Source organism: Cimex lectularius, unplaced genomic scaffold, assembly GCF_000648675.2.
Source record: "Cimex lectularius strain Harlan isolate CLEC.00 unplaced genomic scaffold, Clec_2.1 scaffold315, whole genome shotgun sequence".
NCBI classification, from domain to species: Eukaryota; Metazoa; Arthropoda; class Insecta; order Hemiptera; family Cimicidae; genus Cimex; species Cimex lectularius.
This window is the reverse complement of record NW_019392916.1, coordinates 201,732-345,910: the sequence shown is the minus strand read 5'-3', so window position 1 is coordinate 345,910 and position 144,179 is coordinate 201,732. Positions and strand designations below refer to the sequence as shown.

At 33.7% G+C, this 144,179-nt stretch overlaps 2 protein-coding genes, 1 long non-coding RNA gene and 2 other non-coding genes across 8 annotated transcripts; 1 reads left to right on the top strand and 4 right to left on the bottom strand.

Annotated features, from left to right (window-relative positions):
- Positions 1-17,036: 17,036 nt before the first annotated feature.
- LOC112127839 (cGMP-dependent protein kinase, isozyme 2 forms cD4/T1/T3A/T3B-like) lies at positions 17,037-58,589 on the bottom strand. Its single transcript, XM_024229296.1, has 2 exons — positions 58,478-58,589; positions 17,037-17,454 (listed from the first exon to the last, which is right to left on the bottom strand). The coding sequence occupies exons 1-2, from the start codon at positions 58,587-58,589 to the stop codon at positions 17,138-17,140; spliced, it is 429 nt and encodes a 142-aa protein (XP_024085064.1). The 3' UTR covers positions 17,037-17,137.
- A 6,273-nt stretch (positions 58,590-64,862) lies between these two features.
- LOC106662136 (solute carrier family 35 member G1) lies at positions 64,863-74,211 on the top strand. 2 transcript variants are annotated; one of them, XM_014385959.2, is made up of 2 exons: positions 64,863-65,765; positions 73,831-74,211. In XM_014385959.2, the coding sequence occupies exon 1, from the start codon at positions 64,881-64,883 to the stop codon at positions 65,748-65,750; it is 870 nt and encodes a 289-aa protein (XP_014241445.1). In that variant the 5' UTR covers positions 64,863-64,880; the 3' UTR covers positions 65,751-65,765; positions 73,831-74,211. The 2 variants fall into 2 exon arrangements, with proteins under 2 accessions (XP_014241445.1, XP_014241444.1); XM_014385958.2 differs by having other exon boundaries at positions 73,825-74,211.
- Positions 65,772-143,753, bottom strand: LOC112127840. 3 transcript variants are annotated; one of them, XR_002910746.1, is made up of 3 exons: positions 143,598-143,753; positions 142,915-143,033; positions 65,772-67,120 (listed from the first exon to the last, which is right to left on the bottom strand). It is a non-coding gene; the product is annotated as an uncharacterized LOC112127840 (long non-coding RNA). The 3 variants fall into 3 exon arrangements; XR_002910745.1 differs by lacking the exon at positions 65,772-67,120 and adding an exon at positions 104,394-104,660; XR_002910747.1 differs by lacking the exon at positions 65,772-67,120 and adding an exon at positions 142,677-142,739.
- Trnac-gca lies at positions 82,108-82,179 on the bottom strand. The gene has a single exon. It is a non-coding gene; the product is annotated as a tRNA-Cys (tRNA).
- Positions 92,101-92,255, bottom strand: LOC112127841. The gene has a single exon (XR_002910748.1). It is a non-coding gene; the product is annotated as a U12 minor spliceosomal RNA (small nuclear RNA).
- Positions 143,754-144,179: the final 426 nt, after the last annotated feature.

The window sequence follows — 144,179 nt, the reverse complement described above, 5'->3', positions numbered from 1 at the left end:
ATTCACGTTACAAAATACATTTGAAGAAAGAAGATAGAAATGAACTTCTGTAGCAATCTACAAGTTACTACCAATACTATAATAATAATAAAAAAGATTTCATAGCAGATTATAACATAAATTATGCTTTCTGAAAAATGATAATGTAACCACATTCACTTTATTTATTTATTTTTTAATTGTGATAAAGTATAAAGAATATTAAATGAAATTATATTCCTATTGTGTTGATCATCATCTTTATCATCATCATGTTAATTATCTGAATCATTTTTTTAATACAAAAGTTATTACAATTCAAGCCGTACAAGTGGATGATAAAACAAACAGGCAATTTATTCTGACATACCGGTGAGTGATGTGATGGTGGAACATGTGTAACCAAGCCGGAAACAGAAGAAAGTTAAAGTATGGGAACGATGGCTGTCTTAGTCATGTTTTTGTCTATTTTTAACATGTCAAAGAACGCAATACTTCCAAGAGATATAACATGATTCGAGATCTCAATATGGCAACCATGCAGCTATGGATTTATTTTTCCCGAGTTGGTTGTTTTCCACAGTAAACATCTTATGTAATTAACTAAATTTAGAGCAGATGTATCTGAAAGCACCAAATGGTGCGCATAGAAATGGACCTTATGGGGTGGTGGAATTTTTACCCATACATATCGAAGAAAGCAAAACTTCCAGAATATTTCGAGATTTCAATATTACCCACACCATACAACCTCGGATTTATTTGTAAATTTATAGATATTGTACTTGAAAGTACCAAATGGACCGGACAATTCGAGGTGGAATTTGCACCCAGATAGGGAGAGGTGCGGCAATACGATTCCACCCCCTTTGATGAGCAAGCGCACCAACCCCCGCGAGCTGGGATTGGCCTACTTAAAGCATGCGGACTATACTTCTAGAAGCTCTCGAATGCTTCTGACCCCCTGTCTCGAATCCACCTGTCGCCCCTCTATATATTCTCACCGATTGTACCTGACCCACGATAAATAAAATAGGCGGGGGCGACACCCCTTTGGGTCCGCCCAGTCGAGTCGACGTGGTCGGTCGCGGCGCGTGGAAAGAACTATTGTTGCTAAAACTATTTCCGACCTTCACCCTTAGTATTATCTTGTGTTTCTTTATTACACGTTTCTTTTTTAAACCTTGACCCGATTTCGTCGGATCGCTCTTTCGTTCCCAGAGCCATAATTTATTTTCGTACATGGCTAAAGGGTGAAAAAGGATATCAATGAGAGCTAGAAAGGGCATGAGTAAAATGGAACAGGTCTAAAGATTCCAGGGCCTTATAACAACAACTACAAAATTATCAAAAACAATGTATTATACATCATTAGAATTAGGCTTACATAATACATACCAGAATGTATTTTTAAAAAAATCATATTTATTTTAATACTTCTATTAGGTGTACTGCTTTTTCCACCTTATAAGGGGATAATTTTTTTATTTTGTCATCAGAATTCGTAGGTAAAAAAAACACTAATTCATAAATTATTTATAAAGTAACCCATATTTTAAAAGATTTCAATGACATAGTAGAAAGGTATTAGCAAACAATCACCTTCGCCGATTCTAGGCTTTTAACACGTTACAATATACTTTAAAAAATTCATTTTTATCTCAGAATCAATATATCCTCTTCGACTTCCTTAGGCTTCAGCGTGCCCGGCTCTAATATTTATTTGCATAGTATATTTTAATGGTTTATATACTAGAAGACATAAAGCATATGCTCTAGGCGGGACAAAATCATATTTACGACCCTACTTACACATCACTTAGGTCGCATCGAAATAAATCCCCGTTCACTGCTAATCTATTCCGCTCCATACGGATTATTAGATCGGAAATAAATGCGCTCAGGATAAAATACAAGTGTAACTTGTGAATGGTAATTATACCGAGGCGTGTGATAAAATTTCAATGACAAGGTGAAGGAAACTGATAAATTAGAACCGTCGTACAATTGCCCCGGCCTTTTCCATAATAGATATAGTAGAATGCAATTTTTTTTCTTTTTTTTAACGAATAATTCCTACATGCGGGAAGCGTAACAGGTGTAACCGATGTAGAGAAAAACATTCAAACACCGACGTACAAAAGAAAATTTTAACTTTGCAAAAAAAACATTTACTTTATCGTGCCAACGTTCCATCTTTGTTGAGATCATCTTCAGTGCTCAAAGTGTTTGTTTTCTGCGTAATTTGTCATTCTTGTGTGTTGTGTTGAGACTCTCAATACGACCGGCAAGAATGGCACAATTACGCAGAAACAAACACTATGAGCCCTGAAGATGATCTCAATAAAGATCGAAACGTTGGCACGATAAAGAAAATGTTTTTCTAACACCTACATTACACCAGACCGCATCTCACGATCTCCGAATAATCGTGACTAGCGGGCACTAAGCACCACATATTTTAGCAAAAAACTTTATAATAAAACAAATATAGAAATACAAGTTAAGACATTCTAAGCAAAAGGTAATACTTTTCTATGCAAATTAGTCAATGTGATTATCATCGTGGATAATCTTTGGTTGATTCTGCTATTTGTGAGTGTAAGGACCATCCTCTCTGGAAGTAGACAGAACGACTGTAAAGTCAAATAAATTAACACTTTTTTGTATAAGTAATGAATGGGAAAACATCTCATAACACGAGATCAACCCAGAATTTCGAAATGTGTACAACGCGGCCGTGAATGTAAAATAGAAGGGTCATTACCGAATTCCAGTTTTCACCCTGACCCCTATCATTCCCCGGGACAGCTCAGCGTTTCTATTTTAAAAGTCAAAACAAACGTTTTGTTTCTTATTATTTTTCTCTAATAAGAGCAAGATTTTTATCTGGATTTGGCAACGGAAATCCCAAACGAAATGTCAGAGCTGAGGTATAATAACTCACGTAACTATAATGCTGTCGAGAGTTCGAAGGTTGGGTTTCTCTACCCTCTCCTACCATGTCATATAATATTTATGGCATTCAGCCATCTTTTTATTATTCATGATTGAGAGAAAATATATCAGAGCCTACACCATTCTTTCATATAATTATTACACTTTCAAGATTGTATTCTTCTTTTTGTATATTTTCTTATTACAAAAATATTAATTTAAATAATTCAAAGAAAGAAAGAGAAAAAGAAAGTGAGCGTGAAAGATAGAAACCGATAAATATGCATAAATTAGTTATATGATATACAGGGTGTCCCAGTTCCTTCTGACGAAACTTAGGGAATCGATTCTACTCTTCGTTTGGAGCAAAAAATGCTCAGGAGAAAATTTTCGGTAAGTTCTTTATTTTGAAGGTATTCGTCAATTTAGGTTTTTTCAACTTTTCACTACCTTACCACATAAAAACGCTTACAACTTCTAAAATGTTGAGACTAGAACAAATTCAATTACACCATTTGAAAGAACGCTACATTTGCTGTAAGATACTTCTTTGCAATAATCTGAATGACATAAAATGTTAGCCAATATCAGTTGGAACTTGTCAAAATTACAAAATTTAAAATTTTGGTCATGATTGCACGTTCTACTGAGGTTACAAACAAATACCTACAACTTGTCAAATTTCACAAAAACTTCTTCATCTAATTTGCTTTACGTTGATTTTTCAACTCTTCTAGAACGTTATTTAAAAACCTGGATATATCAACGTAAAGCATATTAGATGAAGAAATTTTTGTGAAATTTGACAAGTTGTAGTAGATATTTTTTGTAACCTCAGTAGAACGTGCAATCATGACCAAAATTTTAAATTTTGTAATTTTGACATGTCCCAATTGATATTGGCTAACATTTTATGTCATTCAGATTATTGCGAATAGAAGTATCTTACAGCAAATTTAGCGTTCTTTCAAATGGTGTAATTAATTGGATTTATTGTAATCTCAACATTTTGGAAGTTGTAAGCGTTTTTATATGGTAAGGTGGTGAAGGGTTGAAAAAACCTAAATTGACGAATATCTTCAAAATAGAGAACTTTCCGAAAATTTTCTCCTGAGCATTTTTTGCTCCAAACGAAGAGTAGAATCGATTCCCTGAGTTTCGTCCGAAGGAACTGGGACACCCTGCATACAGGTAAGGTATACAATACTGCCACGATGGAATCACTACATAAAACGTAGTTCCGTTCAGCCAAAACGAGGTCTCTGAGATCTTGTCTCTTTCCTGAGATATTTTCATTTTTATGATTTTAATCTAAAATCAGATTTTTTAAACATAAAATCATAATTTCTCAATTTTAGTGTCATTGAAATATAAATCGAACTTTATTTCACAAACATTAAATTTCCCACAAGATAACATTTGCGTTGAAAAATTCGCGCTACCACTGAAGCTGCTCAGGAAATAACCCATATTTTTTTAAAATACACAATTGTGCCTCGTGCAATGACTTTTCCATCAAACTTTTTTAGCATTTCAAAGTTGCCTTATTTTACAAGTATTCCGACGACAAAAGGATGAAATATTCAATTTTAATTAAAACTCTTAACACGACACGCAAGAATGGCACAATTACACAGAAACAAACTCTTTGGGCCCTGAAGATGATCTCAATAAAGATCGAAACGTTGGCACGACGAAGAAAATGTTTTTCTGAAACCTACATCACACCAGACCGCATCTCACGATTTCTGAATAATTTAATTTAAAAAATATAACGTAAATTTATTGTAATTTTTCTTTGAGAGAAGAATATATATAAGTTTTGTTACCAACTAATACATTTTTTTATTACAAACGGGATATGTACGATGCTCTTGGGTTACTGTTCTCCTTGTGTTCGATATCACCTTTTTCCAACTTGCAAAGGAGATTTCATTAACAAAAATTCTAAAAAATGTAAAAATGAGTATGTTGTTAGAATATTTATCAAATAAGGCAACTTTGGTGAAATTCCAAAAAAAAATTTGATGGAAAAACATTGTACCAGCCAAAATTGAGTATTTCCACGCAAAAAAATTGGTTTTGCCATTTGTTATTCTTTGAGCGGTTACGCTGTATTAGGAAGCACCTATTTGTTAACAAAAATGTTATATTACGGGAAATGTAATGAACTTTGTTAAATAAAGGTCTGATGTGAATTTCAATGACGGTAGCGTTGAGAAATTACGATTTTATGTAAAAACATCGATTTTAGACTAAAATCTATCTCAAAAATGTTAATATCGCAGGAATGAGTCAAGATAGAAACCTCGTTCTGGTGGATTGAACTATTTTATTTAGTGAATCCACCGTGGCAGTATTAACCCTGTAACACCTACATGACCTATATGTAGATAAATGTTTAGTTGCATACATAAATAACTTCTGGCCCAGAACTTCTTAGGCCTAAATATTTACAAAAGACACGAAATCGCAAACGAAAACACGATTCTGCTAGTTCCCCTGGCACAGGTTATGAAATATGATATTCAGCCTGAATATATATGCATCACGAAGTTAGATAACTTAAATAACTTATTAATTTCTCTCAAGATATCATAGAGAGGTAAATGAATAAAAGCTCATTGCTGGGAGGTCCCCTGGTATGTACAGTTAATTTGACTAATATGATATATTTGAATACGAGAAAACAATGTAAACAAAAATATTTTTATAGGATATACAAATCTAAATACCACTGAAGAGGACTCATGTCATCACGCCGAAAATGTTCACTTAAAAAAGAAAATTCCATGCTTCAGTAAATTGTTCAACAAACTACAGTACAAAGGATTAACAGATAGACAGAAGATTTGTAGTTAAATAATGAGTGAACCCAGGGCGACCTCACGAAAACCAGACAAAATCTGTTGTCGCCTGACTGGACGCAGATTATGGAACACGATAAACAGCATAGTTTGGTGCGGCTCACGTTTTTGTAACAGTTGTTGTTTCTAAGGTATTGAAAAATCACTACTTGATATGTAAAAACTGTTTTATCTCAACCAATACATTAGGGTAGATTTTTATAGTAACAGATTGTCCATCGCCGCCAAATTAACCGATGCCAAAGTTGAACCGAAAAAACCTCGCTACCGGGCTTCACGTATTGGAGAGTAAGAGCATAAAATATGATCATCCTCGGTATGATTTTTTCGAAGAACAGGCCCACCAGGGATCGTATTGATATAAACCAATTAAAAATAAATCGCGTAATAAACTATTTACGATTTGGCAAGTCAAACTCCGAATTTAGTCGAAGAAGTGGAGTAGGTCATGTGGACACGAGCCAAACAAGGCACTTCCTAGTTTTACCCAAAATGTGTACCTACAATCAATACTTGGAACATTCGGTAATCGTAAATTTCGAAATGCCACCCGGCGTGAAAATTTTGCTTGGACAATCTTTAAGTCACCTCTTATGATTTTTGGAGGAACCAGAGCTATTTTACCGTGCATAGTACTTGATATACATCTGGTTTTTTGTTTCCTGTGTGTGTTTTAGTATTTATTAGAGTGAATGTCTAATGGGAGAAATATCGCGGTGTAGTGTGTACCCTACTGACCGTCGACAATTAGATTAGTCATGCAGTAATTTTAAAGGGAGATGTGAGAATGTCGGGTTCTGACACCACCTTACTTGAGTGAATGGTATGTAAATATGTAGCAAAAAATTTATGAGTAAGAATGTCAGCGTCTCTAGGTTTAAAAACTGCTTTCGATCGTGCCTGAAATAACCTCGTCGATTAAAGGAATCAAATTTGGTTAATAATTGTTAAACTAAAATTTTTGAAAGCATACATTGCATTTATAATCAGAATGTTTTAGGGAAGTTGTGAATGCGTGAGACAATGTATGGTTAGGATGTTTCACACCACTTCTGTTTTGTATTTTAATCCTTTATTTAATATTTATAAATCTTAATTTTCGAATTGTACATCAGTAAGGTTTTTAATCTTCGATAGAACTGGAATCATCATTATTATGTTTAAGTTTTGATTTTGTATCCTTTATGTAATATTTCTACTTCTTGATTTTCTGTAAAATAAGTGGTGTCAAATATCCTAACTACCCCAAATTAAATTATATTGCATTTGTTTTTAGATTTTACAACAAAAAGTACTTTTTTGCAATTCAATGGCGATTCTTTGTAATTGGCTCGTTACAGATTATTTTGGTTTGCCTACTCTCGCTGGTTTGGTCAGTCGCGTTTCGGCATTTCGCCATGTTCTTTGTTGGGAAAAGGTTTTTTCGTAATAAAAAAGAAAACGTTCAGACTAATACTGAAGGTAGTGAAATACTGAAACGCTTCTGATAGACCAAAAATGATCGGTACCGACCAAACTATAGGTTCATCACCTGCAGACCATTTGAAAAAATCATATAATTTGACGACAGGAATATTGAGATCGTTCTGAGTAGTGATGATAGCGAAGAAGTAAGGAGCTATGATTACTGGCCTGAGGACTTTAGTTTGGACGGATTGGATTCAATGGATACTGGATAGCTTGGCGAAACCCCCACACTTGACCATGTCCTGTCCAAATTCGTCCAAGTTTTGTTAGGGTTTTACGGAGAAAACTGATTTCAGTCCGAGAGGGTCTTCGTAATTGTCCAATTGTTAAGTTTTCTCTAATTGTTTTATTTTATTTTCGATTTTTTTGCAGGGGATTTCACTCGGCTGTCTAGATACAGACCTAAGTATCCGGTTTAGTCATTGCCTATTATTTTGGCTGTCTTCGCTATATCAACATTTCACCATCCAGTGCAGGACTTGATAGACATAAACACGGGAATCGACTGACACATGACGCACAAACCCTGAAAAAGGATGGGCAGGCTAAAAAGATCGGTAACCAAATTACATGTTCATCACAACGGAGACTTCATTTCTATGATACAATATTTTTTCCTAATAAAAATATAAATTTATTCAGCCAAGCGATTTTTCTTCACACGAAAGCACTTAAATGGAAATATATTGATTTAAATAGTTACGAGGTTTTCTAAATTTCGACAGACGAGTTTCAGAAATGCACAATATATCTTTAGTTTGGACAATACAAAAAAAATTAGAATACAAGTTATTACACAAGAAAATTATGACATCCTGAAACATTGCAAAACAATTTATTTAATTTGGTACATAGGTACTATATATACTATAATTTGTAATTATTTTAACTTTTTTATACGCTTTATATATATGGTTAGAGGGATCAATGAAATTTTTCTTGGGTTCTGAAATTTTAGCATTTTACTACGTGGTAAAAATCAATCGCCGTAAATTAAATGTAATTCACCCAAAAAAATTGTTTATCTAAAGAGCCTTCAAAATGTAAAATAGCTTCTTTTAATATGGATCTAATAAAACTGTTTGAAATTTTCTTACTAATCAACCAAGGAAAACGAGACTGCTGAAAATTTATAATCCTAGATTATACTCTGTAGATAAAGCAGCCGTTCAAATCTATTATGGATCCGCCGTCACCTAAATAAAAATTAATTTATGACGATTTGTCACAGAAAGTCACCTTTGTTGTGTGGACAGCCGTCGAATAGGTCGAGGCTTTTGAATTGTGTCATCCTAGACCGAAATGTCAAGCCTGGCCTAGCCGAAAGTGAAATAATTCGACGTTTTAAAAGCACTACACCTTGTTTATCGGATAGGATGAAAGCATGGGTCGTAAAATGGATAAAATACAATTTTGAAGATACAACGGTGAAGCTACCGCTTAAGCTCTCCCATGCAACCAGTTCCTGTACCTAAACTTATAAATCAAACTTTTACGCCCATGCTGACATATAGTATAAAAATTTAAGCTATATGTACAATAAGTTCTTCGAAAAGTAAGATAAACTAAAGGTAAGATAAAGATTTTTAGACTAAATGATCTTAGTTGATGACCCTTCTTTTATAGAAAATCATTGAAGTTATCACACAGAAAAAAATTGTAAAAAGTTGAAAAATATAATCCTTAGCGTCGGTTACTTGCTATACTTCTATGAACAATTAACGATTAAAGTCTGATGAAGTTTATTGTATCGTAAATTAAAAATAAATGAATATATAGTGCATATTCCATAGCTACGTTATTTTGTATAAATGTGTGATGTTTAGTGATCGTTACTTAATGATGATTTGGAGATCGTGAGATGCGGTCTGGTATGAAGTAGGTTTTACAAAACCATTCCTTTTATCGTGCGAACGTTTCGATCTTTATCGAGACCATCTTCAGGGCTCAGTGTTTCTTTTCCGTGTAGATGTGTCATTCTTGTCTGTCGTGAGTGCACTCTGAACACAACAGACAAGAATGACACATCTACACGGAAAACAAACACTTTGAGCCTGAAGATGATCTCAATAAGGACCGGAACGTTGGCACGATAAAGAAAAGGTTTGTCTAAAACCTACGTCATACCAGACCGCATCTCACGACCTCCGAATAATCATTTTTTATAAATTTTGAGTAACATTTCTATTTTTCTGGCTTTATAAAATAAATTGTTAACATAAAAACCTTCTCAAGAAACTGCGTTTTTAGAAGAAAAAAAAATAGAGGCAACTTTTAATTATTGACACTCTTTAAATGATAGACCAATTAAACACTGCCAATTTATGTCTGATTATAATCCAGTCCACCATCTAAATTGGTCAGTTCTTTTCTTTCATATGGGACTCGTTTATTTTGACAAAATGTAATAGATTTTGCTATCGTATTTAGGAACAAGTACAATCTCACCAACGCTTAATGAACAGGTAAAACGCGCTTCAAAGTCTGCCTTATTTTTCTAAAGAACCTAAGGTAGAAACTATACCGATTTTAAACTATTATATGTAACAGGTTTTATTCTAAGATTTCAAAATCTTGGACCGGTCCGAAAGCGGGAAAATTTGGATATTTGTTAGTATATGAATAGACTATTCACGGAAATATTTCCTTTATCTGTTCATTCTAGCTAATCAAAAAAATATATAGAGCAAAGTAAAATAATACAAAAAAGCTCACTAAGGCTTATCTTAATCAAAAGTCAATCAATGGAGTCTTTATAATGGAGCTTTTATGAAAAGAGATATTTTATCGTGTGGAGGTCGATTAGTTTATTCCCTTGCCTAGGACTTTTTAATAAAGCAATGGCGAACCTTTAAAAGTTATCTTCATTAAATTTTCTATGTACTCATATTCCAACGGGTAAGTAAACATGTCTAATAAAAGTAGATGTTCATAAAGTCGACACTTTAAGCTTTTAAGAAGCAGGACGACTCGCTACTAAGGAGTGGAAGGATATAAAGTTTTATGGGACAAGAGGACGGTGCAGTTAGACGGCTTTTACATATTTATCGGCCTTCGGAAAGTAATACGGAAAGTCATTAATAAAATTAATTAATTAACCGGCCTGTCAGAAAGGTCGTGAATTAAAGCGGCGTTTTATGAACTGTAGCCGAGACGCTTTTAAAGGTTCATTTATGGAGTCGAACTTGCCATGAGTCAAACGGAAAGCCGCTAATGCAAATAATACAAAAAATAGCCTGCCTTTTGTGAAAATCTAGAGATTAAAATGTAGAAAACGCTTAACATTGCATTATCTGAGGGTTATTACTGAAAAATATGTTTTGTATATTTCAAACAAGGATTGCACTAGGAACCGTTGGACATTCTGTATTCGAGGCTTCGGTATGACGATGATAAGGAAGACACTAAGAAGCGGGATTTTAGTATGACAGGCAAAATCAATGATAGTACGCGGACCAGTACACTCGAAAATTAAGTTACAGATATCATCTAGTGCGTCAATGAGAATAAATTAAGCACCCTGGAAAAACTTTATTGAGTTCCTCATTTGAAATGGCGTGAAGTCGAAACGCGAATGAGATGATGAAAGGATACCAGGAAACGGTGGTTCGGTACCCCCCAAGCACTGGCTTTTTGGCTTATTGAACTTTTCTGAGATCCTTAGTTCAGTTCAACTGGCTCAATCCTTCTTTTAAGAAGTAGTAGAGCATAGTTTCATTATTTTTCCCAGGTCTTCTAGGACATTATGTGTCCATGAGCGGTTGATTAAAGATAATATGGGTGGCAGTGTTTTCCTCCTCATTGCATAACCTACAAATAGGGTTATCATAGAATATATATTGTAGGTGTTTTTGTTTTTTTTCAAAAACCAGTGACCCTATCACTGCCCTGAATTTTACCGTCTAACTGTTACAACTATTAAAGATTCAGGGCCTACAATTAGTCTTGCCGATCCTCTGGCTCTGCAGGACCTTAGAGAAACTCATAACTTAAGAATGGGGATGGCACCTAAATTTACGTTTGGTTAGGTCAGTATCAGGCAGATCACTTTATAGGAACTTTAGAGGGAACAATGGTACTGAGAGGTAACAAAAGGTTTGATCGGTATCGTCGTGGTATGTGATGTGAGAAGTTTATCAGGATTATAGGTCTGTATGGGTCTCTTAATCTCTCATATTCTTTCCCCGATTATGGTTTCGGGCCTGTAGCTGCTCCTGGAGATCTCATCTTGCAAGTCGTTCTGCTTGCTTATTAACTAATCCCAATCAGCCAAGATATTGTCAGGTTGTTATGTTTCCCAGGTTTGCGAAAGTTTTGGATGCGTTCACCAACTATTTTGGGTAAGACCTTTTTACATGTTGGTGTTTTTAGGGCTGCTTGGATTCGTCTGATTTTATGAATTTGTTTTACTGTCAGGCTTCGGTATGGGATCTCAGAAGTATTAATAGAAAAATTACAACTAATTTTTCTAAAAGATTCGACGGATTGGCGAGGAACGCATTCGGACACGCCATCGGACTTCGGCTGGGAGAATAATGTGGGATTTTAGCTATAACTCAGAGGCTGTTGGCACAAGTTCAAAATATGTAAACACGAAGATATCCTAGAGAACCGTTCTCGGTAATGCTTAAAACGGATTATCATGATGCCAAATACAGCTGAGTTTCTCAAGTTCATCAACTTCTAAAAGAAACTGTTAATGACGACCTAAATAATCTGAACAAAGCAACATTACAGAAGAGTAAGCCAACAAGAACATTCCCCGCAAGGGAATATAACTAACTACTAGGGACATCAAGCTTCAAAACCGATTTTTGCCAAAAGTTGTTTTATTGCTTTTAAATCAACTTGAGTGTAAAATCTAAACGTGCCTCTTTTCTTACAATAACACATAATCAATAAATTTTTGCATTGAATCTGCAGATTGGTTGTTTCCGATTGCAAGGAAATCGCTTTCTCGCTGATTTTGTCAAATAAATATTCTACAAAGGGCACGATTGACAAAATAACACACCACTCTTCAGTGCTAAATGCATGTGGCAAATAAAAACCAGGCTGATTGGGCGTCCCGGGATGACAGTGCTACAAGAATACAAAGACGTTCCGAACGATGTTGCCTTGTCGAAGGGGTATACCTATTTAAGCATTATTAAATTTACGTGTACTTTTACTTCAGTGACTGAACCTATCCGAGCTGAGGTCAGGACACGAAGCGTTTGGGGTCTTGCCTTAACTTATGCGACCTCCCCTAATGTAACTTGACCGGGACAACTATGTATGCTAATGATCATGCAGTATTGTAGCAACAAAAATAGATTACTACTTTCAGGCAATTGCTAATACACGTTTATGAAATTATTGACTGGAATAAAAAATGGTGTAAGGAGGTAAAACAAAAAGTAAAATACAAAAACAGAATACTTGAAAAGACACGGGTGGTTACGGATCTAACTAGGATACCGGAAGCCGGCTCTCAAATAATTAGGCACACGTGATAAAAGAATGAGAGAGATCTGATAAAACCACTCTGACGACTGGCCCGTCTTGTGAAGCCCGTTCTCGATAATAGTTGTCGATTTCGCTTTTAAAAAACGGCTACTGTATTTCTCACTTATCGGTCCTATCTGACAGTTCCACCTTTCTGTGAAACTGCAAGCGACACATATTAAAAAGGGTAAAGTCTACCGAAATCAGTGTGCTGAGCTTCATCAACAAAGTGATGAAAGGGATAAAAGAAGCATCCCAATCACATCTTATTTTGACCAGGCGCTGCCGAAGACCCGTGAGCTAAGAAGGATGAAAAGGAGACATGCTGACCTGCGAGAGAATGTTAACCGACAAATGACGTTGCTTTCAACAAGAAGAACGAATTAAATTTTTGTACTTATTATTTTGCATAGGTTTTGATAGGCAAAAACGTACTGTACGTATCAACCTGCACTTGATTATATTGTGATATTTGTTATGTATATCTTAGAAATCTACATATGTATAACATGTAATACATTTTTAATGTAGTTTACAAAAGCCTTTTTCTTTGGTTTTTATCCTGCTTTGTGTGCAGAACTGCTGAATATTTGGGTTTTTGATGACCGAAAACAACCGGGTTCTTACCATACTGCTCCAGAAATTATGGTCATTCGGACAACATTTACCCCAGATATGTTGAAGAAACTCACAAGGCTTCAAAAATCCATTACGTGTGGATCTATATGAGCCTGGTGGTTTTTGATCATCAAAAACGCCAACATTCAACATATTTTAAAAAAAGATCGTTTACGTGTTTTTGACCCTCTTAACAACCTTCTTTAGCATTTGAAAACCCTTTTTCTAACAAATTACGGATAAATCACCCTTAATCAGATAGGTGTTAAGTGAATAGTATGTATATAGATGAATGTTAGAATTCTAGAAATAAAATGAGTCTGTGTCAGGGTAAGGTTGTTACCAAATAAAGGAAAACATAATAAATCATGCATTGTCACGTTTTTAAAAATGGTTTGTCAAAATTTGTACGTCAGAAAAATTATAAAAGGTTACCAACGGATAAAACACACGGTCAAATTCGTAACGTCCTTACTCGAGCTCAAATAGTAGAAATGGATAATAGGGTAAACAATGTGAAATAGTTCAATAAATGATCACTGGCGAAGGAATTCGTACGTTGAAATGATTAATAACGGTTTTTCACGGTAGACTTTAATTGCAAGGAAGTAAGTCCAAGTATCGCCATACACCCCCCGCGAGTAAAATCGTAAATTTATTTATCAGGCCGTAAAAACACTCAATAGTTTATACCGAGCGATCCGGTTCCTTCACGCACAATCAAGGATATTCTCACAGATTTTGACATTTGGCCACCGCCGAAAAAAACAGCCGAACCGAGGTCCATATCTGGATGATATACGGACTTGGATTTTATGTCAGGGTGATAAAAACGTTCATAAATACTTTTTAATGGCGTCAACACGGGCAGGGGAAATATAATGTTAATCGGGTCCCGGTCTCGGGGATTCGCAGTAAATCCCTTTGGAATCATATCGTAAACACCTACCGTTCGACCTCCTCCCGAAACGGCCCGGTTTTAGAAATGTGCTACTGAAATCGCTTGTTATGTAGAGCCATCTTCAAATTAGCAAGGGCCTACTTGAAAATCGTCATTAACTTTTTTATTCGAAAAGGAAGAAATAAATTTAGCAATGTTCTTTACTTAGAATACTGTCAATATTTCTATAATTCCATCCAAACTTGTCTTAATCATCATAAATTTGGTGATGGTATGTAATAAATGAATAGAAGTAAACTCTCTTGTTTTCAGCATTATAAATCAAAACAAAATCCTAACCGTGAATAAAGGGCCAAGTTCCAAACCAGAATTTAGATCGGCGGTTCTGGCGTTCACAATTATATATCAAAAAAATTTCCGAAATTAATTAAAACAATTCAGGGTATAACGAATATCAATTATGTTTCAAGCTAAAAATATGTAAATAAAATATATGTACTTCAAAGCGAGCTGACCGAAGCGTCGATATGGTAGATATTGATATACATAATTAAGACGCAGCGAAGTCCACTGAAAAACCACTGAATATAAATTTTTAGGAAAATGAAAAAAAATTACCTCAGAAATTTCCCCCATTTACCCTCGAAAATCGGAAAAATGGTGGATAAGTATGAAAATCCACTGTATGGGGGGTTTTGAACCTTACAAGTTACACATAATGGCACAAACGTCGACTCAGTAATATCATCACTGATGATTAAATTCAAATAAAACGTTTGAGCTATTATTTTAATTTTCTTCTCATTAAAAAAGACATATATTAGCCAGAAAAAAATGAATCTTCGGCATTCCAACGGCTGTACAAACTTAGATAACATTCAGAGGAATTTTTATCTCAATTTTATTAATTGAAAAGAATTCATTTGGTCAAGCGGACCACGAAACCTAATAAAACGTAATAAACAAAATGAAGTATACTTCTAAATAAATTCTAAAACTAGTGAATTTAATGAGTTAAATGAAGTATATCTTCACTAATGCTCTCCGTGGCCATTTCATTTGTCGCCGAGAATCAAATAGATTAGACCACATATGAAAAATGGCAAAAAGGAGGGAAACTTCAAAAGGTGGGGTACAGATGGGAAGTTATTGTCCTAGTGGATCGAAGTCACGATAGCTCAAGTGGTAGAGCGCAGCGTATTTGGCCGAAGGTGGGTTCGAATCCCCCTTGTGACACTGACTTTTTTAACTCAACCAAAACCTTAATTAATTAAAAAGAATTTATTTGGTCAAGCGGACCACGAAACCTAATAAAAAAATTAAAAAAATTCAGAGGAATTATGACATAATTTTTAAGTGGAACAACTGACATCGGCGAGAAAAATTGCTTTCAAAACCACCCCAAAAATATCTATTTTATTATTGCAATGAAAATTCATAATTAAGGATGTTAATTGGTACGTAAAACAAATGAGAAAAAAAATATCTGGGTGACCGCAACGGTTTAGGCGTTGACACGGCGCCTTATGGTAAAGGCCCAGCGTTCGAATCCAGCGGCATTGCATTCGAACCCTACATACTTGCAAACGGGCAAACCTCTTGTGCTGGGAACCCTCGTAAAAAAGCAATTTAAAAAAAAAAACAACTACATTTTGACCTACGTCTTTTAATTTTTGTAACTTTTTATATTTGCAATCTGATCTAATTCGGTCATGCTTATAATAATAAGCAAGCATAAGCTAAATATATANATATATAAGCGTAAGCTTATAATAATAAGAAAATATTCTTATCCTAGATTAAAAAACAAAAAATCACATATAAAAACCTTGAAATAAATGCCAAACGGGATATAAAACGATATTAACAAATAATTTATTTATATTACTTAAAATACTTTTTTTCTCGGCTTCTAAGGTGCCCATAGGCAAGGAAAGCTCCGACACCTGTCTAATATTTTGCGACCTAGAATCATCACAAAAAGTTTCGTAACCCAAGTCCGTTAAAATATGTGTTATCAACAATTTTATAAATAAATGCATCTAAAATTATTCCAATAGGCCAAGTTAAATAAATGAATTGACGTAAACTAGTGTTTTACGATGAGGCATTCTTCAAATTTGTAATTACTTTTTAAGTAAAAGATATTAAATTTGGGAATAATCCTTTTACACAATATTGTCAATATTTATATTTTAATTTTATAAGGTTTTTATGATTGTTCCTGCTAGCTAATTTTTTTTTTTTTTTTTTTTGTAAATTGTATTTGTAAATTGTAAATATATAAGAAAATTAACCTTGTAGACAGGTTTATGAAGTCCATTCATATTTCAAAATTAAACGCTACGTTGTGCACTCCTACATTTTACAATATATTAGGTATGTAAGTAGAAATATTGTATTCCATTTATACTTTTGCAATAATTACATCTCAGATTGTCTTAAACATCCAAATTTGGTAATGTCAAATTTTTAAAATTAACCGAGCGAACTATTTCCAAAAAACTATTATAGTAATATGAAGGTCTTTTTCAAAGTAAATTAACTTGTCCAACGGCCTATTATAGATAATGAAAACAGCATTTTCTACTACTATTATTTTTTATAGTCATGTTCCATCAGAATGATTAGAATGACTGTTGATATCTGGAGATGTCAGTTCAAGGCGGCTTTAGAATGAAATTGAATGTTGCCCAGTGAAAGCCTAATCGATTATTGTACCTTTGGAGAAAAAAAATTTTTTTTCTATAAATAAAGACGACATGTCGCAAAAATAACCTACGTCGAAATTAACCCACACGTTTGCTTGTCGTCTTAGTATTCATCTGTTAGGGCTTTTCCCATGGTAATAATACTAAATTTTGTTTTGTTAAGCTATCAATTACCTGTCATTTTTGTTGTAGGACGGGAACTTGGTGTTGGCCAACTCCTGGATGGTTGCAAAATCCTGTGGTTCGGCGGAAATACCCTGGGCACGCTGTTTCCTCGGCCGAGACAACTCGCCCTTGGCGTTGTAGTAGGTGTTGTTGTTGTTGTTGGTATTATTTCCGGAAATGTGATAGGGGAACACCGACTGGAATTTGTCCAGTTGGGACCTCAACTCCAGGATTTCGCTCTCTTTCGCTTTTAACTCCTCCTCAAGCTGGAGGATCCGGGCCTCCAGCTCGGCCGGACACCTCGACACCACCCCGCTCATGTCTAAAACAAAAATTATACAGATGAAATTAAGTAATGTACTGAAAGTTGTACTACAACTTAGACCTTATAAGTCGTGTTTTCAAACAAAATAGAAAATTGGCTGAATTTGAAGATATATAAAACACAACAGGGAACGCGCAGGCAGAAAAATTACGATTTAATTTTACTTTGATTAGATAAATTTTAGAATTTAATTAGAAAGTGTTATGATGATTTTCCATAAATTAGACCAAGCTTTACGAATTATTCATACTATTTTCCTTCATTTTGGTAAAAATAGACAGCATTAAAGAATAAAAACTTGTGTACATCTAGGACCGTCAGATCCTCTATTTTATGTCTAGCACTAACCGGTAAAAACAGCCGGAAATATCTCTGATCCACTTAGCCCGTCTCCTGTTATCATTTAAAAACAAATCTTTTTCTTAGAGAGCAAGTTATTTTCGACATAATGTTTTCAAAAACCGAGCTGAAAGATCATTAAAATACATAGAATCATCGGTATTTTGGTAGTTGATTTACAAACGTCTTGAAAGCCATCCAATATTAGAAGGCCAAGAGTAAACAAATGATTCAGTTGGGATTAAATAAAAATAAAAATATAACAGCTTAGATGTTAATAAAAATAAATAGCGGCACAACAAAACCAAAGAGGAACGCAGTTTAGTCAAACTTATATACAAGAAATACACTGATATTGGTAGGTTGTATTGTTTTCTCTATATACCTATTTAAAACATGCTTTGTGTCAAGAAAACAAAAATATAAGCACTCATAAACAGGAATAATATTTTTGGTACAACGATGTGTAAATTACCAGTGTAAACAAAAAACTTTCCTTAATAATCCATTACGAACCGTATACAATATGTCTACTGGTTTTAAATCGTTAAACTGGATTACGTGAATATTTATTCACCTTTATCTCGCCGTTCAAAGAAAAATTCAGTTATGTTATTTACCCGAAGATCATACTTTGACTGGTAGCTAATTCAAAATACAATATTTCCGCTACAAGTCTCACAATTATCTTTATGTGTTGCCAAAAATAAGCGGCTTATTTCCGAAAAGAAGGCCTGACCAAATATTTATCATACAATTTAAATTCTTCGCTTTAATTACTGAGTACGAATATGATCTAATAATCTCGAAAAGCCGTTGTGTGTGTGTGTGTGTGTGTGTTTTAAATTGTTTGCCACTCCCACTCACAAGTAACCATTGCGAGAGGGATATTTCCATCTGCTCCGATTAAGATTACAGGTGTTTAGAGAGTACATCTTACATTCAATTTTTTACAAGTAGGTGTATCAGATTCAAATTACATCTGTATTGGACGTTGTTGATCTTGATTATTTGCTAATATAATTAGATATTTTTTATAATCATTTTTGTTTAATTTTGTTAAATAATACTTTCATATTTAATTATGATATATATATATATATATATATAGAGAGAGAGAGAGAGAGAGAGAGAGATGTTAACAGAAATAGGAACGCAGTTTAGTCAAATTTATATACAAGAAATACATTGATATTGGTAGTATGTATTTTTTTCTCTGTATACCTATTTAAACTTTTTTTTTTTTTTCAAGAAAACAAAAACATAAATGCTCATAAATTAATATTGTTGGTGCAATGTTGTGTAAATTGCCAGTATATATTAAAAATTGTATTAGGTCAAAGTTCATTGAATTAATAAAGATTATCGCTTATTGATGAAATTCTTTTAATATTGCCACTTCCCTCCTCCTAAGACTACCTTTCGTATTAGCTTTGCCCTCATGTGTTCATGTAGTTCGCAGTCATGCACCAGGTGTTCCCAAGGAAAGGCAAAAGTAGGTAGATAGAGAAAGGTAGAAGGATAAAGAAAGATGTACATTAAAAGAAAAAGAGACAATGTATGCAACAAGGTGGGTGTGTGCGCGTGCGTGCGTGCGTGCGTGCGAGAGAGAGAGAGAGAGAGAGAGAGAGATGACGAGGCGGGACAGAGAGAGAGAGATAAAGGGGAAGTAAAAAATTAGACAATGTAGTATAAAAAGAGAAGGGTGTATGTGAGAGATAGAAAGTGGTATAGAAAGGGAGAGAGGGGGAGGGAGAAAGGGAGATGAAGAGAGGGAGAAAGAAGCAAAAACAGACAAAAATGGTTAAAATTACAGGCATCAATATATGGATAGGTAAAGAATGGAAAAAAAAGGAATATAAGGCCTAAGAAGGGAGTGAGTGAGGGTAAGTAAATGAAAAAAAGAGGAAATAAATACAAAAACAAAAAGAGGGCGATAGACAGACAAATATAGAACATAAGAGAAATAAAGAGAGAGAAAGGGAGAGAGAGAATAACAAAAGGAAAAAAGAATTAGAGTACGTGAAAATGTAAGCAAAAAGAAAGAGAAAGAAAAAAACCAAAATGAGGTAAACAGAGAAACATAAAGGATAAAGCTAGAAAGAAAGAACAAAATAAAGAGAGTAAGAGGGGATGAGAGGGCAGAAAGGATGAGAAAGAGAGATAGGGAAAGGAGACAAATTAAATGCTAGTTAGATAGCTTCATACTAGATAAACTGATTGATATACACTAAAACTCAATTATGTAACGTTTTATATAAAAAGGCAAAACATTCTAAGTTAAAATTCCAGCTATATGTGATGTTAATTACATCGTTTTTACACTTAGTGAGCCGTACTGTCGTATTTACAAGGTTTTACTTTCAGCCGGAAATAGTTTCTCTCCTAAGCAATTAATATTCGATTATTAGTTCCCGAACAATATATTACGGAGGAAGAAACCTTGGATCCGGTTTATAAGTCTAAAGTCAGTTCCGCCCGAATCATGTACAACCCTCGATCCCATAGTAATGGGATAGTTCATCGCAAGGTCGCTGGGCATCGTGGACCCATCGTAGTCAACCAAATCTAAACGGGTCAAGGCGACCGTCCGATTTTTTGCCGGAAGATAATAAAAAGGTTTATAACACGGGAAGAACCCCCCCTTCCGCACCAAAAAAGCCCCTGCGTTTTATGCGCTAAGTAATTTATTCGTTTTCGAACCATGCATCCGGAGCCTGACAGAATACATGTCATAAGTGTCAACTTCAGGGACTTCGTCAATTTAGAAAGCTCTTCAAGAACGGATTTAACCTCCTTTTCTAGTAGATTTGTGATACTTTTTAAAGAAAAAATAACCTAAAAGAATTCCTAAATGAGATAATAAAATATATTTCACGGCGTCTCGTTTCTAATGGTATCTATGATGATATTGATATAAATTTATCACAATTTAAAAAACATAATTCTAGAAATAGAAATTGTTTATTAACCAAGAGATAAATAAATAGTTTTTAATCACCCTTAAATAAAGAACATTAAATTAACATCTGATAAAAACTTCTAGTATCCTTAATAGGTTAACATAAAGCATTACGAAATAGATGGTTCCTAATCCATTACATAGCAGTATAGTTTCATGAAAAGTATTAATATAAATTGTAAAAACCAACATAGAGCTATCGACTTATAACAGAAAACATATAGGTTACAACCGCAATAAGCTAGACACATTAAACCTTAAATATTTAAAAGCAAAAATGTATACAATTCTAGAAATGGAAATTATTGATTATTCAGTAGATAAACAAATAGATTTTAATTACCCATAAACCGAGATAAAAAAGTCAGTGTCACGAGCGGGATTCGAACCCACGACCTTCGGCTAAATACGCCACTTGAGCTATCGTGACTTCGACCCACTCGGACACTAACTTCCCATCTCAACCCCTCCTTTTTGAAATTTCCCTCCTTTTAGCCATTTTTGAAATGTTTATCTCAACTGAAAACCTTAATTAATTGAAAGATATTAATTTGTCAAGTGGACTACGAAAACTAGTGAATTTAATGAGTTAAATGAAGTATATCTTCACTAAAGCTCTCCGTGGCCATTTCATTTGTCGCAGAGAATTAAATAGATTACACGACATATGAAAAATGGCAAAAAGGAGGGAAAATTCGAGAGATGAGGTTGAGATGGGAAGTTACTGTTCGAGCGGATCGAAGTCACGATAGCTCTAGTGGTAGAGCAGCGGCGTGTCTCTAGCCGGAGGTCGTGGGTTCGAATCCCGCTCGTTGACTTTTTATCTCAACTAAAAACGTTAATTAATTGAAAGATATTAATTGTTCGAGCGGACCACGAAAAGTAGTGTACTACTTAATACTTTTACCACGAATCATTAAGGTCAAAATCCAGAGTGCTACCAACAATCCAGCGCCCCTGTACATATTGATGTACGTATCACAATAATTATCTTATAACAACAAGAATACGTTATATAAACGCGACCTCTTGATTTATCTTAGGAAAAAATGAGTAATGAGCTGTATTAGCAGCTACGAATGATGAAGGGAAAAAATCAATCATCTTATTGTGAAACGACAACCAGGAGATATTTTGTTTCCATATATTACGCTGAAGCACAAGCTGGTGACAAAGCCGACAATGAAAGAAGTTTACAATATCCCAATGAATATTTACAATTAATGACACCTTCGGGTTTGCCTCCTGCAGACCTACACTAAAAAGCAGGTTGTATAGTTATGCTATCGAGAAATTTATGAGGGGACAGTTTATGTAACGGGACCCGTTTGATAGTAGGAAAAATTGACAATATTAACTGGGAACCAAAAGGGAGATATTGTGCACATCCCTCGAATATATTTAGACACCCGAGAGAGATACCGAAATGCCTTTTGTTTTGAATCGGTTTCAATTCCCAGTCGGCTAGCATTTGCTATGACCATAAATAAGTCACAAGGACAACGTTTTGAAAAAAAAAAAATAGGTTTCATTATTAATTCAAAAAAGACAATATTTACACATGGACAATACGTAACCCTGTCGAGGTGTACGACAAAGATGGGCATTAAAATATAATAAAAATTAAAAGTAAAATGTGTAGGGAGGGTCTTTTGTTCCGATCGCCTAGGCCGATTTCATTCCTGCAGACATTAAAATTTTCAAAAACAAGAAAAACTGATTTTTCCTTATTTTAAACAGCTGTAAACTTATGTAACTTTACGCGTTCAAATTACACTTTTATAATTATGTAATTGACCGTTTTACCATGAGAATTGTATGATTTATGAACGAAATTTACGACGAAAACGAATTAATTTGTTAAATAAAGAAAATTTCTAGGTTGAATAGAAGTAATGTTCCTTCGCCGTAATATTCTTAAAATTCCATAAATTTTCTCTAATCAAACTCTCAAAACGAATATAACAGCAAAGCCTTATTTCATATATGATTTGTTTAATTACATACTGGACAACTTCATTTTAAGGCTGTACATAAGTGGGTTAGCATTAACATTTTTTTTCTCTAATGAAAAATATTTACCAGCCTTGTAAAGAATTACAAATTAAGGTACGACAAAGTGGTCATTAACGAGACACTTTAGTAAGTGTAATGAAGCTGTAACAAGACACCCTTCACTCCGAAGGTGATTAACTGTATAAGTTAACTTCAAGGACTGGATAATAAAGAATTCACAATGAAAACGACACAAACAGGAATTATTCGACTAGGATTTTCTAAAACAGTCATGCACTATTGTGTCTTTTGGTACGGCCTAAACTCCCTGGTGTGGTTTCTGTGGTCGAAATGCCGATGATGATTGAAATGAACAGCTTACACAGCTCTGAAGTAGAAGTATACAATACGGCAGCACACATGTCACAATCTGTAACTAGGACTGAGCCGTTTGTTATCTGCCATGTAAATCTGATTTGCTAGTAGCGAAAGCAAACACGAGATACGCCAGTCAAGGATGTCGACGGAGTACATTTAAGTTGCCCGGTCACGATTCATAACCCGGGAAGAGCGTTTTTTTTCTTTAATGTATTCTCTCACGATTGATTACTTTTTACACAGATCTATGGACAATGATTGGGACGAATTGTTAAGTCTGTAATCAAGGTGCAATGATCTATTAATAAACAATAACCAATGCCTTAAAATTAATATATTTTGAAAACATCAGGTAATTTACTAATTAACATGAAATACATGCATTTTATTTATTATTAATAAATTTACTAATAAAATAAATACATGTATTTACTTAATTTCTCAATGGTTTGCTAATACCAATGTAAACTAAATATTTAATTGCTAGAAATGTGATTTTTCGGTTACAAAGGTTTACAAGCATTATCAACATTAAGATGTTGAAACTTCATTAAAAAATAATGGCTACAAAATAAACAAACAAAAAATTTTAGCATAAAATTGGAAATGAAAAAACCGACAAGCTGCCAAAAATTAAATTATGAAGTACGTGACGTCTGTTCACGTTACACCCCGTATAAAAGCCTTTATGAGAGGATCTTTTGACAAATTTTGTAAACATTTTGTACTATTGAGGCTATAATAAACAAGCGCTTCTATGAAAATAAGAATTTTTTAAATTGTATATTACTTGGTGATTTAAAATCCTGTCTACTGCGACCTGACCTATTGCAGGAACTGTACTTGGAAAGGCATCTGGCTTTAGGAATTTATTCATTTTCTCATATGCAACTTTACTAATTTCTTTGGTTAATGGCCATCTCAGCTTTGCTTATTTTATACATATGATAATAAATCAATGGGCAGTGGAGAGACGACAGCTCCGCATTTCTATTAAAGATGCAATTTCTCCTTGTTTGAAATAGGTTATAAATGTTCACTTAGTTAATTTTTGCTTCAAAGCTGGCATTTTAGCCGGCTATGGCTTTTTATCCACACTTCCAATTAAAGTTTGTGGTGTGCTGTAAAGTGGTTCCGTGGGTTCGAGTGCTTCAGCTTTTTTCAAGTTGGTCAGCGATTACATTTCCATGATTTAATGAAACTGGGCATTACCTTTGCGCTGGTGTATGGACATAATTTTCTTAAGACAATATCTATTGACAAATAATATTCTCTTATTGATTTTTTGAAGCGGTTCGTCAATGGGTGTACTGAACCTGAGAGACAGCCTTGTTCATTTCCTCTATCCCTCAATGCCCAGGATTATTAGGATTACCTTATTGTTTTTGATTTCCAGAAGATCGGATAGGTTCTCTAGATCAGCCCTGGAGTTATATGAAGATCAATTTTCATTATGTCTTTTTTGGGAAATTTACTTTAGTTAGTATTTCAATCCATCCACCTAACCTTGGACAATTGGAGGATATGACAAGTGAGTTGGCTATGGAAGACATGGGTACTTTTATCCCTGTTGCAACTTGTTCATTTTAGTTTAGTTTTTCTTTTTCTCAACTCGGATGCACTTTCAGCATGCCGTGTGGCGGTCTTTCAAATATTTCGATGGGTTTGAATGTTGCACGTCCTTTTGCCTTGCTAATTTTCTTCATTCCCAAATGTCCAAGTCTGCCTAATTGGTTTGGATTTTCCAAATCTTAAACATTTTATTTGCACAGAATTTGAATCCATGCATGCCACGTTTTTTTTTCTTGTGTATACCAGGAACTGGAGGAGTTCCCCCTGAGAATTGCAGCACTATGGATTTTATATTGGATTTTGGGACCTTGCAACACGGGTGTGAATTGAACTCCGGTGTTTTTCCCTCAAAGAAATACATTTTCGAAGGGGGTCGAGACCAAATTCAGGGTCGCCGAGATCCAATCCGGCCCAGACCTTCCATTGATGAGTGCCGCGTCAATTTTCAATATGGCCAATGGTCCCCTTAGGCGCCAGAAAAAAGTCCAGAGGCGACGGTGGGAATCGAACCCACAACCGCGTGATCTATTATGCAAGCTGAGAGTACACGCCTTAACCACTCGGCTACTGCCTGTCACCTTAAATTTACGGATATTGCGTAGGGATGGAGGACATAGGTCTATGTAATCTTGTTCCAACATTGAGGTTTCACCCGTTTTACTTTTCCTCCACCCAAGTTCAGTTCCCTTTCAGCATACTTTGTGATGTGCCTGGAAATTGTTCAAAGGATTTGAATACTCCTTCTGCGAGTTTACCAGCTTGTTTATTTTTGTCATTTCCAAGTGCTGACCCATTACATTTCTTATTTTGTAATTTCTAAAAGAGGTGCTTGGTTTTAATATTCATTGGCATCAGCTTGGGAGACTAGAAATCCCTATGGTTTTGCTAAGGAGGACATGGGTTCGTTGTCCCTGTTTCAATTTCTTCAGGTAGTTTTAAACACATAATTTTTTGAACTATGTGTTGTAGCAAAATTGCCTAAGGGAACCAAATGAAACTTAAACGTTGATAATAGAAACGTTCAATTCAATTAAGGCAACATCAAATATGTTTGTGCACCGGTGCTTTTCAGGTCTTGACAATTATTACTTCATCTACGGCCAAATCTTACGTAGATTCCTGCTGAATGTTGTTCAGCAGTGTGTTAGAAAGTTCGGATTTTTTTTAAAGTTATTTATATAAAAGAGGACTAGGTTAGGAATTAAACACGACGTTAAGATCTATTTCAGCTACTCCACGCCTAAATGAAAGACACTATAATATCAGAAAAATGCTATACAAAAACAACGATTGTTAAGGGCGTCATAGCAAAGAGTTTCTCTAGGGAATTTTTTTGTCCTGTCAAATTGTTGAAAGTATAATTAAGCAGTTGGAATCTTTAACAGGGTCGGCAATTCAGGTAATCTAAGGCATAGCCTTGTGAATGGGCAAGGTCTTCCGAGGAAGTAACCAAGTGATAATTATCCCCCGTCCCTTGAATACATTAAAAAAATATTTTTCGGAAGGGAAAAACCGGGGTTCATAGGAAACGGACTGTAAGATTTGCTAGTTCGAAAAAATAGATTAGTTTAATAACCGTCTACTGTGATATAAGGGTTATTTTTTTTCTTAATCGTGAGATTGTTGCCTATAATTCAGAGATGGTAAAAAAAGATTGTCGGGCCTATTTATACACGATTGCCGCTATGAGGTCTTGACCCGTTCACAATGGTTATTCTCGATCCTCTTGTTAGACCAACCTTGACTCCCCGAGGCCCGACAATGCCCGAGTATTAATCCCCATTCATTTTCAAGAACGATACATTTCGTCTGAACGAAAACCAATCAGTACTTTTTACACTGCTACATAAATTGTGTTTATTTGAGTTTCTAATAATAAAGTGTGAATATTCCTGGATATTTTAAAACAGATTTAGATAAATATGTATATATATGTCTGTGTTCGACGTATAAACTTCGCACGGTGGTGAACATATTTGACAAGGGAGGAGAAAATAACATATTTATTTTTAGAAAGGACCCGCGTCTCGACTCGTTTCATCTCCTTTCGAGAGGTTACATTGTAATAATTTGAAGTTAACACACAGTTTACACAACGATTATTGCACGGTGAATTGATTAACATTATAAAACACAATTCGCTACCTCGAGCACGAACACGAACATCGAATTTATGGGTGGTCCTTGAAGGGGCGAGGTAAAATTCAAACGACACACACGCGAATCCAATGGGTCGTCTATATCCAAGGCTGGCCGATGAGGCGAATCAAAACAAGAATGGAATTGAATGCCCTATTCAAGCCACAGTAATTATTATATATTAAGCGAAACTTATTGTTAACACGATAAAGTATTTTTTAATTTATTACAATCTGTACAAATTATATACAGTATGTAAACAGATAAAATATTATTTATAGTTTACGTACAGTGACAGGCAAAAAATTCCACCCAATTGATTTTTTTTTCCATTTGCTCGATGAAAGAAAATTCTGCCCTTGTCTCGTTGTTTTTATCAATAAATATTTGTTTATGCTATGTTTTAAATTGGGAATATCAATTAAAAGTAAAAACCACACTTAATCCTTAATCCAAACAAGGATACAGGATTTTTCATTGTTTACTTTTTACGGAATTTAAAATTAATTCACTACTTTCGTGGTCCGCTTGACCAATTAATACATGACAATTAATTAAGGCTTTTAGTTGAGATGAAAAAAATGTTAAAAATGAAGTACACTTCGCTAAAGCTCTCCGTCGCCATTTCAATTGTCGTCGAGAATCCAAACCGATTACACGAATTTGAAAAATGGCAAAAGGAGGGAAAACTCATAAGGTGGGGTTGAGATGGGGAGTTGATGTCCGAGTGGATCGAGGTCACGATAGCTCAGGTGGTGGAGCAGCGGCGTATCTAGCCGAAGGTCGTGGGTTCGAATCCCGCTCGTGACACTGCCTTTTTTTCATCTCAACTAAAAGCTTAATTAATGGTCAGGAATTTAAAATGTTTATTCAGTCCCATTTGAATTCTGAAGCAATAGACTGTTTAGTTTTCATCTTTGTTTTCTTAATTTCAATGTTTAAACTTAAAAATGTTACTTAGTGCTGAGGATGTTGCGCGTGGTGTGGCACTTATGGACGTTCCATCCATGCGGCTTGTGCCATCAGGGTTCCTAACGAAACTCTGCGAGACGCCGTCAGGCGTCTTCGAGAAACTGGGTCCTGGACGGCCTAGGGTAACAGAACCACAGGATGATAGTTTTTGACTTTGAGAATTTTGCGAAACCGGCCCTTACTGTGGTTCAAGCGAGTCATCACCTCCAGGAAGTTTGAGGTTTTCCAAATTTCTGAACGCACTGCGCGAAGAAGTTTAAAACAGTATGTACTGATGGCTTTTCGCCCCGTAAGAGGGCCAGAATTTACCGGCACACAAAGAGTTGCATGGCTCACATTTCCTCGAAAACACATGGCCTTTGGACGATTGGTCTGCTGTACTTTTTCCAGATGAGTATAGATTTGCTCTACGATCTCGAGATTGGCATGAAAGAATGTGGAAAGGCGAAATAAAAGGTACGAAGCCTGTAATTTTTCCCAGAGCCAACCTTTTCAACGTAGCTCGGTGATGGTGTGGGCGAGAATTTCAATGGAGAGTCGCACAGAGTTGGTTGTTGTTCATGGAGGATTTTTGACGGACGTACGCTATGTGGATGAAATTTTGGAACATCATGTGTTGCCTGGATTTATAACATAAGAGTGACAAGCTAGCCCCCAAAGCATGCTAAAGAATCAAACAGATGTAGAAAGAAATGACCAACACAGGATATTTTCACTGGGTGCAAAACCATCCAAAAATATATCTCAACCAGGGAAACAAAAATCAACCTCTCTCTCCGCAGGCAGGAATTTAGGAAAATAGTAGGCCTTTATACTGGAAAAAAACAAAGGCAGAAAGCAGCCGACTCTGCTATGAAATATCAGAGACAATGGAACATAACATACTTGTCTGAAAAGTTTTAGTCCCGAAGCGTCACAGCCACTCCGTAAAGGCCACGCCTAGGGAAATAAGATAAGAGAAAAACTCGTTGGTTACAAAGATGGGACAATTTCGCAATACATCTTTTAGGTCGCAGTGAAAGAAAAAGAGACTATCGACAAGTGTGACCCTTGTCAAAAGTTTCATGATTAAACGCCAGTTTGGAAAATAATGTGTAGTATAATGAACTACATGTAGTATATTATACCATAGCTATTATACTATTGTACTATTACTACTACTATACTATTGTACTATTACTACTACTATACTATTGTACTATTACTACTACTATACTATTGTACTATTACTACTACTACTACTATACTATTACTACTACTACTACAATACTATACTACTGTACTGTACTATTATACTCTATAGCTATGGAGCTATAGAAATGGGTGTAGAGGTAATTTTCCATTGGGTCATGTAGGAATAAGCGGGAATTAGGAGGAATTAGACCGTTTGGCTAAAGAAGCTGCGAGGGACGAAAAAGCCAAAATAACGTATTGCAAACCAAGTGTGCCGTCAAGATGCGATATACTCAGATAGCCATTGACGAGTGGGAAGAGATGTGGCGTATCTCACAGAAAGGAAAGCAGACCTGGTAGTATCTACCCTCAATTTAAAAAAAAGGAACCAAATTAGAATTTCACAGAACCATAAGCTCACACAAATGTTAACAGGTCATGACGACTGCAAGGCATACCGGCCCGTGCTGGAGACTCTGCCAGCATGCTCATGCAGCCAGGCTGTTGCGGAGACGTTCTCTCATCTCGTCATATAATGCCCACTTTAGGAAAGACACAGAACACCCCTAATTAATTATCTTAGCTTCATGCTGAGGATGAGGATGGCCGGTTTTCGTACAACAGTTGTTAGAAGTCCTAAGAGACTGTTTTATTACTTTTATAAATCAATTAGACATTTAATTTTTACTTCTTGAATTGTTACGATTACTTTGTTTGAATAATTATTTTATAAACATGTTATATCCATGTATGGTGCATGTTTTTTCTTGATCAACAAAAAAAGCTCTATAGCTACTATACTATTATACTACAGCTCGAATAGTGTAAATTAAAAAAAAAAAGAATTTTATGCCAAAGTACAGTATATTGTGCTAAGATATAATGGATAGTGTCGATTCCGCTTGAAAGTTCAATACGATAATTATTATTTCGAATAAATTTTTATATTTTAACAGTGTGGAATTAAATGGAAAAGGTTGTTTTTGTTAAACAATCTGAGTTACCTTAAAATTGAAATTGGATGTTTAAAATGCTAGTTTCCAGAGTGACAATACGGCAATAAATCAACTAGTGTGTGACGTTAACACGTAAACAAATCGTTTTTCGGGCCTTATCTTCCCCGTATTAGCATAAGCAAGCGTTTTGAGCTTTTGAAAGCCGGGTGGAGACCGAATTCAAACATCCCCGTCAGAAAACTACCAGCTGATCGAACTTTACCCGTAGAAGGAGGAAGTCGGTATGAGATAATACTGCAATTGTTGAGATAAGTGATTCTATTTTCGTCTGATAATCCGTTTAGGTCACGTTTTCAGGACTCGATGGTTCGTTTATCCGCTTGTAATGCATTTTTCTATCCGGGAGGACGTCCTATCTCGAGTGTGCACTTGCGTAGGGGCGCTCTTGACCTTAGTCACCGACTTACAAGAGCACTCGAGCAAAGATCTACAAGTGTCAAAGCAGTTCCGACAATTGCTTTTGTTTTGATTATTAAAAGAATGCCGTCGATGAAATTTTACTAGTTAGAAAATAATAGTAATAATAATCTGTTTATAAAAAACAACACCGGCTCGAATATCCACCAATACCTTATTAATTTTAATCGTGCAAGTGTTTTATATTATGTTGGATAATTTATATCACAGTAGAAAATATTCAGGAATGATATGATTGTTGTTTTTAACTAATATTTTAAATGTTTTTCCAAGAGCACTTTTCTTTCAGCTTTCTTAAATTTCAATTAATTAAGGTTTTAAGTTGAGATAAAAAAGTCAGTTCATGAGAGGGATTCGAACCCACGACTCTACCACTTGACCTAAAGTGACTTCGATCCCCTCGGGCACTAACTTCTCATCTCAACCCCTTTTGAGACCCTTTTGAATTTTCCCTCTTATTTGCCATTTTTCAAGATCGCGATAGCTCAAGTGGTAGAGCAGCGGCATATTTAGCCGGCGGTCGTGGGTTCGAATCCCGCTCGTGACATTGACTTTTTTATCTCAACTTAAAACTTTAATTAATTGAATGTTACTAATTGGTCAAGCGGACCACGAAAAATAGTGAATTTAATTTCTTAAATTTATTGCACTTTGTGAGATTTAGGCCTTTTCCCAAATTTTTATACCTTTGACTGTTTTCCTACTAGTGTGGAATGAGACTTCTGCGTGCAAGATTTCTTTCTTTTTTCAGGAATTTTTGAGGGTGATGGAGAGTAAAAATCAAATAAAAGAAAACACAAATTGCGGGGTAATAAACTATCGGGTTGTCCGGAAAATAATGCAGGATTTTAAGTTTTCATTAAAAAAAATCTATATAAAATATTCTGTTTACGTTTACAGGATTACTCATTTGTATGAATGTCAACACTTATTAATCCTCTTCCAAATGATATTGTTTGTTTACCTCTGTAGCATTCCGCTACTTGGAAATAATTCAGTCATCCTTATAATGTCAAAGCGAGAATTTCGTACGATTTTCTTTTACGAGTTTAAACTCGGCCGAAGCGGAGCCCAAACGGCTAGAAACATTAACCAAGTCTGGGGCGAGGGTTGTGTTAATGAGTGCACTGTGCAAAGGTGGTTTAAAAAATTTCGGGAGGGAGATTTCAGCCTTGAAGATGAAGAAGGTCGTGGAAGGCCTTCCTCTCTTAATGATGATGTTCTGCGATCAGTGGTGGAAGAAAACCCCAAAACAACTGTTCGAGAACTTGCAGAGCAACTCAAAGTCAGTAAAACGACCGTCGCTGACCACCTCAAGGCGATTGGAAAAGTGAAAAAACTCGAAAATTGGGTTCCACACTCATTAAACGATCGCCAAAAAATCAGCGCTTTGATGTTTGTGCATCACTTCTTTGTCGAAACAAAAATGACCCATTTCTGGCCAGAATTGTTACATGTGACGAAAAGTGGATTCTCTACGATAACACTAGACGTTCTGGACAGTGGCTCGACAAAGGAGAAGCTCCAAAGCCCCCAACTCATCAAAAAAAGGTAATGGTTACGGTATGGTGGGCTTCATTTGGTTTAATACACTACAGCTTCTTAAATCCTGGCGAAACCATCAATGCTGAATCATACTGTAACCAAATTAATACCATGCATCAGAAATTGGCAGTAATGAAGCCCTCTTTGGTCAATCGGAAAGGGCCCATTTTGTTGCATGACAACGCTCGACCACATGTGTCACGTGTAACGTCACAAAAATTATTGGAGCTTGGCTATGAAACTTTGCCTCACCCACCCTACTCTCCGGACCTCTCGCCTACTGACTACCATTTTTTTAGACACCTGGACCACTACTTACAACACATAATATTCAAAAATCAAACGGAACTGGAAAATGCATTTATTGACTTTATCAATTCTAAAAATTCTGAATTCTACTCAGACGGAATTAATAAGTTACCAACACGAATTATTTTGATTAAAGAACATTGCTTTAAAGTAACTAGTTTCTTTTTTTTTGTTTAATACCAAAATCCTGCATTATTTTCCGGACAACCCAATACAATGTCCAACATCGCAATTTAAATAAGGAAAGATAGCTCCCCCAAAAAAGAAAAAAAGAGGATAAAGAAGAAGAAGTGTTATTGTGTTTTTGTTTTATTATTATTGCTATGTATCATTACTGTATTTATAGTATGAAAAATAGAAGAACAAAAGGATAACGATGAGCCTATACTCATGCTGAGAATATTGCTAGTCTGAATCCATTATTATTACTATTGGTCATACAAGCCTATGGGAAAAGTATAAATTATGGTATAAAAATTCGAAATTCTAATAAAGAACAGGAATAAATTTTATAATTTAAAATGGGGTTTTTGCATACATTTGGCCTTCCAAATTAAGTATGTATTTTAAAAGGATAAATTAAAGCTTTGGATGGTAACAAGATAGATTAGTTTGTGAGTGAATGTTTGGAGTCAGAGCTTTATAGCACTCAGAAGTGATACAGCTAACCTAAGACAAAAGATTTAAATGTTAGGGCGTGAAATGACCTTAGCCGTTAGAACGCCATTAAAAATTAATAATAATAATAATAAACGTTGCTTTTACGAACTTCAAATGTTGTAACAGGACCCCTTGGTCCGATCAGTCTCGCTCTTTGTTCGCGTTCAGAATGGACCTCTTGTGAAATTTTAATCGAGAAGCCGAATACAAAAATTGAAAATAGCACTAATTTAAAAAAAGAGTCATTTCAAAATCGGCTAAAAAGACCAAACAGACGTTTAACAACAACGTGATTTCAAACTGTCAAATAATAGTCCAAAAATATCACACACATTCACGAATTTATTTATTTTACATTCCACTCCGCCTGACTTCCATGACCTACCAGGGACAGTCTTTTTTGTTTCTTTTTTCCCTCATTTGTAAGTATGTCGGGTTGAATGCTGGGCCTTTACCTTACAGTGATGAGAGCCGTGTCAACGCCTAAACCGTTGCGGCCACCGACGCCCCCATAAAGAAAAGTAATTACTTATTTTTCATTTATAAATTTTCAATAAACTATGGAAGGAGTTAAGGTCCAATTAAAAATTATATAACCACGAACATATAAATATAAGTTTTATTATCATTGTCAATTATTAACTTAATTAATTCAATACGTAAAATAGAACACCATCGACCGTGATATGCGCACACTCGAATAATGTCAAATTGTTAAAAAATCAAATATACAACAGAATAGAGAATACCTAGAAGAAGAAAAATATTGAGCAAATCTAAGAATGAAATGAAGCAACAGAATAGCAGTAAAAACTGGATATCCTCGTCCATGGTCTCGTCTGCCCTTAGAATAATAGAGTTCGTATAAGTAGGAGAAAAATCTAGCTATGTGTTTCTACTTTTTGCTTCAAAAATCTAACTTAGAAAGTAAAAAAAAGTAATTACTGTCTTACTGCTTAACGTGCAACTACCAGATCGTTGGCTGTCGCGAACGAGGGATCAAACCACTTACTATATATAATATATAAAACTTTTCTTCAAATTACACTGAAATAAAGTTCCATGGACTATGCCAGATTTCGAACCCAGAATTGTGAGCTTGGCAAATACGAGTCAGACGCTCTAACCACACGACGACCGCGTATGTCGTATCAGCAGCACTTTCTTCACATTGGATGATTAAAAAAAGGTTAAAAATTCAATAAATAAAAGAAATCAAGAACTACTGTACACATTAGAGGAAAAAAGAAAAAAATTAATATAGAGCACATTAGAGAAGAAAAAACAATCTTGCACAAAAATATGTTCTTTCTTTGAAAAATTTCCAACTATATGACACAGTAAACTAAATCCATTACATTTCGTCCGATTGACCAAATCAACTTCTTTCAATTAATTAATCTTTATGTAAGGAATTGGTTGAAATGAAAAAGGTCCTTTTTTTAAAGGTTTTTGCTTCCTTGAAAAATGGCAAAAGAGGGAAAATTCGAAAGGTGGGTTGAGATGGGAAGTTGGTGTCCGAGAGGATCGAAGACACGATAGATCAAGTGGTACAGCAGCGGCGTATTTAGCCGAAGATCGTAGGTTCGAATCCCGCTCGTGACACTAACTTTTTCATTTCAACCAATACCATACATAAAGATTAATTAATTGAAACTGTAAAGTAAGTTGTGAAAGCAAGACCTCTAGGCCTAAGGTCTTGTCTACCCGTTAGAATAAGGTTAATATGATAACAAAGGAAATCCTGTACTACATAATACATAATTTGACGTAGATGATCAATTGGGAAAAAAATTTGTTTCGTATTAAAAACACGTTTTTCATTTTTTTGCCGACGTTTCGACCTTTATTCGGGTCATCTTCAGGGCATATTCTTGTGGTTTCATATTGGTTATGTGTGAAAGTGTTTTCACAAGAATAGCACCTCATACCCTGAAGATGACCCGAATAAAGGTCGAAACGGCGGCAAAAAAACCGCAAAAGGTTTCTTTTCTAAACTGCCTCATTCTCGATCGTCCTAACGACTTCACCAAATTATGAAACAACAGTCACTAAGGAACACACATTTGATTCTAAATTTTTGCATAATACATAATCTAACACCTCAAACCGTTAATTTAATTGTTAAAAAAGGACACCATTGCATGTCCTGCCCCTATAGTGAAATCCTATAAAATGTAGAAGTGTATTAGTCGAGGGGGGAGTTGTAGTTAGGGGGGAACATATGTAGTTGTAAAATTATAAGTTGGAGCCCGCAGTTGCTGAGTAATTATGGCGTTCAACAAGATTTGCCACGCTAGCGATGCTGGGTTATATTATAATAGTGCTAAATTTTAATTAGTATTAATATGTAAAAGATATTTTATTGTAAAGTGATATGAGCCTCGTTCGCGACCCGAGTAGGACGAATAAAGCCGTCCTTCTGTCTGACAGGAATTAATTTCATATGTATAATTACATGCTTTACTGCCTCTATGAAACTGTAAACCGAATTCAAAATGCAGGGCACTGTTGTTTTTGCCTTTTCCTAGGCTAAGGCAAGTTAAAAATCCAAAAGATAAATTAATGTACTTCCTGAAGAGCAAAACTGCCTGCCAGAAAACATTGAAAAATCAAAATAATGGAAAACATTTGAGTAATGTTAACAGATTTATTAGGTTCTCTTGAAATACAGATGATGTTGAATAAGACAAAGTTATTCTAAGGCCAGGTAGTTAAAAATCTGACAGGTAAATTCGTTTAACTAAATCCCAAGGTGTAAAACATCAAACGTAACTATTAAAAAATTAACTCAATAATGGGTTATTTTGGGTGATTTGAGCAAATATATAACATTCCTTGATAGATAAAAATTCATCAGGTAAATAATTTTACTTGCTGAGCTGCAAAATATTAAAAATCTACACAATAATGGACTATTTTGGGTAATTGTAGGAGGTATATTAGATCCCCTTGATAAACGGCTAATATTGTAGAAGACACCAAAAGGTAAATTTTACCTTCCTCTGCTTCCTCGATTTCAACAAACCTTCGAGAAAACATTAAACATAAATATTAAAACATCAACACAATAATGGACCATTAAGGGTAAATTAGGAAGGTCTATTTGGGTACCCTTGATATATCGTCAATATTGTGCAAGACAAAGTTATTCTAAAATCGTTTAGGGATAGGAATTTCTTTCCTGAACTACAAAAACCCTTCGAGAATACATTAAACATAAATATTAAAACATCAACACAATAATGGACCATTAAGGGTAAATTAGGAAGGTCTATTTGGTACCCTTGATATACAGCCAATATTGTGCAAGACACAGTTACTCTAAAATCGTTTAGGGATAGGAATTTCTTTCCTGAACTACAAAAACCCTTCGAGAACACCTTAAACATAAATATTAAAAAATCAATACAATAATGGACGATTTCGGATAACCATATTTATATTAGGTTTCCTCGATGTACAGCTAATTTTGTACAATCTAAAGTTAGATTATTAAAAATCGAACGGTCATACGAATTTCTACCGTGAGTTGTACAACAACTTTGATAAAATTCTCAAAGGATCCGACCTTTTGTTGTTAATAAAATGATCATAATTTATAAAACCTAACTGAGAACAAATTAACATTACAATTACTGTCTCCGAAAGATTCTAGACGCACTTAACATGTCTTCTTACATGTAAGTTAATTTCCAATCGATGAGGGTATTTTATTTACATATAAATTAAATAAACTTAGAAAGTCTTACTGTCTTTATTAACAGCGAGGTTTACTTAACTAAGTTTCAAATATTTTTGTTGTTATGACGTTGTTGCCTTCTTTCCGTATCAAATTCCCTTCCTGATATAAGGTATATTATGATAAAGTGTATTTGTGATTCTGACTGCGTCATCGGACAGGGTCTAAACTCAATCTATTGACCGTTCGGTCAATTGGCGGCCACCGGATACAACTAGTTACAATTCAGTTATTGGCCAAACATCCTTTCCAGGCATGATTGTAAAAACCAATTGTTTTTTATATTTTGGCGGTGCAAAAAAAACAGTCTCACATTTTCTAACAGTCCCAATTTAATCCATCAAATACATACCAAACATGAAGAACCCCTGAATACATAGGTGATTAAGAATATTAATCAGTTATCTGATAGAAACAACACCCTAAATTCGGTCTACATATTTGTTCATTTAGAACAACAATATTATTACTTTTTTTAAGAATTAAATCTGAATTTCAAATATATGTACTGAAATATTTAGACCAACATCCTTGCACATATGAATATACGCGTTCGACGAAGGCCAAGGTAAGAACAGTATAACTCGAATGTAAAAACGAAAAAAAAAATGAGCGGCATGAATATGCATATGGAGGTAAGTCATGGTTCGGTTTTTATTTTTATTTTTCCCTTATGCTCCAACGCTTTTGCTCAGCGGCTTTTCCTCCAGTCCAACAAATTGGCAGGAACGTGTATGAAAAAAAGTAACAAAGTCTATCATTATCGCGAATAAGGTACTTAAAACAATTAACCTAAATATTTTATCGTACGAGGAAAACATCCAGATGTGCTACGAGGTCGACATACGTCATCTTACTTTTGGAACCAATCCCGCCTAGGTGTCCAGCATGTAGAGGTAGGTTGCTCGATGTGTGCCACTAAATTATATGGTGCCATACATTGACTCCATATAGAGAGCGTGTAGGGATGCCATCCGATATGAGAGTTGCACTTGATCTAGGCAACTACGATTTGGATCCTCTGTTCCGATTTTTTGAGCAAAAAAGGATTTTATAGTATAAATTAATGATAGATATCGCATTTTGTATTTTATTGTTTGGGCATACTAAGATTGAATGTATTCAATAGCGTGAAGGTATAACATTACAGAGCCGAAGGCGGGATATTGAATACCCTACTTGAGTGAATTGTATGTATTTAAGAATAAATGAGAGTATGTTTAAACTTCAAAAACTCATACGTCGGACGCTGGAATTACCTAGCTGTTGACAACCACTGGAGTGAAACGTCTGTGCAGGACGCGTAAGAGATCTGACCCTCCCAAAATAGCAAAGTGGAGAATTCTTGTGACTTAAAAATTTAAAATTTATTAGAAGATTTTATAAACTTTATTCCAAGGTAAAAAAGTGATTTCTTGATTTAATCTCCTTAAATGATTTATTCCTGGTCAATAATTAATCCACTAGTTGATCAATTTCTGATATATCTCACTCAACTTCAACAATAACGCTCCGGCAATTGATTGATAAATTTCACCGGTGTAAAAGGTTTAAATTAATAACCAAAAATCACTCTTGCGTATCCAACTATAAATAAATATACCAATTGTAAATTATTCACTCCGTAACATATCCAAGTTTCCATAAAAGTAAAATCACACCGTGCTAGTACATTTCCGCATATCTCGGACAGTGTACTGTAAATTATTATCGACTAAGTCTACCAAGGTTTTCATAATCAATCGATATGATTGATGACCTTCGAAGGGAAAATGTACTTACTTTAACTTGGCAAATATCTTTGTTTTTTCTTCATGCTGTCATGGTAGTCATACCAACTAAAAACTTTAGTGTTGTATTACGTAGTAAATAAATAGATCGGGTTGCTCTACATTAACCATGACCGACTTGGTCACAATACGATCTACCCCGTCCAGAAATTTTACGGACAAAAGAAACATGACAACATTAAAAACATCGATAACACTAATTGCACAAGTTTACCGCTTGTCAAATATTTAGACAAGCCGATAATGGTTCTTCTCAATGAGTTATCCGTTTTCTTTATTAATTTCTTTCAAATTAGTTAAACAATCATGACATCTAGAAGAGCGATTCGGAGATAAATTTACGAAAGCAATTACACGAACTGTTAATCACGGGCCCTCGAGGAATATCCATGTTGGTCAATTGGAGCGATCGGTTTTTAATTTTCAAGACTGTAGCCTCCCTCCGGGCCTTTCTCGGAACGCGATAAACAGCCACAAGACTTTCGCTTTCTTAAATATATAGTTCAATAACACGTTAACCGTTGTGGAAAATACACGACTTAAAAAAAGGAGAAACACCCAAGGGCATTTTCGCTCCCAGTATTACTGCCGTAGGCAATGGTACAGAGGTTCAAGGTAGTTCTAAACAAAACCGCTTCCAGGCATTTTAAAGCATGGGCTACGCTTTAACTATTTATATTTTCAAATATAAAACAAGGCGATTCATGCTTAATGCTAACTAGAAAGTTTTGTATTTTATACATTTTTATACATTTTTACGGATCGTAAATTCATAAGAAACCTCATTAACAGGGTGTCCTTTTTAGCTGGTTCGGCTCTGAATTTATCTTGAACAGATAACGTAATCGGAAAACGAGAAAAAAAATCTTAATTTCATTTTTTATTATTATTTTGAATAACTAATGTTTTTTTATTTTAATTCTGTACTTTGTTTAAATAGGCCATGGTTAACAATAATTTAACGGAAAAACATACAATAACGATTACTTGACGATCATAAAATAAAACTTTCTAGCCGAAGGAGTTTTAAAAAATATTTTTAGCTAATAAACGGTTGTCATTTTTAAAAAACGTACAACATCATCCCAAGAAATTCATAACACCGACTAGCACCAAAACAGCAAATGGAATTACTTAAAAATAAAAACGAAATTGACATGTACCTTAGTTTTATTCTTTGACAAACTCAAAATCTGATTTCGCCATCGTATTCTGTGTAAAACATTGTTTAAAACGGAGGATAAAAAAGTATACGTTTTAATTTAAAATTTCAAAGTTTTACTGACTCTGAACCATCCAGACAACAAATACATAAAAAAGTAACAATTTAAAACTAGACTAAAAATATTAGCTAAGTATTTTTTGGTTTTTCGATAACGTTATCTGTTCAAGAGAAATTCGGCCGGATCATCTAAAAAGGACACCCTATATGCAATAAGAAAACCCGCACCGAGACATTTTTTTCACAATTTTCTTAACTAAATCAGGCCTAGTTTAAAAAAATGGTTTAGTTATAAACACGACTTATTTTATATTGAACCTTCTAAGGCGATAATTTAGGTCAAATCGCATTCCATAGCCCCCGGTAATGAGATAATCAACGATCTGAAATAGAGTCGAGCCTGTGGCTTATTAACGTGTAGAATGTAATAAATTCAGCTTGATAAAATAAAATGGGCAAATTATTTTCCCTCGACCAACCTTATTGGGGAAGGTGGTTAGGACATGAACATTCAACATCAAAATAGGTAAACGATGTTTATAAATTAGCTTGGAATGAATTAGCTTTATTAACAAGCTAAATAGAAGGTAATGGATTGAATACACATAGGCAGTATATGGATCATAATACTCTTATCAGGGGAGAAAACGGACGTGGGATCATATATTTTTATGAACCGTTTTTTGGTAATCCGAATTTCTGGTTATTCCAACAGAGCTCGGTTCCCATTATAGACTGCCGAAATCCACTGAATTTCGTCCTTTGTTGTTATTAATTATGTTAAATTGTACAATATTTATAATTTGTTTGTTGCATCCTTAGATGCAGGGATAAATTTCACACATAAAAAAATAAAGCTTATGTAATTATAATGAGAGTGAGTTTAGTATTGTGACTAAGGTACTGAGAACTAGCAAAATATTTTTTACCAAGTGACTAATTTGATATTCACTGTTAGTACCCACAAAAACATCTAAACACAAATTTTGAGAAAATACCAAAATTAAAAAATAAATGTGTGATGTTTAGTGACCGTTAGTTAACGATTATTTGGTGATAGTGAGATCGGTCTGGTGTGACATAGGTTTTAGAAAAAGGTTTTCTTTATCGTGCCAACGTTTCGATCTTTAATGAGATCATCTTCAGGGCTCAAAGTGTTCGTGCCGGCCCTCTCAACACGACACACAAGAATGACACAACTTCGCAGAACACAACACTTTGAGCCCTGAAGATGATCTCAATAAATATGGAAACGTTGGCACGATAAAGAAAATGTTTTTCTAAAACTACGTCATACCAAACCGCATCTCACGACCTCCCAATAATCATTGTGTATAAATTTTGAGTAACATTTCTATTTTTCTGGCTTTATACTTACTTTTTTTCTCGAGTTTTCGCCATCCAAATAACTGATTTTTTTTCCGAAAACCACAAAATTGTTATAATTCCAATAGACATTTACAAAGGTCTTCAAAACTTCACGAAATGGAATAAACACGGCTTCCGTAACGAACTGGAGATATAAATTAAAACGTGCGGGTCGTTTTTGTTGATTTCATTTCTCTCACTTACAAAGGCTTAGCAGTTGAAAACTGTTGACATAAACTGAAAGAGCAGAATGTCGGTTTCCGACGCTTGCACTACCGTCGAATTTGAATAATCCCAGATGTGTTATGATTTTCTGGTGGAACTCGGGACATCGGCGTGAAAAAGAAATTGCCCCCAATGAAATCCAGCCCAAAAATGCATATTCTTATATTGAAGGGTTTTAAATGGTGCTTAAAACGAATCCTAAGTTTTTGACCTACTTTATTCTAAAGGGTTTTTGCTTTTTGTATCTTTTTATATATCTAATCTCATTTAATACGATCCTGCATATTATTTTCTCATCCTACGTAAAAGGAAAATCAACAGATATAATAACTTATTACCGTGAAATACATACACAACAAAGGCAGAAATATGTACCATATGTAAAACAAATTATGTAAGTTACTTACAATATTTCTGTCTCGGCTTGTAGGGCACATTACAAAGTACGCTAGGACACGTTAGTTAGTCGCATATTTAAATTGATATTTTAATTGTTTTTCAGTAAACCATGGGAAATTAATCCCGTCAGATCATGAATTATACATATTTAAAATATTAATGTTAACCTTCCTTTTACTAAAACGATACATTCAACAATATTTTTGAGTTTTTTCCGTTTTCTGTCATTCTGGTCTTTCAAAAAGTGTAGCTGAAACTGCAGTTTTATCATCTGACACACTTCATAATATTTCACCCCACTTTGATTTTTGCATAGTCAGTAAGAAGACAAATATACCACTGAGCTTAAATTTTGATCAAAATGAGTGAAATTAATCGTAAAATCAATTGGCACACAAATACAGGTGTACTGAACAATGAACTATTACTTTGATAATCTTTTTAAAAAGATAGTTCCTATTCACAGTAAGTTGTTTTCAACGATCCGGATATCGAGCCTACAGCTCATCATCAGGAAATGTCTTACATTTCATGTCGAGGGACGTGGTTGTGGAGCTCCTTCAACCTGATGATGAGCTGTAGGCTCGAAATCCAGATAGTTGAAAACAACTTACTGTGAGTAGGAACTATCTTTTTAAAAAGATTGAACAGCACACACACTCCACCATTTATCTTTTATATTATTTCGATAATGTTTGATGATTTTTTTTAGCACTAATCATTACTTCATTGACAAATTCCACATCTACACAATACCAAGGGTAGCAATGGCAATTTGGGACGGCCTGATGGCTTTCAGCTAGATATAAAACTTGGGCTAAGATATAAACTTTGATCTATAAAAAATATTCAAAAAGCACAATAACATTATCAGAAATAAAAATAAATAAAATGCGACCTATTGTGAAATCTCCTTAAGACAAACCGAACTTATCATTTAGGGATATTTTGTCGAAGGACATTATAATTCTAGTGATCATCTTGTCACGTTTAACAACTAGTGAGACGTTAACCAATTTTTTGTCATGGTATAAATTGACGGTTTATTTACGGGTAATAAATAAAGAGTCAGGCCTAAAGATTAAAATCATATCTTCAAAGTGTTCTGAAGTCAATTGTGTCCAATATAAAATCACAGGAAGTCCGATTAAATATCCGGAGATTTAATTCTTATATAAATTACTTTAAAAAAAAAAAACAGAAGGACAGATCCTTGAGACGATAAAAGCACCCGTTTATTGAATCTATTAATAAAAGCATATTGTCGTTTTCAACTGGGCTGACGTACTTTTATAAGTACAAAATATTCTTTAATATGTAGAAAAGATTTAGAAATATCAAATACCGGTCAATTTCCATTTTAAAGTGAATCCGGTGAAAATAAGACGGTCCCTTAGAAATGCTTATTATCAGCTATCATCAGATCGGGTGGGGCCCTCGCAGGACGAAGGATAACCGGTTCTCTCGGGGTATCAGGTGCATCCAAGACACCTCCAGGGAACAGGCGCCATCTGACATTCCAAACGACTTCTAAAAATATAACCGACTCATAGTTTTGCAAAGAAGTTTAAAAGCCCACTTCCCGCTTCGAATGTAGTTGCATATTCATGAGCTTCGGACTTGCATTGCACAGATCCTTAGCATCAAATCCAAGTGATTTAACCAGAATAATAAATCGCCGTTACCTTGGATTTTCGCCGTTCTTTGCTTCTGGATTTGTATTGAGGAACAAAGAGCTCCCACGAGTACTTAAACTTTTGAATACCTAATCATTATCTATGATGTAAGGTCAAGTGAAAACAATAGATATTGAATAATTACAAATCACTCAACATATTATGTATAAAATGGTTCTATTTTTATCACAGCATTTATTATTGCAATACACTCCCAAGATCCATTTCATGCTTTGTAATGTTCATGCTTGCTAATTTTCACGCTTAAATCAAAAGTGATCCCAGATCTACCGAAAAACAATCGCGAATATGCATTTTTTTAAATGTTTTAGTTGTATAATGATTTCTCTGAATATCTTAACAAAAAAATATCAATCTTTACAAGAGGCTTGGCAATTTCATAACAAGTCCATAAAACTCATGTTACAATTATCCTTGTAGGTAACAGCAAGTTGTGGAAGAGAAAAAGATGGTAATTTGATATGGGAACGTTTATTATTTTCTGTGTGTGTAAGTACAAATGCCTGACCTTTCTCAGCTTTTGGGACGGCGAGTCAAATCAAACGCTAGTCCCACTCTACAGCTAGATTTCACTGGTCAGATTTACATACCCAATCACGACCTCAGCCGATTTTGGACGCCCGGGGCTAAAAAGCAAAACCGGAACTGCGGGCGGTTATACGATTTGAAAAGACTCTCGCCTTTCTAATCGCTAGAAGGCGAAAATACGCAAAACGAGCCTAGGACAAAAGTCTGAGGATGTTGGAAACAAAAACAAAACGAAACGATACGGATCGTATCCGAAATGAGTCACGGCGCTATCTCTGGTCACGACACCAACAGCCAGAAATTCGCCCGACAATTTGTTCTAAAAAATGAACAGATGTAAAAATTTCGAGCCTTGAAGAAAAAATTCTAGCGCGGTTGAACACAACGCCCAAAAGAAAATATTCAAATGGACTACCCACCTTCGGTGATTGGTTATTTTACAGTGATAAAAATCGGATTGAGCTAAAAAAACCGTTGATGAAATACTCAATGAGAGATGTTTTCATGGGTCCTAAATCTACATAATTAACGTCTTGAAGCAGCATCATATAAAATGATTACATGTTTAAGGCTAACACATGCAAATTCGGAAATTAAAAATCCACCTTGTGAATAGAAACGAGCGTTACATTTCGGCGTTATTGTTGTGGAAAGAAACCACCTAACTAGAATTTAAAACGAGTTCGGAACCCAACTATCAGGCATGGTCATTGAATACAAATTTAAAGATCACCTTGTGTCAATTCTGAGAGTGAAAAGTTGGCGATTTAAACCGAAAACTAACCTTATCGGTCCTCAATTTCATTTATTTCGATTCATTTATGATGCAGAATCACAGATATTGTACACTTGTTCAAAAACCCCAAAGTTTTCATATCATTCGATAAATCGTAACGAAGGTCATTCAAGTCTAGTCAGGCTCACTTATGCGTGAACCTTAATTGATTTCGAAATTCAAAAATACTTGTTCATATAATTCATTATATTTAGTAGTCTATTTACCAAATTACTTCTTTCAATTAATTAATCTTTTTATGTAAGGTTTTGGTTGAAATGAAAAAGTTAGTGTCACGAGCGGGATACGAAGCCCCGACCTTCGGCTCGATACGCCGCTGCTCTACCACTTGACTGGTCACTATAGCTCAATTGGTAGAGCAGCGGCGTATCGAACCGAAGGTCGTGGGTTCGAATACCGCTCGTGACACTAACTTTTTCACTTCAACCACAACCTTACATAAAAAGATTAACTTGTTATAATATAAACTTTTGTTTCTAGTTGGACGAATTGACCAACGTTGCTCGTTTTACTGATGTATACGCTTTTCTGGCTCCTCGACTGGCTTCCTAAGCATGAATAAAAGAGGACGATGTAACAGTTAGTGATTATAATTTTTTTTTAAATTTTTGTTCACGGTTAGGGAATGAAAGCGCAGAATTGTATTAATAATCAGTAACCTGCTTTTGAACAGGTGTTTTCGGTATTTATAAGGTCAAAAAATGAGATGAATACGGTTGGGTTCGTTACTTCAATCCGAGAAAAATGATGGTCAACGACGACATATTATTTTCACAAACAATCCCTTAAATTGGACACAATCAATAAAAAAATGTTTTAAATTTGTAAGTTTTGTTTCTTCCAATGGTCTATGTAACTGCTATTTGCTGACCATATTTGTCTGACTATTCTAGTTGTTTTGGCCTTTTTTGGTTTGGGTTATGTTTAGGCGAGATTGACATCACACAGACCAGTAAACCCCTTAAATACCACAAAACGAGGAAACTTAACCCCCAAAAATGATCGGAAATGACTAAAGGTCATTACCCAATAGACCTCAAGAATAATTCTAAAAATTTATCTATATAAATTATATTGTCACAAGACGAAAAGAATGTTTAAGTTTCCATATTTCTGAAGAACTGTTAAAACACTATATATTATTAGTGTATTAAATGGGCCCTAAGTCCACAATCCATGAATATACAATAGGTTGAATTTTTTGCTAGGAATTTCAACTTTAATTATAACCAAAGTTTCGGATAAAAGGGTGTTTTAGGGATTTATTAGGGCAGAGAAATCGGCGAATTTGGTTACGTTCGTTAATTCATTCCGCGGAAAATCTGGCTAAAAAAAGTAAACCATAAGTTTGACACAAACAACCAAAAAGAAGAAAAGTAGACGTATAAATATGTACGTCTTCGTTATTCGCAATGGTGTATGTAGCCTATTCTGGCTGTTTACGACTGACGGTGCACTTCGATTTTTCGCCATCTTCAGGGTGTTTTTAGGTTTGGGTTGATATTTAGATTGACACCACACATGGCTTCCTTTTTAACTATTATTATTATTATTTAGGGTAATTACAAATTAAGTTATTTCATGAATTTTATTATCTATTTAGAAATCGTGAGATGCGGTCTGGTGTGATGTAGGTTTCAGAAAAACATTTTCTTTATCGTGCCAACGTTTCGATCTTTATTGAGATCATCTTCAGGGCCTGCGATTTACAAACGTTATTTACATATAACAATTACATTTTGGATGTGGAAAAGTGAATTTATACAATGCAAAATATATTTTTTATATATTCAATCAAAGTATTTCTACTCACTCACTTCTTCTGTGTAATTGTGCCATTCTTGGATATGGTTTAGAAATGGTTTATATCAACAGAGATAAACACAGCATCAATTACAGTCGCAGCTACGATAATATCATTAATCAAATTCAATACAGATAACATACCTATATCACATTACATTTCACACATCAAGTATTTTTCACATAGTCTAATTTCCCAACAATTTAGCTTTCCTTTTCCTATTTATCCCTTTCTATATAATCCTGAAAGGATAATCTGGCCGAAACATTTTTTCCCTTCGTCGGCTCTTTTCACCTCAAAGTAGCCGACGCCTTATACAAAAATGTCTTTTCTATACAGACATCCTTCCCCACCCCTTAAAAATCCAACGTATATAAACACAGAATAGCAAAATCTCACTGACACTCTCGACACGACACGCAAGAATGGCACAATTACACAGAAGACAAACACTTTGAGTGAGTAGAAATACTTTGATTGAATATATAAAAAATATATTTTGCATTGTATAAATTCACTTTTCCACATCCAAAATGTAATTGTTATATGTAAACAATGTTTGTAAATCCCAGGCCCTGAAGATGATCTCAATAAAGATCGAAACGTTGGCACGATAAAGAAAATGTTTTTCTGAAACCTACATCACACCAGACCGCATCTCACGATTTCTAAATAAATATCGATTAACGGTCACTAATCACCACACAATTTTATTATCATTCTTATAAGGATTTTTTTTTGTATTTCGTTAATTTTAATAATTGTTTATTATTGTATACATATTTACGATTAATATTTATTCTTAGTGAATATTTTTTTCTCTTTTATAGAAAACTCTGACAAACGGTAACAGCGATTATACTTTACACTATCTTTCACTTTCAAATTGTAATTTATATTTGTTTTCTTTCTGAAAATAACAAAAAGTATTTTAACCAATCAATAAAAATATCAAAAACCAAAATTCTAAACTTTCCGTAAGACCAAAACATTGGGTACAAGCAGACCAAAATGATCGGAAACGATCAAGCTGTACGATCACCATCCCGTAGAACTGAAGAATCAATCACACTTTATGTTTTATATAGACAGCCTAGATAAGTTTTATTCTCAGGGGATGAAGTTAAATTTTAAGTCTAGATGTTTGTGGAGAACATCTGAAACACTAGCATATCAAGGCGAGTATATCCTAAAATGATTAAACAATGTGCCTACTGAAGCCCTGGAAAATTCATAGTCCATGAAAATGATTTTGTTTTATTAATATCAATAAGAGTAAAATATTTGTCCAAAAACAGGTATTTTAGGTTTTATTCAGTTAATTTGGTTGGTTCGTTAAGGACTCATTGTGGTTGATGAACTATGAAATCAACATCAGCTCGGATTTACATAATTTATAAATCATTTTTACATAAAAAATCTACAATTGACAATTACTGCGATTCATGAGTGAATAATGTGAAACGAATGAGTGACCAACTTTCGAGTGGTTGTAATATAAAGATACAATTCTCTTATGCAACAGGAGCGAACGCAGGGAGTTTCTTATCGAATTAACATTAAGGATTAAATTTTGAAAAGGTTTTTTTAACAAACTAATAGTTTTTATACTGCATAATAGTTTTATTAATGCACGTCTCTGTTTTCCGACAAGTCTCCGGAGGGTGCGTTCTTGTTATATTATCTCAAAAAATGATATGAGGACAAATTGACGTGGACGAGGCCTACTCAATTGTCATTAGTCATTAAAAAAATCGAATATATATTAGACATATTAAAAAAATGTCAATGTCACTCGACGATTCATTAATGAAGCCCCAATACTTTTCGATAGTGACCACTCTCGAGATTTGTAAGACTGCGCGAATTGATTAAACTGAAATTGTTCAAGAGGCAGAAACATGTCAAAGGGACAGATGTAAACGAATGAATAGTAAACAAATTAGATTTGGATATTTTCCCCTTTTGGGCTTGACACAGACGGCTAATGGAATTTAGATCCGCCTCTCGAAAGTTCCCCTGTTTACAAAGTCGACTGACGGGCATTATACACGACAAGCTTTCAAAAATAGGAATTTTCCGTGGATCTTGCTGAAAGTTTGAGTTTGTAACGCTAGACACCTCTTCCTGGAGAAAACCGATGAAAACAATATTTTACCCTCAAAGGATATACATCTAACTGCAGTTTACAAACTTTTCGACTTATTTATCGCAACTGAAGGTGATTATTATGGCCATAAGTAATGTAAAACTTATGAAAACCTTGCACATTTTAAAGCAAATTACTTTCCACTACATATTATATGGCTTTTCAGACACATATAAATTAGTAGTGTAAAGTGAATACCAATTTAATTAGTTGATAATAATAAAAAAATATTTATTTATTGAAAACATGAATCAATATATAAAATACACCGCATAATTATTTCACCTAATGTCATGTTTCACCTCAAATGCAAAGTACTCTCAAATTAGTAGGAAGGTGATGTGATATGGGTCTAGGGTTCAACCGAACAACACCACATCAATACTAGTGACGAAGATAAAGCTGAATTTAAAAGCTTCCTCTTGAAAAAATAATAATAATAATTTTCTCCAGGGTGACTAAGTATCTGGGCATAACACTAGATGAACAGCTCACCTGTAAGAAATGATATTAATTAAAACAATACAAAAAGCGAGGCGATAACTAGGTTGGGCCAAAGTTTATATATATATATATATATATATATATATAATTAAAGCTACCTACAAATGTAACCAGAGGTCTAACCGAACCGTTGTATCTAGCCAGTAGGCTTACATATAGTAAAACGTTGTGTATATATATATATATATATATATATATATATATATATATATAAAATATATATATAGACTTTAGCCCAACCTAGTTATCGCCTCTCGTTTTGTATTGTTTTAGTTGATATCATGCACTGGCCCGGCGAATCGGCGTCCATATACGGACGCTGTTTTGCCGTGGACGCCGGTTATTGCTTCGAGTTGATAGGAAGATGCGTATGTTTTTATATATATAAAACTTTGGCCCAGCCTAGTTATGGCCTCTCTTTTTGTATTGTTTTAATTGATATCATTTTTTCTGTCAGCTGTTCATAAGCTGTATTGTGGTATAAATCCAAAAATAGCCTCCTGGCTAGATACATCGGTTGGGTTAGACCTCTGGTTACATATGGAGCCCTTGGACAAAAAAGGCATCAAATTAATTTAAAAATTAGTAAGGTTGGCATGTCTTAAGTAACACTGCAAACTATGATAATAATTTTAGCATTGGGAGTGGGACTGGGATTGACACCGTTGCATACACCCATCCCGAGGATGGCAGTCAAGTGCAACAATTAGGACAAAATGAAATAAAGCCTAAAAGCTACCAGAAAATTTAAAAAAGGATAAAATTAAATGAGTCGACTAACAATGATGAATGATGAAAATTTTGATCTACCTTCCAAACAAAAATTACAAGAGATGTTTGTAAGAATAAAAAGTCCCCAAGCTATAGCTACTACTTATTATGGTATGGAGATGGATCGAAAATGGAACATCCAGTGAGGGGAGGATTCAACGGCCCAGATTTTAGCCTAGAAAAACCTCTAGGCCCCCACTTCCACTTACAATCTGAGATACACGCAATAGAACTTGCCCAAATGCCCAAAAAATTCTTCGAAAAGGATTAGAAGGTACGCAGAGATACAAGCACCCCGAAAATCCTCCAAGACGTTTGAACCAGAGACATATCATTGAGTGAAGATTAACGAGGTTTCAGTGTGAAGGAGAAGTGATGTCACTGTGAAACTTGATCTAAAGGCTCAAATGACAAATTCAGCATGTCTGAACATATTTATTTAATACAACATTTGTAGTTGTAAATATCAAATAAATGTAATTTAAAAAAAAAGAAATAACTAATATGTAAATAATGTGAACTTATACCTTGCGTGATCCTAATCCTTTTACCAGACGCCAACTTGTTAAAATATGATAGTGTATTAGATATTATGTTGTAAAGAAAGTTAACAAAGTTAATTTGAGTTAAGATTTCATTTTCAAATTCTATCGTCATGTTATGACGTTTACACCAAGTTGATGATATCACTGTAGTTATTTATCTACATTTATCAGAAGGCAAACGATTCGGAATGAAAATGGATTGATAACACCAATTAAATATGAAAGTTTAAAAAAACAGACGGTAATGAATTTAATCAATTCCTCATAAACCTACAATTTCACAAGCTACAAAAAACTCAGAAACTGATTTCATACAAATCTTTTTCTAGCACCCTCCTGGGATATATTACACTAGTTTTAAAATAAATTTAACAAAAACTAAAAATACGTCAACTCGTGGATGTCTTGTGTAATTTCATATTTTAGGGAGTTAAAGCTGAGACCATTTCAGACATTTCTGGTGACATTGAGGTCAATAGTTATTTATTTCGATTTCCGACTTCTATAGGCCATATGACTCGTAACTGCCCACAATCTGATGTGGTTTATATCACATCGTAATCTCAGGTCAACGATACTTCCTCTCAATTCACCTATTTTCTTGAAATTATATATTTCATGTTTTATTTATCTAACATTGTTACACAACAGTTCATGCATAGGTTCGAAACACTAAAAAATTACATTAAATTGTCTGAATATTTAATTTTATACGATTTTGCATGGTTTCGAGGTTTATGTAAGCTTAAGAATTCATCGACGAATCAAAGTTAAAAAGCCATGATTTGAATTTTATTTATCTATCTTTGTTATATTTTGTATTAAAGTTACAGGCCATAATTAATCGAACAACAGAACTGGGAAATTATTACTCAGTTTATTAATAATAATAATAATAATAAAATAAAAGCATTATATTTCCTAAATAATTCAAACTGAATACTTTTCGGCAATGGTCCTCCAGTATGAAATATAATATATTTAAATAATGACTTGGACAAGAAAAAGTAATTTATGGTCAATAAACCTCAGCTATGCGATCTGCGAGTTGATAAATTATTGTTTTCAATGATTATTGAGAACTCTTCTTTTCGTCTGTAATTTGTCAGATATGATTTGATTGTGATTTTCTTCTTACGTCCCTATTTGGTTTCTTGTCCTCCTTCTATATGATGGAATTCTTACTGAATATTTTCCAAACCTCTACAAAAGAGCCTGTGACAACTAAAACTTTTAACACAGAATCATGATGTTCTAAACGGTCTGGAATGTTATTTCTCACTATTTTTGGTTGTTCGGTCTTAGGGGGAAAATAAAGCGTTCTGTATAAACGGGAGTGAAACAAGGTTGTCCACTAAGTCCCCTGCTCTTCTCTTTATTTTTGAATGACATTGAAGATTGTCTAGATGGTGGACGGGTGCGCATCGACACTAAAAGATTAAAGCTCTTAGCCTATGTCTCAGAGAATGATTAATTCCTTTATCAGTATACCGCATTAATTTAACTTGGAAATAAATACGAATAAAACTAAAATCGTGGTGTTGGTAATGGGTGTATATTGGCGAGGAATAGCAAGTGGTTTTTACGAAATGCTCAAATAGAATTAGTTAATGAAGAAGTCTTGGGTGTAACTCTTACCTCTAAATTTTTGTAGTGCTTTGCAGAAAAAAATATTGATTTTTATTCTAAACTACGATTATGTAATACTGTTACCAGAGCCATAGATTGTTACCGTGCCCGTTTTTGGGATGGATTCTATTTTGTTCCTGAGGAAAGACTATTTCGAGTTTTTTATTTTAAAAAAAATATTACGTTACCCTCTATGTACCATCAGCGTTCATGTACAATGAAAAATTACATTCCTTTTTACACATACATAATTACATTACAGCTAAATTTTTAGTATGTAAGAAGACAGGTTCCCCAGAATCGTTGCAACTCATATTGTTCAGCAACGAATATTTTTAGCAGCGGAAATTAATAATTTAGTTAATAAATATCAACTAAATGAAAATATTAACTTAAACAACGTTAGGTTGTGGGATTATAACCTTAATCAGATTATTGGCTGTGTGCTAGAGAGTTCAAAGATTTCAATAAAAATAATGCTAATTAATGTGAATCGTACTGAACTTATAAAGGTCTGAAGTTTGATCTAGCAGAGTATCATTTTTCAAAAAAAGAAATTACCTCTTAATTGTAACAGATGAGTAGTGAAGGTGCGTTTAGGTGTATTGTATATAGGTACGTTCCTGTCATTTCAATAAGATCCTGACAATTTAGAATTTTGCAGTTCGTGGCATGAGGTAGTGAATGACCGAATTTATCAATTCATGCTATGCTCTTAAGACATCATCTCTCATGACTTACAAATATTAGATTTAAATATTTTGGAAAACTGAGTTTCAGTACTAATAAGATGTTATCTAATTACTGTAAAAATGATGAAAACTATGGAATGAGTTTATATTTTAATCAATTTATATTGCATTTATTAGTTAACGGAACAATTATAATTTATTAGATTATTTTAGTTTTACTTAAGATACATTATTATATCAAATGCACTATGTATTATAAATTCACCACAGATTTGTACTTTTATATGTTTTATATTATATAAAAATGTGTGGTGATTAGTGACCGTTAGTCGATGATTATTCAGAAATCGTGAGATGCGGTCTGATGTGATGTAGGTTTCAGAAAAACATTTTCTTTATCGTGCCAATGTTTCGATTTTTATTGAGATCATCTTCACGGCCTGGGATTTACAACCATTGTTTAAATTTAACAAAAACATGTAGGATCTGGAAAAAAGTGAATTTGTACAAGGCAAAAAAATATTTTTTTTTAGATTCAATCAAAGTATTTCTACTCACTCAAAGTGTTTACGCACAAACACTTTGAGTGAGTAGAAATTCTTTGATTAAATATATTTTTAAAAAATATTTTTTGCATTGTATGAATTCATTTTTTTCCACATCATACATGTTTTTGTTAAATGTGTAGAGATTAGTGACCGTTAATCGATAGTTATTCAGATATCGTGAGATGCGGTCGGGTGTGATGTAGGTTTCAGAAAAACATTTTCTTTATCGTGCCAACGTTTCGATCTTTTATTGAGATCATCTTCAGGGCTCAAAGTGTTTGTCTTCTGTGTAATTGTGCCATCCTTGTGTGTCGTGTTGAGAGTGCCCATTGGAGTGTATGTATTTGTTAAATGTAAACAATGTTTGTAAATCCCAGCCCCTGAAGATGATCTCAATAAAAGATCGAAACGTTGGCACGATAAAGAAAATGTTTTTCTGAAACCTACATCACACCAGACCGCATCTCTCGATTTCTGAATAATTATATAAACAATAAATCCGAGTCTTGGCTATCTTTAATGTTATTCTGTATAGTTTGGGAAATCTTTTTTTTATGTGTTCGTAGATAAAAAGACAATAATAATATTTTCCACTGAATCAGTTCTAAATTTAACCTAATTCCAAAAACCTTTTTCTATGTATAAAAAAAAAGACAATAATAATTTTCTCACTGAATCATTTCCAAATTTAACCTAATTCCAAAAACCTTTTTCTATTTATAACATAGGAACATCCAGGGAAGTAATTATACAAATTTACATTTTAAAAAAATTAAAACATGTAACATTAATTCGGAAAAATGCTTTTGATTTTTATAAAGCATTACAGACATCTCTACAAAAATATCGTTTGATATAACTTGTGTAATGGATAGGAAAATAAATTCCACATAATTTCACAGCCGAATGAACTCACACGCGATGTGGAATTTCAAAGGTACTAGGTGAGCTCCCGAACAAAAAATCCATCCAAAAAAATACTTCAAATAAAATAAAAAGTAAAATTTTTTCAATGATCAAAGAGAAAATCTCGCTTCTTCAAATCCGTTTGGCGAAGAGGAAATATCATGTCAGTTATTTATCACAAATTGATAAAACTTGATGGGTCTATGAATATCAATGCATATCATTAATAAACAATATTAAATAAAAATACACTAATAAAGAGATTGTTCCGTGTGGTCTGACAAAAATCACCCAGACATAGCACTGAAGATGGCGAAAGCCGATACGCGTGTGACGGACCCATCGCGGAAAGGCTGGCCCACAAAAGAACGGTAACGAACAACTTAAATATTTCATATTTGATTAGTTACTTAAATATTGAGAAAGGAAATAAGTAACTAAATTAGTAAAACCAACCAAGATAAGAAAAGTTTAAAAATAAAAACAAAAGGTATGTGTGATATAACATCGCAGTTTCCTCTTTCAACATATAGACACCTGGAACAAGCTATTTCTGATTTTATGTGTTTCTTCTTCATTAAATTATTTATTAAAGTATGTAGTACATTTATGAACTAATAATACCATAATATATGCGCATCGATTAGATATGCTTTCTAAAGACCAGTCTCTCCACCGATAGAGGAGTCAACTTCCGAACATAATCAAATCAAAGGGGAAATCTCTTAAAAAGATAAGAGCAGGAACACAAAATAACGAATACATTACAATAGCCCAACTTATGTTTTGAACATTCGCATATGCCTTTTTTCATTAAATTGAATAGAATAAAACGTTCCTCAGCGGAGAACTAATTTTTGCGAATTTCTTCAAACTTGGAATTTACGCCAATTAAACTGAAAAATATTTTCAACGTCGTAAGGCTGATTACATACCATGCAAGGCATATTAAAATTTTTAAAGGGGCAATATTAAGTACCATTTTAATACCATTTTGCGCATATACTACGATATGCCCAAAATTCATATTACTATAACATATCTGTCCCATTATTAAATAACTAACCATAATCATCTATCCTATTAGCTAAATTGAACTTCTAAGGAGTCAACGCCAGTTTTCGCTTATAAAGGATTATTTCGATTTCATAATTTTCTAAAATAATAAACGGGAAAGACACGTACATCAGAGAACGGTTATATTATGGCAATAACATCATAAATTTGATAAAACATAAGTATTGTATCACGATAAGACAATCGTTACAGGTAAAAATAGAAGTGTTTACAACAGCTAACAATGTACAGTACTACAATAAAAATTCTAATGAAATTTACTGAAAAGCGAAAGTTTCTGTAATAGTAAATGTTAAAGATAAAACACCAATAAGTTGAAAAACCATGCGAATTAATAATCACCATAATTAAATCAGGAAGATAGACAAAAGTTAAAAATTGTTCTGTTTACAAAAGCTACCCAGAATATTAAGTCGATCAAGAGATTTCATAAGTTTCTGGTATATTAAACATCAAAGAACCATAAAAACGTAGTGAATGGACAATAGCACACCAATTACAAATCATAAATGTTGATAGGTAAAATTATTATTTACAAAATAAAAATTGCATTGACATGACGATTATCACTGATCAAAATGTGGCCATTGCTAGGTTGGTTGGTTTTTTTACAATCAATTGCAAATGTTTGTTCTGTGTATAGTATTGTGTCTCTAGTATTTAATGATCGTTAATTAATGATTATCTGGAGATCGTGAGATATGGTACGTTTAGAAAAACATTTTCTTTATCGTACCAACCTTTCGATCTTTATTGAGATCATCTTCAGGGCCTGGGATTTACAAACATTGTTTTTTCTGTTTATCGAGATATTGTGAAGTAATTCTTATGTATGTGGCTAGGAAATTTGTACAACTAACTTTGTAAATTACGAATGATTTGTTGCCTAGTGGTGTTGGACCTTTAACTTTGAAAATGGGCGATTTTTTTAGTCAAAAGGTCGTGAATGGGGTTGTAGGGGGTTGATTTTGAAATTCTGGTTATATTCAAAGGGTACAATTACTAATATTAGAAAGAAAACTAATTTTTGTGTACAATATCGAAAAAAATTTGTTTTATGCCGTTGGCGTAGGCTACGGCTGAGTTTGCACGTGTTTGTCCTGTGTAATGCTGAGTGTATCTCTGTTAATGTATACCAGGCCTAAAAAGTTTCGTTTGTATTTTTTTTTTTTCAGTGTTTACTATTTTTATGTTTTTTATATCAAAGTCGAGTTGTTTGTTAAAACGGTCGGTGGTCATTCCTGCGAACTTAGAGATCAGTTTTTTACAATCAATTACAACGGTTTTTTCTGTTTATCGAGGTCCTGTGAAGTAATTCCAATATATTTGGCTGGGCAATTTGTACAATTAACTTTGTACATCACGTCTGAATAGTTGGCTAGAGGTTTAGGAACATAAACTTTGGAGAAAAGAGCGTGTACGGTTTTGTAGTTCTGGAAGGTTATTTTGACGTTGTCTGAGGAGAGAAATGTAGTCAATTGGTATGATGAGTGAACCACCGGTCGTTAAACAACCCTACGTTATAATATATTTGAATATGGTCATAGCGATATGTCAAAACCAAAAATATACAATAACTAGCAATAGTTCTTGAAAAACCGCATAATTGCTGTGTTTGCGTATACTTGGTGAAAATGGAGATGTGAATTTGTAACCTGCTGTTTTATAACATGTTTACAGGGTGGATTTGATATTTTCTTTGCAAGTGGGCGACTTTTTTTTACTCAAAGACAGTTGTGAATGGGGATTGTCGGGATTGGTTTTCTAATTCTGGTTCATTCAAAAGGTTAGTAATATAAAAAAGTAAACTATTATTTACAATATCGAAAATAGAAAATTTATATATTTATTTTATAATGTATCTGCACTGTGTCTCTGTTAACGTATATCTTTTGTAAAAAGTTTCGTTTGTATTTGTTTTGTTCAGTGTTTAGTATTTTTATATTTTTCAAATCAAAGCCGTGTTGTTTGATAAAACGGTGGGTGGCCATTGCTGTGGGGTTAGATTTAAGTATTTTTTTACAATTACAAATGTTTTTTATGTTTGTCGAGATAATGTGAACTAATTTCTATTATGTTGCTGGGCAATTTTTACAATTAATTTTGTACATTACGTCTGAATTGTCGGCTAGCGGTGTCAATCATAAACTTTGGGGAAAAGTGTGTACGGTTTTGTATTTCTGGAAGGTTATTTTGATGTTGTCTGAAGAGAGAAATATATTAAATTTTTATGAGTGAACCACCGGTCGTTAAACAACACACACGTTAAAATATAAATATTTATGGTCATAGTGATATAATGCCAAAACCAAAAATATGCAATCACTAGCAACAGTTCCTCAAAAACCGAATGAGCCTAACGTACAACGATCATGCCATTTTGATTTCACTAGATTTTCAATAATAAATGGTTAACCTATATTACAAAGTTGTTTGAATGATTATAAACTCTAATCATAAATATGATCAAATAAACTTTCCTGGCGTTATAGCAATCGTTACAAGTAAAACAGGAGAATATTTTTAAAAACTAATGAGAATTGACAGAACGTCTGATTAACAGTTATCAAACTGTATGAACAATTAGGGAAATTATTATTGTCGTAGTCACAAGTGTCAGTTCAGTTTAGATAAGTTGACACTTTGTCTAATTCAGAAATGGGGAAGTTTTCTTCGAGTTTTCGATGATATATACTCTAATAAAGAAGTATAAATAATATCCAGGGTGATTTTTTTTTAAATTATTTTTAATATTAATGTTATGAAAAGGACCTTGACTGGTGATGGGTTTCGTAGAGGGGTTTCCAGGCGGTTCGGCCTCCTCGGGGAGCGAGGAGAAGCAGAGCGACTCGAAACAGACACGCATGTATTAGCTTGTATTCAAACAAAACACGTACGCGACACGCAACTAGCACATAGCACTGCTTTTGTCAGACTAATTCTAATTCGGAGCCGGGAGAGTGGTGAGCGCGGAGCGGGAGTGGGCGATCACCGCGCAACCTTCTGGCCCGGCACGACTCCGACCTTATCTCGTACCGGTCGTACGACGTACCCGTGAGGGACGGAAGAACGTGGTACGGTTCGTCTGAACCCCATTCACGACCGGGAGGGTTGATTAAAAGGGGATGCAACCCTGGAAATTGCCACTTACCTCCTTTTCCGCTAGTCCATAAGCACACGTGCTTGACAGCCTCGCGATACTGGCCCGTGTTGACAGAGTGCGCTTGTTCGTTAAAAGCCGATGTCGTAAGGGCGCAGCACATGCCTAAACCTGATCCACTGGACGTGTCAGACCGGCTTCCGGCTCGCGGTGGGAGTCGGGGGACGAAATTTTTTCACTCTAGTCTCATAGATTTATTTAATATTTTTATTATTCATAAAACACTATTAATATCCATAAAGGACACCACTGTAAAACAATGATTAGAATTAAATTATGTATTTTTCCTCGACATTTTGTCTAAAGCACAGTCCGATCTATGGAACTCCATAATAGAGAATGTGTGTTTGAATAAAATTTCTTTTAGTTCCAGCAATGTTTATTTTTATTTCATGGAAAGCTTTTCAACTGCTTCGCAGTTATCTTCAGCCAATTAATTTTAAACAAATTAAATTTAGTTTTTAGGTAAATGTTGAGATCACTGTACAAAACAATCGATCTTCTGATTCTGAAGATTGTCTTAAGACTGAGTGTTTTGTATGGTGATCTCAACATTTACCTAAAAACTAAATTTTTTGGTCGAAAGTATTTACTACACTGGGTTGCAAACAAAATATTAGCTCTAAAAAATAATAAAAACACTAATATAAGATTGTGTTGGGTTAGGGGTCACGCCGGAATTTTTGGTAATTTCATGGTAGACACACTAGCAAAACGAGCTTTGTATGAGGGGAAGAGTCTTACAGTTCCTATTCCCATTCAGAAGGCGAAGAACGATGTATCCAGGCGGAAATTATTAAGAAATGGCACAGCACAATTAATTCTACACCGACGGTTGCTTTCAATACCTCAATAAATCCAAATTGAAATAAGTAACCTTGGTTCCATGGACTGGCCTAGTCAAAAAAGGACTGCTCTATGATAAGCCGACTTAGATCCGGTCATGGCATTTCTGGGGTGTATCTTTACAAAATAACCACAAAGACAGACTAAGTTATGCGGAACATGCCATGTAGAGGAAGATGTAGAACACCTTATTATGAACTGCAAGAAATATTCGAAAGAGAGAAGGATTTGGTTTGACAGATTATATGCAAAGGAGTGCATTGTCAAACCAATAAATTACAAATCCCTACTCTTGCAAAATGATGATCAAATATACCGTCTCATGATAGAGTTTATACATAGCTATAACACTGCAAAATGTATGTATGTATAATTGAATTGTGTATTTAATTTTTGATTTATGATTTAATTTGTGTATAAATTATTTATTTATTTAATTATTTATTCTATTTAAATGTATTCATTAATGTATTTATAACTACAGCTTACTATCAATACTAAGGAGAGAACGTACTGTAATGTGGAAACACAAGATTAAAAAAAACTTTCCATGAAATAAAAATAAACAGTCTGGAACTAAAAGAGGATTCTCCATTTTTCCTCGGTTGGACGTTCGCATTTATAAAAAGTTTCGATAAGTTAATCCAACTCTACCCTGATATGTGATATACAGGGTGACTGGCGATAAGTGTCATTGGATGAAGAGAAATTCAGCCGGACCAACTAAAAAAGATAACCTGTGTTCAAACACCAAAACTAAAAGTCGCTCTGTCAAGATGGTGAACCAAACGTCGTCTCCAGTCAGCAAAAATTAAACCCAACATATCCAAATTGTGCAGGCTAAAACAACTTCACTCTTCTCATAAATCCATTAACCATTAATGTGTGGTTATTAGTGACCGTTAATCGAAAATTATTCAGAAATCTTGAGATGCGGTTTATAGCGTAGATTTTTTTAAAATGTAAATTTATATAATTACTTCCCTGGATGTTCCTTTGTTATAAATAAAAAAAGGTTTTTGGAATTAGGTTAAATTTGGAACTGATTCAGTGGGAAATATTATTATTGTCTTTTTTGTTATAAATAGAAAAAGGTTTTTTTGGAATTAGGTTAAATTTAGAACTGATTCAGTGGAAAATATTATTATTGTCTTTTTATCTACGAACACATAAAAAAAGGTATTCCCAAAATATAGAGAATAACATTAAAGATAACCAAGACTCGGATTTATTTTTTATATAATTATTCAGAAATCGAGAGATGCGGTCTGGTGTGATGTAGGTTTCAGAAAAACATTTTCTTTATCGTGCCAACGTTTCGATCTTTGTTGAGATCATCTTCAGGGCCTGGGATTTACAAACATTGTTTACATTTAACAAATACATGTAGGATTTAGAAAAAAGTGAATTCATACAATGCAAAAAAATATTTTTTATATTCAATCAAAGTATTTCTACTCACTCAAAGTGTTTGTTTTCTGCGTAAACACTTTAAGTGAGTAGAAATACTTTGGATTGAATCTAAAAAAAATATTTTTTATATACTCTTGCCGAGTGGGCACTCTCAACACGACACGCAAGAATGGCACAATTACACAGAAGACAAACACTTTGAGCCCTGAAGATGATCTCAATAAAGATCGAAACGTTGGCACGATAAAGAAAATGTTTTTCTGAAACCTACATCACACCAGACCACATCTCACGATTTCTCAATAATTAAACATTAATGTTAAAATTAATACTTTTCAAATTGGCTCGAGTGGTATTGATTCCGTTCTGTCCAATTTGATTTTTGTGTTCCGGATTTTGTAAATAAAATTAAGAATGCTAATCGAATGTTTGTTAATGATTTTTTAAAAGAAAACAAACTGGAACTTGCGAATGGCACGTTGATTGATGAAATATGTGAACAGCCTCGAAGTTTGGACATGCCCTTTGAGCACTACTTCCCACAGCTCGTGTTACAACGCTGCAAAACCATGAATGGGTAGTCAAACCGATTTCAATTTCGACAAGCGAACGAAATCTTCAAGTGCATACCAACGTTTGATAGATATTCCTTCAGACTCCACTTTGAAATCTATTTTCGGGTCCGATATCCATTTTTGACAAAACGAAACATTTCAACCTCTCGTTGAAAAAGCAAAACGTGTTCTTCAATTTGCCACAACTTTCCTAGGCGGATCCGCACTTCCTATCTGTACAGCCACCAAAACTAAATACCGAAGATGAACAGATGCTTTCGTATCTAAATCCGTCGCCAGCTAACAAAACTTAAACCCAGCATATCCAAATAGTGCTGGCAAAAGAACTTCGCTCTTCCCATTAATTCATTAATCATTAATGTGTGGTGTTTAGTGACCGTTAATCAATAATTATTCAGAAATCTTGCTCGTGTTGAGAGTGCAGAATGGCACAATTACACAGAAGACAAACACTTTGAGCCCTGAAGATGATCTCAATAAAGATCGAAACGTTGGCACGATAAAAGAAAATGTTTTTCTGAAACCTACATCACACCAGAATTAGTTTAATTATTTGGATGTTTGACATTATTTATGTACATATTTAAAATTATGATCTACCTCCCATTTTAAATATGTACATAAATAATATCAAACATCCAAATAATTAAACTAATTATTTTAATTGCTATTATTTTTATAGTAATTTAATAATATTAAGTATTTACTAGTATAATATTTAAATCAGCTGCTAATTGGAACGTCGCGTTGTCAGAGGTATCAGCGGGTTCACTTTGGCAATTCATGTCGAGAGACGTGGTTGTATTAGTCATTCAACCTGATGACGAGCTAAAAGGCTCGAAATCCTGATCGTTGCAAAACAACTTACTGTGAGTAGGAACTATCTTTTTAAAAAGGATCACATAAACAGATATTAAAACTAATTCTTTTCTTAAGTATTGCTTATGTGAGTGTTTATTTTATAATTAATCGATACTATTTATTTTTATAACATTGGATGACCGACACAAATATGCAGGTACAATTAAATTCAAAAATATACGACTAGAAAGCGACAATTTTATAAACTAAGTTTCAAATTTTATAAACTAAGCATAAATGTAAAAATGTGCAATAAAGAAATTAAGATAGATTTAACTTCCAATCGTAAAAAAATTATAACCGTAAAGCACAGCAAATTATTTTAACATTACTTTGAATATTTTATTTCCATTTATTTACATCTAAGGTACAATAGTATAATGTGTTTTGTATGCAACCAGCAGATTTCTATTTATCAGTGTAACTTTATCGTTATGATAATAAGAAAAATAAATTTATATGATTTCCTGAAAAACAAAATTGCTAGGCATACAAGCTTAAGCCCATGTCAAATTTTTTGAGATTGTTATTCAGATATCGTGATCAAACGGTCACTAATCTCTACACATTTTTTGAGATTCTCAAATATTCAAGACAGTTTAATAAAAAGCTTAATATATCAATAACATTTGATTTTATTTATAGTCACTACGATTTGGCCTACATTGACTACATCCAACGACCTTCTCGTGATAATCTTGATTCCATCCCCAATCCAAAAGGGATATATAGGTAGGGAGAGGGAGAGGGGGAGAGAGAGAGAGAGAGAGAGAGAGAGAGAGAGAGAGAGAGAGAGAGAGAGATCCAATTATACATTAAATCTGAACATTGCAATCAATTTTTTCTTTTTCACAAGATTCAATGAATTTATTTTACAGTTTTATTATACAAACAAATACATATTCAACAGTTTTCAAACGTTTTGATCAAGTTTAGATACTACAATTGTACTAAAAACACTACGTAACATCTTGACGTAAGAAGTATTTTGAAAAATCTGAGAACGGTTTGGCAATTATTCCTCCTTTCAACTGGGGATGAAAAAAATGGTGTACAATTCAAATCACGAATGGTCGTATTTGGAAAGTAAGAAATCGATGGAAAAAATATACATACCATCTTCTGCGTTGTAAAACTCGGTTCAAGGGCAACCAGAAGAGATAACGGTGCCACTGTCACAAATCCCTTGATGCGTTGTCCAATTTTCCCAGTCTACTCTTTTCTGGATGAATCCTAAAATAGTGACTATGCACGAAAAAGTTCCAAAAATTAGGAAAATTTACCACGCTGGGATTTGCAGCATTTTGAAATTGCAAGTTTTTTTTTCTCTCGCCTCTTCAAACTATTCTAATTTTATAAATAATGGTCAAATAGTTGGGAAACATTGTTTATCATAGTTTATATTAAATTATTTTTTTAATATAATTACAAGAAAACTATATGATATTTTAAATAACTAATAATTTAATACTCCTCCAAATTTAAATCTTATATATCCGAAGATTTTTTTTGGAAAAACCAAATTTGACTATCGAAATTATATAATCATTTGTAAGTTTTGCTTAATTTGAAAAAGTTCAGATAACATGTGCGCCTTTAAAAATGACCATGCATAGCAGGCCTGCATTGCGGGTTAGTATTATTACCAGCCCAGTGGTTGTATTACATTTCTGCTTAAATATTTACACTTTGGTTTATTTGGATTTATTATTGGCTTTTCTAATGGTTTACTAAAAATAAAACTCGATAAATAATATTCTTAAAACCCCGCTACATTTATACCATGATAGACTTTATTTTGTCAGTGTAGTCATAAGTTTGTTACAGAATGGACGGAATTTGTTACTATGTGAAATGAGGAACGACAGTTACGATTCATCCTCTGTGTTTACACGGTGTGAAAAATAGGAAAGAAACAGTTAAAACAAAAAGATTTAAGGTTCACTGAGCCTGACAATTAAAAGTAATGCGTAATTAAGTTGACAGTGAATGAAAATTTGTTGTGCAAGCATAATCTGAAAGATAGACACCTGAGATTAACAACAAATCTACTGCATTGTAATTATTCTATTTATGTTTCTTTATGGATTTTTTTATGTTAACTTCTTTCCTCCCTAGCTTGGATCCTCTCATCCAAGGAAAACCTATGTATGAATCCAATTTATTAAATTATTGGTATTTTTTGGGCCTAAATGGTACAGTAAAATATTTTTTAATTTAGAAATATTTCTGAAATAATATAGTAACAAAACAAAATAACAAAACAAGTAAGTATAAATAATCCACTTGTTTTTAATTTTCCAACTTTAATTTTCACTGTTAAAAATCTTTTCTTTTTGAAATTTTTCGTGGAAATTGTGGTTTATTTTGCTAGTTGTTAAAAGTTCCATGAATAATTTGGTTTAATATTAGTTAAAGTTAACAGGATTAAAACAAAGAGTACATTTTTATCATCGTTTTTACAATATTAGCGTTACAGATATAGAAATCCTTTCGACATGGTTGTAATCATTGGAGATATTTTTTTAAGGCGATGGAATTTAACGGTTCTGCGCGCGAACCGCTTTTTCGGAATCGGAGGCTGAACTAAGCACACTGTGTTTTGCATACGAAGTTGCGTAAGAGTTGTGATAAGGGATATCACGAGGAAGGGGAGTGGGGACGTTGAAAGAGTCCTGAGTTCAGTCGCCGCTCAAGAGATGTTCAGGCAGGGTCTTCTGCTCTCCCTCTCCTCTGCCTTTTTAATCAGTGTATGCTCGTACGGCGCCAAAAGCTGCCAGGTCCCCGTCGGGGAGCTGAGCTTCGTCATGTACTGCATGCTCTTCCTGTTCAGCCTGCCGGTCGCTCTGTTGAACAAGGACCCAGCTTTCCCGGGAAAGAAATTGCCAGCCCTGTGGGGACGGTCGTTGTGCAGTGCACCGGTCGTCTTGGTGTCCAATCTTGCGACCAGGATGATGCCGCTCGCCGACGAGGCTCTCCTCGCCTACACCTCCATCGCCTTCACAGTCATATCCGCCAGATTCTTTCTTGGAGAATCTTGTAAGATAGAAAAAGTGATTTCAACGTGCAGTGTTCTCCTAGGAGTTGTCATGATAACCGGCCGGCCGGTTGGTAATTATCCCGATTACGTCTACGGATGTTTCCTGTCTTTCCTTGGCGCTTTCTGCGATGCTGGATCGTATATATTTCTCAAAAAACTCACTAGTCTGCATTATTCGGTGATCATATTGAATTACAGTCTGTCCAGTATGTTTTTGACGTTTCCATTCTTCTTTTTCGAAAAATGGACTTTGGACGTTTCGGCGGCGTGGATACCGTTTTTGGCGACTGTGCAAGAACTTCTAGTGACTCTCGCTCTCGCGACCGAACAAGCCGGCGTGGTGTGTCTCGTACACGCGTCTGACATTGTTTTCTCTTATATGTGGGAAATACTGTTCTACAACGAGGATTACACACCCCTGAGGATATCTGGTACCATCTTGATCACCGCTTCCGTCGCGTACACTGCGATCGTCACAGAGGCAGATGATAAACCTCTCAAACCTCTTCCTCCTCCTGAGTTGATTTAGCGCAAAAGATGATAGGTAATCACAATCGTTTTAAGAAAAATATTTTAACAAGCTTTTAAACGTCCTAATTCCACAAATTCCACTCTATATTATTATTTACAGATTAATCTTCTTCCAACATACTCCAAGAGTATGGGTTCCAAAAATTACAAATTCAATCTGTTTACTTATAATTTCAACAGAATAATTGTTTTATTTATTTATTTTCTAAGACTGTATATCCACATTCTGGTTAAAAAAATGTTATTTTCACATAAGGGTCAATTTAGAAATAATCAAATCACTAAATGTTTCCCAAAGTTAAATTATTATTGACGGTATACAATGAACGAAACTAAAATTATATTTTATAAGTTTGTATTTTATTAAGGACTTGTATCCGCGTATTTTTCAGTCATGATAACATTCAGACGTCGAGAGTAAATGTATTATCGCAAAAGTCCAGGCGGTACAACAATCCTTCCATTCTTCAATGGCTCAAAAAACTGATCTTTTTGATAGCAAGGCAAAACATGCCAAACATTGATAAGGTTCTTTGTACGTATACGTCGTATCACGTTTCCCGTACAGAGAAACAAGATTTTATGCCAAAACAACAAAATACCTACCAAATATATTTGAGCTTACACTTTAACCTGATTAACGGCCACTAAGCACAAAATAGTTATTTTTCCTCTATCTGTGTAGTTACAATATTCTGCTCCCTGTTTTACAGAGTTGAGTATTATAGGACATTGCGGAGTTTTCTGCAGAAAGGATCATGGTAAATTCCTATCTCCATTCAATAAAAACAATTTATTTTCTTGGACAATCAATTTTAATTCTAACAAACTGTTTGCACTTAACACAAATATACACAAGTTCAGTGTAGCAATGATATAGATTTTAAGCTATTTTATCTTATCGAATTTTTATTTGATTAGTTTTGAATAGTTGTAAATAGATTAAATCACAATTCGATCGTAACAACAACGATTAAATCTTTATTTTAAAATACCTATTATTTGGATAAATGCAATAATTAAATTTGAGATTGGATGATTTTGTCTTTAAAGATGTTAAAGAGCATCATGGAAGAACCTGTGTTTGTTTACAGGTCCGAAAAGTTTGTAAAGCATCGCACATACCTTTCAGTGTATTTAAAATGAGTTAAAGTGCCTTTCCATGTTGACTCTGACCGTGAAAGAGGTAGAATTCAAGGTGAAAATCATTGTAGACCAAAAACGTAATATTTAACAATAAAAAATATATAGACAGAAAGTACGTCTTACTACTTTGGTATTGAGTTAATACAAATATAATAGGTATATTTATTAGATAGATATTTTATGTAAAAAACGAAAATGGTCTTCGAAAACCGCACAGTTCATCTGTAAAAGAAAATATACCGTATTAAAATATTGCTTAAATTTATCAAGAATCGTTCCAATTTTGAAAAGTAAATATTTTTCCTACTAATGTCAATAAACTTTCACTGTGTGGATGATAGATGTTCTATTTGTTTTTGATAAGCCTTTCTGTTTTTCTTGATTATTATACTCCCAAAGACAAAAGAAAACGGACACGCGTATTTTGTTGTTTGTTTCAAACTGTATATATTTTATTCACTAATTTCGTGGTCCGCTTGACCAATTAATATTGAAAAATGGCAAAAAGGAGGGAAAATTCAAAAGGTGGGGTTGAGATGGAGAGTTGGTGTCCGAGTGGATCGAGGTCACGATAGCTCAATTGGTAGAGCAGCGGCGTATCTAGCCGAAGATCGTGGGTTCGAATCCCGCCATTGACTTTTTTATCTCAACCAAAAAGCCTTAATTAATTATAATGTATATATTTTTTATCTTCTGATTTTTCCTTGTCGAAGGTTGGATAATAGGTCATCTCAAAAAAAACAACCAATTTTTTTCAATCCACACGTTTCGGATTTATTTTAATCCTTCCTCTGGTGAGTTAGCGCCTATGCACAAGATTTCTTACATTTTTAGACAAACAATGATAGCCCACCAAAAAATCAGAAGTTAAATTGTTGAGGTCGAAATAAAAAACATCGTTACTCTAAGTATATTTTTTATTGTTATATTAATTACAACATGCTTATTTTATTTAAATCAAATTAAACAAGATTCGTAATTAATGATTTTTTATAAAAATTATTTACTTATATTGGATTGAAAGAAAATTCACCAAAACACCGGAAAATCATTCAGTGATAGAATGATATGAATTTAACTAACAATTTATTTCCTAGTTTTGTTCTGATTAACACGTATTATCGTGTAGCCACGTGTAGCCTAGCGAAGGGGCTGAATTCTCCTAAGCAAATGGTTTTCAGCTTGTGAAACAAAATCCAATTCTTCAACAAGAACGGTTTGAATTCGTTCCATACTTGTTGGAACGATGAACGATGTCTAATCCGCCTCTTTATCGTACCTCATAAGTGTTCTGTAGGATGTCAGGAGACCCCAATCATGACGTCACCATTTACGTCATTATTCTTATTAATGTAATACTAGGTTTCCTATCACTTATTTATATAAAACGTTAGATGAAATAAAAAATAAAACAAATACTTTGTACAATTTTTATTGCAATGAGTTACATTTTTTTACGATTGAATAAAATTCTAATTAGTTTCGTCCTCTGTACACAAGTGATATTTTTCGTTGAATATTGGTTATACCAACACAGCAGTTGATCGTTGAATATGTTTCGGGAGAAAAGCTTTCATGAAAGATTCTCTTAGCTCCGTGGTCGGCAACAAGAGTAACCGTATTTAGCTCCGTATCTAGTAACCTGGACAAGATCAGTAGAGTTCATGTATATTAGTTTATATGTGAAATTATGTTTTTAAAAAAGTTTTCTCTTACCTTGTTCAATTTCTAGTCTTCATCCTCGGAAAACGTACGACTTATATTAAGTCTTTCAATCAAAGTTTCTATCCTTCAAGGTGCAAAATCCAACAATGTGTAGTACTTATTTCTCTGAGTCATAAACAGGCGATACTTCATTATTAAACTTTTTTCTCTCTATTTGTCATACAGGATAACATAATGCTTCGAGGTCCAAAGTCCAACCATTTCTTGTAGGTATTTTCCCAAGACATAAATGCACTGTTTCCTTCCCCTTGTATATAGCATTTATGACATTTTATCATAAACAATTTAAAAATGAAATTTTAAAAAAAAGTTATATTAAACGAATACCTTATTCGTGGGTTTTTGAGTGATAAGGAAAAGATATTGTTCTGAATAATAGATATTTTTTTCTAAAAAAATAATAGAGAGTAACATAATTTAGATAACAAAAATTCTATCAATAATAGTACAATAATTCTCATAAACTTCAAGTTTCTATCTTTCGAGGTGCAAAGTCCAACAATGTTTAGTATTTATTTCCCGAGAAATAAACACAAGATGCTTCCTTTCCCATTTTGCTTTATAACATTTTATATACCATATGAAAATTAAAATAAAAGTTATATCAAACAAATACATTATTCATGGGTTTTTGAATGAGAACGTAAAGGTATTGTTCTGAATAATAGAAATGTTTCCTGAAAAAAATTATCAATGCTACTAGCACACAATAGAGTGAAGGATAAGGGGCACACAAAATAGAGTAATATAAATTAGATAACCAAATTCTATAAATAATAAAATACAATGAGAAACGTTTCGAAACCATATCTACAAATTTATCACACGCGGCTGGGCGTCTATATATCACAGGATTTGTTGGAATTTCATTCAATTTGTTTCGATAATAGGGGTAAGGGAATAAGCTTCTGAAATTTTGATATACATGCCAACACAATATTTTTCTTTGTCTGGCTCACATGAATAAATTAAGAATGCTTTCAAAATCAGCATATATTACAGGGAAGTATACTGAAAATTTTCAAATCTATCCGGAGGTATTTGACCACCATTTATTGCTGGGAGGACAGCACGAACGGGTTTGATTGCGGTGCTATTTCCGACAGATTATTTAAAACCAAAAACGAAATTGTTTTTGATATCAATAGATTTATTCGGATATCCTTTATAATTTCGTAAATAAAATTGCTACTGAGACTGAGAAGTGTACATGAAGAGATGAGGTTTGACATTGGATGGAATAGATGGATTGGTGAAAATATACACCCCTGCAGACGCATTATAAACAAAAGTTGCCATTGTTTATACCTTTATACAACTAGATCCTCTGCGGGATAGCCACAAGCGTTAAATTCGGATTTTCCATGAATATCGACCGAATAATCTCTCAATATTCGCTTACTTTTTCTCTAAGCGACAAGAGATGAGTCGGCGTAAGCGCGTCGCTACTTATTCTTGTGTAGGGGACGGTAAGGTTCTAGAATTCAATAAACCAGAGAGCATATTCAGTAACAATCCCGTCTCTTAACGGTACCCAAACCACAGGATCTGAATTAATCTACAAGTCAGCCACAACTCCAAATCTGGGATGAGTCTATCAACAAAGGGACTTACCCCAAACGACGCTCGCCACGATTAGTGTCCACAGCATCTTTTATTTCGACCGTTGACTTGGCTCGATGGATCTCAACGGCTGATCCTCGTTGGCTCTGGCTGGCTGAGTCCTCTTGTTGATAGACTCATCCCAGATTTGGAGTTGTGGCTGACTACCCAAACCACAGTAGCGACGCTCTTACGCCGACTCATCTCTTGTCGCTTAGAGAAAAAGTAAGCGAATATTGAGAGATTATTCGGTCGCCGCGCCGTCGTCCGCTTACAGAAGCATCTTGTGTTTATGACTCGGGAAATAAATACTACACATTGTTGGACTTTGCACCTCGAAGGATAGAAAAACGATTGAACGAGACTATCTTAATATAAATTGTACGTTTTCCGCGGAGGAAGACTGGAAATTCAACAAGGTAAGAGAAAACATTTTTTTAAACATAATTTTACATATAAATTTTATTATAGATGAACACTTTTCCCTTATTAAGTGAAAAATATCGAAAAAATCCCCCCCCCCAAAAAAAAGAGGATGAAACGAATTAGAATTTTATTTAATTGTAAAAACAATATAACATTTCAATAAAAATTGTATAAAGTGTGTTTCATTTTTTATTTCACCTAATGTTTTATTTAAATAAGTGATAAGAGACGTATATTACATTAATAAGATTAATGACGTAAAATAAACTAATTATTTTCAAGGATACTAAGATACAATAATAATATGTACGTATATTTAAATAAGTAAATAAATAAAACACACGTTTTGAGTTTGTTCCGCAAGATTACTCTGCTTCAGGCTAGCTGACATAAACAAAAATATATTGCCGACTTGTTCAACGTCATTTACATTGAGTAAACCTTCCAATTCATCAATTATATCCACTTTATTTAATAAATACTCAATGACGTATTTCTGAACATATAGGGTGTCCGTTTTAGATGGCCTGGCTGAATTTCTCTTGAGCACATGACGTTATCAAAACAAAACAAAACTTGATTATCATTTTTTAGTACAGTGTCCAATTGTTATCTTTCTTTTGGAGAAAAATTATAAAATAAATCTATAAATTCTCCAGCTTAATGAATGTCCCGCATATCTCTTTGCAGGTGAGACATTATTCGAAACCTCACTTCCAGGATGGGACATCATGGCCCGATCTGTTGGCCTCGTCGGTCACCAGATTTAATCCCCTTGTCTATTTTCTGTTGGACGAGGTTGTTCAGTTATCGACCAACTTTGATTATAATCTGGTTTCGGATGTTATTGGGTATGTGGTCTTACACTGTCTTATACGGTTGCCAAGCTTTCGCCTCTCTATTTGGCCTTCCTCAGGGCAATGGACGAAGTTCTAAATAAAAATAATAATGTAATAACCATTTAAAAGTCAATGATTTAAATGTAGGACGTCGTACATTGCCCTGAGGAAGGCCAAATATAGAGCCGAAAGCTTGGCAACCGTATAAGACAGTGGTCTTATGCTTCATTGAAGGACCACATACCCAATAACATCCCAAACCAGATTATTTTCTGTTGGGGCCATTTAAAAAAACAGTGTCTACGCATAACCCAGCAGCCTCAGTTGAAGAACTGACCCAAATAATAGAAAATGATTGTCAATCCATCTTCCCTGACTGTATCGCTCTGAGAGGTTAAAGAGGTGCTGAGTGGTTATAAAGAAAATTTTTTTTGCATGTTTCCGCAAGGCAGGCAGTTCGAACATGAAATGTGATTAATAAACAGCCAACCAAATGACTGTAGTTTTTTAAAACTTTTTGCCATAACTTTGTGAGTTTGAAAAACAATTTCAGAATGAAAACAATAAAAGCAATTAATATTTACAATTAATTAAGGTTTATAGTTGAGATAAAAAAGTTAATGGCACGAGCGGGATTCGAACCCACGATCTTCGGCTAGATACGCCGCTGCTCTACCACTTGAGCTATTGTGACCTCTATCCACTCGGACACCAACTTCCCATCTCAAACGCACCTTTTGAATTTTCCCAATCCCGCTCGTGCCATTAACTTTTTTATCTCAGCTAAAAACCTGAATTAATTGTAAGATATTACTTGGTCAAGCGGACCACGAAACTAGTCAAATTAATATTTACTTTAGTGAAGAAGTAAATTATAGGGATTAACAACGAAACAATCAAAATGCGTTTTTTCAAACTTTTTGCCATAACTTTGTGAGTTTGACAAACAATGACAGAATGTAAACAATAAAAGTAAGTAATGTTTACTTTAGTGAAGAAGCAAATTATAGGGATTAACAACGACACAATCAAAATGCGTTTTTTGAAACTTTTTGCCATAACTTTGTGAGTTTGACAAACAATGACAGACTGTAAACAATAAAAACAATTAATGTTTACTTTAGTGAAATATGTTTGGTTTTGTTACAATATAGCGAATTATATTTCTGTATTAAACTCGTCTATTTCTCATATAGGATTAATATACTAGCGTGCGATAAAAATATTAAACATTTTTTATAATCGTGTAAATAAAAATATTTTAGTTTAAGTAACAATAAAAATGCTCCTGGGAAGGTCACAATATTTATACATGAATTCCTTATCCAAATTTGTGCAACCATGCATGTTCTGTTTAATTATTCCCAATAAGTTTTTACTTTTACGTTTTATTCATCAAATTACTCATAAAACGATAATAAACAAGTTAATTTGGCTCAATATTTTAGAAGAGGAAATAAAAAGAGAAGATACAATAAATCATGAAAGGAATTTCCTTGTCATTCTTTGCACCATAACAAGAACGATTGTTTAAATTATAAGCAACAGAAGAATAAAATAAATAAAAATCTTGGCTTGTAGACCCCTCGGTCGTGGGTTCGATTCCCACCGTCGCCCTGGCCCTTTTTTCACGCTACCCTTCCCTTCACCGCTGTATACTATGAAACGATAAATAGACTCATACTCTCGCTAATATGCAAGTTCGTAAGCCATTACAAAATATTTAAATAAAGCAACATCTTTCCCTTCTGGATTGCTTTAAAAAATTTAGTCTGCCTGTAAGTTTTCTAAAGAAACTAATCTGATAAACTTGAACTTTGTTCATTGATAATACTAAAAATTACATTCAATTGCAATATTAACGTATTTTCAGATTCCTTTCTTACTTCTTTCGAGAAGTTTACTCGTTTACGTCTTATCACAACAAGGAAATTATTCCCAAGTCCAAATCTGTAATGCTGATGGATGTTAATGTCATATAACAGGTTCGACCAGTCCGGCCATGAGAAGGGAATTTTGTTTGTTCGTCTGATACAAAATCGGAATTCTGCCCGAATTATTTCCCCTTGGAAAGAATAAGTAGAATTAAGCCAGGTTTTATTTTTTCACCGACTGGTTCAAACAAGGATTATTTGAAAATGATGAATTATTTGTAGAAAATAAGAGAGATGTAATTTAAAACCGATCGATATACCGTAAGTTGCTGGTTCAAATTTTTAACTTCGTCTTAGATAATCTTAAGATTAAAATGAGCACAGATTAAACATACTTGGTGTTTTTTCCAGAGATAATCAAATGTTTTCCATGTGCGTAATTTATTTTTAATAATTTAAGTTTCAGTTCAAGAACGATGATATCAGCCTCTGATTGGATGGAAAAAAATTTCCCTTGACGAAACTGCTTAAGCGAAATTTCCCCCAGCGAAGGAAATTGGAAAACTTGATGCCCGTTCCGAACGGACTTGAGATGTTCGTACTTCGTACATCAGCCTAAGCGCTGCGTCAATTAGACTTTATTTCCAAAAAAGCGATTTTACCGTATTTGTCTATTATTTATTTATTGTGTTAAAAAACTTGTTTATAAAATAATTTATGTATCAAAAAATTGTTAATTGCCAAAGAAAATTGTTCCGAAATGTGATTGATCTTTGAATTGAACGTTTACGAGACACCGCCTGATTGTATTATTAGAAAAATAAATAAATTTATTTTTGTTTTATTATTTATTTTTTAAGTGTATTAGATGTAGGAATGGTTTGATAAGATGATGTATGATTTCGTTAAATCATTCACTGACTGGTTCTACAGTGGATATGATTTCTTATCTGAGAGAACTCAATTATTTAGACAAACGGACATAGCATAATGTTCTCATTCTTATATTTTTTTAACTCATCTTTGTTTTTTTAAACAGCGATGAACCTTTAAATTAACCGTTTAAACCAATTTAAAATCTATTTTAGTTGTCAACAACGACTTTATGAAACATTTTAACTTCAAACTTGTTTTGACTTTTTTTTTTAATTTATACTCAAGACAGTTTTGTTGACGGTGTTGATGTTTTTTGCGTTGGCAATTTGTTTCGCCGTTGTTGGTTATTAATATTATGAACTGAGTTGCGATGTTGGAACAAATAAAACCTACATATCTGATGATGAAATCGTAAATAATATTTTTATCAAGACTTAATTTATTTTTTAATACTTAAAAATTTTATTATTTTGCCGCGAGCAAAGCCGTGTATTTAACTTGGTTCATTATCAGAAAAGGTAAGCCCTCCATTTCAGATGGTATAAAATAATAAATACTCCCAAGAATTTCTCGAGAAATGTGATACAGTACTTACTGTAGAGACTGATATGATCTCCATCTCTTGGAACATTCACATACTTTACTATTATTATTATATATTATTACTCTACAAAGACTTAAATTGATGCTAAACGAAGAAAAGCACCCTTCGATGGCAAACATTATGATGATTATTCGACTGCGTGCTTTATGTGCCACCACTTCAAATGGGCCTCAGTAGAGAAGCATTGGAAAGATCTGATGGTGGAAATGGAATGAAGGAATTATTTAAACTGAAATTTGAGATAACAAGATTAGATAGATTAGTAATATGAGGAATTCGAAGGTCTGAGAGTATGGTTATTGACAAAGAAAGCATCGGTGATAGTGCTGAGGATTTCTGACTGAAGGATTGGATCCTGTAAAAGTTTGATTTTTTTTTGCCGTCCCGTACATATTCAGTCCGTAAGTGTTTTTTTGGGGGGGGAATAGTGAGTCCAGAATGTATGTCCGGCAGTGTTTTGCACCTGTAGTAAGAAGTACAAAGTACTGATACCAGAACGGGAAGAATGGGCCAAGGGAACACCACTAAAGGCAATTTCCTACTGGTATTCAGACGGCTCCAAAACCGACAAGGGTAAGGGAGCTGGGGTCTTTGGAATGAACCCCAAGACCGAACTGGCCTAGGCAAGTATGGCACAGTTTTCCAGTCTGAAATCATAGCGATTGAACAATGTGCCAGAGAAATAAAAAGGCTAGGAATACATTCCCGGAAGATAGCCATTTTCTCTGACAGCCAGGCAGCTCTCAGGGCCTTAGCCTCATGCGAGGCGAAGGCAAGGACTGTGTGGAAATGCGTGGAGGCCCTGACGGAAGTCAGCGACATTAATGACTTGACCCTGGTATGGGTCCCTGGACATTCGGGGCATAGAGGCAACGAAAAAGTTGACATGTTGGCCAACAAGCGAGCCAACATGGAATCTATGAGCCCAGAACCCTACTGCGGCCTAGCAGCCTGCCACAAAAGAGGATACATCTTAAAATGGATCCTTAATGAGTCCAAAACCCGGTGGAACAATACCACAGGTATGAGATTCATAGAAGGACCAACCGCAAAACTTACAAAGAACTACTGGAAGGCAACCGCAACCGAACCAGGATTCTGGTTGGACTCCTGAGAGGGCACTGCCACTTAACAAAACACATGCGCCGGTACAGATAGAAGAAACACTGTGCAGATGCCGCCAGGAAGAGGAGGAGACTGCAGAACACATTTTATGTTTCTGCGACGGTCTATGTAGATGCAGGTTCTTGCAACTAGGACAAGAAAAACCACAGTAAGATCCTACACCAAGGAACCGCTGGCAAAGCTGTGGAGGCTGGTTAATAGTCTGAAGCTGGCAAGTGAGTTATAATTAACTGAGGAGCAAAATATATCTATTTAGGTCGAGGCTCAGTAGAACTTGTGGCCGCCTCTCTTATCCATACACCTATCCCTGCACATGTAGTTCAATTCTGCCATATTAAGTCGCGGTATGTGAATTCCATGTATTTGACGCGATCTGCCACAGTAAGTGTTATTTGATTAACGGGACGGAATATTTTGTATTTGATGGTAAAAGACACAAATTGGGATTTGTGAGTCTGCTAAGATAGAATCGCATTTGCGCGTTTGCGGAAAGGATTTCGGTATGATCAGCAAAGGTAAGGGTGAGTGTGTTATAGTTGAGGGAAGCCTGCCGTGTATATGTTGAAAAGTAATGAATCTCGGATGCTCCCATGAGGAACACCAGATAGGGTAGAATCGATCGGAGAGATTGAGTTCCAACAGGTGACGTGGAAGAATCGATCAGATAGAGGGATTTGAGGGTAAGATAGTATGTTCTACAAAGGAAGCATATGAGATTCAGAGTAGATCATAAGCCAGACGAGCACGAACACATGGGGACGTCTAGAAAATATACAGGGCACAACTACTTACGCTCTAGGGATGATGTCTACAGTTCGCCAAATTGGCAGTGAGAAATAATGTCGGTAATGGATAGGCTTTTTTGCAGGGTGCTTGCCAAGCACTTTCCCCTAGATAGATGTGAGAGTTATAGGACAGTATGAGAAAACTGTCGGTTGGTTTGTTAGGCTTGAGGATCCGTTTGGAAGAAGATTTTTATAGGGTAGGGAAATGGTTAAAAAGTTAAAAGAAGTCGATTCTTTACGACTTTAAGTACCGCAATCAATATTGGCCTATTGTGCTAAGTGTGTGTACGAAGGTCGGCGTTATAAATGGTAGTAATTAGTACTATCGCCTGCGAGAAATTTATTTTTTCATTCACCAGGCCTGCAGAATTTGAAGGAGAAAGGGAGAGTTGTAGGTTGTGGATCATTTATTGTATGTATAATTTATGTTTAAAAAGTCAGCGTAGGGCTCCATAAGTTACTTTCTTTGTATTTGCTTCGACGATTAAATTAGTCATATGAAAGCTATCCTTGAAAATTTAGACAGTTGTTTTCTTTTTATCCGAAATCTCCTTTCCAGTATTCGATCATTCTCCAGTACAACAAGAAGTAAATATCTTTATCAAGAAATATCTTTGCTTTAGTTTATCTACAATTCGGTCTATCAATACCACTTACGCAAACATACATTGAATAAAAATGTCATTTTTTATTTATTTAATATGGTATTTACATTGGTATTACAGTTGTTATTGTCATACGAAATAAATCTTCATTTAACTATTAATTTTCATTAAAGTTTTAAACGAAAGTTCTCTTGTTTGAAGTTGATTCGATTATCGAGTAAAACGAGAAGAATTTTAAGGAGATGACCAAGGATGATTAAATCGCTGACAAACATACGTCCTTGTGTTCAAGTTGTTAAGCAGTACACTAAAAATTTACCAGCCTTACATTTTAATCGAACGAGAGAACAACAATCAAAACTGGATAACTACATGTTGGCCAGATTGGACTAATATATTCATTTCTTAAATCCGAGCTAGCACGGGTGGGAAATGCTGACGAACTCGCTGTTAGTAGTTTTCGAATACGTAAAAAATTATCGTGATACATCAGCAGTTCGATGACTCGGCGTTGAAAGTTTTTTGAAATTCTACGCACTGAGAATATTTTAACTCCTTTAAAAATGTTCCTATCAGTTTGATAATAAAATGATTTATTTTTAAACTGATGTAGGATCATTTTTAAGTAGATTGTTTGATATAAATGTTTACTAAAGAAATAACCCTCGTACGATTTAATTCGCTGTGTGTTTCTTTATGCGTTTGTTTATCATTAATATTATTATTAATGATAAAAAATAATAAATTAATATTATTTAAGTTTGATATCATTCAGTGTTTGTAAATGTAAATGATGTGTGTGAACCAGTGGATTATGATATTCTCAGCTATTGAGCGTTTTATGTTTGCTTATTTCTTAGCTTTTGTGTATTTTCCTCCTCTCTATCAGACAACGACCAATCTTTATTTTAAGTAAACTGCACATAAAGGAATGTGTTAATTCATAGTGTAGTCATTAATATTACAAGATGAATCCCCCTACAGTACAGGATGTTCCTCCAAAGGCAATATGCGTTTTTGGGAAGTTATTATAATATCTTATTTCGAGCTGAGGTTTCGAATTTTTTTCTTATGCTGTTAAAATTCCCAATTTTAAGACTGTTTAAGGAAATTCATTAACATCTAGTATTATCCAGATAAACGACAAATGTATATATATCAGAAAATCAACTGTTTTTGTTCTGACAAAAATACACTGCCAATCAAACAACAAACCGACCACCTGAGTTTTGAACGAAAAAATGACCAAGTTTGGAAATGCATATTTTCTCAGCCTTTTAAATCACACACCTGCACTAGGTCTCATTTTTTTAGAAAATTTTACGCTGAACAAGTGATATTTTTATTGTTTTCCTAGCTCAGTCATTCATCGTTAAACGCAGAAATTCTGGAGTATGTTAATTTTTGCACTGACACTCTCAACACGACACACAAGAATGACACAATTACGCAGAAAACGCTTTGAGCCCTGAAGATGTTCTAAATAAAGATCGAACGTTGCCACGATAAAGCAAATGTTTTTCTAAAACCTACGTCACATCAGACCGCATTTCACTCTATTAATGATCTCAAATAATCATGGTCACTAAACACCACACATTTTTACGAAAACTTCAAATTGAGCTGTGTAGCCAGAAAATCGTCCTCGAGCGGCGCCCTTTAGCAATAGTAAATTTTAGTAAGTTTTCAATTGGTCATCTTCCACTTTGCCCGATTTCTCAACCGTTTTTGAGTTAAGGTTTTGAGTGAGGTCTGGGTCTTAAAAGGCTGAAAAAATATCCAAAGTTGGATATTCATTCGTGCAAAAATCACGGTTTTTTTCGGGTTTTTTCCGTGTATATGCGGACTTTTATTATTTTCATATTATAGAGTCTAAACAATGATTAACAGCTTTTTTGAACTAACTTAATTTTTTTAGGTTTAATAGACTAACTAATAACTGTACTTCGTTCTTTTTCGATCCTCCTTGATCTATTCTAACCCGTTTTGATAAACCAAACCAGCGAAGATACGCAGACCAGCGTGATCGGAAACGACTGAATTGGTCAGACCTTACCAAAATACCTCACAATTTAATATTTTAACTTCCTCCCGTGAATGTATAAATTTTCCTCTCGTCCCCCATTGCAGACCTTGACGTTAAAAAATAATGATTATCTTGTGTTAATTCAATTTTTAAATTAAAGCACATGGCCTTCGCGCTAATGGCCGTTTTCATCATAACCGCAAATTACTGGCAACTTATTTTCCTTAAGACAACGACAACAACAAAAAAGGGGGAAATTCCAATCGACTTATTGCGTCAAAAGGATTTTTCTTAACCACCGCATTTGCGTTTGAAAGAGAAAAATCAAAAAGAATTTATTATCTAATAAAAATTCTCATGTATGTATTAGTTATATAATTTTTGATTTACACTATTTGTTAACTTAATACCAGGTTGGTGGGTCGTGGATATCAAGGTATCCTCTACTTCTTGTGAATAGGCTCTAGTTTCGCTAATTTATTTATTTTTTTATTTTTTATTTTTTGAAATATGCAATTATCTTTTTATTAATATTTTTATTTCGTTATCCTACTTGCTCAAAACAACTAAACTGTGCAAAAATGAATAGGGATATCTGTAATTGATTATTATTCTATTAATTTTAATTAAGTTAACATATATATCTAGTTGTTAGCTGGATAAAGTAAAATAAAAAATACAAACCAAGAACAAACAAATGTTTATTCTCATTTTTAATAACGGATTTTCTTAAGAAAAACATGAAGATCACTCATTTTGTAAACAATCACCTTTTCTTGTATTTTCTCCATTTTAATCCAGTTGTATTCTCTTTAACCATGGAAAGACACCATCTTGAAGGTCTTATTATTAGCCCCATTCCGAGCTTCTGGAAGTGCCAATAGGAGGACTGGTAGTGGATCCCAGCGCATTACGACGCTAAGGGAGGACCAAATATTGTCGTTGTTGCAAGACGGAACTCTTTCCATAGAGCCCGCCAGATTCTAAACGGAGTAAAAGATGTTTTGGCAACGCCTTTATCAACATAAACGATTTGCGGGAAGTTGGCTTCACATCGTAGGCCATTTTGAGACGATCTGCAGCCACCAGCAACTCAGAATATGGTGCAGCGATCGCCTAGAAGAGAGCATCAATTGGGATGTTGTTATGTTTACTTAAGAGTCGTGTTTTTGGCATAGTGGCAGGAGAAGAATCTGGAACATTGTACGCATCCCCAGCTCTTGAGGTAGCCTCTTAGCTTATTATAATTTCCTATTGATTGCTATACGGCTCCGCTTCCAGAATTTTAGAATTTACTGATGAATGACTAGGGAAACATTTAAAAAGACATCTTGTTTAGCGAAAAAATTTCTAAAAAAGAGACCTAGCACAGGTCTGTGACTTAAAAGGCTGACAAAATATGCATTTTCAAAGTTGACCAATTTTTCGTTTGGATTCTGAAGCAATAAACTGTTTAGTTATCATCTTTGTTTCTTAATTTCAATTTTTAAACTTAAAAATGCGACTTAGTGTTGAGGATGTTGCGCGTGGTGTGGCGCTTATTGATGATGGACGTTCCATCACGTAGCGGCTATTGCCATCGGGGTTCCCTACGAAACTCTGCCGTTTGACGTTTTCGAGAAACTGGGTCCTACCATTGAAGGCCTGGTTCTGGAAACTCTAGGGTAATAAAACCACAGGATAATAGTTTTTCGACTTTGAGAATTTGCTTTTCGACCCGTAAGAGGGCCAGAATTTACCAGAACACACAGAGTTGCATTGCTCACATTTGCTCGAGAACACAGCCATTGGTTTTTGAACGATTGGACGGCTGACGTTTTACAGGCTTGCTCTACGATCTCCAGATGAGCGTGAAAGAATGTGGACAAGGCGAAATGAAAGGTACGAAGCCTGTAATTTTTCCCAAAGCCGACCATTTCAACGTTGCTCAGTGATGGTGCGGACGGGAATTTCAATGGAGAGTCGCACGTAGTTGGTTGTTGTTCGTGGAGGGTCTTTGACAGCCACTCGCTATGTGGAAGAATTTTGGAACATCTTGCGTTGCTTATCCTAGATGGAATCAGCGACAATCCTATTCTACGATAATGCCCGTCCAAATGTCACTCGCATCGTACAAACGTACCTTCAACAGCATAACATCAGGGTCTTAGCCTGGCCAGGCGTTTTCCAGAATTTAACCACATTGAACATTTATAACACAACCTTAAAAGACGAATAAGAGCTCGTCCATAACTTCCTGATACACCCCACGATCTTTAAGGGACTCTTCATGAAGAATGGGCTAACCTCCAGCAAAGAGACATTTCCAGACTGATAGACAAGTATGCCGAGATGTCTTCGAGATTTGAGGGAAGAGGAGGAAATACGCCATATTGAAATGTTAATTAAAAATCTAAAACAAATTTTCATCTGTCCCTCTTTTTATTTTTTTTTAATTTGTTCTATTATTTTTCACTTTCCTTAGCAATTTACTTTTTTTTTTTTACTTTTTTAGACAGGCTCAATTATTAAATGTTAAAAAACGTGAAACCTTGATTAATATAAAAAAATTTATACGAATCAAGCTACATTACAAGTGGGTGGAATTTGTTGACTGTCAGTGTATATTATTAAAATAATTAAGTTTGTCCCGCTTTTGAGCATTTTTTAACAATATTATAGTAACTAAAATTAAGTTTGAAATGCAGATACAAAAATGTATTAAAAAAAGTAAAAAAAAATTAGGGGGCACCCGGGTTTGAACCGGGGACCTCTCGATCTGCAGTCGAATGCTCTACCACTGAGCTATACCCCCTTCCCGTTTGAAGTTGCTACGGAGATGTCTCTAGAGCGCAACTTTCCGTTCTCATTTGTAATTTTATTTATTTTTCTGATGGTAATATATAGATTTATAGATGCCAGACCTGGTTCATATGTATTCACGTATTTCTTTGAGACTCGTACACCGTTTTTGAAACCTTTATTTCATATTTAAATTATTTAGAAGCAAATGAACCGTATTTTGTTTTAACATTTAACAACAAAATTACTGAAAATTTATAAAAAAGTACAAAACGTACTTACCAACTTAATTGTAATGACTGCGATATTAAATGCATAGGACAAAGCGGCAGAGAAATTAAAACGATAGTTGAAGAACACCTGCCTAATTCGGACAAATATTCCGAATTTAAGGACCATCTTTAACAAACAAAACACAATTTCAATTTAAATACAACTATGCAATTTGCTCAATGTATATTTTGTCCAGATCGCAATAAATTTAAAAAAAAACAGAGTGACAGTTTCATCAAAGGGAAGGAACGAGATTGGTTTGAGAAATTAAAAACAAAATAGATAAGGAGATAATTGTATGAATAATATAATAGATTATGATTTATCTAATATTTTAAACGTAGTACCTAAATGATATTTGACGTACATAGTAATCACTAATTTAAAATCATTGTGGTATTTATCAGGATACTGCTCATTTTGTTTATTGGACACAATATTTTTTTAAAACAATTAATACCGTGTAAATTGTTAGCTAAAACCTCCTGTGCTCTTGTTAGGCGTACCGTTAGGTTGTCACTAAGTTCTTAAGGCATTTCACTCCATAGATGTTGCAACGCTGCACTTCACTGGCTGCGGATGGTGATTGAAAAGCCTTCTACATCGCATCACAAATGTGGTCAATGGAATTAATTGAGGTCTGGAGAAAATGGAGGAAGAGGCAGATGGGAAATTCCCAGGTTTTCTAAACATTGATGAACAACTCTGCCTCAGTGAGGTCTGGCATTGTCATCCAGAAATCTAAAATCACTGCCAATGAGATCACTAATTTGAGGGATGTATTCCTCGATAATTCCTTGGACATAAGTCCAGTAAGTCCTCCATTGTTAATCCCAGCCCAGACCAGTACTCCTCCTCCTCCAAACTGCACTGAACGGCATCCCCAGGTGTTGAGGTAGTCTCTTCGGCGCCTGCTATCACTACACAGACAGAAGTGCGGTTCATCAGTAAACATACCATCATTCCAATTGGTGTATTTTTCTAGGCGCTCCCTGAACCATATTCTCCTAGGCTGCTGGTAGTGGGCTGTTGCTGCAGGTTGTCTCAAAGAGGCATACGATTACGAATGGTTTGTGTTGTTAAAGGCCTTGCCAAAACATTTTGTACTTCATTTAGGATCTGGCGGGCACTATGGAAAGTGTTCCGTCTTGCAGCAATGATTATATTTCTGTGTTCCCTAGTGTCATAATGCGCTGAGATTCAGTACCGCGCTATGAGAAACGCCAACTGCCTCTGCGATATCCACTTGCCGATGACCTCGACGACTCATTCTCACAATAATATTGCGAACGTCTGGTTCAAGACGTTGTCTTTCCATAGTTAAAGAGAAGACAACTTAAAAATACGACGATAAAAAGACAACTTAAATAGAGAAAAGACGAGTAAAGGTGTTTGTTGACAAAATGAGTAACCTTCATGTTTACTATTCACAAGTAAATCCGTCATTAAAATTGAGGATTAAAATTTGTTTCTATTTTCTATTTTGTTTTATCAAAATTTATCGCTTAATTTAATTAAAATGAATAGAATAAGAATAAATTAAAAATATTCATGTTTTTCGCACGTTTAAAATTGAGCGGCATTCTTATTACAACGGTCGCGTGGGCGGTGGATTGGCGGGTTCTCTCCAAATCACGCGATAGACGAGAGACGTGCTTGTATCTTCTTCAACGTGAAATGAGCTTTCAGCTTGAAATCCGGATCGCAGTAAGCAACAAATTTGTAAGTAGAACCATATTTTACAAAAAGTTAATATCCATACACACCCCAACTTCTTCATTTCTGTCAAAGTACTTGTTAAGAAAAGTAGAAATGATGAATGATGGAGTGAGTGCGGTGTTCAATCCTTTTAAAAAAAGAGTGAATAGGAACTTTCTTTTTAAAAAGGATCTTGAGAAAAGGGTTGAGTCAATTGCACTGAACTAAGGAATTATGAAAATGCAACAAGCCAGAAAGCTGGAAAGCTTGGGGAACAAAAGCTCACTTCTTAGTATCCATCATCATTATCTATATATTATTGAACTTGTATAATACTAACCTTTTCATTCTTCACCGTCTTTCATTATCTGTCGTTCGTCAGACATATATTTATTTGCAGTTTTTGTTTATATTTAAAACGCTTTTGATAATATTCAACATGATCTATGGAGAAAACTACACTTGATTGAATTTAGTGGCAAAATAGCAAGATTAATAAAAATATGTCTGTTTTGTCCTTAAATTAGATGGGAGCATTGTCGATGATGAGGGAGTCCTTCAAGGCGAATCTCTTCCTTTTTGCCATCTTTATTTCAGATATTTCTTTTTTTAAAGAACCCAATATTGCGGCAGTCAGGTTGGACAACATCATGAACTTCATTTGCTTGCTATTTGCTGATGATTGTCTTTCTTGCTGTCATGAGACTCAACGTGTGGCTCAATTTTTTTATCTGAATATTGCAATTTAAATAATTTAACCGTGAACGTAGCAAAAACCAAAGTGTTAGTATTTCGCAATTCAGTTAATTCCAAAAACTTTAGAAATGATCTTGTGCTCCCTTTTTGGTATCTGGGAAAAATTAGGATTGCAAAAAAACAATGCGCTTAGTAAACGAACTCGCACACTTGGGAAAATTAAGGAAATTCTAATGCATGGAAGGTCCAATTTCATATGTTCAAAAGTAAAAGGACTGCTATAACACTGATAGGTTTTAAACTGTCTGTCTTATAAGGGGCCAAACTATCAATAAACATTTAAAGAAACAAGTGTGATTAAAGTTGGGGAAACTGTGGGAATCACTGTACTCAAACAAAACAAAAAAATTGTTATGAGATTTGAAAAGAAAGAAACTACAACTACAAGAACTACAATATTCATACGAATACTGTAGGGTGTTGATCGAGACACATCTAAAAATAGATAGTAGCCCTACATTTTTACGCAGGAGCAATTGATTTGGGAAACACAGTGAAACCATTGTTTACAACTACTAAGGCAGAACCTAATAAACAAATTGTTTGATGAACTGGGCCTCACTGGCATACTGTAGTAAAGAAAGGGGATTCATTAGCAATCAAATGGTGCAGTATATCAACCCTCCTGAATGACCTATAATGACAAAATACTAGTTGACTTAAAACTTTTTATCAAAAATTTAAGAATTGTCGCAATAATTAGGTAATGTATCTGGATTAAATCATGGAGTAAAAAAGAGGGCAAGAAAATGAAAAACTTGGAAACTAATTAATAATATTGAATTAGTAATATTAAATTTAAAACTAGTATTTAGCAAACACAGAGACTTTTTGTTGCAGTACAATTTGTCAAATAGTATTTCTAGTAGGACTTGTAACATAATACATAAGGACATCCAATAGGTTGCGCCATAGTGAACTTTTTCCTAAATGGAATTACATACCATTAAAAATAATCATTTACACACATTTATTTTTTTAAACATTTATTTGTGTATGAAATTAATAATATGACATATACATATGTAACAGATTCCATTTGACATGATAAATTTATCACACTATTTTATTTAATACAAATTTATACAACTACCTATTATGTACACACTAGTCGGATACAATATATGAAATGGAGCATGCATAAAATAAAGGTAATTAAAAACACACACACATAGAAGAGAGAGAGGGAGAGAGAGAGAGAGAAAATAAAGTACCAGGGGTAAGTAATTTCCGGAGGAAAAAATTTCAATTTGTGGATTTGTAAGGTTAAACTGCTCATTCTATCCATATTGTCTATTTATGTTAAAATCACTTCAAAAATAGTTGTAATACACTCTGTATGTTTTTGTTATTTGAGTTTAGCAGTCACCAATTATCACAGGCGGTCTATTCTTGCTGGCTTATGTGACCAAATTACGGTTTCATCATTGGGCAGACCTAAACAAAAACTCAATCTTTTCAATGATTGCATTCAAATAACACACCATTTGTTTGCTCGTTTCAGAACATTTTGGTCTACCTATTACAATTATTTTTTACCAACCAACAAACAGAGTGAAATGATATTAAATGACTAAACTGCAAGTTTATTACTGTGCAGATCCAATGGAAAATTTTTATATCTTATTTGGGGAAAGGCCACTATAGAATAAGAAATAAGCAATTGTTGGCACACTCGATTCATCAAATATTCCACTTCAATGTCAATAATATATCTGAATGGAAAATTAATCTTGATTCTCTTGTAAAAAATCAGTGCATGGCTTAAGAGGAGCCTGCATGGTTTGATCTGGCATTGACTCATTTTCAGCTTTATAAAAATTATGATCATACAGTCCCATATTGTCATCCTTTCTGAATTTAGGGAAAAATGCAGAAGTTGTTTAAAATTAGGTGTGAACTAATATGGTTATATTACACAGCCTGAATGGAAGGACTCTGCGACTTCTGTTCTCTTTGTAATGCTAGTGACAGGGAGGAGTGCTTTATTTTTTTGCCAAATGATCAATATGACCTCAGTTTCCTGTCTGGGAGTAAATTAATCATCAAGCTAAACCCTGAATCGATCCCATTTGTTAAAGTATTGTAAGCATGCATAGAAATATAGATATCTGTTTGTTAATAAACTTAAACTGCTAAACATATTTCACTTTTTGGCTTTACTTTGTAAATTCTCTCCTGTTTAATTTAATTTGTTTTACTATTTTTTTTTAATGAATTTTCCATGCTGTACAGTGCTTATATTGTATCGTTACCATTTTATTTGAATTGTCAAAAATAAAGTACCTACCGTTAGTATTACTCACAAATGCTCTGGATAATGGTATTGTCTTGATGAAAATTTAGTTGTTACTGTCAAGCTTTTGACCTATTTTAAGGTCATCATCAGGGTAAAACAATCTTAATATGTCTACAAAGTGACATAATTAAGTTTTTCACAGATGATTTCAATTTTCTTTGAAGACCGACTCATTATCAGTTCCAACATTGTCAAGCACTATACTATGAGATTGATTACTCGTGAATAGAAAAATGATCAATAAATCTAACACTAAAAATTATTATTGTTATTAATCCAACAATCTTTCTTTTTTGGCTATTGTGTTTATGTTTTAACCTCAAATTGCACTCTCTTTTTCTATAACTGATTTTTTCGAAAATTTTCTTTTTTGTCTAGTGGGCCTGCATAAGAAATTTCATCTTTATTGTTCTATGTTCATCATTTCTATTAAGGTTTTGTTTGTCGTATTCTGTCAACAATAGGTATATTAAATCTAAGAAATTTTATTGATTATATTGCAATAGAAAATATAACTCACATCAACCTTAACCAAACCTTAGCACTTTTTTTTAAACTAATACAATATTGCTATTTATTTTTGTGATGGTTTAATTAATTAAATATATGAGCTCTATTCATCCAATTTGCACTGACTGTATCACAATAAAAAATACAATTAATATTCATTTGATTGTAACCCAGAATCCCAGGACTAAGGGAAATAAACATTCGCGACTTTTTTCAATCTGTAGTCACTTTTATTTATACTAATAAAATAGCCTGGGGGACCAACAATGGTTGACAACTCCCCTCAAGACATGATATACAGCGTATATATGTCAGAATGTAAATAACCTCAAATTACGAGATCTATGTTTTATTAATACAGGTAGTAACAAAAAAATAAATAAAAAATAATCACAAAAATATTATTTTTTATTTTTGTGATTATTTGATTAATTGGTTGAGAGATGGACTCTATTCATCCAATTTTCATAGACGATATCTCAATTAAAAAAAGTACAAAGAATATTGACGTGATTGTCACCCAAACCTCCATGACTCGAGGGGATTTAAATATTTGCAACTTTTCCCTTTCTTTTTTTTAAATCCGTAAGCACTTTTATTTAAACAAATACAATTTTAATGATTATAAAAGTGTTCCAGTAACAATAATAAGTGTACAATAGTGAGTTTTCACCTATATTACTACTGAGGTAGGATATTAAATCAATTATCAACAGGAAATAATGAATATTTTTGTCGAATTATCAGCGGTTGATTGGCTGAAAAGGGGACTTAGAAAGACAATAGAATCATGTTAAACCGGTTCGTTGATTTAATTAACTACATAAAACGAATTTAATCGCTCTCTGACACTTTTTCTTTAGCAGTTCGTCCAGTCTGTACCAAATCATAGCCCTGAGTAGCTGATGCGTGCAAATTCCGCCCCAAGCTCTGTGTCGGCCAAACCGAATTCAGCTCGCAGCTCTGAATTTAACGTTGTTAGGTCGGCCGACGACGAGATCAAAGTGACAAGAGTGCGCTGGGATTACAGCAGGCCGGTAGCAGAGAATCAACTTAGCAGATACAGTTAGTTCTATATCCCACTCGTACCTTCTCTGCAATTGCACCCCATAGAAGGCAAACTGCAGGGTGATTCGATTAAACCCCGACAGCAGACACATTTCGTTGAGATGATTACCAATCTAATAAAGGAAAGAAAGAACACAACGTAAAATTGCGACATTAATAAATAATTTAGTTTTTTCTACGGTAAATCTATTTGGAACAATATACAACAGTCCAGAGTATGATTTGTCTTATAAGCCCTATTATAGTAACTTAAAAATATGGCAATAATTGAATTTATAAAATAACTATAATTATAAAGGATAAAAATAGTTTACAAACTAAACAAAAGGCACACACATGAAAAATATTCAAAATGTGGACACCCATCCTAATTATCAAACATGAGTCAAAACATGTTTTTAACATTAAGCATATCAGGACTTAACAAAAAATTAAAGTTATTACATTTTGCAATATAAAGTATCAAAAGGGTTAGATACAATATCGATTGGACAGTATCGAATTTTTTAATCGCGATAAAAATTAGAAGTATAAAACTAGACTGACGTGAACCCATCATTATATATGGTGAAATGCCAATATGCGTGAATAGGCAGACCAACCTGTGGGGTGAAAACTATTTGATGGCTTGCTAGAGGTTTTCGTAGAAACTCCTTGTGGGATTTGCAAAGAAAGAAATCTCAAAATCCCTAAGTTGGAGTATGTATGTTATTCAGACCTATGTTTTCTGGAGAAGGCACTGTAGACTCGATCATTTATAAGAAATAATTATGAATCTTGATTGAAGATGTACGAATTATATTTAGTTTTAACTTCAACACGACTACTACAAAAATGTCAGTTAAACTTACTAAATGTGTATGTTGACATATAATTACACTTAAACCTTCATCCTTGATCTTGAATAGGACGGTAGTTTATGAAAATCACCAACAGCTAAATCATTTACAACCTTCGTTCTTCCTCCTTCTCAGAATGTTCATAATTGATTTTCTGAAAATGTCAGCATCTTCAAATATCGAACTAGTCGGCCGTTCTTGAACATTTCTTACATAAAATATGAAGCAGTTGACTTTTCGCAACTTCTTCTTTGTCTTCACTTATGTGCAATAAGTTTCTTCTATCTTCTTTTCAGAAGCTCTTTAATATAATTTTTTTCAAGAGGCCCTCCTGCTTAAGAGGGCAACTGCATGTTCACTGACTGCAATTTGGAAGTTAAAAGCATGGCAAAGTAGTGATGACATCTGATTGAAAAACTTCAATAAACACAGGCAGTCACTACGGCTAGGTACAAATATTTGATTTAACGAATGAAGAAAGATAGTTAACATGCTGAAAAAGTGTGTCAAGTCAATAAAAAATCAATGATCATCTTTACAGATATTTAGTGAAGATAATTTGGTACAGGGCTGGCTACCTGGTAGTTTACATAGAAAACAAACACTTGAATGAGTACAAATACTTTGATTGAATCTAAAATTTTTAGCATTGTATATATTCATTTTTCCACACCCTACATGTATTTGTATAATTGAAACAATGTTTATAAATCCCAGGCCCTGAAGATGATCTCAAAAAAGATCGAAACGTTGGCACGATAAAGAAAATGTTTTTTTAAAACCTACGCCACACCAGACCGCATCTCACGATACCCAAATAATCGTTATCTATTTATAATATTACGTTTTGCCACAATTTCGGGAATGTAATTTTCATCCATTTCTGCTCAGGGTTGACCAATCTGTTAGTTTTTTTTATGTGTATATTTATTATCAATTAACAGATAATACATAGATAATTTCTGAGTCATTCTTTATGCATGGTAGAATGAGACGTTTTAAATTTTTCTCACTATGAATATATTATATTTTGTTCATACAAACTGGGATAGTATGGAATACCGAATTGGCCGATTCCGACTCATTTATCCCGAAAGGCATGCACGTCAACCCTTGCTGTGAAACCCCACTTCCTCCGGGGTTGACACTTTCCCCAGGCCAGATATAAAAATATGATTGCTTCCGCCGGGCTCTTTATGCCGTATGTGAATGATGGTAAATGTACCGTGATGAATATCAACTAGATTTTGTCATCAACTATTACGTCCCCCGGTCCCCACAAGACCCTCTTCGTTTTTGACGGCTTGCTTCCTGAAATGCAATATTTATTATGGGAGTGTAATACGATATCTTTGTAAACCCGGGTGAGAAAAATGTCACTCCTTTCCCGATCCTTTGTCGCCAGAGGTTCGAAACTTTTCAACGCCCACCCCACTCGTTTTATATACAGTGTCTTTTTGTTTACACACCATTGTTATGGCAATAGTGTGTCGCCAACGCTAAATTATAGATCATTTATTCGACTTAAACAGTTCAAATAACTTTCTCGCACTTTTGAAATAAAATACCATTTATAAGATAATATAAAAATCACACTAGCTTAAAATACACAAAGCACAGTAATTTCACGGGGGGGGGGCATAAAAAAGGCAGATAAACATTGGTTTGATGTGTTTTTACATAAATTTCGCGGTACAAACTCCAATAAATTGAAATATCTTTTAACATGCATGATACACAGTTTTCTTTCACTCTCTCTCTTTCTCTCCCCTTATCTATAAACTTAACAAAATAATCACTATTGAATGGCATTATGAACTTTATAAAAAATGTTAATTTATAATTTTTATGTATTAGGTAGTTTTTATTTTACTTATGCTCACTTTTAATTATGCACTACCACTCTTTCTGACTCTCTAAATCTGTCTTTTTCTCTCTTCCTCCCTTTCTCTCGCTCAATCTATCCTACTATTTATTTATATTTTTTATTTCATTTTTTTAAATTTAGAATCATTCTTTCACTCTTGGTGAATTTGATATTATCGTTCGATAGCTATTTATATTTCTTCAAATATCAGGAAATGATTAATGCTCAGTAGTTGTGTCATCAATTCGTTTCTTAACAAACCTATGGTATTTGTTTTGCTTATTGACGACCTTAAAAATGCTTGTTCTCAGGATGTGATAGTTCTCTTTCTCTCTTATTATTTTGGCTTCGTAAAGCCTAAAAAATAATTTATTCATAATGGAAAAATAAGAAAATAAAATAATTTATAGTTAATTAAGTCGTATTTACCTATACGTTCCTGAGTAAAAATAATAATATGGATATACTACATAAACACTTCACTTTTCAAGACAAAGAAATCGGCTCGTGCTAATTTGCCATGCTCGGCTTTGGTGTGAAGGCCTCCTTATAATTAATTAAAAATAAAAAAACTACATGAATAGCGCAATTTCATTTGAACTCCATTAAGTTGTTACATTACCGGAGGCAGATCGCTGTCACCCGAAGCCCCTGTAAAGTAGACGAGGGCCTCAAGGGGACGACCTGTACCTCTCCAAAAATACAAATTGCTAAGTAATGCTAGCTGAGCCAAGCATCACCAAGGCTCTATATTTTCCTTACTCATTAGTTTAAGGCACAAAGAGAAACCGAAAAGTTTCACAAGTGGCCGTCAGATTTGTGAATCCAGCTAATGGGAAGGGACGAGAGAAATATTTATAATACGTATCAAAACTATACATTTTTCATTTATGTTTAATTTTTTCTATTAATGGTAGTGTAAAACTAAAATTTTCTGTGAAATTTTCTTTCTTTAGTATAGCGAAATTAACGTTTAATAATGAATTAAGAAAGAAAACAGGATATGCTTTGGATGTCCGCGATCTGTTGGATAGAGTCCACACTACTTGAAAGTTGACCGTTCAAGGTAGCATTACATCATGCTACATTATCATAAAATACCTACCATATTTATTATTTTATTATAAGGTATAAACAAGGTGTAAATAGTTTTATTTAGGCAGATTTTAAAAAAATTCTTCAGTTTAAGTAACTTTTACGCTGTAACATCTCTTCATTGCCCATAGAACTAGCGGAACGAAAACCTAACGTAAACGATCTCTCCTAGTTCCAGTCATCCCCAAAACAGTCAATTCGTCAGATCCAAAATAATGGATTAAATATTTATTGTATCATTATTATTTAACGACCCACTGTATGATTTCCAGTTTGTGTGTGTGTTTTTCATCAGCTTTATGCCACAGCCATAACTCAATAAATATATGGCGAAAGACCAACAGACAGAGAACTCGCCCCTCATTATTTAGAAAACATATTCGTTACGGTACTAAATTATAAACAATCTACCAATATTCGAATTTGCTTTTTTCAGTTTTGAATTCTATTTAGGTTTACATATGTCCCTTTGTTAAAAATTTTAAAAAATTGTCTTTTTTAGATTTTTGGTCACGTCTTTCTGGAAAGGAGAAGGTCAGGTTAGGCAAACCAGAAAAATCTTAGTTTACCCACTCATTATTTACGTACACCCGCTCGTATATTGTGAAAAAAATTGACTAATTGTATATTTCTACTTACTAATCATCAATAAACTTATAAAATATTATGGGGAGGTAATATATAAATGAAATTTAAATTGTATTTATTGGGAAATCGTGAGATGCGGTCTGGTGTGATGTAGGTTTCAGAAAAACATTTTCTTTATCGTGCCAACGTTTCGATCTTTATTGAGATCATCTTCAGGGCCTGGGATTTACAAACATTGTTACATATTACAATTACATTTTGGATGTGGAAAAGTGAATGTATACAATGCAAAATATATTTTTTATATATTCAATCAAAGTATTTCTACTCACTCAAAGTGTTTGTCTTCAGTGTAATTGTGCCATTCTTGCGTGTCGTGCCGAGAGTTCCGTGCATTGTATAAATTCATTTTTTCACATCCAAAATGTAATTGTAATATGTAAACAATGTTTGTAAATCCCAGGCCCTGAAGATGATCTCAATAAAGATCGAAACGTTGGGACGATAAAGAAAATGTTTTTCTGAAACCTACATCACACCAGACCGCATCTCACGATTTCCAAATAAATATCGATTAACGGTCACTAATCACCACACATTTAAATTGTATGTACATGAAATTTATAACTTCTATATAAATATTTATAAAATATGTTTTTATAGCATATTAATTAAAAAAATCTGGAAGTGTAGTGAAAAAATTACTATTTACAAATTCAGTAATTATTTTCATATTTACTACTACTTATTATTATTATTGTGTGGTGATTAGTGACCGTTAGTCGATGATTATTCGGAGATCGTAAGATACAGACTGGTGTGACGACGTAGGTTTTAGAAAAACATTTTCTTTATCGTGCCAACGTTTCGATCTTTGTTGAAATCATCTTCAGGTCCTGGGATTTACAAACATTGTTTAAATTTAACAAATACATGTAGGATGTGGAAAAAAGTGAATTTATACAATGCAAAAAAATATTTTTTATATTCAATCAAAGTATTTCTACTCACTCAAATTACTTATATTATATTTTAAATTATTATATTTGATTGAATATAAAAATATTTTTTGCATTGTATAAATTCAATTTGTTTCCACATCCTACATGTATTTGTTAAAGTTAAACAATGTTTGTAAATCCCAAGCCCTGAAGATGATCTCAATAAAGATCGAAACATTGGCACGATAAAGAAAATGTTTTTCTAAAACCTATGTCACACCAGACCGCATCTCACGATCTCCGAATAATCATTATTATTATTAATAAGTAATATTTACCAAATTATTTCCAAAATACTTACTTATTTACGATTAATAAAAAATAAACAAAAATCGCTAAGGAGCAAAAGGCCAAAAGATAAAATTTCTTTGTTAAATTGAAAGAATGAAATCAAGGAAATTCCTTTGACGTGATGTTGATCATACCTTCAAATGAAAGTATTTCTGAGAAACAAAAACCATCAAGAGAAATAAATATATTTCGCAACGGTATGATAGAAAAGAAATTACCTATTATGAGAAAAATGTTGATTTAAAAAAACGTAAAAAATTTCCAAAAGGGTAAATCGAAAAAAGGTCTTCTCAGTAACGTTGATAAATCGATTCTAATGGCCCATGAAACGGATTCGATTCGAAAAATACCCCCAACACCGTAAATCAAGCTTCGAAAAGCGGTGGTTTTCTACACTGAGCGGCTTCATGGATTATCGTACAACAATATTTGGTCAGTTTTAAATGAAACAGATAAAATCCCCACTTGTGTTTACAACTAGATTTTGTAAATAATTCTTTGAATAGTCAATCTCTTCTTTGTTGGTTTTCTGTAAAGCTTCTTTCTAACGGTCCTGTGGTTTAATTTTTTAAGTTGTACCATTTTTAAGTCGCGAATTTGTTTGAGTGATGGTTTTAAGTGATAAAGATTCGGCTGGAATCAAATAATTGTTGGGAGATGGAAGAAGACAGGCGTATTTGGCTAGGGTGCTTAATATTTATTCTTATTATTAATATTATATTAATTTTTATTACTGTCTATGGATATTTTTATTTGGACGAGCTGTTTCGGAGATCGGTGTTTAAAGTCAACGTGAGAATTTCTTTTTTTCTCCTTTTTTCTTAAATTGTTTCCAAGTTGATAAAAATATTTGATTTTCAACTGTACATTACGCCATCATTACTGATTAGAATTTCATAGCTAAAGTGCTCATTCGTTGCATAATGTAATGCTCTTTCATTTTGATAATATTAAAGCTTTCGATAGGCACATTGTTTACGAATGTGGCGAAAAACTGAAAAAAGTGCGAAAATGTCGTGGTTTTCCGGTTACCAAATGTTTTCGCGCCGTGTGTGACCAATAAAAATCATGTTCCGCCTGTTAGATATAAATGGACATCTTAAAACGATTTCCAACTTTTCGCCAATTGCGTCCCAAAACGAACCCTTATTTTTACTGGCCCAAGACTTGATATGCCATTTGTTTAAATAAAATATGGCGGTGGTTCTTGGTTTGGCAATAAAATAATGTCGTTTTTCAATTATACGATTAATCAGCTCAATATTTATTTTTTTTGTCTATATTAGTTTCGTTCACTAATACGCTTGTTTAATCCCTAAATGAAAAGGATTTATTTCTCGTCAGTTTCTGTTTTCAACTTCTTTAGTTGTGTCTAATAATTTAATAGGTAATCATGTCTTTGGATGAAATGCATTTAAGGCACACTTTATAAATTCCAAACAGGGAACAACGCAACTTTTGAAACTGAAAATTTGCAGTGTGCAGTGTTTGCATGTTTATCTTCGTAAAGTCCAACGGTGATTTGTTCGATTTAGAGAAGGAGATTTTGATCTCGAATTTGATGCGCGCAGTGGACGTCTTTCTGAGGTTAACGACGACATATTGAGACATAGGCTAGAAGAGAATCCCTTTTTGACGACACGAGAACTAGGAGAGTTGTCAAATTTTTCCCATACAACTATTGGAAACCACATCCAGACTTGGACTAGTTCGAAAGTACGCTAAATGGATCCAACGCGAACTCAAGGAAAGGAATTTGTCGGATCGCACCTCAATTTGATCTTCTCTCCTCTGTCACTCTTACGACCCAATTCTTCATAGGTTCGTATCAGGATGGATCGTGAACAAATGCACGAAAGAAACGTACAAGTTCGGTCACTTGCATTTTGAAAATTTACCACAAGGGCAAACGGTTAATAGTGAAATATATTGTGAACAGCAAACCCGTTTAAACCCTCTAATAAAGGAAAAACTGCCACTTGCAAAAAGAAAAGGTGTAGTCATTCACGACAACAAAACCTCCCCCCTCGTTGTCTTAGGATTAAACAATTATTAAATAATTTTAATTTTATCAAACCCGTCATACTCACTGGATATTTCACCTTGACCTTGTGACTACTATTTACCTTTTTAAATTGCCAAAATTTTGGAAGTTTTGAAAGTGTTCAAACAGCTGCTCAAGGTTCATGTACTTAAAAGTTGGGGATATTTATGCTAATGAAATGGACATGTTACCTGAAAGATGGCAAAGTAGTTGCAAATAATGAATACTACATTTCCAAATAGTTAAAAACATGCCAGGCAAAAAAAAAATGAACTGTAAAAAAAAGCTCATTATTTTCTTGCCAATATAAAAAAAGGTATAGGTTTCTTTGTTGTCTTGGTATATTTCAGGGTTTTCCAGTATGATACATAGAATAAATGCACGTGCTTGTATTATTGCAGGTTATTTGAGTTTTTCGGATAAGATCTTTTGTTTTTAGCTTCCCAATTTGACTTTAAACATTTTTTTATGCGGCGTTAGAATTGCATGCGTCGTACAATATACCCTCTTAAGTTATGTTTTATGGTGAACATGTTAAGAACACAGCAGTGTACAAGATTGGAGTTTAACAAAGAATAATAAAACCGTTAAGTTTGCAAACAAATTTTTCCGGACGTCTTTTCACAATAAATTATAGGCGTTAACAGTTAGTTAGTAAAAAATCTATTTAGAGCCGCCCAGTATGGATATAACGAGACAGAAATTATACCAGAGAGGAAAGCAAAAGAACAAAAATTAGTTAAAGAGGAAAGAGAAAGTTCCCGGGAACTTGATTCAACCGCTCGGCCATTCAATTTCAAATTAAAATCCTCTCGCCCGCTCCACCACGCACCGGGGGATTATGTAAATTCACAAAAATTACCTCTTCTCCGGGGCAAATTACAATAAGAATTACTTTTGGGGTTGGGTAGAAGAGCTAATAGAATCACGGAGCCGGATGGATGACTAACGAGGGAGCCCTAAAGGATTATACCAAGTTTACATATTTTTCAACCCCCTGAATACAGGACTGCATTTGCAAGTCCCTCTCCATTATCACGCACTCTTCTCTTTTACACGAGCAATCTCCGGGAATTATTTCCCTGCCTCAAATTAATCTTTGAGCAACACCCGTCCCTCTCTGCGGCTACTACACTTGTTTATTTATTGGTATATATGGCCAAATTCACCGAGATATATTCTTTAACTTATAATTATTCATTTAGATAAATGGTGTTCATAGAATACGTAAAATTTTCCCTTGATAGCTTATCCAGAACTTTTATAAATAAATACTGGGTTTAAGTTTCTAGCAGAGATTCCCTCAAATCAATTTTATTTTTATTATAACACATTTTATGGAGGAAGAGGACAAAATGCATATCTCCACGATTGTACTATTTACGGATCAATTAATGCTCGATATAACGAACAGAAAATTGTCAATAATTTGCACAAAAATGCTTAATTTAACCAACTTCTTTTTATTGGCAAAACAGGATGTATATTTTATTCTTAAATTTTACTTACTGTTTTTGTTTGAAACTGATCCAATGATAAAATGTACGCTCCGACGGAATTTCAATTGGTATTAATATGTACAAAGTACTGTTTGACCCCATGTCCAACGATCCAACCTTAAGTCCTCCGAGTGACAGTAATTACTTTAATTTTCTTTGTAACTTGGGTTTATGTACAACAAATTAGAAAATCATGCTCTATCATAATACTACTCATCAATCATATTACTACTATTTCTTTAGCAACTTTTGCAATGGCTTCTCATACCCAAAAAAAGTTAGTTAAATTAGCGCAATCCAGTTTACTTGAATTCATTTACTTTCTTCACTTCATAATATACAAAAACAACTAATCTTTCCTCTCCCAAGAGGCTAATTACTTTACTACGGCATTGAACTATTTTTTCCAATTTTTATGTAAAGATAGTTGAGAAGATCGTTGCATAACAGTTAGAAAAAATAATTAATAATAAACATATAATATATTAAATAATTAAACTATTTTTTTGCTAATATGCTTTTTTTAACTAAAATTTTTGATGTAGTTTGAAAAGCAATGGTTTGTATAAATTATATCAAATGCAGAATAAAATTTATATTTACAAAGTCAAAGTCTAAATAGAATAAATGCATAATTTTAATTTCAATAATAGTTATTTAATAAATTGTCTCAAATAAAATAATGATAATAATAATTAAGGTAATACTTCTGGTGGATAAAAATATTGCCTTTTTTCCATATCTTGTTGGATTATATTTTTCATGGCCGGAGGAAAATAGTTGTAATAGATTCGCTGAACATATCAATAAACTGGGGATAAAATAGTCAGAGTGTTATATTGGCCGTGATCCTCATTCTCCTTCCTTATACATAGATATCTATATTGATAAAACATCAAGCCGGTATAAGGGGCCGGCAAATAACCAGAAATCCCCTCAGAATCCTTTTAAGGCCCTAGTAGAAACCGGCCGTAAACATAAAGTTATGCCTGAGGGCTATTTATTTGTTGGCAATCCCGCCTTCCCTTTTATTTTATTTGTATTTTTTTGTACAAAACTACGGAGAACAATGGATCCGAAATTCGGGTGGGATTTAATACCTGAGTTAAAATAAATTCATCAGTGGTTGAAAATTTCATCTGCCTTCTCTTATCTACATTTTCAGCGTTAAATTAATATAGAGGATGTAAACTTTAAAACACATCTTACAATAAATAATAACAATGGACAGAACGTTTTTTAAACTAAATTCAGAAAAATGGGAAACAGCTGCGCAATCCTACACATAAATAGGCTAAATATATGTATTGTGTTGCACTTTAAAAAGACTTGATTAAGTACAGTTAATACTAACACGGTACATCCTTAAATTCTTATGTAAATCAATTAATCTCATTTAATCTCTCTCTTATTATAACTCATCATTTTATCCCTATCCCCATTTCATATAACTTTAACTCTGCTATTTCAAAAAAAAAATAGACTGATCATAAATCAAGTTTTGTAAAAAAAAAGGACACTAAAAGTGAGTAAAATCTCATGAACATTTCGCCCTTTTACAATATAGTAAAAATCTACAATCACTTAGAATTTTTGAATATAATTAGATTTTGTGGAAATTAATCTCTCTCTCTCTCTCTCTCTCTCTCTCTCTCTCTCTCTCTCTCTCTCTCTCTCTCTCTATCTATCTATATCTATCTATCTATCTATCTATCTATCTATCTACTCTCTCTCTCTCTCTATCTATCTATCTATCTATCTATCTATCTATCTATCTATCTATCTATCTATCTATCTATCTATCTATCTATCTATCTATTTATTTATCTATCTATCTATCTATCGATCTATCTATCCCACCCGTGAGTTGGGAAATTAAGGGTGTGGTGAATTAAGAATTAAGTTAATTAAGATTAAAAAATGTTGGTTAACAGGTCATCAACTCCCACACCAGCCTCCCTAGTAATCTTTGCGCTAAGTTCAAGCATAATAGATAAATTAAGTTAATCGTGACAAATGTAAATCCATTCGCCATAGCTGTGCGAGAATATATACACGATAATCTACAAATACCGGTAAAAAAAAATTGACACCATTCATAGTATGGTTCATTAAGGCTGTTGTAACGTAATCCGAAAGATAACGACCAAAAGGTCTAATTAATGGGTAAAAATTGTTGACACACTTATGGTTATAGCCTGTATGTATATAAATATATGTTGATAAAGATTTTAAATTTTGACAAAACCCCAAAAAAAGAGTGAAAAACTGAGATCCGAAATATCGAACTAAAATGTAAACGCACTCTTTCCGAAAATGCATAAAATTTTATGAACAAATTGAAAATTGTAGGTTCTATTTTAGCTCAAAAGAAATGTAACAACATTACAGGATTGTGAATAAAAGCTAATTTAATTTATTTGAAAATAGATTTCCCCCGTTGAATTACACGAAAACCAGATTTTTTGGCAAGTAATATTTCTCTCTCTCTCTCTCTCTCTCTCTCTCTCTCTCTCTCTCTCTCTCTCTCCTCTCTGATTTCTCTGCTACCGCAAGTAATGTGAGGAGAATTAAGCTAAAAAATGTATGTCTCTCCTCTACTTTAAAATTTTTATTTCCAAATTTGTGTCCTCTTAACATAAAAATGAGAGAGAGAGAGAGAGAGAGAGAGAGAGAGAGAGAGAGAGAGAGAGAGAGAGAGAGAGAGAGAGAGAATATGATTTTGAACTAGTTCAACCAGTAAATTCAATATAGAATTGATTAGATTGTAAATGAATAATTGGTTTATAACTTCCAATTTTAGTTTTTATTGTACTGAAAAGAATGTTTACTTTTATAAATTTGAATAGGAAGAACTTGTAAGAAAGAGAGAAGAGAAGAAACAAAAATCTTTTATTGTAGAATAAGATTACAGTAGGAATAGTATTATTATAGGATAGTGTTACAACAAACCATGGTCTTTGTCTAGTGAAACAGTTAAAACCGAAAAAAATAGAGATCTCTTCTTGGTAAAATTGTTTTAAAAAAAAGTTGAATAAAATAGGCACATTGTGTGTGAAAATAATTTACTTTAATAAAGGCAAATCTGAGTAAAACCGATCAAATCTGGCTATCAAATGATGAGAAGACCGCTGGAAATAATTGGATTGGACAGGAGTGCGCTGCCGCAAATATCAAACGCCCATTTGATTTCGCCTGCTAGGTCGGAAATTCGTTTAGCCACAATTCGGAATAGATTGCGTGAGGAATCGAATGTTCCTCCTCCACATGTAATTTTGGTCCCGGGCCCTAATTCCAAGTCCGCTGGGAACTTGACAATGGCTTTTGGGACGTAAACCGCTGGCAATTACCAGTGTCAACAAGAGTTTCAATCAGGAGGGCAAGAGTCTGTTTGCATAGTCAAATTGTCAATCAACGTGGATTAAAGATGTTATTGGCATAGCGGCCCGTTCGTAAACGCCGTCCTGACCCGCCTCCCGCACAAAACTCATTTTCCGCCATGGGCCCGTTTTCGGTTAAATTTCCAATTTTAACCAGTGGAAATTAATACTCGGAGGAGGAAGAGGCTGGAAACCAAATAAATTGACTTGGAATTGATTTACGTTTTATTTTTAACGGAAAAAAGATAAGGCCGATGTCATTTTTCATATTAAACCATCCTCTTTACTCTTTTACTTTCTTATTTTTACTGCTAAACATAAAATATATTTTCTTAGATCTCTAGTCAGGTTGTTTTAATATTTAAATTCATTACATGTTTTACACACGTGGTTTTGCAGTGATGCTGATTTCGAGATGTAATCGTTCATCATCAGCCTGCAAATTGACAGAATTGCATTGAGTAGTAAAACAAGTCCGTAGTGTTTATTATCGTGAATTCAATTATATTTCATGTACCTTTAAACATATTTAGTCAACACTATCAACAATGAATGAGCCATTTTGTTGTGCTACTTATTCTTCTATGTACATTTCTAATTCCGTACTCCTAGAACTTCTCAGGTTTTTGAGCAATAAAGTCCTGCATGTGTTTTATAGTCGTGAAATTAAAGTTTTTCCCATTAAGAAAGTTTTGCAAAGCGTGGAATAAGTGAAAATGGTAATAGGCAATGTCAGGCAAATACAGGTGAGGTAGCCTAGGAGCCAAGCTCAAACTATTCCCTGCATGTTTGCATACACGTGGAGGCTAGCGTTTTCCTGTTAGAAAACGACCTTCTTGCCTTCACCTATGCAGTTCTTTATTAGTCAATTGCTGACTTTAATCCAATTGTGTGAAGTATACGCTAGAGTAAGGTTTCAAGTTTTGTTGGGCCGAAGTTCACATGAAAGTACCCCCTTTCAAACCCAATGAATCCACATTACCTTAGGATATAAGCCGTTTGGAGTTGTTAGTCGTTACGTTTTCAACTAGCATTTTCCTTTCTGCAAACTGTTGCAAATATTTCTGTAAATGGGTCATTTACCGTACGTTTTAGGAGAGAATGGCCAATATTGATGAGGTCCAATAAATTGAGGAAACGTATCCAACTGCTTTTAGATGCGTTGAAACTCTTCTTTTTCTTAACATGTTAGGTGTCTCCAAATGTCTCGTGTCATTGAGTGTGAGATTGAGTGGGCTCACATAACATTCACTCTCCGAAAAAATCCCTGCTCCAGATTATTTCATTAATATCCCTTTGCCTACTTGACAAGATGCGATATTTAGGACTGTACATCGTTTGACGCTTGACGTGGAATCTCAGGAAACTTATCACTTACAAACAAAAGGGTGTTTTATAATACCATAGTAAAGCTGATATGGACTTACGGACTGAAACTGCGGGGTTTAGCCAGACATTCCGACATCTCTATCCAACAATCCATAATCCTCAGAAAAATCATTATTTGCTCAGTGAAACAACCCACACAGATCTAAATATTGCTTTTGTCTTAGAAGTAATCCATCCTGGTTACCACCAATTTCATTAAACCCTCCCTACAACCATTTTGTATCCCGGTAAATTCCCTCAAACCCCCCTCGCCGACTGAAGAGGCGATGGCCGCGAGATCTCCTATCCAGTACAGTGACAGTGATAGTGGCACTAGTCTCCATTAAATAAAGATAACAAATTGTTATCTAATTGGAATACTGTTAATGGGCAGTGTCCCCTCTCTTCTTTTGACTATGTACATATTTTTACCTAATTGAAGTTGTATTTAACTATAAATTTAAAAATAAATACATGAAAATAAAAGAGTGGGAGCTCTCAGTGTCAAAAGCTCGAGCTTGTTCATTATCAACAGTTGAAGGACGACCAGGGCATTTTGCGTCTTCAAAATCATAATTTCCGCTCAAAACTTAGCAAACCACTTACGTAACTTACGTAACCTTCTTCTAAAGCGTCATCACGATTCTCATCTCGATTTTATTTCTAGTACTCTAATTTGCGGTTTTTCCTTTGCGGTATTACAAAAATCATTAAATGTTGAAAATGCCACTATTTTTCCTAAAATTTTCATTAGCTAAACACCTTGGAAAATATGAGATCCTGAATAAAAACGTTTAAAACAGCTTAAATATTCTCTATTCAGAGTGTAAATAATAATGGCTAAATAAATATTGCTTCAAAACACAAGGTAGAAAAATCGAATTACTGAAAAAACGCTACGGGCTTATTTTTCAAATGGGATATACTCCTTTGCTCACTTCACCATTGAAAATTATACCTTCGTTTTCCTCCAGAAATCTGACCCAAAGATGATCCCTTCTTTTCTACCATTTTCCGCCCTCTTTTCTTAAGCAGATAATCTACTTTATAAATTGTGTAATTCAGTTCGAAATATTTTAACAGGTTATTTTATTTCTTATTGGCTTGCTCATTCAAATGTTGCATAGATGTCTTTTCTTTCGAGGCACTTAAGATTTCAAGATGGGAATTTCAAGAATTTTTTATTATTTTTTTTGTCAGCGAGATTTATAAAAATAAACAGTAGCCGTAAATTTACTTTGATCTTGGTTCTAGGACAGAATTCAACTATGGTATTTGCAAACAATAAAATGAATATTCCCTCAACAAAAATACACTGAACGTGTTACGAAAATCAAGGTTTTCTGTTAAATTCAATGCACCTTGAAGAATGAAAGTACAGTTTAACTTCTATAATAATATAGCTAAATCGCTAATAATCGCTAGTTAAGGGAATTGATAGGCACATAAAAAATATGATGTAGAAATTGACTGGACAAACAGTAACCACAGGGTAATTACAATGTCAGTATCAAAATTAATAAACTATGAGCATAAAAGCATGTAAAGAAAAGTAACAACCTTCATTAGAAAACTATGCATTCAAAGAAGACCTTGCATTTTATCTTCAGTATTGAGTAAAATGGGTTTTATTTGTTTACTAAATGCACAAATGAACTGAAAAGAACATGACAGTGAAAAGAATTGAAATATATTTTTGATGTAGATGCCCTTCTTTTTTGTATGAGATCCCATCGTAATGAGGCAATCTTTAATTTTCTTTTAAGGTGTTCCATTACCAGGTCCCTCGAGTCGTGTCCAAATGTGAAACTGGAAACTACCTTGTCGCACGGACACTCCAAATTCGTATACAGAGCATGATCTCAGCTCTTAAGTGCTCTCCTTTGTGATTCTGGGCGTAGGTGCTCTTAAACGCTCCCTGTTAAACGAAAATATCATTTGACTCGGAATCAGAAAACAGACGGAATTCCTTTTTTTCATATTAAAAATGTTTCTCGTTGGCGATATAATCGCTTGAATAAAGTGTTTAAAATGTTCTACTAAACAGAGTTTTAAATGTGTGATATTTTTTTACGGGAAATAACATTTGATAGACATCACAGAATATAAAACTGAACATATAATTATTTGATCCTAAATGCGTTGCAAATAATAACAAAATATGTGAGAATTCAAGTTGTTTTATTTTATCAGTGTATTAGGTTATGAACATTGACAAAGGAAAATAAATAAAGTAGAATATATAAGTATTTATAATATATTAAAGGGAAACTTAAAACAAAAGGTACTTGATATAAAACGAGTTCTAGGAAGTTAGACAATACATGCCGGCGTCTCACAAGGGACCATTCTCGGTTCCATCCTTTATGTCATTTATACGGCTGACGACCAACCTATACACCCAAATACCATCAACACCACCTACGCGGGCGATACCGCCATTTTGACCTAACTCGATCCAAGTAATTTCCAACATCCAAGTGTACAGGTTCAGTTTATCGAACACTGGTGAAAAAAGTGAAGAAAAGACTGAATGAAGAAAAATATACTTAGTTACATTGGGCAAAAAAAGTCTTGCCTTTAACTACCCATCAATAACAAAGAGATACCGATTTCCATTCAAATAAATACTTAAGACTTTGGACATACGGAGTGGAACTGTGGGTGTTATGCTATGCCATACAATATCCGGCGCATCCAATTCTTCCAAACAAAAGTCCTTAGACAAATTGTCAAAGCTCTTTAGTACGTCACTACCCTCTCTACCTACAATGATCTTAACATTTCTTTTGTCAATGAACTGATTCGTTCTCGATTTCAAATGTCCGCAAAGTTTAGGGTGGTAGTTTGAGGATGGGATAACAGGTCAGCTGGGTACACTTGGTGCACTATGGGAACCAGAACACTATCCCGAGATACACCACCAAGGATTAGGGAAGATGCCGCCCGTCAATGACTCGGACGTACTGGCCAGTGAGGTAGCTTCGAAGGATAGGTTGTAGAGGGATGAATCCTAGGAGATGAATCCCCTAGTAGAGGGTCCTTGCGCAAGAACAGCATGCCAAACTCGATCAAAAGCCTGAGCCACGTCAAGGAAGACCCGAACAATACTGTCCAATTAAAAGAAAGTTCAGCCGAAGAGATTCATAGATCTAAATGAAAATATAAGCGTATTTAAGATTCACCCCTGTGGAACTCCAGAATTAATCAAGCCAATGTCATATCGTTCGAAATAGAAATTGACAAATTTTGAACGACTACTCAGATATTAATTAATTTAAAAAATTAGTGTAAAATTTAAATTTTTAGCTAAGCTTGGTTATTAAGTGATTATGGCTGATTAGTTCATATGCATTTGAAAAATACAAAAAATGTACATAATCTGTTTTTTTATATTAGCAATTAATTGATTTTTCACTTTTGAAAGTCTGAAAAGATTAAGGTTGAAACGATAAACGTATTTTACTTGTGATATGTCTTTGAGTAGGTCTGTCGCTCCCCACAGTGTTCATAAGGCGATGTGGATTTTTTTTAACGTTAACTTACGAAATTGGCATCGGCCAAGATAAACCGTAAACCCGTTTTATTTACATAGAGGGCAGACCGATATTAAATCAATCTTGAAATATCGTTGTGGATCCGGGCGGAGGCGCGGGGCTCCCCTGGGATAAATATTTAGTGGGTAACAAATGTCGGCCATCTTTGAAGGGGAGCCCTTGGAATTGCTGTTATTCCACTTCCTTAACGTTTCCCTCCCCTTGCGAAGAGTCTTTACAGAGATGCTGAACGTAAGATTTAGTTTTTCACGAAAGGGTCTTGACTCACTGCAAACACACCAAGAATCATTTAGCGTAATGGAAATCCTTGAGCATCGCTTATAATAAGCATCAACGATCGAATTTCTTTTAATTCTTCCTGAATTAAGGTTCGATCATGCCATTATGTTTTAAGTGCATAAGACTTATGAAATAGCATTCTACTGTAAGGAGACGTTAAACACATTTATCAAAAATTGTTTATAGAAAATCTCTAGGAAACACGCATAGAGCAGCAAAATATAAATTTTTCAAATTGTGCGGTTTTCACGTAGGATCTGCGTGGTGATAAACCTAAAGTTTTGATAGTTACGTCACAAAGGTCTAAGAAAACCTGAAATGCCGAAACTCGTCTGAGTGACAAACATCAGCGAGGTTAGGTTACAAAAATAGGTTAGGTAGACAAGATGATAGGTAGCTATCAAACTATAGGTTTATCACCTCCGCAGACATAGGAGGAAATCTCACTATTTAGCATACCTAGTCAGTTTAAGTTATTAACAAGAAATTGCCTAAACACTAAAGATATCGAAATGACAAAACTTGTCTGACTGATAAAAATCAATGAGTTTAGGCAGACCGAGATGATAGGTAACTATTTAATATTATAAAATTGTAATTTATAATAAACATTGATATGGTGGTGATGCTTGGGGTCGGCAAATTATTGCTTGTCGACTGTTTTCAATCCGGCCTCGGGTTATTATTGTATTAACACGACCATTGGAAAAAAAGATCCTCAAAGGTGTTCGAAAATTATCTTTTTACTGTTTCCTAGTGTTTCCTTATTATTTCGACTTTTTAAATAGTTACAAGGAACTTTAAGAAACAATATTATGATAAAATCGTTAAAAAAAATTTTTATGTAATTGTACTAAACCTCTCAACACAAATATTTTGTGAACTCCCTGATTTTCTATCATCCCCGCGTATTTTATCATATACAATTATGTAGTATAAAACCGATGTATACCTCGATTCTTAGGTAATTAAACTTTAAAACTTATTAGTTTACTAGAGTGAACACTAGAAAATTTCGCTTATATGTACACAAACACACACTGTAACTGGAGGATAACCCCTATTAATAAAATAAGCAATTTATGGTACAGTAAATTTACTGGGTCAGGGTAGATTGAAATATCAGCTTTCAACTATTTAAACTGAGATTTTAGTGATTTACAATTATTAGCGTCGCCCGTATTTAGTTAATGTAATGTTATTGCCCCCTTAGAGTTAAAATTAACAGATAGAAATTACTTTAAGTTATCCTATTGATTAAATAGATTCGGTCAAAGGCGATCAGTGATTCCATAAACTTTGAAAGTGCTTTTTTAACTTCCTATGAACCAATCTTCCACTGGAAAAATGTCAGATTAAATACTTTTAGTGGCATAACGTAAATGTAGGCAATTTTCAAACATCATGGAAAAGTTCTTAAAATATTTACAGAAGCAGCTGGACATACATTATTATTTATATAGGTGTGGTGTTTAGTGACGGTTAATTAATGATTATTTGGAGATCGTGAGATACGGTCTGGTGTGACGTAGGCTTATAAAAACGTTTTCTTTATCGTGCTAACGTTTCGATATTTATTCAGCTCTGAATATGATCTCAAAAAAGAGCGAAACGTTTGCACGATAAAGAAAATGTTTTTCTAAACCTACGCCACACCAGACTGCATCTCACGATCTCCAAATAATCACTATTCATAAATATATTATTTATTTAATAGAAGTTTGAACATCTTAATTAACTAATTTTTTTATAATCTTTTGTAACCGAAAAAATATTTTTTTGCAATTAAACGTTAACTTTATACTGGTGGTAATTGACCTTATCAAATGAAGTACATGTGTACTACTACGTACAAGTTAAAGCTCATTAGTTTGTACAGATTTTCTGTAAGCAACATATCTGTAAGTATTAAAGCCAAGAATATCTTACTTAAACGTTAGACAAAAACTTTGTAGTCGTACAAGTTTCTGTTCTAACTGATTTGGACTTTTTTTACTTAAGGTTTCAAAACAAACCAAATAATTTTTATGCTTTGATTTTTATTGCTCTTTATGATCATGTAATCAAATTTACAGTAGGATTAATATTTTATGAGATACGGGAGGTTTATGTGAAAAAGTAGTGAAAGGTTGAAGTAACATGACAAGTAATGATTTCGAATACAATTGAGAATCAAACTGTGGACAAAAGGGACTTTTTAGTCTAAAGTTTTAACGTCTGTTCTCGGAACACTCTTGCCTGAAACTCTCCATTAATTTGGTACGTCTGTAAATGTATGTAAAACAATATATGTGTGCACATTATAGGCGCAAAAACAACAACTTAACCGCTGAAAATTAGTGTCAGGAGTGTTTAGAGACTATATAAAACGCATACAAAATAAAAAATAAGTGACGTCAGAATTTAAATATATATATATATATATATATATATATATATATATATATATATCAGCAATTTCAGTAATTTGTGGTATCCATTTTCTGTCTGATCTCTTTCCATACAGGCAGCGACCCCTTCTGCTTTCTGTATAATTACACGTCTCCCGATTCTTTCGAATTCCGTTCGGAGGCGCTAACACTAAATAGAAGCAAAACCTACGCTAACACTCTATAATCTCAAAAACTACTGAATCGGTTTCGCAGGAAAGGTACATACTTCTCTGCTGTTAGTATCTTTAGTAGAGTCAAAAGTAGTGTAGGTGGGAGACTAGGATAACGGGCCTGACCGCCCCGAGAACCTAAGCCTGGCCATGAGAATTGAGAATAGTGCTCCGAGGGTACTTAGTTTATTTAGTGTAATATTATTGGTGAACGTTCTTGGACCAACAACATTCCAAATTTTAAGAAAACGTACATGTCGTTTTTGTGTAACGTATAGATAAATATGTCAAAAATTGAATTTCCTTGGAAACGATGCACATTGGGATAGTTCACAAGCTGATGCGGCGATTTCTGCTCATCAAATCGAATACACTCTTTATTTGCGATTACATTATCATCATGTTCACCATTAAATCAAAATGAATTATGGGAAAATATATAAATGTACGGCTGAAAAGATTCTTCATAGACTTCGTATAAAATGACCATGACATGAATTTCCCACCAGAAATAATGACGCATTAGTTTTCATTGAAGACAAGTGTTTGGTAATTGTTAATAAAGCAATGTCACAACTGGTATTTGTATAATCAATTTTTTTCAAGAACAAGTTTATGATGCGATACTGGGAGTAACAATGGATGTGGATATTTCTTGAATGCGCCAGGTCCCAAAGGAAAAATATTCCTTATTTCATAAAAGGAAGTTACGTACTGGATATTAAGAACCAAAAATAAAAGGCTATTTGTTTGTTTGTAGTCAACGTTATCTTCATTGGCAATCAAAAGAACCGTCTTACTTGTTGCGTGTTAGTATTGTAATAATAGTGTAGGATTTCAGGCATTTTAGCTCTTATTCATATTCAGGGATTGGCATATTTTTCAAACAGTTGACGAGATCTTGACAGACAACACCAGTTAGAACAGACATTAGAATGGAGATGATTAAGTTACAAGTTAATAATGTCGCAGACCTCCACCACCGTTTTCATAAGAGGTGCCAAATTACGTACAAGCTTCTTATCACCCAGAAAAAGTTATGGGTGATTTATATCTGTGCTTTTCTAGTTCAATCGAAAATTAGGAGATCGAACTATCAGATTTGTGATTAGCATAATGTGGAGAGGGGCGGTTGGAGCCATATGGGGCACCTAGTCGTGTATAAAGTGCTTCATGATATATTCAATGAGCGAGCCTAACGGTCATAATTGCAAATTGCGGCCGCTTTGATGAGTCATAAAGACGATGGGGCTTGTAATAATCGCATTAGAGATCCGGCGGTGATAATCTGACTATTTGCCTTGGGTAGCATATGGGCGGAGCCGGCGGCTACGGCCACGGTTTGTTTACCGACGACCAAACCGTAGCCGCATCGGCACAATAAACCATTCGAAACAAGATCACTTGTTTACACCCCCGGCTCGATTACGTTCTCCGAGTCTTAAAAGGCTCAACGCATATATGGATATATAAATAATTTTTATTTTTGACAGCCTAAAAAATGCATGTTAACACCCCTTTGATATGAAACCATTAAAGCGTAAAAAAATCATACGGAGCATTGTATAAATTTATTATTTTTGTATACATTGAACTGGAAACGACTTGGGTAACTTCTGGAGTACCATTTAACATACAGGACTTTCAGAGATAAACAAGCAGATAACGTTCAGACTTGAAAACGATCAAAGGAGGCCTCATTTCAGTATCCTGGTATACACGGGGCCTCCGGTGACCTGAAGTCAATACTTCAGAAGGTTATCCTACATGTCAAATGGATTAATAATCTGTATTATCCAAAGTCTGATTCTTAATTATATTCCAGATATATCATTTTTTAGTTTAGTTCAACACTTCACAACTTTATTCCATAAAGTCCTTCGTATCTCAGAATATGTTAATCCTTTATAAATTTGATGGAAAGAGCATCAAAAACCCGATGGAATCGATTTGTTTTTTTGTAATCTTAAGCATACAAAGTACAAATTTAGAAAACAAACTTTATCGTGTTTTCAAATTTCTTATCTAAAGTTTAAGTCACATTTTCTTGGTTCTGTAAATATTGACAAATATAGCGCAAACAAAAAAGTTGCTCCTACTGATGAGCTATAAACACATGTACTTGATTTCCCAAACTTCAGTTATTAGTAGTGTAAAATTATCGTTCAATTGCTAAAAAAATTATTTCTCGTATGAACGGTTAAAAAAGTTATTACACAAACTCTTCAACAAAAGAAACAAATTGCCCACACAAAAGCAAACTTTAAATTTTCCCATTCACATCCATAGGAAAGACGCATACCAATTAATGAATCTATATAACAAATTAGGTAACAAAACAGCACTGAATGCCACGAACAAAATCGGACAATTATTAAGTCAAAATTAACCTACTCGTCAAAAATGGGATATACACCAAAACGGACATACATTTCGTATAGAGGAATTGGCGGAAAATTAAACAACGCGACTGGCCCCCATAGAAATCATCAGCAATACGGTCAAGCATGATACTACAACACGACTTACAAATAGAATGAAATGAATATATAGTACTTGAAAACTTCCAAATTCACAAACATAACAGTTAACATTTAAAAAACTCGTCCGTGCATTTTTCATCAATTATAATGACATAAAATCAGTTGTTGACATAGGCTGAAACTAGAAAAATCCACCTTTCCAACGGTTGTAATATTAATTCAAAATTTCTATAAGATCCAGATGATTTATGAAGATTAATTTTAAGACGAACACCGGAAAAAAATAACCCACATCTAATCCAGCTCAGAAATGTGTATTATTTTATTTATTTGTGATCATCAGTTCTTTTCCTTTTTAATTGGTATAGTGTAAAAACAAGTACGATAAATATTATTAATTTAATTAAGTATAATTCAAAATTAAATTAAAATAGTAAATAATATAAAAAGATTGAACGGAACAGTAAAAAAAGGCAATCTATCAACAAACGAAGATAAGGCTCCCTCACCTACTTCAAAAAGGGACTTAATTTCACAGAAATCATTCAGACCCAACGATGGCGAAATGTAGAAATGTGTTTGACGAACAAACAAAACAAACTTTCTCACTTTATTTCTTTTTTTAAATTAAGACAAGACTATAAAAGTCATTAATTTACTGTTGTAGTTAATCTACAGTTGTAAATGTCCAATAAAAGAAATTGCTTGTAAGTTAAGTTTTAATGAAAGTCTAAAAAAATTTCAACACTATTTTTAATCAAATGCTATTTTTCGTGCCGTGGCAAACAAGTAGGAAAATTTGAAAAAGGTTTATCAGAGAAAGCTAATTAACCACTAGGCTCTAGACGTCAAAAACATTTTCAAGAAAAGTAATAGGGCGTTGAAAAAAGATGGAATGTAATTCTTCTCCAAGACTTTATGTTAATTTTGAGAAAGAGAGGGTGGAGGAGAGAAAAAGGGTTGGTGAGTGAAAAAGAAAACAAGTTAAAAGCTGTGGGCGAGTCCTCATCTGCTTAGAGAGTCCAAATAGATTGTCGTAAATAATGTAGGGAACGGGACCCTCCGACCTCCGAGCGCCTCTGGTGCTCCCATGGGGGAAAGTTGATGCTGTTACACGTATTAAGAAAGCTTTCTTTCTTCCAGTTCCAACATCAAATTGTGGTTGTAAAGTCAGAGCGAGACGGCAAAAAAGGCACTTAGGCCCTATTCTCGATTCCGTTTTTACCTTTTGACTCCCTCCTCTCGACAAAAACCGATTCAAATTGAAATTGGCCTACGAATCGAGTTTCACATAATAGACCATAAAAACAATATGTGTCGACACTCGTGTTAGTTGGGAAAACACAGTACTGACATTCTCTTCTTTATAAACTGCGGTTTATAAAATACATTATTGTTGTAGTCACTTTATCAGAGCCACTACGGCTTGTCATATTTTCAAGATATTCTAAGCTTTATTGCAGTATTCTATCTCTAAGTAAATCGTGAGTATTAATCGTATATATTTTTACAATGTGATTAGGGATGAGACCAATTGGGCAGAAAAAATCCGTTCATTCGTCGAGTATTTTTGTAGAATTGTCGTCTCTGGTCAACTTTATCCTCTTTGTTTTCTTGATCTTTGAGGTTTTATAGCACAACATCGACAGGCTGAAGCATTTTTGCGAAAGATACTACTTTTGATCATATCAAAATACACATTACAAATCTGCTTATATGTGTTTATTTTCTTTCGGTCACACTGACACAATGGCCCGCATTGCACCACGTGGACACATATTGAGAGATACCAGCCAACGCTTTTGAGGGATTTAAGGGGTGAGGAAGTCTCGAGGCAATCGTTGTTGAAGGCGACGTGGCGGGTTCTGGCGATGGGAAGTGGATAGTAAGGTCAGGATGGGTTTCTGAGCTTGGCGTGGAACTTTCGGGAGCGGGATCGTATCAGTTCGTTGACAAAAAAGAATGCAGAGATTGTTTTAGATAGATTGGTTAGTGGCGTAGTAAGAGGCTTTGTCAATTTACTGATAACCTTTGTTTGGAAGGATTCAATTCGTTGGATATTGGAAGGCTTGGCGGAACCCCACAGTTTCACTCCATATGTCCAGAGTGATCGCAGTAAGGTCTTGTTTACAGATAATTAGTTGTGTTTTGTTGTTCAAAACAGATTTCGATCCTAAAAGTTTTCGTAGTTATACAAGTCCTTTGTTAAGTTGTTATCTCTTAAGTCTTGAGTTCTAGTTAGTCTACTTACTAGTTGTAGTGCTAGTTATCTTACTCAAATGGAAGTCGGTAGTTCTTCGTGGTTTATGTTCAGTGTTGGGCAAATCAGGATTTTAAATATAAAAGTACGCTGTATAAATTTTAACTTATTCAGTCTCTTCTTCCACTTTTCGCTCCAGTCTTTCATAAACCCAAGACTTGGATGTTGGAGGTTGTTTGGATAGGATACGGGTTAGAAGACAAAATTGCGGTGTCAACTCCATAGGTGGTAATGATGGCTGTGGTGTTTACGAAAGTGAGCATTATGAATAGTAAACAGGATGGGACCTAGAATGGTTCTTTGCGAGACGCCAGCGTGTAACGGTCTGCTAACTGAGAATTCGTTGCCGCACCTCACGCTGAAACAGCGATATATATCTAACTATCAAATAACATACAATACATTAGTCAAATCATTAGTTATGCTTAGAATGTATTTTTTAAATTTCTATTGCTATCAATATAATATATTTTTCAATTAATTAAGGTTTTTAGTTGAGATAAAAAAGTCAGTGTCATGAGCGGGATTCGAACCCACGACCTTCGGCTAATCTACCACTTCAGCTATCGTGACTTCACGTGCGTATCTAGCCGAAGGTCCTGGGTTCGAATCCCGCTCGTGACAGTCACTTTTTTATCTCAACTAAAAACCTTAATTATTTGAAAGATATTAATTCGTCAAGTGGACCACGAAAACTAGTGAATTTAATTATATATTTTATTCATACAAGCTGCAAATGTATACTTATCGACTTCGTCGATTCCGTTTATCCTGAAAGGCCTTGACGCCAAACCTTTCTGTCAAACCAGTAGGTGTTACTTAGGATTGATCGACACTGAAAAGCAAAAAAGTGGCCACCCTCGTTTTTTTTTTTTATTAAATGATTGCAATCGTTATAGTTTTGATTCTTTTTTACTGGATATTTTTAAAGAAAAATATAACATACAGTAACATAATAAATTAAATTCTATAAAACAATTGATCAAAAATGTTGCTTCGGAAACAATGGAAAAAGTATTCAATTCAGTCCGGAGTAGTTTCTCTTCTTGTGTTGATCATCGCTTGCATTCGAGGTGGCATCGATTTTATGATGTGTATCTCTTCCAACACTCCTATGAGCTGAATCTGTATCACTTAAAACCAACCACTCAAACAATTTGAAACTTAAAAATGGTACAACTTAAAAAATAGACAAAATGACCACTGTACTAGAATGAAACTTTACAGGAAAACCAACAAATTGACTATTAAACAATTGAACCAACAGATTGACTATTTATTTATTGACTATGGTTTATAAAATCCAATCGTAAAAAAATGGGATATTTGATCTGTGTTTTATTTATCTCCAATCCTTTAAAACGGACCAAATATTGTTGTAAGATAATCAGGGGATGATTGTCTAAGAGATAATTAAAAATATTAAAAATTTTTTCCTTTTAGTGTAGATATCGACAAGAAGAAATATTAACTTTTAGGAAAATTACTGAGACTTATTCAAAATGAATTTAGTTGCATTAGCGGATAGAAAAAAATGTAAGTAGAATTATGTATATTGGCTTAAAATAACCAAAAAGGAAAAAAAGGTTCTCCCCTTTCCCGAAAACAGGAGGGATCGAGATTAAAGGAAATTGGTGTTTGCATACCAATACGCTTCATTCCGTCCACGCACGATTTTCTAATTTGAACCCTCCCTCAACGAGATGGGAAGCTTGAGAAATATTTGCCGACATTTCTCAGAGTTGGGCTCATAAATAAGTAGAGGTAGGTCATAAATAAGTATAGACCCGGCCGGAGGGGGGAGGGGGGCACGAAGGAAAGGTAATGGGCAAATAAACGAGGCGAAATGAAAATATTTGGTATGAGATTGGACCCGGGATGGGATATCGACTGTGCCCGGTTTGGTGGAGAGGCGGAGGGGTGAATTCTTGTATTGCCACGGTATTGGAAAAGTTTCCCTCTGATTGGACGATATGTCCCACACTTGATCAGCAATATCCTTCACTTTGTTCCCACACCATTTTCCCACTCACTCCCTTTCCCCCCATTCCTTCGAATTTGATCCCGAGAGTGATTCTTCTGTATTTATTTTTTCCGGAGATGTCGAGAATTGCCTTTTCTCTCTTTATGTTATACAGCCGTAGGTGGTGAATTCAAGAAATAAGCCGAGAACCTTTAAAATGAAAACATGTTCAGATTTCATTGAAGCCTACATAATTTCACGTTTCCGTTTTTTTAAATAGACGCTCTAAAGCTTTTCTTGTAAAATAATAAAATAAATTATATTACATAATATATAATTATAATATGAAAATTAGACGTTAAGCATGCTGAAACCTACTTTAAAAAACAACGGAAATACGTATTAAGAAAATATCTTATATATTTTTATTCTTTAATCTTTAATTTAAGATTTATATATTTTGCCATGAGTGATATAAATTCGCATCAAATCAGTCATTTCTGTAATGCCATGCGGTAAATTACTGAAAATATATTATCGCTCATACAATAACAAATTCAATATGCCTTGGTATGCTGGGGACTGTGTATGAAAATGCTAAAAAACCAATAACTAATTCAGAAAAAAAATCCGTTCAATGTGTTTTAAATACAAATTGGACACTCCCTGCTACTCAAATAACACATTTTACCTTTACCTTTTCCGAACCTTAAGGGTTTTTTTCACTTGACGTGGAAATTATTTCGTCAAATATAAAAAATTAAAATATGACATATGTTATAAATAGCGTGTTGTCCAACCAAAATTAACATTTAGGTTGAATTGTTTTCTGTTAATGTATGCCCTAAGTGATTCCATCCGTGTTCCCCAATAATACTAAATGTGAAGTAAATCCCGAATACTTTTCTAAATAGTCCAGTTCGAAGGCTCCTTGAGTATATGGCTTAGAACAATAATAAAAACTTACCCCTACTATTTAAAAAGGAAAATTCTTAATTTTTCATGATTGATCAATCCATTTTGACAACTTGTAATTATTATTTTTTCTCTCCACGTTTGCAAGTGTTATGGCTACTATTCACTAGTTTTTTCCTAAACCAATTTTTTTCTCTCATTGTATTGCTGGCAGCTCTTAAACAGGATTTACCTCAAGGGTGCCTGTAACATAAACTTGAGTTATATAAACATATNATATACACATATATTTTTGTACTAGGAAATTTGTACCAATTGTATCTGTTTTTTCTGTAGTATGTATTAGCCTTATAAGGTTGGTGGACAAAAATTACCTGGAATATAATAAGTATCAAATTGATTTGGGTCTCATGCTGTGTAATTTATTTTGAAGCTAACTAGACCAGAAAAATATAAAAATTATTTTGTGTTTTCTTCATGGGGTCTACTGGGTGGTGAACCTGTAATTTGGTTGTAAACGATCAGTTTGGTCTGCCTACGGAACTCTCGTTCTATAAAAAGTAAATATTTGTAAATAACAAAAGAAATATGTGTTCCTTTAAAACATTACCAACGAATATATTTTTATCACATGCCAAAGAGGATTTTTTTAAGATTTATGTGGCTCACACAGCGGCGAACTTTATTTTTGATGATTTCCTCCCAGTTGAGAGCATTCCCACGCTTGAGATTCCAGTAATATGTCATGCTAACGTTTTAACGTTCCATCTTCATTACCTTTGCTCAGTCGTTTTTTTCGCACTGACGAAACTTTCACCATGTTTTTTAATGTAATCTCCAAGATTTTTAGGAAAATACTGCATTTGTGAGTGTAGGAGGTGATTTACAAGTTCTTTTAAAACAATATCATCAAAATTGGTTCATCGCTTAGGGAAGAGGCTGTTTGTCAATTCGTCTGTGACACCCAAGGGCAGCTGGGCGTAAATTTAAATTAGATCAAAAGTATTCAATATAAAAATTATTTTCACTTGGAATTATCACTAAATAGAAGCAGATTAAAACGTTTTATTAACGAACACCATACAGACAGCAGATATAACTGTAGCATGTGCCTCATATTTCACAGTACCTGCCGCGACCAGGTAGACTAAGAAAGTGTGAAACGTGTATGTTGCTCTTGAGTTGTCAGGGCAAACCCAGATGACAGACTAGATTAAACATCGAGGATTTCCCCTTTCTTTTCAAGAGAGAATGCGATGATGATCACAAGACGATGGCACTGTTGAACAATGAAATGGTGATGCATAAATCCAAACTGATGGTCGGGGGAGGTTGGGAAGTATATGCTCACAGACTGGATTTTCGAGAGGATTATGGAAGCTTGACAGTATACTTATAAAATGTAAGACTTCGGAAGGTGTTGCGGTTTAGTGGAATTTGCATTATAAAGATCGGGTCGAAAACTATGGATTTTGTTGGGAGTAGTCGAAGGGTTGAATCTGTAATGAGGTCAAAGACAGGAGTTTTGAGTAAATTTTTAATTTCTTATTTGAAAACAGAAGAAGTAAAAGGTTTAGAGGGAGGACTTATGGAAATAGCGGAATGTGGAGATATTGGAGGGATTTTTAAAGTATAGAATGCAGTAAAGAAACACTAAAACTAGGTAGAAACCCAACAGGGACCGTTTTTCTTCATATAAACGTGTTTAAAGTAAACATAAAAAATTTATATATTTTATTGGAAAAACACATATTCGATAAGTACATATTAATTTAAAAAAAAATTGCGTAGTAAATGGACCATATTTTGTCCCAGATAGATTTAAAGACCTTCAGAAGTGGTTTATACAAATAAAATATTATTTAGGTAAAGTATATTTTTCATGTAACTTCAACTTAATTATCAAAAAATCATTATTAGTTTTTAAAGCAACAGGGTGTTTAATTTCTTGGTGTGGAGCCCACCGGTACCTCAGAACCGTTAGGAAACGCGTTTAGTATACCCTGCGCCTTGAAAACGGCGTACGTTTTTAATTTGTATTATCTAAAATGTAAAAATGTAATAATTTAAAACTATAATTCACAAATATTCAAATTATATCTAAAACAAATAATATAAAATTATTCATCTGATACTTGTCGACAACCATGTACTATGTTGCCACATTCTCAAATATTATGTTAGTTTAAATGTCGCATAAAAATATGCATCTTCTAATTCAGAATAATTTACAAAAAATCTACACAAAAATCATAGGACTAGTATGTTTTTGCCGAAACTTCACCAATTAAATTGACCTATATTAATAATAATTGAAACCCTGTTTGCGAGATAGTTGTTCAATTGTCAGAGTTAACTTTTATTTCGTGATGACAATTTTGTAATTTTGGGTTTATTATTTAGTTACTGCAGTGTCTGATTAAAGGGATTCCCACTTTTAGGGTAGAGAGACCAGATTTAGCTCATTCTACAATGGGAGAGTAAGAGTTGGCTCTTAAAAACTTAGTCCTGAAGGAAAGCTGTAGTTCACGTGGGATTGTCTCAAAATTGAATACTGGATCCTGAAATGAATACCTATCCACCTTTGTTTCTCATAGAACCTGGCAAATAGTTTGTATATAGTTTGAAAAAGTTTAAATTTTTGTTTGTTTAAATTTGAAAAATAATAATTTTTTGTTTTAAAATTTAGAAAAGAAAATTGAGATTTAAAACTTTCAAGTTGAATTAATAAATTTATTTTGAAATTTCGATTAATTTATATTATAAAAAGGCACATGATCTGTTTGTATTCAGGTTCGTCAAGACTTCTGGGTTCTATTTTGTAATTAGGATTCAACGTTGGGCCCGTTTTGCTTGAACCAAAAAACAACATAATTGTAGATGGATACTACCATGCAAGTACTTGAGACTTACTTTACGAATCTTTGTGCCAATGTACCTTTTCTATTGCAGATATAACGTAAAATCGTTGTCGTTAAATAACACAATTATGGGTTTTATTTTTTCTTCGTGGGCTGAAAAATAAAGTGTTAATGAAAGGATTTTAAATGCACTATGTTATTAAAATCATTAACGCCCTATAATAAAATAACGCGAAAAACCAGGTTATTTAACAGATATGCAATTGAAAAAAAAAACTGAAATTAAAAGAGAGAACAAATAAAATATAAATATAAAAATAAATGTAAATAAGTATAAAATATAAATAATACAATTATTTATTAAATAACTACACAATAAAAATCAACAGAATACTCCGAGGTAAAATTTTCATTTTCTTCCATTCATTATTACCCAGTAATAGCCCACCATTAGTTGACTTTTCTTTATCTTAGTTTTCGCTATTAGTGCAATATTATTATGGGGACGATATTACTAAAGATATAGTAAAGTGGAAATCTAAATATCTATTTTATATCTATAAATAAATTAATTTTCATATCTTGCTGTACTACATTATACAGGGGGTAGTTTTTAAATGGCCCCGCTGAATTTCTCTTGAACCAATGACCCTATCAAAATAAACGAAAATACGTGTTTAATATTTTTTATTTTAGTTGCAAATTTTTTACATTTTTTTGGAGAAAAATTGTACAGAGTACCTTAGGCCAGTTTAACTTCAAAATTTTAAATACGACCCTAAACATCCTGACACATCATTTTAAAGGATTTTTTATGCTGAAAACACTGCGTTTCAAAAAACGCATTTCGTTTGTTTCGTTGTTAATCTCAGTCATTTGTTTCTTCACTAAAGTAAACATAAATGGCCTATATTGTTTACATTCTGTCATTGTTTGACAAACTCCTATTATGAGAGCAAATCTTAATTTCTGGAAGTAAATAAGCTCTTCGCCGTTGAAAGCAAGCAGATCGCTGATGCTGCCATTAGTTCCACGTCTCCTCATATCTACTCATACCCACAGATATCCATTTCGCGAATACTCCTGAGATATACACTGTGTCTTCTGTGGTATGGCGAGGGCTTGCGTCCAATTTGCCCCGCCAAGATACGACAAGGCGTCGGGTTAATACGCGTTGCGATTCGTCGAGTAAGTGTGATCCCCGCATTAATCTGTGTAGGATGTGCGTGTCCATGTGCGTGCTTGTAGTGTCAATGTATGTGTGCTTGTAGTATAAATGTGGGTATACTGCGTTGTGTTTTTTATAGTGACCGGTTGTTTAATAAGTTGTTGGATCCGTGAGGAGCGGTCAAGAATGAGGTAGTTTAGAAAAACACCTTTTTTATTTATTTTTTTGCCGACATATTTTCAGGGCCTGGTTGAATTGAAAGTACAATACATATGTAAATATAATAACTTTAGACCAAGTAATTCATACTCACAAAAGGTGTGGTGCTATTCTTGTGTGCTGTTTTTATATGATTGTGGCATGGTGGGGAACGCGGTAAATCTGCGAAATTTTCTTTGATCGTAGGTTTTATTTAACTCAAAGGAAGTCGTGAATGGGGATTTTCTGGATTGGATTTGTGATTTGGGGTTATGTAATTTTGGAAAAGAAGTTAATTATTCAATATGATAACGAAGAAAAGAGAAATATAAAAATAAAATTTAATGGTTTATTTGCTTTATGTTATTGGCGTAGGTACGGCTGAGTTTGCATGTATCTGTTCTGTAATTAATGCTGTGTGTGTCTATGTTCTTGTAAAACTTTACTATAAAGTCTCGTTTGTAATTGTTTTCAGTGTTTAATATTTGCATTTTTTCGAAATCAACGTTGTGTTGTTATTTAAAATGGTGTGCAGCCAATGCTGTGGGATTAGTTTTTGGTCTTACATTTATACATGGTGTTGTTTTTCCCGTTTTTCCAGATATTTCGATGTGATTCCCATCATGGACAGTTCATACAATTAATTTTAAAAATTACGTCGAATTTGTAGGTGTTGTCTTTGATTTTTGAAAAAAATTGTGTGTACTGATTTGTTGTTTTTAAGAGCTATTTTAATCTGTTCTGAAGAGATTTTTTTCCAATCACCATACACTGACACCCAAAAACTCCACCCAATTGATGTTTTTTCATATTTTCTATGAAAGAAAATTCTCTTCTTAATTTGTCTCATTAGTTTTATCAATAAATATTTGTTTATGCTATGTCTGGGTAAACTGGGTCCTACCAGAGAAGACCCGGTTCTGGACGCCCTAGAAGAACCACAGGATGACCGTTTTTTTTGGCTTTGAGAATTTTGCGAAACCGGCACCTAACTGTTGTTCAAACGACTCATCAGCTCCAGGAAGTTCGAGGTGGCCAAATTTCTGAACGCACTGCTTGAACAAGTTGAAATCAGTATGGACTGATGGTGAGAATCTTGTAGTATTTCCCAGAGCCAACCTTTTCAACGTATCTCGGTGATGGTGTGGGCGGGAATTTCAATGGAGAGTCGCACAGAGTTGTTCGTGGAGGATTTTTGACGCCCATTCGCCATGTGGATGTCATTTTGGAACAACATGTTTTGCCTATCCTAGATGAAATTTGCGACAATCCTATTCTAATGCACGATAATGCCCGTCCACATGACGTCCGAATAGTACCTTCAACAGCATAACAAAAGGGGCTTAGCCTGGCCAGCCCGTTCTCAAGACATGAAGGTCATCGAACATTTATGGGATCACCTCAAAAGATGAAGCACGTCCATCACTTTCTGGTACACTACACGATCTTGAAAGGTCTCTTCATGAAGAATGGGCTAACCTCCAGCAAAGAGACATTTTTCGACTGATAGACAAGTATGCCGAGGCGTCTTCGAGATGTAATTAAGGGAAGAGGAGGAAATACGCCATATTGAAATGTTAATTAAAAATCTAAAACAATTTCTTTTTACTTAATTTATTTGTATCTACAACTGTACATGTATTATATACAACCAACAGGTCGGATAATTTATGTTTGTGGCATTACGGGTGTTATAGAGAAGGCTACCCATTGGCAGCCTCTCTGAATTAATAAATTTATATTAATCATCTAAGAGGTCTCTGATCCATGTTCTTTCCAGACGTTGTGAATTGTGGGGAATGGAGTAATCGTATTTGTGTGTTAGTGTGATTTTGTAATTTACTATAAAAAACGTCTGTAATATGTTTTGATGGATGAAAAACTGTTGCCATGTGAAGATTTTGGGTTTAGAACATTGCAATCTTTGGCCGATCCTCAAGTTTGGCGCCCGTACATCCAAATAGGTTTGAGTAGGTAAGTATGTATGTCAATAGTTTTGATTTTGATGGTAATTCTGATTGTCTGTTGAATAGGTATAAAACATTTTAAATCGTTTGTTGAGTGTCTGTTTTTTTTTCGTGTATGTTGATTCCAAGCTAGTCTTCTATGAAATGTAAGTCCTAAATAGTTAACTTTGTCGGATTTAGGAACAGGTCTATCGTATAAGTATATGCTACGACAAGTCTCACGACGGATTGTAAAGATGATGTGTTTTGACTTTGGGTTAAATTTTATTTTACAAAAATCGCTACATTTTTAAATTGTTGATATGTGGTTTGTAAAATAAGTGAAGCTTGTGTAGAAGAGAGATGACTTGCTAACATGGCGGTGTCATCTGCGTATGTGGCCGGAAGTGCATTCTCATTTGTGGGTATATCAGAAGTAAAAATTATGTACAACAGAGGAGCGAGTATGCATTAAAATAAATTTTATCATTCCTATTTTTTTTCATTAGCAATATACATTTTTTTAGACAAAGACTATTACTAAACGGTAAAAAAGTGAAACTTTGATTAATAAATAAAAATATATACAAATCAAATTATATTACAAGCGGGTGGAATTTTGTGCCTGAAGAGGACCCGAATTAAGTCGAAATATCGGGAAAAAAATGAAAAAAGGGTTTTTCTAAACTATCTCATTCTTGACCGCTCCTCACGAATCCAACAAATAAATAGTGATTTGTGTTGTGCTCCCTGCATGCAACAGACACCCCTTGCGGGAATGACATCTTTGGATTGATCAATTGATAAGAAATTATTTGCATTTGATCAAATAAATATTGTAAAATATCCAATTTCTAATGTGGAAGGATAGAAGGGGTCGATGCATGGGGGGGGGAATAAAATAAAAAAATTAACACGATTACATAGATTTCGAGTTAAAAATCCCCATGGTTCCGTCGACTAAGTGTTAAAGAGGGTTAAATTCCTTTCCTCCGCCTCCTTCAACCCCGTCGTGCCTTTTGGGGATATCATTTGTTGTTAAGAAGTGGTTGTAAGCGGGAAGAGGATTGGTTAAGTTAGCTCGGTTGAATAGGGAGGGGAGTTGGGTCAAATCTTAGTTAATTGTGGTGTTGTGAAGGGGCTGGGAGGAGCTGGCTGGTAGGGGTAGAAAACCGCCCGGATTGGGCGACTCTTCGCTTCTCTCCGCCTCCCTCATCCCTACCAACCCTCCGGAGGCCCCTCTTCCATTCTCTCATCATCTGGCATCATTTGATCTTTGTCACCACTTGTGTTTACATCTCTTTATTGTGCTTTACAGACCAACAATCTCCACGATAAATCCAGAATTAAGGTAAAAAATTTAATATCATGCATCAGTTTTTTTTTTAAATTTCATTTAAAGCCTCAATTTTCTACTTATTTTCTTTCAAAAAATTATATCTGTATATCCAAAAAATCTTCTCGTCAGATACATAATGCATGCATTCTCATACAAATGTTTATTGTCAATTGTTTTGCAACTGTCAACAAAAATTGCAATCATTAATTGTTAACTTCTTGAAGCCCAACATTACTAAAACCTTTTTTTTAAACATACTACAAAATTTTGAAATAATTTTTTCCTTAAGAAATCATGTTTTATTTCTATTAAAATATGTAATTTTTTTAAACTAATGCTCATATAAAAATTAAGGCATCTCCTCTCCCCTACCAAGATTAAGGCATGTTGATTAACACAAAATCTTTTAAAAAAATTAAAAAGTTTTCTTAAATTATCAAATAAAAGATTTTTTAAGTTTTAATGAATAATGGACACCTTTTAATTTTTGGTATAAAAATTGAATACGTAATTAAGTCTGTAATTTTTATACGGGGTATTTAAAATAATATTATTAATAATATCCATCAAGCTGGAGAATCGTTCTTTGTCGTTGTTGCAGAGGAACTAGGGTTGGTAAAACCTGCTCAAAAAAATTGAGGAACTGATTATTTTAGCCAACAATTTAACGTCCAATTAATTTATTTACGAGAAGTCCAGGCCAAACGTTGATACTGTGAACCACCCGATGATGACAAGGGTATGAAATTCTCGAATTTTCGTCTGCTTACTTTCGAAATTCTAACGGTTTAGTATGCCATTTGAGGTGAACTTGGATTCATCAGGTTGTACGGAAGAAACGTTTCCATCAGGCTTCCAAAACGACATTTGTGCAAAGAATGTTAGAAGCCTGTCATAATCAGAGTCCTGAAGTCCCTGGACAAGATGGGAGCTTTACGGCTAAATATTGTAAATCCATCTGTACGACTACATTTCTACATTTATTTTTCCAACATTTTAGAGAGAGGAATTGGATTTTTCGCGAACACACAGTAAAATATTCAGCTCCTCGTCGAAATCATGCTGCCGATTTCTTTTTAGCTTAACTTTGTGATTTTTTTACCAAATTAAAATCCGATTGCACCATTGTTTTCAGCGTACAAAACATCTTTAAATAAAATGATGAGTCAGGATGTATAGGTAGGGTCGTATTTTCAATTTTAAAGATGAACTGAGCCTTAGGTAACCCCCACCCAACCCCTATGGAAATTATAATGAATAATGGACACCTTTTAATTTTTGGCGTAAAAATTGAAATCGTAATTAAATCCGTAATTTTTATAGGGGGTTTTAAAATAATATTACTAATAATATATTTTTTAAACTTATAGTGTAAAACACACATACAAAAATTTATTGAACACTCCCTCCAATTTTTTAGGTATGGTGATTAATACACAATTGTAATATCCGAAAATCAATTAAAAAAGTATTACTAAATTATAAAATTAAATATTTTAAAAGTTATCGTTAACAATGGGAATCGGTAATTTTTATACAGGGTATGTATATGATTTTTTTCATTTATGCACGTATAAAAATTGTATTGTCGAAAAAAATTAAAATTTATTATTACTCTATAAAATTAAATATCTTAAATATATGTATGTTTTTTTCAATTATGCATGTAATATCCGAAAATCCAATTAAAAATTGATACTAAACTATAAAATTAAATATTTTAAAAGTTATAATTAATAAGGGATATCTCTTAAATGTTAGCGTAAAAATTTAATACTTAATAAAATTGGTAATTTTTATTTAGGGTATATGTTTGTTTTTTTCATTTATACAAGTATAAAAATTAACGGAACACTCCGTTCCAAATTTTTAGACATGTTGATTAACAGCAAATTGTAATATCCGAAAATCCAATTAAAAAAGTGTTACAAAATTATAAAATTAAATATTTTAAAAGTTATTATTAATAAGGGACATCTCTTAAATGTTGACGTAAAAATTAAACATCTAATAAAATCGGTAATTTTTATACAGGGTGTATATGTTTTTTTTCATTTATGTACGTATAAAAATTAATAGGACACTCCCTCCAAAATTTCCAGGCATGTTGATTAATATAAAATTGTAATATCCGAAAATCAATTTAAAAAGTGTGACTAAATTATAAAATTAAATATTTTAAAAGTTATAATTAATAAGGGACATCTCCTAATAGTCGGCGTAAAATTAAATAAGTAATGAATTTGGTAATTTTTATACAGGATATATATAGTTTTTTTTCATTCATGCACGTATAAAAATTGTATTATCGAAAAAAATAGAAAGGTATTCTATAAAATTAAATATTACCGATATCTACTTCAGNTTTATATATATATATGCTTGTTTTACAATTATACCCCTATAAGAATTAATAAACTCTCTCCCGAAATTCTTAGACATGTTGATTAATACAATATTTTTTAACCAAAAAATGAAAAGCATTATTAATCTACAAAATTAAATATTTTAGATATATATATTTTTTTCAATTATGCACGTATAGAATTTAATAGAACACTCTCTTTCCTAATTTTTAGGCGTGTTGATTAATACAAAATTTGATTATAGAAAAAAATTAAAAAAGTATTATTAATCCACAAAATTAAATATTTTCGAATTGATAATTAAAAATTTTATTCATTCATAACAACCAAGGGTCGTTGAAGTGAGTGAGAAAATATTCCATGCCATATTATATGCTGCGTTATACAAAATATTATGTTTTTCTTCAAAAAATTTACAAAGGATTTTGAAATGTTTGTTTATACGCCGGATGTATTCTTTATACATAACGCCAAAAAAATAATGAATAACAAGAATAAAATTTTAAAACGTAACCCTCCTTAATTTTTTGGGTAGAAATTGAATACATAATCAAATCTGTAATTTTTATACAGGTTATTATAAATTGTATTATTTTTAATACATTTTTTATTATCGATGTTGTATAAATGTTTACATTCCTAACCTAAAAGTATTAATACAACACTCCAAAAATAGCTAGAACTATCTTTTAAATGTTAACTTCCCCCTTTAATTTTTTACCCCTTACTTATACAGGTAATTGCAATCAAGAACAGCAATTTAATTTCAAATGGAAACCCACAGTTTTATTTTGAGTTTATTAAACTAGATTTGTTTCTCAGCAAAAAAAAATTGATTGTAGATTTTAAAAAGTTGTGCTTTCCACATGTTGTTCACTACATAATTAACAATATTATTTATTATTTTATATTGTTTTTTAAAAGTATTTATTCATGACCTATAATCCTCTGTTCCTGAATGAATTCCTAAAACTTTTAACCCCGTTGGTTTTTAAAACATGCCGAATTGTGCCTTTCTTATAGCCAAATACGTTTGGTGAGTTTTCTTATAGTATAATTGGAATTTTTTGGATAAAAAGGAGTACTTGTAGTTCCATATCAAACGACCGAAGTCTCTAGATAGAAAGGCGATATCGATTTTGAAGAGAGCCGGTTCATTCAAACTTTTGACCTTTTTTTTTATAAAAGTCGTCAAGTATTCTCCGGTACGGGAATCTTTGAGCATACACTTGCAGCTTCAAGTCACAATTTGCAGCACTCAACATACCAGACATACTGATTTTTTGTCACTAAAATTTTAAAGACGGAATTTTAAAATAAAATTTAAAAAAGAAAAGAAACCAGTTTCAAAAACTTCAATAAAGTACAAAACCGAATTGCAGACTGTAACAGGGCAAGAGCTATTTTAATTAATTTAAGGTTTTTTTAAAACCGATTTGGGAGAAAAAAATAATCAAATCAAATATAATCACATTCCAAGCGTAAAACCTGTCATACAACTGCTGTTATATGTACCTCGGGTGCCGGTGTTTTTGAAAAAATTTCATTTGTAGGTATGAAGGGCCGCTGGATGCATAACATGCGTAAAATCTCAAACAAGCATAACTTCGTCAAGAAGCATAAATTATCAACCAATCTCTTTGATTTTCTTCGAAATAAAGCTAGTTTTGTAAACTGAAGCGAAATAAATGGGGTTCCAGAGAGTGAAAGAGTTGGATATGATTTAGGTAATACCCTGTATAAAAATTACCGATTTGTGTACGTATTCAATTTCTACGCTAAAAATTATAGGTTATTACCGTTAAAAATCTTGTTTTAGCTATTGTTAATCTTGAGAAAAATGGGTGCAATATTATGTTTAAAAACATATAATTAATAATTAAATCCATTGCAGTTCGTTGTCCGATTGACCAATTAACATTTTTCAATTGATTACTATTTATGGAAGGTATTAGTTGAGATAAAAAAAGGCAGCGTGACGAGTGGGATTCGAACCCACGACCTTCGGCTAAATACGCCGCTACTCTACCACTTGAGCTATCGTGGGTTCGAATCCCGCTCGTGACGCTGCCTTTTTTATCTCAACCAATACCTTCCATAAATATTAATTAATTGAATAATTAATAATATTATATTTGGCAAAAATTATTAATATTGCTACGTCTTCAACAACTAATTCAAAAAGTGTATTACTACTATTTACATTCAATCAGATACATCCTCTCATTCTGAAGCAGGGATATCCTGAATTTTAACTAAATTGCTGAATATTTTAAGTTAATTAGTGGACGGTTTATTCTCAGCATTGCGAGGTAAAGATGGTCGGTCTATCTGAATTTTTTAAAGTGAACACTGGTATAAGACAAGGATATACAATGAGTCCATTATTATTTTCCTTATTCGTGCAAGGCTTATACGACGTTCTTGTGTTGTACCGTTGAAACTGATGTTATCCGGGCTGTAATTTTTCATTTAATTCTAGAAACTATGGCTTCTCTCAAAGAAATTAATAAAAAAAAGTTAAAATCGACCAGAGACAAATGCTTAAACAAAGCACTTTCATCCAATCATTGGCAATTTATACACAATAACTTGATCTATGTTTACGCTTATTTTCTCCAGATAATTTATCATTAGACACCGATCTTGGTAGTATCGCTGGTTTTTAAAATTGAGTATTGCTTTGATTTTAGACAGACTATCTCCGACGGACGGGTTCTCATTCCACGTCGTACTAATACATAAAATATCTATATTTGTATATTATTTGAATTAATTCTAAATGTCTGCATAATAACAAAAGGAAAGACATCAAAATATGAAAATCGAGGGTTTCTTTTCTTTTTTAAAAGGTCCATCAGATAGAAAAATGAGGTAATTAACTAGCAGTTCTTAAAATATAATATGTGCATGTACACACACTCGTCAATATTTTTTTATTTATTTATCTATTTCATAACACTTAACCAAAAGGAAAAAAACTCTCTTACCAACCTTTGTGATATTTCAAATGGTAAAATGAGTAAATTATAAGTAACGAAGTACATTATGTAAAATAAAAACAAAATTGCAAAAAGTTAAAAACAAATTAAAATCTTCAATCCCATATCAAAATTAAAATAAAATTGCGTAATTAACTATTCTTAAAATAATATAAAAAATTAATAAAAAGCAAGGATCGTTTGTCACAGAGATCTACCTCATCATCAACCCAATATAAACCTATACGAATAGAACATGAGGAAATAAAACCTTAGTTGAATTAACATTTGTATACTAAATAATTTTTTTTCTCTTAAAATTATTTTTTATATTTACTACTTAATTTTGAACAGAAGGGAATGGAAGCACGGAGTAGGTAATCATAAATTTCAGTTTTAAAAGTAGGTAAGATTCCCTAACAAATCATAATATGATATCTCGAGTTCCAACTTAAAAAGATAGAAAAATAGACGGAATAGATTAAAAAAATAAGCAAGCGAGGGTAGGGGGCGAGGATAGAATTACGACGAAATTACAGGTTTATCACCCCGCAGACCTCGGGGAATATAACAATTTATGATTTAAAATAATACGTTTTATTCTCAGTTTTCCATTGAACTGATTTTAATAACAGTTTAATAGAAATCCATTGAGACCTCTTTCTGACAACTAGGGGACATCAATTCTAATTACTGGACAATTTGAGTTAACTTTACAGCATTAGCGTCAGCTTATAAAGTGAAACGCAATCAAAAACCGAATCGGTTCAATTTGTAAGTGAAAACAAATAAAACAACATTTTTTTTTTAAATTCAGCAATCTCAATTTACGGATTGTTTCAAAATTGATATGGAACTGACAATTAAAGAGAAATGCCAAAAATTTGCGCTCATTTCCTAAGGAATTAGCCGTCTATTAACACAAACTGCACCGATTTTGCAGCGGGACGTTGATTGGCATCGGCGTTATTGATAAACGGAGATTTTTGCAAAATACCATATGCGAGGAATTTTGACGAATTCTACTTTATTTTAGGCTGCATTTAGTTCAAACACAATGAAACTTTAGTATTGTTAATGTTCTAGTGAATTTATTCAAATAATTTAATGACCTCTGATGTGTGTGTCTCTTTTTTCCGAAAACATCCTAGTTCAAATGTTTACATGTTTTTGAAAAAAATGACTATCACACTTTAAAATTTCAAATAGGAATAGCTATAAGAAATACAACCTAAGTTTCTTATCTTCAAACAATACAAAATACTACAAACGAAGAGTTAGTTATCTTTGTATAAAAAAGTGATTTTCCTAAATTTGTTATTTTTTAGCCAGTTTAAAATCATAATTCGGAATGATTTCAGCATACAAAAAACTTTTAAATGAGGTGTCAAAGGTGTAGAGTACATTTGAAATTATAAAGTAGTACTGGTCCTGAGGTACCCTGTGATTTTTTTTTTCAAAAATACGTAGAAAATTTCAACTAAACCGAAAATTACGGTTTTTTTAACAACATTATTCGTAAATTTAGCAGAGCCGTTTAAAAAGGACATCCTATACAAAACTAACAATAAGAAATAATGTGGCCAGGTATACATATAATAAAAATAAATCTGTACAGATTATTTCATAATGTGTTATTCATGGTATTTAATATAAATTTCGGTGTTATGCTGTAGGTAAAAAATGAAGAGAAAAATTAGAATATTCACAATGACTTTAGTAACAAATTCGGTTATTTTGTGAAACTTACCAAATCAAATTAATCTGTCATGTAAATANTAATATAATATATATAAATATATATTGTTATACAATGAAAGCATGCGCGTGCTTGTGTATGTGTGTGTGTGTGTGTGCACCGCGCGCGCGCATGGTTATATCTATTGTAACGGCACTTTTCTTACAACCTGAGGATTTCTAAATTTTCAATTTTACACTGTTTTGACAGGTCATTGTCAACTGTTAACTATTGGGTCAGAAATCGGTCTTATATGTTCAGTCGTGAAATTTAGTTCCAAGGGGTGTCAAAAGCTTGTTCCTTTCAGCCCCAACGCATACAGTTTTTAGAGCTATACATATTTTCATTCTTAAGTACATTTTTCCATCTTCATAGGTGGAGAGACTGCTAGTACCTAGCTATTGACATAGCAAATAAGTTTTTTTTCATAGATAACAAAACTTATAATACATATACATATATGCAAATTATAGTGTATTTTCACGCTTTCGCCACATCACTGCACCAACAATAAATCCTGTGGCTTGACGAGTTTGTGTCATCTAGCTAGGTGTTCGACGTCTAACAGGTGGACTGGTTCTACTTTGCGTGTCTAATCCTATGATGGTGGGCTAAAACGGTTTTATAGATAGCTTTTCCACTTTTTCCGATTTGAGGTCCCGGTAGAGGTCTTCATTTCTGATATAGCAAGGTGCATTGACTATGCTTCTCATCACTCCATTTTGAAATCTTTGTATGCTTTGGCAATGGTTTTGCTGGGATAGCCGCAGAGCTGGATGCTATAAGTCGACATACACTGGACCTGTTGATAAAGAAAAAGCTTACTTTTATAGGCAAATGGGAGGTACTGCACTTAAACCAGTTTAATCTTAACGTGAGGTCTTCAATCGTTTTTTGACGTGTTTTCCACCGCAAGCATGAATCTTAATGTCATGTCAAGGTACTTTGCCTCGTTGACGTATTGAATTTCTTTTTTTTGAAGCTGTTAAAGTAAGCCGGTATGTATTGAATTTTTCGGTTTGGTGAAGAATCCGCATGTACCGATTTTTCTTTAATCAGCTTTATTTATAAATTCGGGAAATGAAATTGTTCAATATACGAATTGATTGAGTATTGCTTTCTCCAATTGTCATAATTGTCGTATCATCAGTAACCTTGCCGTATTATTTTCCTCATTTTCCTGAAGATCGCTAACGAAGAGCATATGTAGGACAGGACCTAATATGCTCGGCCTTGATTCACTTTAGCATGGGTCGGTTTCAGTTCCGAATTTACTCAAGCAGGCTGGTGAGATACTCGATATTCCTCCATAGCCCTTTACATGCACATTCACTCCACTTTATCTCAATAAACATAAAAAAGAAACACAACATTATGTCATTGTCAAATACTATGAACAATAAAATAGCAATGTATCATTCATATCACGAATGCTGTCATGAGCTGTCGTGCTCAAGCACAATTTTCATGTTGGGTGGCATTCCTACTCGCTCTTTATGTGGAGTCAAGGATACGTGAAAGACTACTAAATTATAAACCCTTCAGTTTAGTCATTTGTTTTCTTAAAAAGTAGAAAAACATTTGAATAATTTTTCAAAATTATTTTCACAGAAAACTCAAAAACGGTGTAGTTCTGTACTTAGTGATAGTTTGAATCAAAACTAAGAATGGAAGAGTCGGGTAGTTGTAGTTGGGAATGTTTTGGCAGATTATTGAGTTTTATTGTTGGTTAGGAAATGGCGCTGTCTATTGGATTGTGACAGATGGTGATTCTTTAACTGGATCAGACAACGAGTGATTGTGATTTATGCTAAAGATATGGCGAATCTAAACGGTCCACTTCCCGGGTCAGGTGCGTCACGTTTGTCCATTTGTACGAGAAGCGATGTACCGAAACCCCCTGCCAATCCATACTAAAACCAAGTCATTTTACTAATGTTAGAATTCCCAATAGAGGGAGAGTAGGGCTTAGAGGATCCCAAAGTTACGGGCTTCAACCAATTACAGCTCTCTATTGGTTTACCCTTGGTCCACGGCTACAAATTAACCAACCACTTATACACTTAGCGACTTAATACACGAGATATTTAAATGTATAATTTCCTCCATAGATTGCATTTTCCTTTTTAATATCGTGAAATAATTAAAAAGTTTCATTCATCTCTAATTACCAGTAACACTATATAAAATATTTGTTTTGTTATTTTCAAATTGAAAGTTTTGAAATTATACGTTAATTTGTAGTTAAAAGAACAATATTTTAGACATTTTATTTAGTAAAATTCATTATTTAATTATTTACCATCAAGTAAAAAATTTATTCTTGGTTATTCGTCCTCTACACAACATTTAAACTCCACCCCAACCCCCAATTCAGCATTTTAAAATCAGTTATTTTCAGTGTCACTTCTGTTGTATATTTACAACGAAGTGTAATTTAATCCAAGCTAATTATTTAACTCCAATTATCGAATAAGTAATTTCACACAAGACGAGACAAGGGATGTGTGGACTCATTAATTTTTCACCCGGTCTGGGTCAGATTTAAATACGAACATTCACAAAGTTACGTTTAATGGGAAATTTGTTTGTCAGAATTATTTAACCAAGCCTACAGATTAACACAATGTTCGTTGAACTGTTTTTAGCTTTTGGTGTAATTCCTTTCCAACTGGACTTGGCCATCGGTTATTACGTTTAATTCCGTCTCGATTAAAAATTCAAAAATTCCTTCTCCTAGTTTTACCTCGTACGGGCTTTTAACCCTAATGAGATGTGTAAACTTTTACTCAGATTATCCAGATTATCGACAATGATTTAATTTCAAACTTTACAAATTCCAACCATAAAAGTTCCCATTCAGCCCGAACACACATCCATTGTGGATTACAATAATTTACTTCTAACTTTTATATTATAGGTATGTGTACATACATAATACATATAACATACATAAATATAAATATGTATATACTAGACACTATTTAGTTTGATCTTACTTTTCCGTATTTATAAAATTTTCTCACTTACTCTTTATCTTTCCCTCGCTCCCCCTTTCTCTGTATTTATCTCAATTTCTCTCTCTCTCGTATTTTTTTCTTGCTAATTGTAAAAGAGGTCTTTTGCGAACTAAATTTGCGAGATTTTTTAAATAGAACGATATTCATTCATTCATTTCTTCTTTCTCTTTCCTCTTACTTTCTCTCTCTCCCTCTCCCTCACCCCCTCTCATTCCCTCTCTCTCTCTCTCCCTCTCTATTCCTCTCCCCCTCACCATCTCTCTCTCTCTCCCTCCCTCCCTATCACTCACTCTCTCTCTCTTTCTCTCTCACTCTCCCTCTCTATTCCTCTCCCTCCCCACCCTCTCTCTCTCTCTCTTTCTCTCTCTCTCTTTCTCTCTCTCTCTCACTCTCTCTCTCTCTCTCTCTTTCTCTTTCTCTCTCTCTCTCTCACTCTATCTCTCTTTCTCTCTGCCTCTCCCTCTCCCTCTTCTCCTTCTCTCTCTCAGTTTTTCTTGCCTCGTTATTTTTTGCTCGTTAAGTTTAACAGAGGTCGTTCACGAGATGAATTTTAAGAGATTTAATATAATATCTTTATCAACTTTAATTTAATTTTAAAAAAATGTAAATAAGTTAAAAACAATAAATCTTTTGAAAAGTTTATATTCACCATTTAAATTAGCATATAGTACTTACCAACTAATGTTAAAATAGATCCACGACCATTGAATTGTACTGAACTGATTTGTTAAATTCATGTAATAATGGACACACATACACATACACACAGAGTCAAGTATGCACGAAGAACAGTTTGTTTTACCAATTATACTAAATTTGAGTAGAACTCGAGTTTTCGTTGAGCATGCCAACAACTTTCTTGACTTATAAACATTTTTTTCCAGATGGTTTTCCAGACAAAATTTATATTTCTTTGGAAATTTGACACATTACCCTAAACAAATAATGAAAAGTTCAACTTTGACCATAATTCTTTCAATATTTTTTATATATTGCCCTCCCTTAAGACCCGAATACTGCAGTCAATTGCCGATATGTTTGACTTTTTCATTTTTAGAAATGGTTATGAAACCTAATACTAAGAGAAATGATAATATAATATATAATGATAGATAAATAAATAATAATAACTTTAAAATAAAAACTACTTTATAGTTTTATATTTTAGATCATTTCTCTATAGATATACATCCTACATCCTACTACATCCTAAAAAATAACAACATCGATTGAATTAAAATGACCAGAATAATAAGTAGTGAATAGTAATAGAGAAATAATTATCAAGAGGTCTGCAAGGTGATAACTTAATTTCGTCTCCGATCATCCTATTCTCGCTTTTTCGGTCTGTCAGAGGCGTCTATAAATCAGAAGTTTATTGACTAATCTTCAGAGCATGTTATTTGTACATTTTAAATAATACAATAATGAATGAGGAAATGCACCTGACATTAAAACCAGCGAGGATAGAGAGTTCATTGAATAACAATTAATCTTTGAGAATAAGCGATGAATTCGAGAATGAAATTTTTAAGTAAATTAAATGTGAAATGAATTTATTCAAATTCGATAACGTGAAACGTAACAAGAGCAGTGAGTTATAAGACGACAATTCCGTCGTCAGTACCATTTGAGCGAGTTAAATTTTCAGAGCCTCCAGCGAGGCGTTTCCATTTCCTCGGTCTGACGTTTTCCGACGGTTTTATTAAATTTCGACTAAATTAAGTGCCTCCACTTGGACTCAGAAGGGCATAAAGTCTTTTTACGTTGCAATAAAGTCGTCCCTCCCTTTCCGGCGAAACTGTCTCGGCGGGTACTGCACACTAGTGCCTTCCCCGTGGAGTTATGAATAATTGCTGGACAACAGACGGAGCCCTAAGTGAATTAGAACGAGGCAATTGTCCATGAATGATTGGAGTTAATTAATTCTCTCTCTGTATTTCTATATTCGAGTTGATGACATCCTCAATCCGACAATTAGGCCAATAAGAAACCGCTTTTTTTCCTCTTCAACTACGAGATTGTTAACAAATCAAATAAGACAAGTTATGTACTTCTTAGATTAATAGCAAAACTTGTTACTATCAATTATATTATATAATTGCTGGACTGTATATATAATAAATCTGAGAAAAATATTAGAACACAGATTTGTCTTTTTCTCATGAATATGAATACGAAAGCTCAATAACGGCTACCATAAAAACATGCTAAAAAGAAGTAAATAAAACAAACATAAAAAAATGGACCGCTTTCATATATATGTAGGGAAAGAAACGTAGAAGCTAACGTATCTATTTAACAAATTAGACATTAAAACAGAGCTAAAGGTTATGAACACGATTTAAAATAATCCACTAAGACAAAACATCGACAAAACCAACCAACTAGACAAAAATGCCATATACGCCATAAGCGAATACATCGAATAGACATGACGAAAAATATGAGACAGGCAACAAGAACGTATAAGTCGTTTAGAGGCAATGGCGAAAGAAAGTACGATCCTCACCTCATAGAAAAACGATCACGAACTATCCATAATACAAAGTACTACAACACGACATACAACTAGCGTGTAAAATGAACATACCTGAAAACTAGGAAATACACAAACGTAGTACATTAACACTAAAAAAACATAAACACACAAACAAAACACTATTAATTGATAAGAAAAAGGCCCTATGTTAAGACCACCGTAATACGCTGACTTAATCCACCTGACGTACAAAGATAACATCAACAGAGAACCTCACACTTCAGGAACTTATAAAAGAGACTTGACGACCCTTAAACCACACTGAGAAACACGTCTAACATGCCAATACAGCGAAGCAAACCCAGATGGTCGGTAAGAATACATGTCATATCGTTAACTATTAAAAATATAGGTTTTAGAATTGATTTTCGTGGATTTATCATCTTTATGTAAAGTGTGGTTGAGATGAAAAATTAGTGTCTCGAGCCGGACTCGAACCCACGACCTTCGACTCAATAAGCCGCTGCTCTAAACACTTGAGCTGTCGTGATTTCGGTCTCCCGAGAGATCAACTCATCTCAACCTACAACCTTTTTTTCAAATTTCACTCTTTTTGCCATTTATGCAAATATTGTGTAATCTTTTCGATTCTCGACGTCACATTTAAATTATTACTTTGGTTAAATAGGACCAACTAAAAACATAGTTGTCGGCTGCCTAGTGATCGATAGAGAGAGTTATAAATCGTTACAGATATTATGCAATTTTACTATCGATAGTCTTTGATAATTTCGCAATAGGTCAGAAAATAATCTGTCAATAGCTTTCCAATCGAAAAGCGCTTCCATAATAACTTAAATTTTGCTACAACTACAAGTTTGTCTCTGTAAATATTTTTTTTTTTTAAGTGGATTTCAATGTTTATTTTCGTCTTATATTTAGTAGCCGATAACAAGAGCAATCGATAGTTATTGATTACTTTATAATTTGACTATTGATAGTAAAATTTCTTACGTTCTTTTTAACTTTTTCTTTTTACAACTAGACCTAGAAATTCATGCACAAAATCAATAATCCATTGTCTGAGATACTGTCACAATTTTCGCACAAATTCAATTCTGCAACCTTGCTTTAAAATTTGGTTTATGTGAATTATTAAAATGATCCCTGATGGTGGCAATTTTAAGGCCGAAAGCTAGGCAAGTTGTCGCAGTTTTATGCTGATTTTTTAAAATGAACTCAACCTGCCCAGAAACCTATCTCCAAATTACATACTACCAATAGTCATTGATAATTTGATAGCATGTAATAAATAGTGTGGGGAAATCTGTATGATGAAAGCGGTTCGACAATAATATAGCCAGTTTTTTTACTCATATCTGTGCGTGAAATTTGACCTGTGGCGTTTTCATTTTCTATAATATAAATAGGTATTAAAATTTTATTGCATACAGTACCTACCATAGTTATAGAAACTATAAACTTATCTATCGATTGTTCTCCTCCTGTATCATCAAGTTCAATAATTGTTAGATCTCTAGATAGTGTTTAAATGATTATTTGGAAAGTTTTTAAAATTATCATGTTGTGAGTTTAATTACGAGCTAGTAGTAAATGCCTTTGGTTTTCTAAGCACTTTTGTTTGAAATTACTATTGAAAAAACCTGACCATATTTTTAGAAACAGTCAGTGGTTTTCACTAATCAGTCATCATCATGCATGAAATTAAACCTTCTGGTCGCTTTTATAGGCGAAAAATCCGAGGAACCAGTTTTGCTTTATTGCTTCTGATTGGATTTTGAATAATCCGTAATTGCAGTAAACTGAAGGGGTGAGGTCCGGTCTCTAAGCTCTATAAAGGAACGGTTTGAACATTAATTCATTAATTTTGATCCTACATAAAAAGTTTTGCTTTGTAAATTCATTAGTTTTCGTGGTCCGCTTAACCAATTAATATCTTTCAATTAATTAAGGTTTTTAGTTGAGATAAAAAATGGCAAAAAGGAGGGAAACTTCAAAAGGTGGGTTTGAGATGGGAAGTTGATGTCCGAGTGGATCGAGGTCACGATAGCTCAAGTGGAAGAGCAGCGGCGTATCTAGCCGAAAATCGTGGGCTCGAATCCCGCTCGTGACACTGACTTTTTTATCTCAACTAAAAACCTTAATTAATTGAAAGCTTTGCTTTGTGTTGTCACGATTCTCTTTAAGACCTGTTGGCAGTTGAATAAAACCATTTTTCTCCAGGATCGGTTCTTCCCTGAAAATTGCGTGAAGCCGAAAATCATATGAGAGGAACAAACCAGCGAGATTAGACGTACCTATAAAAAAGTGATCAGTGTAAATCAGTTGAACAAACTAACAATTAATTAACAATTTCCGTGTAGTGTGAGTAGGGTGGTGAACCTGCAGTTTCGCCGTCACCGATCATTTGGTCCGCTTATCCTCGCTATTTTTGACATTTAGCGATCTTCAGTGATAGGATTGTTATTTTTTTTATTACAATCGTATTGCTATCAAAATAACGCGAACCCATGTAAAGTAAATATGAAAAAATTGATTGATATAATTATGTTGATAAATTAATATTTTTGGCTAGTTAGATGAACTTATGTGGTGTTTAGTGTCCGTTAGCCAATGATTATTTGGATATCGTGAGATGCGGTCTGGTGGGACGTAAGTTTTAGAAAAACATTTTCTTTATCGTGCCAACGTTTCAATCTTTATTGTGATCATCTTCAGGGCTCAAAGTGTTTGTTTTCTGTTTAGATGTATCATTCTTGTCTGTCGTGTTGAGAGTGCCCACTAGCAACTTCTTTGTCTTAATTAAAACTGTTCTTTATTTTTAAATTAATGTTTATCAACAAAAGTAGCAAATAATCAAAAATAACTCGACCTTAGAAAAGAGAAACCGCTAAATTTTCCATTCTTGAATTGTAGACGTTAAATAAATTTCTAATTTACAATCTATTTGAAAAGAAAGTGGCAAACCTCTCTTCCCAGAAGGTGATATTACCAGAGAAGATGTGTATCGGAGGAATGGAAGAGCAAACCGTGTTAGGGAACTGGTGTTGAGGATTTGTTGTTGAAAGTGGACGAAAATCACTTAGCCGGGGGTGGTACAACCTTTGGACAAACTGCGTTAAGGGGTGAACTGTGTTCCCAACCCTTGACGGTCAACTCTGCCTTGCCGGGTATAAAACGTTGGAGACACAATCGGACGACTTTTCTTTTATTGTATTTGTCTGTAAAATCCCTTACGACTCGACTGGCAAAGAATAACACTACTACAATTTTATTAACCAATTGATTGTTATGAAGAAAAATAGAAACGTCTAAACTTCAGTACTGCATCATTTTGTCAAATATTATCCTAAATTCTATATATACAAATATTATTCCAAATATTATAATTGCTTCCATCAAATTTTAAACTTTACTTTATCACTGATAATATTTCATCAGTAAGACTCCGTATTTATTAATGATGATATTAATATTTCATTAAAGACTTTGCCTGTCTTTAAATATTTATATTTATGTCCTGACATTGTGTAATCGTGTAATAAAACTTTATTATCTTAAAGCAAAAATTTGTGTAGAGTTTGTTTTTCACTTTAAACAAGGCTTAAACAATTTTATTGAAAAGCAGTACTTTTTTTGTGGATTTTCGCTAACAAACCAATTAAAATCTGTGCAGATGATTTAATAATTATATTTTTAAGGGAAAAATTCAGATGAAATTTATTTATACATGTTTGCAGTTAAGCTTTGATGTATTTTACTTATCTTAATAGTTTCACGTTTATTAACCGTTTTACATATGCTAGAAAAACTTGATTATGTTGAGACGAAGCATATTAAGTTTCTAGAATGATATTTGTTAGTTCTTATGATTTGTCCTCACTTCAAACAAGGTAGAGCATACTTTCAGATTGAAGAAGATATTTCTGTTGGATTTTAGTCAAACAAATTGTTGTGAACAATATTATTTTGTCGAATATTTCAATTTTTTAAATGAAAATGTTAACTCCATGACACAGCTTAAAAGTTTACTCGACTTTTCACGTTTCGTAGCAACGCGTTATGAAGTCATAATAAAGCAAACTAAATCCAGAATAGATTTTATTAACAGATTTCTTTTTATTAATTTGTTCAAAACCAGAGGTAATGAAATTGTCAATTCTTCAATTTGCAATATTCATTGTGATGGGGACCTTGGTGGTCGAGTAATTTATTAATAAGCCGAATAGTTAATAGTTAATAAGCCGATGTCTGCTGGTAACTTCGACGATCACGGGTTCGATTCCCTCCGTCGCCCGGGGAATTTTAGATCCGTTCTCCGGAAAAATATGCTATAACCTACTGTGCCTAATATGGAAAGCGTAAAACTGTTAGAAATTCACTAGTTTTCGTGGTCCGCTTGACCAAGTTAAGACGGTTAAAAATATTTTCATCATTTTATTTCATTCATCTTTAGATACGAACTCGTTTAATATATTTTTACGAACTAGTTTAAAACTATTTATACTATTTATTGCTTTGGTATCAAGTTGTATAACTTGGGTCATTTTGGTCAGCTATTCTTTATCTTCATTTGTTCATTTATATTTTTATATGCATAGATAACTAACTATACGTATATATGTGTATATAGATCGTCTTGGAATTTTACTATTACGGTCTTAATTTCTTGCCGATTCTAAATGACTCCACATAAATAAAATTAATTTAACTAGGGGATGAAATATTTTCGTTTCATACAGTATTTTGAGACACGTGTGTTATTCTTAAATTTTTAGTTGAAGAATTTTAGTTTTGCCTTAATTTAATTATTGCCTATTTGCATTAAGCCACTTGTCATACGAATTCATTATTATAATACTATCTTCTTTTTTTTTTTAAGAAACGCATTCTCCTTTTAAAGCGGATCTTATATCATCAGGAAATCCTGTCAATTTTATATATGAAAATTTATAGTAGAAATCATTAGAATAAATTAGATATATGAGTGGCCTTAGAACGGATCCCTGAGGCACGCCTACTTTTTTTTATTTGCATCTGTAATACTGAAGATTATACATCGAGTTTTACCATTTGTTGTCTAAGAATTTTTTAGATAAGAACAAAGGTGATAGAGAGCCTAGTTTCCTTTAAAACTAATATTTTTATTATCTTAGAAATTCTAGAAGATTAAGCGGTTTCCTACAGCGGTTGCTGAATAGTTAGTCCGACACGCTTGCGGTTCTGGGTTCGAATCCCGGCAATTTTTAATTGCTGATGATTTGAAAAAATGTTAAGTCCTCTTGTGTGATAGCAGTTACTTTACTTTAACCGTTATCATGTAGTTTACCACCAACTTCTTTACATAATACAAAAACCAGTTATTTGTTTATTATTATTATTTTTTTAAATATTGATTGAATTCAAAATTCATTACAGACTTTTTAGTATACTTTAAATATGAATAGTAGACCCATGATTTTCGTGATTCACTTATCATCCAAGCGGCAACCTACCTTGGAAGAAACATATGGGGGTTTTGAGAATGTTTTTTTTTAACGAACGGACCATTTGCCGTTGGTTTGCGAAGTGTTCTGCTGGAGATACTGAAAATTATAATATTCCACGAGGAAACCTTCGTCATCAATTGACGACTTAGTCCTCAAGTCTACAGTGGAACAAAACCCTTTCAAACTGATGGAGGACTCTCAACACAACTGAATACAAACATTGGAAATGTCAAAAAGCCTAAACTGTATGGATATTCATGAACTCACTGAGCTGTAGTAGTTGACGCGCCGTGAGACATGGATTTCGTTGCTCTTTAAACAAAATCTTTCTGGAAAGAATAATAACTTGAAATCAAAAATGGTTTGTGTGAAAATCCACGTTGGTCAGATTTGTGGTCAAATACCGACGAAAAGCCAGCCTCATGCCAAAACTGAAGGATTTCTATTCCATTTTGCCAAGATGTGGCACTCAATCTGTATTGACTAAATAGATTAAAAACTTACCAAAATGTGCGTTGGTAAATCAGAATGGTCTTATATGACAACGCAAGAGTTCATGATTCACGGAAGATTTTGATAAATTAAAGAAGCTGGGGCTCGAAATTCTTCTGCACCGACTTTACCTACGATTTCAAAAATGCTTAAGCATACTTTCATCATAGTCCATTTTTTCGTTAATTTAAACCCAAAAAAATCTATACGGATTTTTAGAATATTTTTTTTATTAAAACTATATTATTTCGTCGGATACATGATATTGAAGCCATGATTGATTTCATATGAGCTTTAAAGTTGTTACACCTTTTTTATTTTTATTTTGTTAGACTTTAGGGTATTTTTTATGAAAAATAAATATAATTATAATAATAACAATAATAATAATTATTATTATTATATTTATTATTATTATAAAAGGAAAAATTATAAATAAAAGGCACTGTTAGGGATACAGAATTTATTCATACCAATTATTTCTTTTTAAATTTAGATTTACATCTCTTTTTTTAATGTAATCTTTGGACATAAAATTTACAAAAAAGAAAACCTACTCTTCTTGAACTAATATAAAAAAACATAAAATATAATAAATAAAAATTTAAACTATATTAAAAATAACTGAAGTAAAATTTATATATGCGCAACCCCAAAGGAATAAAATTAAGGAAATATGGAAATGGAAAACTCACTCGATGAATTCTCTTTTCTTGATGTTTTCCGACCAGATGAAGTTCAAGTAGCCAAGTTCGAGGTGGTGTGTCCGCAGTCTCGAGATGGAATGTCCCTGTTATTCTGCCTTTCAGATTTTCTGGACACTTGTCTCCCACGAGTTCCAAAGGTCAATGTTTCCATTACGTTCATTTAGAATTGTTTGTTACAATTTATTTTATCTTTATTTTATTTATTTACAGTCCAAACAGGTCAGTCAAGCATAGGACAGTCAAGCAACACAACAAATCAATCATTACAAAATAAACTATTAAAAAAGGTTATAAAAATAAAAATAAAAAGCAAAGAAGGGCCAAACTTTTAACAAACAAATCAACATTATAAATAGATTAATAAATAACAACAGATGTTGGAGTCGATTTTAATTTATTACTCCTTATTTTTAGAAGACTCTCTTTTACATTGTAGTTAAAGTTTATGTTGGAAAGTTATTTAGCCTTATTTCTCCAGTGTAGGTTTTATCTGTTTTTCTTACTTTTCTCGCTTTAAACAAGCATACTTTTACTGGTTTTCATCCATCACAAATCAAAACGGAGGAATTA

Bases quoted from the DNA above. Each gene is read 5' to 3' on its own strand.
- LOC112127839 (XM_024229296.1), bottom strand. From the start codon at position 58,589: ATGTGCTGCGCCCTTACGACATCGGCTTTTAACGAACAAGCGCACTCT. The intron at 17,455-58,477 runs GTAAGTGGCAAT...TTTTTGTTTTAG, and splicing joins ATGGACTAGCGGAAAAGGAG to ACATGAGCGGGGTGGTGTCG.
- LOC106662136 (XM_014385959.2), top strand. From the start codon at position 64,881: ATGTTCAGGCAGGGTCTTCTGCTCTCCCTCTCCTCTGCCTTTTTAATC.